The sequence below is a fragment of the Macaca fascicularis genome, chromosome 9, assembly GCF_037993035.2.
Source record: "Macaca fascicularis isolate 582-1 chromosome 9, T2T-MFA8v1.1".
NCBI classification, from domain to species: Eukaryota; Metazoa; Chordata; class Mammalia; order Primates; family Cercopithecidae; genus Macaca; species Macaca fascicularis.
In genome coordinates this window covers 118,860,668-118,995,808 of record NC_088383.1, presented here as the reverse complement: position 1 = coordinate 118,995,808, position 135,141 = coordinate 118,860,668, and the positions used below count along the sequence as shown (strand labels likewise).

General features: G+C 43.6%; 1 protein-coding gene across 11 annotated transcripts; it reads left to right on the top strand.

Annotated features, from left to right (window-relative positions):
• The first annotated feature begins 14,647 nt into the window (after positions 1 to 14,647).
• XPNPEP1 (X-prolyl aminopeptidase 1) lies at positions 14,648 to 77,173 on the top strand. Of its 11 annotated transcripts, none has more exons than XM_065521392.1 (22): positions 14,648 to 14,704; positions 23,756 to 23,844; positions 25,450 to 25,529; positions 31,962 to 32,086; positions 47,677 to 47,740; positions 48,935 to 49,039; positions 52,535 to 52,627; positions 52,938 to 53,081; positions 54,791 to 54,886; positions 56,989 to 57,070; positions 58,587 to 58,797; positions 60,291 to 60,380; positions 61,028 to 61,078; positions 62,855 to 62,913; positions 63,045 to 63,122; positions 66,078 to 66,149; positions 68,288 to 68,348; positions 70,178 to 70,247; positions 71,134 to 71,307; positions 72,009 to 72,085; positions 73,240 to 73,338; positions 76,631 to 77,173. In XM_065521392.1, the coding sequence occupies exons 4-22, from the start codon at positions 31,970 to 31,972 to the stop codon at positions 76,757 to 76,759; spliced, it is 1,872 nt and encodes a 623-aa protein (XP_065377464.1). In that variant the 5' UTR covers positions 14,648 to 14,704; positions 23,756 to 23,844; positions 25,450 to 25,529; positions 31,962 to 31,969; the 3' UTR covers positions 76,760 to 77,173. The 11 variants fall into 11 exon arrangements, 9 of the variants coding, with proteins under 9 accessions (XP_065377464.1, XP_065377463.1, XP_073858776.1 ...); XM_065521391.1 differs by having other exon boundaries at positions 14,648 to 14,798; XM_074002675.1 differs by having other exon boundaries at positions 14,648 to 15,314.
• Positions 77,174 to 135,141: the final 57,968 nt, after the last annotated feature.

Sequence of the window (135,141 nt, the reverse complement as noted above, 5' to 3'; positions counted from 1 at the left end):
CAAATCTGTTAGCATTGGACCTGTAGCTCCTGCTTAAATTTTGCATTACTGGGGCAGAGGTATTGGGGCAGAGGTGGTATGTAGAGGGGCTCGTTCTGAGGATGTGCAATATCCTCAGACTGTAGAACAGGATGTGCAACATCCCAAGGTACAAAGGAAGGTGAGATGGGGGCCCAAAGAAGGTGCACGGATGAAGCAGAGGGTTGGGCAGAGCCTTGCCCAGCACAACAGCTTAAGGTTTTCAGCCTTTGAAAGCCTGTTTGCAGTTTTCTTTTATAGTTTATTTAAGGTGTACAACATGGTGTTTTGATATACATAGTGAAAATCTCACATAGTTACCCTTTTTGTGTGTGTGGGTGGCAAGAGCACCGAAAATATATTATTTTAGCAAATTTCCAGTGTACTATACAATATGATAATTGTAGTCCTCATGTTGTACATTAATCTCTAAATGTATTTACCCTACATATCTGAAACCGTGTACCCTTTGCCCGAAATATCCTCATTTCCTGTCCCCTGCCATAACCACCATTTAATTCTGTTTCTATGTATTTAACTTTTTCTTTTTTTCTAGGTTCCACAAATAAAATGAGAGATAATGCAGTATTTTTCTTTCTGTATCTGGCTTATTTTACTTAGCGTAATGTCCCGCAGGTTCATCCATGTTGACACAAATAGCAGGATCTCCTTTTTTTTTTTTTAAAGGCTGAATGATATTCCCTTATGCAATTTCTTTATCCATTCATCTGTCAACAGACAGGAGCTGTTTCCATATCTTGAGCCTATTTGCAATTGAAGGGCACTGGAAACTGGTGATTGTGGTGTATAACGTGAGATTTTTAATCTATTACTTTTTTCTTCTTTACTTTACACCCACATGATTCCAATCCCCCCTAACTTCAAAGGAAGGAAGGAAGACCTGGTTGGTGACGAGGTCATACAATAGCAGCTTTTTGTTTTGCTCTCTTTCCATTTAAGAGTAGCCCCTCCTTTGTTTGAAGCTGCTGGAAGGTCTCTTTGTGCCAAAGAGCTGGGGGAAGCCATGGGAACAGGTTGTTTTCACAGCTGTGCTGAACTCCAACTCAGAGCTGTCCATCCCACTCCTCACACGCTCGGGCAACTCTGGCGAAGGGGGAAAGGATGTAAGTCGTGCCCTCCCACATGTGTTCTGAGCTCATTTGTCTCTGAGCCTCACCCAGGGGCCTCTTAAGCTTTGACTATTAAGGAGTGAGCCAAGGCTGCAGGAAAGGTGACACTTTAGCATAACAGTAAGGCCTACCCCACGGGCAAATCTACTCTGGTGTGTGCAGGTGCGCCTTGCTTTACACAATAAGGGCATTGACAAAACCCTAGACTGATGGGACCACATGCTGACCAGGGCCACCACCTCCTCTTGTGGAGGAGGAAACTGCTTTCCTCATAAGTTTAGTGAACTAGATGGTCTCCAAAGACTCTTCCAGTTTTGACCGTCTATGGTTTTATGAAGATGTAGAGATATCAGATTTTTAAGATGCACTGTGGGAGCTCTCCAGGAATAATAGAGCCAACATTTATTGTGCTCTTTCTGTGCTCCAGACCGTGCTAAGTACTTTTCTTGTGTTCTTTCTTTTAGTCTTCAGAATAGCCTTCAGAGTCAGGTATCCTTTTTCCCACTTTACAGATGAGGCTTAGAGAGAAAAAAGTAAGTTGCTCAAGATCTTACAGCTACTAAGGTGCAGAACAGGCATTCAAGCCTTGATCTATTTGACACCAAGGCTTGTGGGGTTAAATACCTGTGGTAAGGTGAAACTCCTTTCAGTGTCTGTGACCCAATTGCAGATTAAACTTTGGTCACCTCCAAGGACTAAGAGCTTGCGAAGAGCCAAAAAATGTGCAGTATGCTTTTCACAATCAACACATGAACGAGTCCAGGCATACCAGCTGACAGAGGACTTCAGTATGCCGAGCGTTTTGCTCCACAGGATCTGTTGGCCTGGGATCCACCGAAGCCTGCAGGTTACCATGGTGCACGCTACCAGTTAGCAATTGACTAGGATAGCTGATGGGCTGCACAGCAGCGTGAACTAAATAGCAATTTATGGAAACAAGGAAGGCCCAGCTCCTCACACTCGGGAAAGTGAAGGGCTTCAGTTCACAAGTCTGCATGCTGCTCCCACACCTACCCTTTGGAGAGAAATGCGCTCTGATGCAACATGCTTTTTTTTTTTTTTTTTAAATCTGCAGAGGCCTTGCTGCATCTGCTGCTTATTTTGTGAACTTAGGAAAGGGAGGCCCCAGAGAGGCCCCACAGCCTCCTGCTCACCCTGCTGCTTCCCTCACAAGCCCTGCAAGCCTGCAAGGATCTTAGTTGCCCACCACTATCTGTCTGTCTGGTGCCTATCTCTCTCTCTCTTTAACTGGGGCCATGTGGGGTGGGGGTACTTCTACAGACAGCAAATGCATAAACACCTCAAATATATCTCAATTATCTGGAATAAGGGTCCCAAATTAAAATACTTTCAGAAACTAGGCAGGCAACATGATAAGAGAGGCCCACTGGACGCGTACTGGGAAGTACTGTTCAACTCTAGCCTCTTGCTTGCAAAATTTGAGCAGGAACCCACAAGTCCAATGCTAACAGATTTTTGGAGGGGCGTGGTGAAATCTCTTCTTTTTTTTTTTTTTTTAGAGACAGAGACTCCCTCTGTCGCCCAGGCTGGAGTGCAGTGGTGCTATCTCTGCTCACTGCAAGCTCTGCCTCCTAGGTTCACACCGTTCTCCTGCCTCAGCCTCCCAAGTAGCTGGGACTACAGGCGCCTGCCACGACGCCCGGTTAATTTTTTGTATTTTTAGTAGAGACGGGGTTTCACCGTGTTAGCCAGGATGGTCTCCGTCTCCTGACTTCGTGATCCGCCCACCTCGGCCTCCCAAAGTGCTGGGATTACAGGTGTGAGCCGCTGTGCCAGCCGAAATCTCTTCAGTTTTATGAGTTGGCAACTATTTTCTAAAAAATCTTAAAATACCTTCTAGGGTAAGCTAAATACATCTATGGGCTAGAATCAGGCCATGGTACCCGGAATCACCTAATTCTCCACTTTGTTGTATGTATGAATGCAGCCCTTGCTCTTGGAATTATAATTGCCCCAGTGTTTGCTAAGCACAGCTGGCTGAGAGACTATAGGGTGAACTGATAAGAGGAATAGAAGGGAATCAGAAGACCTGGGTTTCAGTCTTGTTCTCTAATAAGCAGCTGTGTGGCCTTGCTCTCATGAATCTCGGTTTGGTTAGAGCATCTTTATCTATAAAATGAAGGCATTGATGAAGGAATCCTTAGGGCCCCTTCTAGTTCCAAACTTCCATGTCTATGCCTTTAAATGATTGAATTACTTTATTTTGTTTGTATCTAAAATACCTAGGCTAGATACTTAGAGACTTTGGCTTAAGCAGCACTGTGGTAACAAATCCGATTTACAAGAGTGAAGGAACCCTTGAAGTAGGATTTTTCCAAAGGATTCCTTAACAGGAGAGGCTAAAGAAGGGTTCACTCTAAAATTAAATGCTACTCCACTTCTCCAATGGCAAAAGCAATTAGGAATTTCATTTGAAATCTGGGGACGATTGATGGAAAAAAGAAAACAAATATATTAATAAAGAATAGTAAGAATGGTCAATGCTGGCGGGAATGGTGCAGCCACATTACAAAAACAGTTCGTCAGTTATTCAAAATGTTAGGCATAGAGTTACCATATGACTCAGAAATTCCATCCTAGGTATTTATCCAAGAAAAATGAAATCTACCTACAAAAAAACTTAGGCACAAACATTCTAGCAGCATTATTCGTCACAGCCAAGAAGTAAAAACAACCTAAAAGTCCATTTGAATGGGTAAGTAAAATGTGGTACATTCATACAGTGGAATATTATTCTGCAAAAAAAGGAATGAAGTACTGATGAATGCTACATTACAGGTGAATCTTGAGAACACTAGGATAAGTGAAAGAGGCCAGTCACAGAGAATGATATGTTGTAGGATTTCATTTATCTGAAATGCTTGGAAGAGGCAACTCTATAGAGATAGAAAGCAGATTAGTGGTTGCCTGTGACCGGGGAGGATGGGAGGAATGAAGAGTGATGCTAAAGGATACGAGATTTCTTTTTGGGGTGATAAAAATGTCCTAAAATTGGCTGGGCACAGTGGCTCATGCCTGTAATCCCAGCACTTTGGGAGGCCAAGGCAGGAGAATCACCTGAGGTCAGGAGTTTGAGACCAGCCAGGCCAACATGGTGAAACCCCATCTCTACTAAAAATACAAAGATTAGCCAGGCATGGAGACAGATGCTTGTAATCCCAGCTACTTGGGAGGCTGAGGCAGGAGAATCGCTTGAACCCAGGAGGCAGAGGTTGCAGTGAGCCGAGACTGCACCACTGCACTCCAGCCTGGGCAATAGAGTGAGACTGTGTTGGGTGCAGGGCGGGGGGAGCGGATCCTAAAAGTGCCTGTGGGGATGGTTGTAAAACTCTGACTATAATAAAAGACATGAATAGGACACTTTAAAGAAGCAAACTGTATGGTAATATGAACTATGTCTCAATAAAGCTGTTTAAAAAAGAAAAAGGATAAAAAGGTTAACATGAAGGAGTAGATGAATAAAACCTTAAACGAAGGTTAATGAGAAACTAAGGAAAAAAATATATATGACTAGGTTATGTTACTAACATAATCTCTTTAGAACTGCTCACTGTATTTTGAGAAGGGGCTGCTTTTAGCAGGCGAATTGTGATCAGGGAAAGGGATGATTAACAATAATAAATAGTGATTTTCATTCTTGGATATGGTCCTAGGCACTAATTGTTTTTCTGAGTATTTTTATGCACTGTTTTGAAGCTCGGGCAGCCTGTTACTTTGTTTTTCAGCTCCAATTGTTTGAGTTTGGCAGATTTGAGTTAGTAATGAGGATGCATTATGGCAAGGGACACTCATGACATCAGTACACACAGGGCTGCCAGAATTCTGGGGGCTCTGCCAAGCCCCAGTGAGTTGCCCCAAGCCTTGCAAAATCCAAATTGCAAAACAAGAAGAGTGAGGACTTGCTAGTTGGTGTTAAGTTTGGAGGATTCTATGTTTAAGTGCCAAAGGTGAAACCATTCCGACAAGAAGTAGTTACTTTAGCTTAGTTGCAAGGGCAATTTCAGTGGCGTTGAAATCCAGGCCATGCTTTGTCAGATTCTCCAGGAGGAGGAGTCACACATTTGGATATCAATAGTGGTCTGGTAGGTAAAGTAGAACAGTGTTAAGTGGTTAAATGGAGGGCTTTCTGTCCCACTTCACAGGGCCAGACCCTGTGCTGTTCATGTTCCTTGTTACTGTATAGAAGGAAAGACCAGTATTGCCAAACCAACCTTCTGATTTTTCAAAAGAGACCGAAGACACTGATTTTTATTTTTTATTTTATTTTATTTATTTATTTATTTTGAGATGGAGTTTCACTCTTGTGGCCCAGGCTGGAGTGCAATGGCGTGATCTGCACTCACCGCAACCTCTGCCTCCTGGGTTCAAGCGATTCTCCTGCCTTAGCCTTCCTGAGTAGCTGGGATTACAGGCATGCGCCACCACGCCCGGCTAATTTTGTATTTTTAATAGAGACCGGGTTTCTCCATGTTGGTCAGGCTGGTCTTGAACTCCTGACCTCAGATGATCCGCCTGCCTCATCCTCCCAAAGTGCTGGAATTACAGGTGTGTGCCACTGTGCCCGACACGGATTTTTAAATAGTGAAATCTTCCTCTTTGAATGTTTCCATCTAATTAGAATTTTAAAAGAAATGTAATAGCCCATAGATTGGGAGAAAGTAATTCCCTTGGCCGGGCGCGGTGGCTCAAGCCTGTAATCCCAGCACTTTGGGAGGCCGAGACGGGCGGATCACGAGGTCAGGAGATCGAGACCATCCTGGCTAATATGGTGAAACCCCGTCTCTACTAAAAAAAAAAAATACAAAAAACTAGCCGGGCGAGGTGGTGGGCGCCTGTAGTCCCAGCTACTCGGGAGGCTGAGGCAGGAGAATGGCATAAACCCGGGAGGCGGAGCTTGCAGTGAGCTGAGATCCGGCCACTGCACTCCAGCCTGGGCGACAAAGCGAGACTCCGTCTCAAAAAAAAAAAAAAAAAAAAAGTAATTCCCTTACTGGTCGGTTTAGGACTTTCGGCCTCCACTATTGCTCTCGGTACTGGAGTAGCAGGCATTTCAACCGCTGTCATGACCTTCTGTAGCCTAATGACTTCTCTGCTAGCATCACAGACATATCACAAACTTTATCAGTCCTCCAGGCCCAAGTTGACTCTTCAGCTGCAGTTGTGCTCCAAAACTGCGGAGGCCTTGACTTACTCGCTGCTGAAAAAGGAGGACTCTGTATATTCTTAAATGAAGAGTGTTGTTTTTCCCTAAATCAGTCTGGCCTGGTATATGACAACATTAAAAAACTCAAGGATAGAGCCCAAAAACTTGCCAACCAAGCAAGTAATTATGCTGAACCCCCTTGGGCACTCTCTAATTGGACGTCCTGGGCCCTCCCAATTCTTAGTCCTTTAATACCCATTTTTCTCCTTGTTTTATTTGGACCTTGTATCTTCTGTTTAGTTTCTCAATTCATCCAAAACCGTATCCAGGCCATCACCAATCAATCTATATGACAAATGTTTCTTCTAATGACCCCACAATATCACCCCTTACCACAAAAATCTTCCTTCAGCTTAATCTCTCCCACTCTAGGCTCCCACGCCCCCCTAATCCCACTTGAAGCAGCCCTGAGAAACATCGCCCATTCTCTCTCCATACCACCCCTCAAAAATTTTCGCCGCCCCAACACTATTTTGTTTTATTTTTCTTATTAATATAAGAAGGCAGTAATGTCAGGCCTCTGAGCCCAAGCCAAGCCATCGCACCCCCTGTGACTTGTAGGTATACACCTAGATGGCCTGAAGTAACTGAAGCATCACGTAAGAAGTGCAAATACCCTGCCCCGCCTTAACTGATGACATTCCACCACAAAATAAGTGAAAATGGCTGGTCCTTGTCTTAAGTGATGACATTACCTTGTGAAAGTCCTTTTCCTGGCTCATACTGACTCCAAAAGCTCCCCCACTGAGCACCTTGTGACCCCCACTCCTGCCCACCAGAGAACAACCCCCCTTTGACTGTAATTTTTCTTTACCTACCCAAATCCTGTAAAACAGCTCCACCCTTATCTCCCTTTGCTGACTCTCCTTTCGGACTCAGCGCACCTGCACCCAGGTGAAATAAACATCCATGTTGCTCACACAAAGCCTGTTTGGTGGTCTCTTCACACCGACGTGCATGACAGTATTTGCACATTATATAATTGATAAGGGACTCGCATCTAGAATATATAAAGAATGCTCACAACTCAATAATTGAAAAAAACAAATAACCCAATTTAAAATGGGAAAGGGATCTGACTAAACATTTCTCCGACAAAGACATATAGATGGCGAATAAACACATGAAAAGAGGCTCAACATCATTAGCATCAGGGAAATGGAAATTGAAACCACAATACTACTTGAAATACTACTTCACATCCACTAGGATGGCTAGAATTGAAAAAAAGATAACAAGTATGGATGAGGAGGTGAAGTTGGAACCCCCATATAGTGCTGCTGGGAATGGTGTAGCCACTTTGGAAAACAGTACAAAAGTTTTCCACAAGGGGTTAAACAGAAAGTGACCATATGACTCAGTATTTTCTCTCCTAGGTTTATACTCAAGATAAATGAGAACATATGTCCACACAAAAGCTTGCTCATGAATTGTCATAGAAACATTCTTCACAATATCCAAAAGTGGAAGCAACCCAAATGTCCATCAGCTGATGAATGGATAAACAAAGTAATATTCTGTACCATGGAATTTTAATTGGCATATTTGGAAATAAAAAGGAATCAAGTACTGATACAACCTACAACATGGATACATCTTGAAAATGCTATGCTAAATGAAAGAGGTCAGTCACAAAAGACCAGATATTAAATGATACCACTTTTTATGAAATGTCCAGAGAGGCAAATCTATAGAGACAGAAAGTACATTAGCAGTTGCCTAGGGAGGAGAGGACGGGGGAAATGGGGAGTGACGGCTCTAGGGTATGAGTTTGTTTTTGGAGTGATGAAATGTTCTAAAATTGTGGTGATGCTTGCACAATTCTATGAATATAGTAAAAAACATGAATTGCACACTTTAAATTGGCTCAGTGTATGGCACGGGAATTATATTCCAATAAAGCTGTTATTAAAAAAAAGAATATAGTGCCGAGCACAGTGTAATCCCAGCACTTTGGAAGGCTGAGGTGGGTGGATCCCCTGAAGTCAGGAGTTTAAAACCAGCCTGGCCAACATAGCGAAAACCCATCTCTACTAAAAAATACAAAAATTAGCCGGGTGTGGTGGTACTCTCCTGTAGTCCCAACTACTCAGGAGACTGAGGCAGGAGGATTGCTTGAACCTGGGAGGTGGAGGTTGTAGTGAGCTGAGATCACGCCACTGCACTCCAGCCTGGGCGACAGAGTGAGACTCTGTCTGGAAAAAAAAAAAAAAAAGAAAAGAAAAAAAAAGAAAAAAAATATATATACACTCAAGGTCAAAGAAAACATATTGGATTTGATTACTGAATAGTCAGACTGGAAGGCATTTGTCAAGCCCAACACCTTAAGAAACCAGAGAAAAGGGTGCTCTGCCAGGTCTACAGTCACACATTTATTTAGTGGCAGAAACATAGTCAGACCTTGTCTCTTGACCTTGACCTCTACGTTGTGCTGCTTCTCTTCAAAGCCCAGTTTTGAAGACATAGCTTGGAAGGGATTGTGAGAAGTCAACCTCATGAACAGCTGGATATGCTCTCTTCCTTTTCCCACATTTTGCAAAGGTCCCCCAAAGGCTTCTTGAGGAGGGGATAAATTGTGATAAAAAGGAATACTCCTCTTCCTTAAAGGAAGAGACTGCCATAGAGCTTCCCTGATCTTTTCCCTCATAGGATGGGAGGGTCTGTGTGTTTCAAAGAACACTTACTCTGTATGTTTCTAATTCATTTGCACTTAGCTCATCAATATGTTGTTTATGCAAGAACCATTTGATGTTCAAGAAACCCTCTGGGCCTCTTAAAGGGCTTTTAAAAAAATTCGAGCCAGAGAATTGAACTTTGCCAAGAGTAAATGGAACTCAGATATCAAAAGGTCTGAGTTCAGTTTTCATTGAATACAAAGGGTGAGTAGATTCTGAACTGAGCCAAATGCATTCTCCCACCCTTAATTTACAGTACATTGTTTTGGCAGACTCTACAATTCTGAAAGTTGGCTTGTCTTCTCCCATTCCTTTCTAGGGTGCAACCTCAAGCCTATCTTTTAGTGAACTTTACAAAAAATAAGGCCATGTTATAATGATTTATGAGAGCCTCACTCATCACTGTTTTTGTAACTATTAATTTTATTAGAAAAAATTCAAATGTTTGAAAAGGTTAAAATTCTCCTCTAAAGCTATAATTTGTTTGATCTCCTACAGAGATTTCTATGTTTTTTAGTCCTCTCATCTGGGAGTTTATCAAAAGAGATGTTGCTCCTCTTTCAATAAGTGGTCAGGTCATCAACCAATTATCAAATTGAATACTAGAGGGCTACTATTACTTGTAGTGCTAGGATTTGGAGTACAAAACAAGTTCCTTTGCTCCACCTTCGAAGGAGTAAGGGCCAGAGAAATTATTAGCACTTTGAGTTTCTTTTTAATAAAAAACAATCTCAAAAAAATGGCAAAATTAAAATCAGCCCAAGTTCTGCCACCTCAAGATATGCAGTAAGATTTTGTGGGTCACTTTCCTCTTATTCTAAAAAAGTACTTAGGTGGCTGGGCGTGGTGGCTCACGCCTGTAATCCCAGCACTTTGGGAGGCCGAGACGGGCAGATCAGGAGGTCAGGAGATCAAGACCATCCTGGCTAACACTGTGAAACCCCGTCTCTACTAAAAATACAAAAAATTAGCCGGGCGCGGTGGTGGGCGCCTGTAGTCCCAGCTACAAGGGAGGCTGAGGCAGGAGAATGCCGTGAACCTGGGGGGCAGAGCTTGCAGTGAGTGGAGATCGCTCTACTGCACTCCAGCCTGGGCGACAGAGGGAGACTCCATCTCAAAAAAAAAAAAAAAAAAAAAGTACTTAGGCTGGGTATAATGGCTCGTGCCTATAATCCCAACACTTTGGGAGGCTGGTGCAAGAGGATTGCTTGAGCCCAGAAGTTTGAGACCAAGGCTGGGCAACATAGGTAGACCCTATTTCTACCAAAGGAAAAAAAAAACCTGGGTGTGGTGGTATGTGCCTATGGTCCCAGCTATTCAGAAGGTTAAGGTGCGAGGATTGCTTGAGCCTGGGAGGTCGAGGCTGCAGTGAGCTGTGATCACACCACTGCACTCCAGCCTGGGTGACAGAACAAGACGCTATCTCGTCCCTCCCAAAAACCTCTGTATCTATACATCTATGTCAGTATACATAGTTATGGATATGTTATTACAAAAATGGGATATTATATTGTTTTACAATTTACTTTTTCCATTTGTTAGTTCGTGATTGTCTGTATTAATAAAATGATATCTACTCATGCATAAAATTCAATTGTACAGATGGTTACTTAAGTAAAGTCCAGTGGGACATCTGGTTTAAGGTGTGGCAGGATACAGCACTCAAATAATGTTCCGAGGTCTGCTTCTTTCCTTTCTATTTGCTCTGCCTTCTGCTGCCTTGGTGCCACTCACATGTTGCACATACAGGCAGCAGTTTGAGTATATGCATTCAGGATCTTGGCTGGCAGAAGGGATCAAGACTCTATTCCGATAGCAATATCTGATCATATCATTGTAACTTATGCCTGGGTTACATGACACACTCTCGGAATCCAAGTATTACACTAGGATAACATAGACTGAGAATGGGGAAGGGATGGAAGTAGGGAGAGGTGGGCCCCAGAGGGAAATGGGAGGATGGTTATCAGAAGGAGAATGAATGTCAGGTGGCCCAAATCACAGGTCCACAATCCATACACTTGGACATTTGGAACTTGTTTTGTATTGGTTTCCTGGGGCTTTCATAACAAAGTACCACAAACTGGGCGATTTGAAGATAAATTTGTTGTCTCACTGTTCCGGAGGCTGGAAGTCCAAGATCAAGACACCCACAGGGTGAGTTCATTCTGAGGGCTGTGAGGGAGAATCTGTTCCATGGCTCTGTCCTAGCTTTTGGCAGTTTGTTGGCAGTCCTGGTGTTTGTTGGCTTGTAGATGTATCATCCTGATCTCTGCTTTCGTGTTCACATGGTGTTCTTCCTGTGTGCACAGTGTGATTTCTTTGTTTTTTTTTTTTTTAAATAAAGACACGTCATATTGGATTAGGGATCCTTCCTACTCTAATATGACTGTATTTTAATTAATTACATCTGCACTGATCCTATTGCCAAATAAGATCACATTAGAAAGTACTAGGGGTTAGGGCTTCAACATATGAATTTTTGAGGTCACAATTCAACCCAACATATTTCCACCATTTTTCCATGCATTTAATATATCTGGCTACATCTAAGACCCATGCAGTCTGGGTGTGAATGCGGAAACCAGCTGCCTCCCTGTTTCTGCTGCGTGGGCTAGGAGATTGGATGAGGCCACCTCTAGGGTCCCTTCCAGATAACTTCACGATTAAGTGTCAGGGCTAGGAATCCATCCTGTGGTCTGAATGTATGTTACAGTGCCACCACTGACTAGCTCAGGGACTTTGGGCAAGGGGCTTACCCTCTGCAAATTTCAGTCTCCTCAACCAGTAAAATCAGGATAAGAGTCCTTCATCCATTGGTTTGTTGTAGGTTAGACACATAGCCTTCAATAAATGTCAGGCAGTGTTCCACTTCTTTGAGGATGTAAGAACTGCAGAGCCAGGAGAAGAACCTATATAACTCCTAGTGTTCTCATTCTCTCATGACAATTCAGGGCCATAACTTCTCCAGAGGTTCACTTGTTAGAACTTTGAGAGAGAGGCCGGGTACCGTGGCTCATACCTGTAATTCCAGCACTTTGGGAGGTTGAGGCCAAGGAGTTCAAGACCAGCCTGACCAACATGGTGAAACCCTGTCTCTACTAAATGCAAAAAATTAGCTGGGTGTCATGGTGCATGCCTGTAATCCCAGCTACCTGTGACCCTGAGGCAGGAGAACTGCTTGAAGCAGGGAGGCGGAGGTTGCAGTGAGCCGAGATTGTGCCATTGTACTCCAGCCTGGGCAAAAAGAATGAAACTCTGTCTCAAACAAACAAACAAAAAATCTTCAAGAGGGGAAAGGGTTCTTTTTTTTTTATCTTGCAAACCAGAACTCAAATCCAGCTCAGGGAACGCAAAATATTTATCTTTCTCCCCTGAAGCTGGATGCTATAAATTCTGAGCCAACTCCTTTTCTTTTAGGCAATGTGATTATTAAATACCTGTCCCCCTTGGGTTCCACTTATCTCTCTCTTATCTCGTTTTCTCTTATAACTTGATTTTTCCCACCAGTTTTCAGATGTGGGCTGGAACCAGTATTTTATTTACAATCTGTTTTTGGCTTCATAAATTTGGGGAAATGGAACAGATGTGTGCTGCTTTCCCAGGAAGCATATCTTTAGTTTTTTCATGCTTTAACTACAGAGTCTAATTCGGCTTGCCTAAATGTTTATTCAGTAATAACTTTGAGTTCTTGCAGGTAGCAGAATCTATCTGATACAGGTGTATTAGGCCTTCACCAAGGTCAAAGCAGGAGGAGGTGCCAATCACCTTTAAAAAAATGTGGTCACTTTCATTTAGTGCCAGGTGTTGTTCTAAGCACTAGGGATATAACAATGAACAAGAGAGCCACTATCCCTGCTTTTGAGGAGTGCACATTCTGGAACATTCATTTCTGCAGAAAATATATAAGGAGAACTTATGACATGTTAGATATTGTTCATCATTGAACAAAACAGAAGCAATCTGCACTTATGGTTATGTTGTGTGTGTGGGTGGTGGCAGGAGAGGGGGAAGAATACAGTACACATAGGTACATTAAAAGAATCATGTTAAAAGGTGATAAGTGCTATGGAAAAAACGAAGTAGGGTAAGGGGGATTAGGAATATTGGAAGGATTTACAAGTTTAAATAGGATGGTCAGGGTAGGTGATACCTGAACAAAGACTTGAAGGAAAATGAGGAAGGGAGCCTCAATGTTTGGGGGATGAGCAAGTCCAAGAGCCCTGGGGCACGAGTTTTTTTCAAGGAGAAAAGGGCCCTGCTTTTTCAAGGAGAGTCAGGAGGCCATTTTAGCTGAAGAAGAATGAGCAAGGTGAGAACAGGAGGAAATGTGGTTGGGGGCAGATCAAATGGAGCTTTCATCCTGAGTGAAACGAGGAATTAATGGAAAGTGCTGAGCAGAGAAGTCACCTGCTCTCACGCTTCAAAGGTCTGGTCTGGCGGCTTTGTTCAGTCTGGACTGTGCAGGTGCAGGGTGGTGGGGTGATATTTGGGGGGCTGCTGTAACCACATGGGTGGGGTGGTACAATCCTCTGATGCACATCAGAGGGTAGCAGGTGGAGGTGGTGTGACATGGTCAGATTAGGGGTCTATTTTGGAGGCAGGGCCAACAAGATTTTTCTGGCAGATTAGATGTGGGGTGTGAAAGAGAAGAGGCAGGGAGGATTCCTAAATTTTTATCCCTTAAGAATAGCCATTGAGGCCGGGCGCGGTGGCTCAAGCCTATAATCCCAGCACTTTGGGAGGCCGAGACGGGCGGATCATGAGGTCAGGAGATCGAGACCATCCTGGCTAACACGGTGAAACCCCGTCTCTACTAAAAAAATACAAAAAAACTAGCCGGGCGAGGTGGTGGGCACCTGTAGTCCCAGCTACTCGGGAGGCTGAGGCAGGAGAATGGCGTAAACCCGGGAGGCGGAGCTTGCAGTAAGCTGAGATCCGGCCACTGCACTCCAGCCTGGACGACAGAGCGAGACTCCGTCTCAAAAAGACTGCTGGAGAACGTTTTTGTTTTGCTTCGGTGCACTGGGAGTTCCAGGAGTTCCGTCTGGATGTTAAGTTTAAAGGGGCTATTTACTATTCAAGCGGAGCGGAGAGCTGGATTTTGAAGCTCACTGGGGACATACTTTTGGGGACATTTCTAAAGCTTGAGACCCTGCTCCAAAGCCCCGAAGACCCTGTCGAGGTTCTTCCAGAGCCGGCCACGTCCCTCTCTTCTCAGCCCTCCTAAATTAAGCCGGAAAATCCCTGGGACAGTAGCCCCTTTATTCGGCAAGGTCCTTTTTCCTCTTTGAGGAGCGACGAGAAAAACGAATAAAAATGAAGACGCGCAGCAGCACCGCGTCCTTTCCCCGCTCGCTGCAGGGAGAGGCAACGCGGCCTGGTGTGCAAGAACAGGCTCCGCTCTGGGCCGCAGGCGGTGCTGCCACGAACCCCAGCTCCAGGCGTGTGGGCGGGGCCTGCGTGTAGGCGGGGCCGCGGCGCCAGGGCACGCCACAGGCGAGGGCGTGGCCGACCCGGCGCTCGCCCGCCCGCCTGGTCTCGCGCTTCCCTCGCGCCGGCCCTTCAGCGGGTGATCAGCTGGTCTGCGCTCCCCTGACGTGGGCTGGGGCACGTCACCGCCGAATGGCAGCCTCCAGAAAGCCACCGCGAGTAAGGTGAGGGCACTCCACCGGGAGCCGCCGTCCGGGCAGCGTGCAGCCCTCACTGCGCGGCCGCGTGTGTTGCACCTCGGCAGGCAGGGACGCGCGGGTGAGGAGCCCGGCCCGCCGCAGTCTGGCTAGGGCCGCGCTCTCCGGAGCCCCGGAACGGGAGAAGGGGGAGGGGGTCCATGAAGCCGGGCGAGATCCTGTTCGTTTCCGGCGGGTCGGTGGGCACGGGGGCGGCCCGAGCCCGGTTCCTGGACGCGTGTGCCCGCGGAACTGCAGCACTCGGCTCGAGGGGGCGGCGGCCGTCACAGATCCCGGCCCGCGGGAAGGCCCCGCTCATGGTGGAAGTTGGCCCCTCCTGGCCCCTCCTCGTGCCCGGCGAGGTGGGCGAGCCTCTGCCCTGGCTCCTGTTACCCAGGAATCTAAACCTCAAGTTACAATCTCGACAATACTGACTCCTGCAATTCGCTCTACTGATCTGTCACCGCCACAAGGATAGACGGTCGCGGGCTCCTCCCCACCCAAATGGTTTCAGAGGCTGTGTAAGGGGCTATTTTAGTATAACCTCCAGGAAAATCCCCCCAGTAGCCTGCCCTCGTCTCTCCTTGGGCACAGGAAGGTGAGAAGGATAATTTCCCGGCCTCAAGTTAAACATGTTTTAGTTTATTCCCCTCCCATAACCAGGGTATACTTATCAGAGCCTCTGATAAAGTGGGAGACGAAGAGAGGTGTTCAGAGTTCATGGAGGCCACAGGCCACTCCCTGCCCATCCCCAAGGGGTCACCCACCTGCTAATCGCTTGAGACATGAAAGCAGTCACTTTGCAGCGTGGCCAGCCTTTCTTGCCGAACACAGACTATGGCTCTTGGCTTGTGTTTGTAAGTAGGGGGGGTCCCAAACCTACCTTGACCTGGATTTGCCCTTGCCACAGCTTGTTAGCGGTGAACAGAAAGCCAGACCCACCGTGTGGAAGTATGTGGGGAGGGGTGGAGAACTTCCATCTGGAAGGAGCTTCCTGTAAGTGAAGTGCTGGAAATGGAGTCAGGCAAGTGGATAATGATGAGTTAGGCTGTGGGCCTCAGGTGGCCTTCGAAGGCCACAGTGATCTGTGCTAGATTTATGGACGCACAGCCTTTTAGGAGCAGAAGAGTCTTTTCTACACCAGCTGGTAGAGTCTTTTACCTCAAAGGAAAGTCCAGTGACAGGCTGAGAGAGGGGAGGCCATTTTCCGTAGGCGCCTCCCCTACTGGTAGAATTTGAGTGCCATCCAGTGTAAAAGTGAGCACTTCTTTCAGTTTAAGTAGTGCAAACTGAACTCCAATTGATTTAGGTAAAATGGGGTTGAGCTGGCTTCTAGTGTGGCTGACTCCAGGAGCACCACCAACATTGGCTTCAGACTTGGCTTCTCTTTTGCATCTCTTGGCTCTGATTTATTCAGTATCGGCTTCATTCTCAGGCAGACTTTCTCCTTATGGCAGGTTATGACAGCTCTAGGCTGACAGCCCCAGCAGAGAAGTTGAACCCTCCTTCCTAATGGAGCAGAAGTCCCCGATCTGATTCTCACTGGGCTGACTTAATTCTCATGTTCATCTGTGAAGCAATCATTATGGCCAGAGGGAGGGATTGACCAGCTCTGGGTCCCAGAACCTGATGGGTGTGTCGATAAGACTCCTTTGAATCCCTTGGGCTGAAATGGAGAGGGTACCTTCTCAAAAGGAAAACCAAGGTTCCCATTGAAAGGAGGGATTGATTCTGGGTAGGCAAAGACAACATTGCTTACTTCCCAACTTTGGAACTTGTTCCAGTTTACCCTTGTCTCATCCCACTAGGTGTGATTGAGCATCTTGTTCCTTGTTTTGCCCCATGCTGAACACTACACATGTGTGATTCCCATGAACTGGGGATTGCAGGGGGGTGAGGTATTTGGAACCCTGCCAGAATTTCTTTGAAAAATAGGGAGAAGGCCTTTTCCAGTGCTGCCATAACCATCTTACACAAAGATTGAAAGTGCCCTGCATGCTTCTTGCCCCTTACCCACTTTGTGGCTCATCATGAAGTTGAGAAGGTGAAGGTCGAAGAAGTTCTGGGAAGGGTAGGGGCACTGAGCTGGAAGTTGGGAGGCCTGAACGCTGGTTCTGGCTGTGTCAGCACTTACCTGTAAGGCCTTGAGCTCGTCATTTGATCTCTGTTTCTTGGTTTGCTGGTCTAGAGGAAGGAATTGAGTTGGATAGTCCCTGAGGTATATTCTTCTAGCTCTTAACATTTAACGATACTTGTGCTTTAAAAGAGAACTTAAGAATTTTATTTGTCCAAACAAGCGAAGGGTGGATAGATCTTGGACTCTACAGAGACCAGGATATGACAAGAGCAGAGCAGCTGTAGTATTGAGCTGCTTTGTAGCTCCCGTGATCCTGACAGAAAGGTGGAGGTGTTGATGCTCACAGAGAGTTTGAGCTCACCTGTCAGACCTGGTTTCTGGTCTTGGCTTTGCAGCTACTGAGTTATATGGCCTATGGTAAGTTATCTTTGCTTTTTTCTTCTGTAAAATGAATGAATAGGATTACCTCAAGATAACCTTGGCTAGGCATGGTGGCTCACATCTGTAGTCCCAGCACTTTGGGAGGCTGAGGTGGGAGGATCACTTGAGGCCAGGAGTTTGAGACCAGACTGGGCAATGTAGTGAGATCCTGTCTCTTCAGAAAATTATTAAAAAAAAAAAAAAATCAGGTGGGTGTGAGGGCACATGCTTGTAGTCCTAGGTCCTTGGGAGATTGAGGCAGGAGAATTGCTTGAGCTCAGGAGTTTGAGGCTGTGGTAACCTAAGGTTGTGCAACTGCACTCTAGCCTGAGTGACACAGCAAGACCCTGTCTCTAAAAAAAAGATAACCTTCCAACTCTGTAGTCATGTGTCTGAACCAGTCGTTGGGATCACTTACTTATCAGCTTAGAAACTTATGTATGAAGTAATGGGAAATTGGGTGAGAATCTGACTTGTATCTCTGTCCACAAGAAAGAGACGTTATACAATTTATAATGGCTTTATTGAGATACAACTCACTTACATGCAATTCATCTGTTAAAATGTACAATTCAAGTTATGAGTGTAGTCACAGAGTTGTACAACTATCATCACAATCATTTTAGGTCATTTTCTTCATCCCCAGAAGAAATCCTGTTACCCACAATCAGTCACTCCTCATTTTTCCCGACCTCACCTCAGCCCTTGGCAACCACTAACACTGCATGTCTACTTCCTGTCTTTATAGATTTGTCTATTCTGGACATTTTATGTGAATAGAATCATATACTACGTGGTCTTTCGTATTAGACTTTTTCCCTTAGCATGTTTTCAAGAATCATGTATGTCGAGGTGTGATTTCTTTTTTCTTTTCTTTTTTTTTTTTGAGACGGATCCTTGCTCTGTTGCCAGGCTAGAGTGCAGTGGCATGATCTCGGCTCACTGCAGCCTCCCCCTTCTGGGTTCAAGCGATTCTCCTGCCTCAGCCTCCTGAGTAGCTGGGACTACAGGAGTGCACCACCACACCCAGCTAATTTTTGTATTTTTTTTTTTTTTTTTTTTGAGGCGGAGCCTCGCTCTGTCGCCCAGGCTGGAGTGCAGTGGCGCGATCTCGGCTCACTGCAAGCTCCGCCTCCCGGGTTCACGCCATTCTCCTGCCTCAGCCTCCCGAGTAGCTGGGACTACAGGCGCCGCCACCACGCCCGGCTAATTTTTTTTTTGTATTTTTAGTGGAGACGGGGTTTCATTGTGTTAGCCAGGATGGTCTCGATCTCCTGACCTCGTGATCCGCCCGCCTCGGCCTCCCAAAGTGCTGGGATTACAGGCTTGAGCCACCGCGCCCGGCCTAATTTTTGTATTTTTAGTAGAGGCGGGGTTTCACCATGTTGGCCAGGATGGTCTCTATCTCTTGACCTCATGATCTGCCCGTCTCGGCCTCCCAAAGTGCTGGGATTACAGGTGTGAGCCACTGCGCCTGGCATTATTTCTTTTTATTGCCAAATAACATTCCATTGTACGGATAGATGCTTTTATTTATCCATTTATCAGTTGAGCATTTGAGTTGTGCCTACAATTTGGCTGTTACAAATAATGCAGCTATGAATATTTGTGTACAACTTTTTATAAGGATATATATTTTCAGTTTTCTTGATTATGTACCTAGGAATGGTTTTCCAAAGCCATTACACCATTTTACATTCTCATCAGGAATGTTTGAGGGTTCTAATTTTTTCCATACCCTCACTTGCCCTTGTTATTGTCAGTCTTTTTTTTTTTTTTTTTTTTTTTTTTTTTTTTTTTTGAGACGGAGTCTCACGCTGTTGCCCAGGCTGGAGTGCAGTGGCGCGATCTCGGCTCACTGCAAGCTCCGCCTCCTGGGTTCACGCCATTCTCCTGCCTCAGCCTCCTGAGTAGCTGGGACTACAGGCGCCCGCCACCGCGCCCGGCTAATTTTTTGTATTTTTAGTAGAGACGGGGTTTCACTGTGGTCTCGATCTCCTGACCTTGTGATCCGCCCGCCTCGGCCTCCCAAAGTGCTGGGATTACAGGCTTGAGCCACCGCGCCCGGCCTTGTCAGTCTTTTTTATTATAACCTTCCTAGTGCATGTGAAGTGGTGTCACATTGTGGTTTCGATTTGTGTTTCCCTAATGACTAATGATATTGAACATCTTTTCATGTACTTCTTGGTCATTTGTGTACTTTTGCTGGAGAAATGTCTATTGAGATCCTTAGCCCATTTTAAAATTGGTTATATGTCTTTTTATTGTTGAGTTGTAATAGTTTTTTTTTTTTGAGACAGAGTCTCCCTCTTGCCCAGGCTGGAGTGTGGTGGCGCCATCTCAGCTTATTGCAGCCTCCACCTCCTGGGTTCATGCTATTTTCCTGCCTCAGCCTCCCGAGTAGCTGGGACTGTATACAGGCGCCCGCCAGCACAGCCAGCTAATTTTTTTGTGTTTTTAGTAGAGACAGGGTTTCACCGTGTTAGCCAAGATGGTCTCGATCTCCTGACCTCGTGATTTGCCCATCTCGGCCTCCCAAAGTGCTAGGATTACAGGCGTGAGCCACCGCACCCAGCGAGTTGTAATAGTTCTTTATGTATTCTGGATACTAGGATCTGCAGATATTTTCTCCTGTTCTGTGGGTTGTCATCCATTTTCTTGATGGTATCCTTTGAAACACAAACATTTTAAATTCTGATGAAGTCCAGTGTATCTCTTTTTTCTTTTGTTGCTGTGCATTTTGATTTGTGTCTCAAGAAGTCATTGCCTAATCCAAGGTCAGGCAGACTTATGTTTGTGCTTTAAGAGTTTTACAGTTTAGCTCCTATGTTTATGCCTGTGATCCATTTGTGTTAATTTTTGTTTATGGTATGAGGTGGATTAAACTTCATTTTTCTTTTTTTGAGACAGGGTCTCTCTGTGTGACCAAGGCTAGACTGCAGTGGGGCGATCACAGCTCACTGCTGCCTCAACCTGTCTGGCTTAAGTGATCCTCCCACCTCAGCCTTCTAAGTAGTTGGGACCATCGGTGTGCACCACCAAACCTGGCTCATTTTTGTAAATTTTGTAGAGATGTGTTTTGCCATGTTGCCCAAGCTGGTCTTGAACCCTTGGACTCAGGCAATCTGCCTGCCTCAGCCTCCCAAAGTACTGGGATTACAGATGTGAGTAATTGTGCCTGGCTTTTTTTTTTTTTTTTGAGACAGGGTCTTACTTTGTAACCCAAGCTGGAGTGCAGTGGTGCTATAATGGCTCACTGCAGCCTCGACCTCCAGGGTTCAAGTGATCCACCCCACCTTAGCCTCCAGAGTAGCTGGGACTACAGGTGCATGCCACCATGCCCGACTAATTTTTGTGTTTTTTGTAGAAATGGAGTTTTGCCACGTTGGAAACTTTATTCTTTTGCATGTGGATATTCACTTGTCCCAGCACCATTTGTTGAAGAGACTATTCCTTCCCCCATTGAATGGTCTTGGCATCCTCAAAAATCAGTTGACAGTTGTGAGGGTTTATTTCTGGACTCTTAATTCTGTTTTACTCATTTGTAAGTCCATTCTTATGCTAGTACCACACTGTCTGGTATTTAAGTTTGAAATTGGGATGGAAGAGTTCTTTTCAAGATTCTGTTCTTTTTCAAGATTGTTTTGGCTATTCTGGGTCCCTTGCATTTCCATATGAATTTTAGAATCTGCTTGTCAATTTCAGCCTACAAGCTAGCTAGAATTTTGGCAGGGAATGCATTGAGTCCATAGATCAATTTGGGAAGTACTGTCATCTTACCAATAGTAAACCTTCTAATCCATGACCATGGAATAGCTTTTGTTTATTTAGATCTTCTTCAGTTACTTTCAGCAGTCTTTTTTAGTTTTTATGGTGTACATTTTGCACTTCTTTTCTTAAATTTATTTTTAACTTTTTTTTGTTTTTGATGTTATTGTAAATGGACTTTTCTTAATTTTATTTTTGGATTGTTCATTGCAAGGATATAGAAGTCAAATTGATTTTTTAAATATTGATTTTTGTATCCTGTGTTCTTGATGAACTCAGTTATTGGTTCTAATTTTGTTTGTGGATTGTTTAGGATTTTCTGTATTCAAGATTATGTCATTTGCAAATAGAGATAGTTTTACTTCTTCTTTTCTAAACTGGATGCCTTTTGTTTCATTTTCTTGCCTCCTTACCCTAGATAGAACTTCTGGCATGATGTTGAATAGAAGTGCCAAGAGTAGACATCCCTGTCATGTTCCTGATCATAGGGGAAAGCATTTAGTCTTTCAACATTAAGAATGATGTTAGCTGTAGGTTTTGTAATACCCTTTGTCAGGTTGAGGACTTTTTCTTCTAGTTTGCTGAGTACTTTTATCTTGAAGGGACATTGGATTTTGTCATGCTTTTTCTGCATTTGTTGAGAAGACCAGGTAGATTTTGTTCTTTATTCTGTTGATATGGCCTATTATAGTAATTGATTTTTCATATATTGAGCCAACCTTGTATTCCTGGGATAAGTCTCACTTGGCGATGATGATCCTTTTTATGTTGTTCTAGATTCAGTTTGCTGGTATTTTGTTGAGAATATTTGTATTTATATTTTACAAGACATATTGGGGTGTCTTACTTTTTTATGAAAGAATAATATGTTTACCCTAGTTAAGAACATCCCATTCTGTCCAGTAAAACTAAAGTCACAGCCATATGAAAGTAGGCCTAGAGTCATTGGTAAAGCTGCCTGGTTATCTGGTTCTGGCTGTGTGGTAGACTGAGCTAATGTGTCCCTCTCTATCTTTACCAACATGTAAACATGTGGTTAAATTATAACTTAATCAACTTTGAGTTCATAGCTGAGTAAAATTCAAAACCTTTTCTATGGCCCACAGTAGGCCCCCTGGTGCCTCTATGACGTTGTCTCTGAACCACTTACCTCCCCATCCCCTGATACAATCACACTGTGCTGGCCTTCTTGCTTTTCCTCAGGTACACTAGACATACTCCTGCCTCATGGTCTTTGCACTTGCTGTTCTTCTGGAAAATTGTTCCCCTAGCCGTTCACATGGCTTGCTTCCTAACTCTTTTTAGGTCTGTGTTAAAATGTTGTCTGTTACCAGAGAGGCTGTCCCTGGCTACCCCATATGAAATAATCCTTCCTCTTACCTCCTTGATGCTTTCTTCCCCTTGCCCTGCTTTACTTTTTTTCACAAAACAAGTTCTTATTACCTGACATACTGTGTACTTGTTTTGTGTCTGTTGCCTTCTCTTCCCTATCCTCTCCCCAATCTCCCTGCCTTGCCCCATGTACATTTGTTAAAGTCAGAGATCTTGTCTATTTTGTTCACTGTTGTGTCCAGAACAGGGCCCGGATTATGGAAGATTTTTCAATAAATATTTGTTGACTGAATGAACTTGAAAGAAAGAGAAATCCTCAAGTGCCAAAAATGTAGAGGGAACCTAACACCTGAATGGTATACTAGTAACCTGAGCCTGGGAAAATGATCAGATGCAGATATAGACCTTCATGCCTGGTGTCCAGGGCATTAGACTATCCCCATATGGGAACAAGAAGTTTGTGTGCAAATCTTCTAGCTATGAAATTAATGTGAAAGTCTTAGAAGCAAGCAATCACAGAACTGCTTGTACAAACCAGGACCCATCACATTCTTATAGATAAATAGCCTCTATTGAAGATAAGCTCTTAATAAAAGATCGATCACAAAGCACAGAAGGAATGAACCACCAAGAGGGAGAGGCAGCAGACCCAGCAGACATGAGGGTTAGTCTCCCAAGATCTGTTTGAAAGTATGGGAGAAATTATAAAATAAGGGCCTAAAATAATGAAGGCACAAAGAGAAGGCATAGAAACCAGAGTGAGAGAATAGGACACCATAAAGAAAGAACAGGCCGATGTGAAAAAGAATCAAATAGAACTTGTGTAAGGAAAAAACATAGTCATTGAAAGTAAGTCTTCTTAGTCTAGTTAAACAGGAAGTTAGACATAGCTGAAGAGAATTTATGAACCGAAAGCTAGAACTGAGAAGGTTAACCTGCAATGGCGATGTTTTACGCCTGCAAGTTTTACATCAAACTTTTATTTATTCTGCCACTGATAATGGGGGTGAGAGTTCTTCTGATTCATGTTAGAGAACTGTTTTTTTTTTTTTCTTTTTTTTTTGAGACGGAGTCTCGCTGTGTCTCCCAGGCTGGAGTGCAGTGGCGTGATCTCGGCTCACTGCAAGCTCCGCCTTCCGGGTTCACGCCATTCTCCCGCCTCAGCCTCCCAAGTAGCTGGGACTACAGGCGCCCGCCACCACGCTCGGCTAGTTTTTTGTATTTTTAGTAGAGACGGGGTTTCACCATGTTAGCCAGGATGGTCTTGATCTCCTGACCTCGTGATCCACCCGCCTCGGCCTCCCAAAGTGCTGGGATTACAGGCTTGAGCCACCACGCCCGGCCTTAGAGAACTGTTAAGTTAAGCAATGCCTCTTCTGATTGAGCCTTGCCACTTTTATTGTGGTCAAAGTCTGCAAATTCCTGTTCTTTCTCTCCTTAAGGGCGAATCACCAGGATTTTCAGCTGAGAAATTTAAGAATAATTGAACCTCACGAGGTGACACACTCAGGAGACACAGGTGTGGAAACAGGTAATAATTTTGTCTGGAAATTAGATGGAACATCTGTAAAGGATTTTAGATCTTCACCCCAACCCCAGGTTGGGTGAGAAAAGAGGGTAAGGAATTAGTAATAGATCATGACTGGGCGTGAGTACCTGGAAGTTAAAAACCATTTTGTGGCCGGGCGCGGTGGCTCAAGCCTGTAATCCCAGCACTTTGGGAGGCCGAGACGGGCGGATCACGAGGTCAGGAGATCGAGACCATCCTGGCTAATATGGTGAAACCCCGTCTCTACTAAAAATACAAAAAACTAGCTGGGCGAGGTGGTGGGCGCCTGTAGTCCCAGCTACTCGGGAGGCTGAGGCAGGAGAATGGCGTAAACCCGGGAGGCGGAGCTTGCAGTGAGCTGAGATCCGGCCACTGCACTCCAGCCTGGGCGACAAAGCGAGACTCCGTCTCAAAAAAAAAAAAAAAAACCATTTTGTTTTTTGGCTTCCTAAGTGGTTGGTTACTGTTTCTATATATTTACCATTTTTTAGAGAATTCCAACTTTTTTTTTTATTATTATTTTTTGCGTTTTCCATTTTTGTCAGGGGGGTGGTGGTGGAGGAGGAGATAGGTTATTATTGAAAATGTTCTGTATTTCTCTAGTATAGTCCTTTATTGATTATCTTAGAAATTCGCTTTCAATTTTGGTCATAAGATTGCAAAATGAGAAAAGCTTATATTATTGTGCTTTATAAATTGAGTGTGCATTTAGGACAGTCTTTTTGGGAAATATTTCTTGGCTGTCCCTTCTCCCCAGAACTGGTTAATTGTCTGATGGGTTACCAGAAACCTGAATTCTGAAAAGTTGTGTATTACTGTATTTCTATCCCATGTAAGCCAGTACGGTTGTACCGACTACTCAGGAGAACCACTTTTTTTTTTTGTTTTTTTTTTTTTTTTTTAGCTGACTGAAAAATTAATCTCTTTTTTTTTTTTTTTGAGACGGAGTCTTGCTCTGTCGCCCAGGCTGGAGTGCAGTGGCACAATCTCGGCTCACTGCAAGCTCTGCCTCCTGGGTTCATGCTATTCTCCTGCCTCAGCCTCCTGAGTAGCTGGGACTACAGGCGCCTGCCACCTCGCCCGGCTAGTTTTTTGTATTTTTAGTAGAGACGGGGTTTCACCATGTTAGCCAGGGATGGTCTCGATCTCCTGACCTCGTGATCTGCCTGCCTCGGCCTCCCAAAGTGCTGGAATTACAGGCGTGAGCCACCGCGCCTGGCCTGAAAAATTGATCTCTTAAAGTACATAAGAAACCATGCCTATCTAATCTCTGTTTGGAAGAGCAATGCTATAACTGCATGCAATTTTAGATCCTTTTTCTTTAAAAAATATAGATGTATCCCACACAGTTTGGACCATATTAGGAGGTAGCAGAGGAAGGAGGAAACAGAAAGTAAAGAAAGGAAAAAAGTGATGGAATCGTCAAACTTGGAATTGGAAGATAACTTCTTTTTCTTTTTGTAATGTATGAGGAAATAGAGGTTAGGAAGCTTCAATTGCCTGAGGTTGTAGATCCCAGTTGGAAACTGGAGCTCACTTGTTTTGCTTCTGTCTTAGAACACTTTAAGCCTCTGTTATGTCCCCCAGATAATATGGTGTAATAGAGCATGGACCTGAGAATTGCGTAGACCTTGAGTCTTTGGTTCCTGATGATCCAGCTGACTTGGGCAAGTACTTAACTCGTTTTAACTCCTGTTCCTTTATGTGTAAAATGAGAATAGTGAAACCTGCCTTGGAGAATTGTTGTGAGAATTAGCCACTAATGTATGTAAGTCCCTTAGCCTTCCCTCAGCTGTGCAACAGAGAAACAAAGCACTACCTCTAAAGCTATGGATGCTGGAAGAGCATCTATGCCTGTGTTAAGGTGCTGAAATTGGAGTAAACGGGCCCCTTCCATTCTTGTGACGAGACGTGGGAATTCCAGTTGGTGCTTCAGATCCAGATTCAAATATTTCTTGAGCTCCTGCAGTGTATTAGGTGCTGTGCATGGTGCTTTCACACATGTTATGTTTAATTTGCCTGGCCGCCAGTGAGATAAGTATGGTGTGCTTTTCATGTACAATCAGTGAAAAATCTTGTTTGTGATAAAGGCTGAAGTTGTGGGAACTTATTTCTAAAAGCAGACCTGTATATGCAAGACTTTTAAGTGAGTCATTGTCTGTAAGGCATAGTTTGAAAATATCTGGCAGTGTATAGGCTAATGTTTCATCATGGACTAGGCCTGTTGCTCTTGCCTTCCTACTTTCCTGCACACTTTGCTTAGCTCTTGACTGTTTCTAACATTTCTGAAAAGTCATAGGATATGGAATGAGCAGATGTCATAATACAGCACCTTGCAAGAGCCTATCTGTCACTGAAGATTCATTACTGTTCATTGAGTGTGAAAAAATCATAGACACGATGTTGTGAATTTGATTTAGCCATCTTCGAGTGAGCATATGTATATGTTAGTTATAGATACATGGATACAGAGATGACACCATCCCTGCCTTCAGGAGAAGTGGTATGTACACCTATTACATGATTTATCACATTGCATTTATGGTTAGTTGTACGTCTTACTCTAATAACATTAAACATTTACATGACGTTTGTTATTTGCCAGGAACTGTTTCTAAGTGCCATACATATAGTAACTCATTTACTCCTTATTACAAATTACGAGGGTCATCAGCTACAACTTTCACTTCCTCCATCTTGGCTGCCTTTTCAACCAGTGCCACCTCAGTGGCTAGGACTTATATAATTGCACCAATTTTGTTCTCTCCTTAGCTCCAGCTGCTCACCCATTCAGTCACTTTCATCACCTGTTTTCCTTGTGGCTACAGCTGCCTCAGCCACCAGGGCCCACTGTATTCACTTCAGTGGTGGCTGCCTCACTGCCTCAGCCATTGCCTGTTACTGTCTTCTTCACCTTCACTGTTGCTGCCCCTGCCCCTTACCACGTCTTAACTGTTGGTTATGGCGTTGAGACTTCTTTCATCATGTCTGATATTGATGATAAAGAAGTAGTTGCATTTCACCTAGAACATGAATGTGATGGGCCTGAAGGATGAGGAAGTAGGAAGAGGGAAAGTGTTGAGTGTCAATGGGGGCAGGTAGCATTGTGGAGAGGAGTGGCAGTGAGACTGAGGAGGCTCATGATTCTGTGGGGGTCTGATCCACCAGTCACCAGGGGAAATGTGATGATGTGATGGTGGTGGTGATGAAGGTCAGAATGTGGAAATGAGGAGGCAGGTTGTGATGACTGGGAAGCAGAGGATGTTTTTGAAGAGTTCCAGTTTGTTTTTGTTGGTTTTTAGTTTGCAGTTGAAGATTTTGTGCTCATCATTGGTTGTGTTAACTTTATTGATGAAGTTAGTGACTGATAATATTGATACTATAATCAGTACTAAACATCCAGTAGTGCCACCAAAATCCTTAAGTCAGAATGTACCTAAATGGAAGGCACATTCTATAAAGAAATAAATGATCTTGAAAGAAAGTATTTTGGACTCTTACATTTTTGCATTTTAAAACTCCTGAAGCCAAGGCTGTACTCCAGACCAGTTAAGTCAGATGTTCCCCAGATAGTCCTAATGCACAGCCAGTGTTGAAGTCCTGCTCTAAAGAAAGCTTCGTTTTTGCTTGACTGTTTTTAAGAATGATTACTTGCTCAGAAATGTGATTTGAAAACACAATAAATCTATTCTGAAGCTCCTGAAAGATATCAGAGTAAAATTTTTAGATGCTGGCAAGCTTGTGAGATCACGGTGGGCTTTATTTTCAACCCCCATTGGAGGTGTTGACATATAAACTTGGATCAGACCAGGTACTTCTGATCCCTTTTTCTCTGATAGGTGAGAAATTATAGGCTCAGTAGATTAGACAAAAGGAAAGGATAGCTGGATGCAGTGGTGTGTACCTGTAGTCCCACTTATTTGGGAGGCTGAGGTGGGAGGATCACTTGAGCCCAGGAGTCCAGCCTGGACAATGTAGTAAGACCCTGTCTCCCCTCAGAAAAAAAAAAGAATGCCCCTCTGAACAATATTCAGAAGCAGCTGTAATGCAAGGAACATGGATGTGCTTGAATTATGAGTAGGACAGTTTCCATTTACTCTTCCTTTGAGTACTTCTGTCTTCTGAGACTTCGGGGTTGAGTCCTAGGGCCTGCTTATTGAAGTTGCCCTTGCTGCAGATGGTAAGTGAGGCACTTTTTCTAGCTTAAGATCAGTATGGTACCCTATAGGGGATTCTGTTGGAGATAACCATAACAACTGAGGCATAGAAGCCTAAGGTGCTGGTGATGATGAAAAGGAAGAAGCAAATGAGTATGCTAAAGAAAAAGATCCAGCCGGGCGCGGTGGCTCACGCCTGTAATCCCAGCACTTTGGGAGGCCGAGGCGGGCGGATCACAAGGTCAGGAGATCGAGACCACGGTGAAACCCCGTCTCTACTAAAAATACAAAAAATTAGCCGGGCGCGGTTGTGGGCGCCTGTAGTCCCAGCTACTCGGGAGGCTGAGGCAGGAGAATGGCTTGAACCCGGGAGGCGGAGCTTGCAGTGAGCCGAGATCGCGCCACTGCACTCCAGCCTGGGCGACAGAGCGAGACTCCGTCTCAAAAAAAAAAAAAGAAAAAGATCCAAAAAGGACCTATGCCCAGCAGGGTTTAAGCTACAGTAAGTCAGGATGTCAGTCCTTGAAGATCACCTCATATAATTGCCTTGATTTAACTCTCCATTACTTACAGAGTTGTATGTTACAATGTTTTTGATTAAGTAAAATTTTTTTTTTTTTTTGAGATGGAGTCTTGCTCTGTCGCCCAGGCTGGAGTGCAGTGGCGTGAACTTGGCTCACTGCAAGCTGTGCCTCCCAGGTTCACGCCATTCTCCTGCCTCAGCCTCCTGAATAGCTGGGACTATAGGCGACCACCACCACGCCCGGCTAATTTTTTTGTATTTTTAGTAGAGACGGGATTTCACCACATTAGGCAGGATGGTCTTGAACTCCTGACCTTGTGATCCACCCGCCTCGGCCTCCCAAAGTGCTGGGATTACAGGCGTGAGCCACTGCGCCTGTCCAAATACTTTTATTTGTTAAAAAAAGAGTTGGCAAACTCCAAAACACCAAAAACACCAAATGAGTTGAAATCTTATGTCCACCTAAAACCTGCACACAGCTGCAGCTTTATTCATGGTTACCAGAACCTGGAAACAACCAATATGTCCTTCAGCAGGTGAATGGATAAATGGTGGTACATCCAGACAATGGAGTATTATTCAGGACTAAAGAAATGAGCTATCAAGCAATAAAAAGACATAGAGGAACCTTAAATGCATATTCCTTTTTTTTTTTTTTATTTTTTGAGACAGAGTTTCGCTCTTGTTGCCCAGGCTGGAGTGCAATAGTGCAATCTTGGCTCACCACAACCTCTGCTTCCTGGGTTCAAGCAATTCTCCTGCCTCAGCCTCCCGAGTAGCTAGGATTACACCATGTGCCCCCATGCCCAGCTAATTTTGTATTTTTAGTAGAGATGGGGTTTCTCTATGTTGGTCAGGGAGGTCTTAAACTCCCGACCTCAGGTGATCCGCCTGCCTTGGCCTCCCAAAGTGCTGGGATTACAGGTATGAGCCACCGTGCCTGGCTTAAATGCATATTCTTAAGTGAAAGAAGTCAGTCTGGAAAGGCTACATATTGTATGTTTCTGACTATATGACATTTTAGAAAAGGCAAAACTATGGAGACAGTAGAAAAGCTCAGTTATTGTCAGGGGTTAGAGGAGAGGCGGAGGGAGGAATGAATAGGCTGCATGTGCACAGAGAATTTTCAGGGCAGTGAAAGTACTCTGTGTGATGCTATAATGGTGGATACATGCCATTACACATTGTTCAAAACCCATAGAATGTACAACACCACGAATGAATGCAGGAGTAAGCTGTGGACCTAGGGTGATGATGATGTGTTAATATAAGTTTATCCATTTTAACAAATGTACTACTCTGGTGGGGCATGCACATAGTGGCAGGGGGCTATGTGTGTGTTGGAACTGAAGCTACATGGGAACTCTGTATTTTCTGCTCAGTTTTGCTGTGAACCTGTAACTGCTGTAAAAAATGAAGTCTATTAAAAATGGTTGGAAAAACTCATTCTACTTTGAATTCTAATAGTATAGTTTTGTGCCAGTGTATAGGATATAGTGAAATATGCATGATCACTATTCTATAATTGGCTCCTTCTGAAGTTGTTTTTTTTTATGTAGACATAGGACTACAGCTATGATGTTTATCAGAACATTAACTAATATCAGTGATTGTTGAGAAAAGGTCTTTTTGAAGAACCAACTAAAGTGGTTAAGTCAGCGTGCATCATCTGTGCTTCCACTTAGTGAGTACAAGAGACTATCCCTGACTATAGATATAGGTGAAACAAGTTTACGAATTTCTAGTAGGACCACAGTTAACATCTTTTACATTTCAGTTTAATTAGTTTTATATTTCTATTCCTATTTGTATTTTCTAAAGCTGGTGATTCCAGCTCTGGTTTTATTTGAATGGTAGACTCCCCTGGAGCCTTGGGACTTCGTTTGAAAACCTTGGGTCTCATCCACTCCTGCCATACTTTAGATAAAGTATTGAGACAGAGTCTCGCTCTGTTGCCTAGAGCTGCAGTACAGTGGCGTGATCCTGGCTCACTGCAAGCTCTGCCTCCCGGGTTCACGCCATTCTCCTGCCTCAGCTTCCCAAGTAGCTGGGACTACAGGTGCCTGCCACCACGTCCAGCTAATTTTTTTTGTATTTTTGGTAGAGATGGGGTTTCACTGTGTTAACCAGGATGGTCTTGATCTCCTGACCTCGTGATCCACCCGCCTCGGCCTCCCGAAGTGCTGGGATTACAGGCATGAGCCACCGTGCCTGGCCACTCCTGCCATACTTTAAAAGAGGAGAACAGAGCATTGAGGCCCTGGCCCCCTTCTCCCTTGCACAGCTGGTTGGTAGCAGGTATTCACTAGAAGATAAGACTTCTGACTCCTAGTGGACGGAACTTTCTTCTCTAAATCTAGCTGGGTATTTAACAAAAAGTTTATAAAACATACTTCTTTTAAAGCAGTCAAATTTAAAAAGCAGAAAAATACAAGAAGACAATAATCACTCCAAATTTACTTACTCAAAGGTAACCACTCTTAACACTTGGGTGACTGTCCTTGTAGAAACTTCTCTCTGCATATATACATACACAATTTTAAATAAGAACAATCTATATGTGGTTTTTTTTTTTTTTGGTTATCTTTTTTTTTTGTTTTTGTTGTTGTTTGTTTTTTTTGAGATGAAGTCTTAGTCTTTTGTCAGGCTGGAGTGCAGTGGTGTGGTCTCAGGTCACTGCAACCTCTGCCTCCCGGGTGCAAGCAATCCTGCCTCAGCCTCTGGAGTAGCTGGCACTACAGGCACGTGCCACCACACCTGGCTAATTTTTAGTATTTTTGTAGAGATGGGGTTTCACCGTATTGGCCAGGATGGTCTCGATCTCCTGACCTTGTGATCTGCCTGCTTTGGCCTCTCCTAAAGTGCTGGGATTACAGGCGTGAGCCACCTTACCTGGCCTGTCATCTGTTTTTAATCACCCACAAGTGTTCTCTAGGTATCAAATATGTAATCAAATATGTAAGTCTATGTAATTCTTTTCTAGGTCTGTGTAATTTGTAATGAGTACACAGTATACTGTTGTATGTATTATAGTTTAACTATTAACTATAAAATCATACACTTCTCCTGTTTTTTTTCTACTATAAACAAAGATAAACACCTAAATTTCTGTATACTTGTTTATCTCCTATTCATGAGTGAAATCCTAGGAGTGACAGAGGTAACCAGTCAATTTGAAAATGGTTAGTAGCTAAACTTTGCTGGCCACAAATGGCTACTTGGAGGTAGTATTTAAGAACTGTGAACATTAGTGTTTCTGGCAGCTTTGGTCTCGGTCTGGTGGTGGGGTGGTCAGTTTGAAGACCTAACTGGGAGTGGGTCAGAACGTGGAAGGCACTCCTCTCTGGGGCCCACTTCGAACTGGACATTGAATTGCAGGGGGCAGGCTGGTTTTGAAATAAACTCTCCTGTTGTTGCAGACAGCAGAATGCCTCCAAAGGTGACTTCAGAGCTGCTTCGGCAGCTGAGACAAGCCATGAGGAACTCTGAGTATGTGACTGAACCGATCCAGGCCTACATCATCCCATCGGGAGATGCTCATCAGGTACTGCGTGGAAATGGGCTGTGATGGAACTCCTCAGCCTCTCCTTTCTTTTCAGTCTTTTTTTTGCCCAGCCCTAATGCGTTTGTAGGATTCTAATTGTCAACCCACAACCAGGGCCACAACCAGGCCCTTCCAGGGCTTGCTATGGGGATCTGTGTCCAGTAGGTCTCACTGAATGCTTGTGGATTGGCCCTGGGTTCCTTGATTCCAGTGACTTAGCCATCTTTCAATGAAGAATTAGTGGGCAAATTAAGGGACAGAAGTTCTGGAACTTTCTGTTGCTGGCATACTCCACATCTCGTCTGCCACACTCTGTTCCTAGCAGAATTGTTTGCCCTGTCTTTCTTTTGCCCAATCCAGGAGAGTTGGAGAGGCAGAGACCTCATGTGATAGGGTTGACGGGCAGTAGGGTAAAAGGATTCTGGGATCCAGTGTGAGGTCATTGAGTCAGCAAGTGTTTGAGTGCTTACACTGTGGTTATGGTGCTGTAGGGTTCAAAGATGAACTTAAGGTTGAATGTCTGCTCTCACTGGGGTTATGGTTTAGTGAGAGATGAAATAATATAAGAGTGCTATTCTTCCACAGAATCATCTGTAAGTATAGTTTTCCCAGCCTTTGCTTATGTATAAGGCCCTACCCATCTCAGGTATTAGACATGATACAGAGATGAGAATTGTTCCTGGTTTTAAGAAGCATACAGCTTAATAATGGAGTTTAGATGTACATGCACATACCTGTATTGTAAAATGTGGTAGTGTGATCAAGAAAATCCGGACAGAAGGCTGTGAAGTTTGAGGGTGAGAGGGGAAGATAATGAAGAGCTTCATGGCGCAGGGGAGGCATTTGAATTGGACCTTGAAGGATGGGTGGAGTTTGGGTAAATAGAGGGATGGGGTGGAGGAGGAGGAAAGAGGTTCTAGGTAAAAGTATTAGTGGCAGCGAAGGTAAGAAACAGGGAAGCTTCAAGTGCTTTTCAGAAACAATGGGACAGGTTTCCCTGGCAAGAGACCAGGAAAGTAAAAAGCAGTAGTGGGAAATAAAACTGTTGTTATAGGATTCTTCAGTTGCAGGTTATAGAAACTGCCTTGAGATACCTTGATCAGTAAAAATGCTTTATAAGGATTCAAGGGCAGAGCCACCATATTGGCACAACGCCAGATTGTGAATGGTGCTCTCAGAGTTATGCATGTCAGGGCCTCAGATAGGGTGTCTTGTGGAAGCTGAGGGCAAGAATGCAGCAGGCCCTCAAGAGGAACTGGGACGGGAGGGTTTTCAGGTCTTGCTGCATATCAGTTTCTTTTCTTCAGCCAACTGGGTGGGTCGTATAAACCTGACAACACCTACATTTATATCTTTTCCTCTCTTAGTTTCAAAATACCAGATTGAGCTAGAACTTTAATCCCTCAAATTCAAAGTCCAGGGTGAGAACTTGATTGGTATATGTAGCAACTTGGTTCTGTATGGTCCTGGTTACTCTGTGTGTGTGCACGTGCGCGTGTCTGTGTGTCTGTGTCTGTGTGTGTGTGTCTGTGTGATGTCAGACATGAGTAATGGGGGTCTACCAGTCCACCATAATGGAGGGGGTGGTAGATAAGGGTATTTCTGTAAGTTGAGCAAGATCCCAAAACATATCCATTCTGGCTGGCTGACTTCTTGCCTCTCCCCAGAGTTCCTAGTCTACATGGTTGTGACAATGTCAGGCCTGTGTTAACCTGGGGACCACTCAACCACAAGATTGGATCTCTGCCTGGAGACATGGATTTCCTAGCCTTAGGGGCAAATGAAGGGCTTCAAATGAATAACCAAGGGGATCGGATGTCTGAGACAACGGTATGAAGTTTAGGATACTTTGATGTTTAGAACAGTGTTCCCCAAACTGTGTTCTTCAGTATTCCTGTTGTGTCTTGTAAGATGCTCTACAAAAAATATATTTGTTAGTTGAGAAAATGAAATGAGCTGAACAGCGTTTTTTTATTGTGGTAAAAAATGTGTAATATGACATTTATTTTAATCATTTAAAAATGTACAATACTGTAGTGTTAACTACATGCACATTTTTTTTTTTTTTTTTTGAGACGGAGTCTCGCTCTGTTGCCCAGGCTGGAGTGCAGTGGCTGGATCTCAGCTCACTGCAAGCTCTGCCTCCCGGGTTTGCGCCATTCTCCTGCCTCAGCCTCCCGAGTAGCTGGGACTACAGGCGCCCGCCACCTCGTCCGGCTAGTTTTTTGTATTTTTTAGTAGAGACGAGGTTTCACTGTGTTAGCCAGGATGGTCTCGATCTCCTGACCTCGTGATCCACCCGCCTCGGCCTCCCAAAGTGCTGGGATTACAGGCTTGAGCCACCGCGCCCGGCCTGCATGCACATATTGTTGTGCAACAGATCTCTAGAACTTTTTCATCTTGCAAAACTGAAACTGTATATCGATTAAACAGTTCCTCCCAGTCTCTCTTCTCCCCTCCTATCCCTGGCAACTACCATTCTACTTTCTCTTTCTAAGATTTTGCCGGGCCAGTCATGGTGGCTCACGCCTGTAATCCCAGCACTTTGGGAGGCCGAGGCAGGCGGATCATGAGGTCAGGAGTTGGAGACCAGCCCGATCAACATGGTGAAACCCTGTCTCTACTAAAAATACAAAAATTAGCCAGGTGTGCTGGCACGTGCTTGTAATCCCTCCGCTCAGGAGGCTGAGGCAGGAGAATTTGCTTGATCCTGAGAGGCGGAGATTGCAGGTGAGCCAGCTGAGATTGAGCCACTGTACTCCAGTCTGGGTGACAGAGCGAGATTCCGTCTCAAAAAAAGTTTGCCTACTTTAGATAACGCATGTAGTTGGAATCATGCAGTATTTGTCTTTTTGTGACTGGCTTATTTCACTTAGCATAGTGCCCAAGGTTCATCCATGTTGTAACGTATAACAGGATTTCTTTCTTTTATAAGGCTGAATAATATTCCATTTTATTTAGAGACTTTTTTTTTTTTTTTTAACCTGTTCTGTGGATGGTCATTTCAGTTTTTTCCACCTCTTGGCTATTGTGAGCAATGTTGCAATGAACATGGGTTTGCAAATATCTTTTTAAGATCCTGTTTTCCATTCTTTTGGATATATGCCCACAAGTGAGATTGCCAGATCATATGATCCTTCTATTTGTAATTTCTGGGGGAGCTTCCATACTGTTTTCCACAGCACCTGTACTATTTTACATTCCCACCGATGGTGCACAGGGTTCCAGTTCTTCCACTTCCTCACCAACACTCGTTATTTTTTGTTTTGTTGTGAGGTGATGGCTCATTGTAGATTTGATTTGTATTACCTGATGATTAGTGTTGTTGAGTATCTTTTCATATGCTTTTTGGTCCCATTTGTATATTTCGTTTGGAGAAAATGTTTATTCAAGTCCTTTGCCCCTGTGAGTTTCATAGCTGCAGGACTTCTCAGGGCCTTTAATATGCTGATGTGCACTCTGTACCTCTAAGGAGGGGATAAAGTATTCAGCTTTTTTCGGACTTAAATGTCCATGGAATTTTCCTAGTTATTTCAGGGATGGGGTGGGAGAATCTAGTGTTCCATGGAATACCTTTATGTGTTGTTCTGTGATAGCACTTTTCATCCGATGATGGGTCTTGCATGTAGAGGTGGATGAAGGGAGAGGTCAAAGTGAGAGGTATATTCAGGCACCAGCTCACTGGCTGTTCAGCCTGGCAGAATATAGGAAAAGTAGAATATCAAGCTGGAAGCGGGGTGGTGGCATGTGAGGAGGCCATGAGGCTGGGTACATAACTGTTAAATTTAGTAGGCAGTGGGACGGTGAGGATAGATTTGGTGAGGTTCATCTGTGTTCTTTAGAATAGACAAATAAGATTGATCAACTTCAGGCTGGGTGTGGTGGCTCATGCCTGTAATCCAAGCATTTTGGAAGGCTGAGGCGGGCCGATTACCTGAGGTCAGGAGTTCAAAACCAGCCCGTCTCTGCCAAAAAATACGAAAATTAGCTGGGTGTGGTGGCTCATGCCTGTAGTCCTGACTTCTTGGGAGGCTGTGGTGGGAGAATCACTTGAACCTGGGAGTGGAGGTTGCAGTGAGCTGAGATCATGCCACTGCGCTCCAGCCTAGGTGACAGCGCAAGATCCTGTCTCAAAAAACAAAAAAACAAAAAAACAACAAAAAAAATTTGACCAACTTCATATGAAGCAAAGTATCATCTTGACCAAGGACTGGATGAGGAAGTAGGCTGGCCACTGTGATTTGGGCCTGAGTTATGGTAGGAGTCGTAGGTAGCAGAGGAGCTGGGCACTCCCCTGTTTAAGAAGGGCAGACCATTGCCTTGTCTTCAAGGAATTTTGTTTTTTCTTTGGGCCCCTCTGATGAGCTAGCTCTTCCTTGTTTCCTGTCAGTCCCAGGCCTCAGCCTTTGGATGTGGGCTTCATGTCACATGGATTCTCTGCTGGACTCACCAGTGGCATTTTTAATTTGCTGCCCTTCAAGCATTGGACAGTTGCCCTAGGCCAATTTGATTGCAGTCACCCTATTAGTGTTGAGCAGATGGTGGTTCCTGCAACTGGAGCACATTATGATTACGTAGCAGTTGGTCTGGGCAGTTCTGTAAGTCCCCTGGCACAGTTGTCTGAAATTGGGGCCCTCCTCCGAAAGGGTTCTCACAGGCCGTCATGGAACCCCAGCTGAAGACTCCTTAATAGCTCTACTATTTGTGAATCTTCACCTCCAGGGGAGGCCTCAGTATACAGAAAGATTCGACCAGCGTATGTTACTTGAATTAAAAGTTGAAGGTTTCTGGTTAAGGGTGTGTTGGAAGCTTTGTAGTCTTTGTATTTCAGTTTCAGTTTTCTTTTGCCTGGAGTTAGGATATTATCTGTGTGTTTACTGGTAGGAGACACCGACATCTTGTAGCTAAGTCAAGTTCATCTTGATGTTCTTGGTTCTGGGTGCTGTTCCTTTTCCAGCTTTTTTTGTTTGTTTGTTTGGTCATCATAAAGCTGATTTTTGGATACCCTGACTGATACTTAAAAAGGTTCTACCTTTGACAGTAGGTGTGGCCTAATACACCCAAAGCAATTTCTTCTGGGAGTGGCAGTGAGGCCATCCAAGCCACAGGGTGTGTTCCAGGCTTTCCCTCAGCTCTTTATCTCCTGCTAATGATCCTGCAATATCAGAATTGGATGGCTTTTCCCTCCATGAGGAAACTGAGGCTTTAATCCTAGACAGATGTGTTTTCTAGCAACATCCTGAAAATACAAAATGTGTCAAGCTTGCTCGGTGTTAGCTGTTGCTCTTATTGCAGAAGTCGCTGTTTAGACTTCACACTCTTACATTTTTTGCACTATTGCTGTCCTTCCATCTTCATCACCCCTCTCCACTTTTTCTTTTATAATCTTCACTGCCATTTCTACTGCTGTAGCTTAGCTGTCTGTCTTACGTATGTGGGGAAGTTGTGTTTTGTTTGTTTGCATGTTTTCTGACTGCTGCTCGGGGCTCGGTCCTGGGGCAAATGCAGAGGGCAGGTAGTTAGCATACAGATAAGTGTATGAGCTCTAGAGCCTCTCTGGGTTCAGATGCCAGATTTGCCACTTACTAGTTGCTTGACATCAGGCAAGTTACATGAAATTCTGAAGCGTCAGTTAAACTTTCTGGGTCTCAGTTTTTGTATTCTCAAAAAGGAGATTGTGACAGTATGTACCGCATGGGCTATTGTTAAGATGAAATGAGTTCATACTGTAGATGTGAATGCTTGAAGCACTTGAATGCTTGCAGCTTCAATGCTTGATGTCACCTGAAAAGTCTCATCATATTAGCTGCAGCTATTGTTGTTGTTATTACTGTTGTAGAGACGAATGAAATTCCCTTTGAAGAGATTAAAGAATAGGTAAGCCACAGTCATAAATGCGAACACAAAAAGAAATTGGTGCCTGTCATGTGAAAGGACCTCATTAGCACTGTCTGGTAGAAATCTGGTAAAAATACATATGTAATATTAAATGTTCTCATAGACACATTAAAGTAAAAGAGCAGTGAAATTAATTTTAACAGCATATTAATCCAGCATATCCAAAATATTATTTTAGCACATCATCATTATAAAAATTATTAAGAAGATACTTTACATTCCTTTTTATGCTGAAATTTCAAATATGGGAAGTATTTTACATTTCCAAAACTTTGCACTTTGAATGTGAAATTTTCATTGGAAATATTTGATCTGTGTTTAGATTTCATAAAACTAACAGTTGAAAAGGTGGACTCAAGACTCAAAAACATACCCAAGTTTTTCTAAACCTACCTAAAAGTTTTCCAGTAACTGAATCTTGAATATCAGTTTTAAAATTTGTATTTCAATTTATTAAAGTGAAATAAAATTAAGTATTCTGTTTCTCAGTCACAACAGCCACATTTCAAGTGCTTAGACACATGTGGCTGGTGGCAACTGTAATGTAAGTTTACTTAAAGTGTGAACTGAATTCAAAGGTGACAGTATTTTAAGCTGGCAGGATCAAGGAAGTCTTCATGGGGGAAGTAGGATTTAAATCAGAACGTGAACGGGTAGAATTTGGATGCATGGAAAGAGGGAGAGAAGCACAAGAAATACCATGGATATCTTTTTATTTTATTTTTTATACTTTAAGTTCTAGGGTACATGAGCACAACATGCAGGTTTGTTACACATGTATACATGTGCCATGTTGGTGTGCTGCGCCCATTAACTTGTCGTTTACCTTAGGTATATCCCCTAATGCTATCCCTCCCCCATCCCCCACCTTGTGACAGACCCCAGTGTGTGATGTTCCTCACTCTGTCTCCAAGTTATCTCATTGTTCAGTTCCCACCTATGAGTGAGAACATGCTGTGTTTGATTTTCTGTCCTTGCGATAGTTTGCTGAGAATAATGGTTTCCAGCTTCATCCATGTCCCTACAAGGGACATGAACTCATCCTTTTTTATGGCTGCATAGTATTCCATGGTGTATATGTGCCACATTTTCTTAATCCAGTCTATCATTGATGGACATTTGGGTTGGTTCCAAGTCTTTGCTATTGTGAATAGTGCCACAACAAATATATGTGTGCATGTGTCCTTAGAGCAGCATGATTTATAATCCCTTGGGTATATACCCAGTAATAGGATGGCTGGGTCAAATGGTAAGAAATACCATGGATATCTATAGAATTAGGAGAACATGCATGACAATAAGCTTGAAGAAGAAAGGAAAACAGGGGCCTGATTAAGACCATCCATGAGTTATCCCCGACTGGTCGTGGTTGTCCTTGACCACGAGAATCAGGATTTTAGAGTGACATGATCAGAAGGAGCAGTGTTTAGTATGGATTGGAGAAAGGAGACTCTGCGAATTGGGAAACCTGTTAGGCCTTGCAGGATCTCATAGTTGGGGTAAAGAGGGGCTGGACTTGGGTTACTGGGGTTAGGAGCAGAGAGGAGGGGTAGGATTTGGAGAAGTAGTAGACCCTGGATTAAATGTGGACCTTGCAGGCACGTGGCAGAGGGGATTGGGAAGGTTTGAAGCCTGAGAGTGTTTATGGTACCATCAACAGAAAGAAATGGGTTCCTTGTTTTAGTTCCTGTGGAGAAGAGAGACATAGTTGGGGTGACTCTGTTAAGTGGGGCTCTGGATCCTTGCTGTGATTGTGAGAACAAGAAGGAAGGTCTGGCTTCCTGTGTGACCTGCCATAGTCGTCTCCTCAGTAATAGAGACGCTGCTATTCCCTGCGGCTCTTGTTCCTAATTGTTTCAGGGTAGATTCTGGGTTGATGGAGTTTCTCCTACGACTGGGGAGGGGAGGGTGTTGGAGAAGTGAAGGGGAATCTTGAATTCTGTCCTTTGTGTACTTTCCAAAACACAAATATACACACCCACACACTGTTCCCTGCTAGAGAGAAAACGTACCTCAAACGCATAATTACGCAAGGACTTGGCACTCCAGTGGTCTGCTTCTCTCTGTCCTCTGTAACTCTTAAGAGTTTCTTATTTTTAAACTCAGAACAAGGGTTGTGGTATTAGGGTTGTGGATTAATGAGCTTGGGCCCTGGGGGACTTTTTTAGCAAGGGATTGTCTGTTCTCTCTGGTACAGACATGGATGCTTTCATGTACCATCCTAGTCATACATTGGGATTTGTGGTCACCACTTGCCTCAAACCAGGAGAATCCTTGGTTGGAGTCATAGCTGTGCCAGCACTGCCTTTTAGAAATCCTGATTCCCCGTTTTCCTCATCTGTAAGACCCCATATTATGTTGTTGGGCTTGGCTTAGTCAAAGGGTGATGTTTTGTCAGGGACTGACTCTGCCAATGTGAATTTTTGTTTATGGTTCCTCCTCCTGGAAGACGTGAATCAGATTTTCCTAAACTCTTTGGACCCTACTCCATTCTCCTGGAGTCAGCTTCCTGTTTTGTTTTGTATTTCATAAACAGGCTTTCTCTTGGGGTGGGGTTAGTGATTTTTATCCCACAGTGATTTTATCGGTTGTGTTAGAATAATGCTAGCTGTGGTAACACATCTCGACGTTTCAGTGGCCTAGTATTGTAAAGGCTTTTTTCTTATTTCATGTAGCAGTATAGAGTGGGTGTTCCTGGTTGATGGGGGACTTCCCTCTACCTTGAGGGAAAGTGATTCAGGGATCCAGGCTCTTTCCATCCCATAGTGCCATCATTTTAGCTGGTGGAAGGGGAAAGAGAAAGAGTATGGACAGGGCACACTCATTTGTAAGAGCCCTGACCCAAGTGTCACCTCTTACCCATATTTCATTGGTAAGAGTCAGTCATGTGACCTCACCTCAATGTAAGGAGGCGTGGGAATGAAGGCCTGGCTGGGCAGCTACTTTCCAGTGACTATTCTACACTAAGGAAGGAGCACGAATCTTTGGACAGCTATCAGTTTTTCCCACATACCCTGACTTGGTTTCATTTAGGAGAGAAAAAAAATGCCAAAAACTTATATTTGGAAACAAGGAGTCTGTATCACCATTCACAGTCTAACCTTTGGTACTTCCTGTGGACCGATGGCCCTTTATTCATTCAGTTTCATTTTTCTTGAGAACCTTGTATGTTTGAGGCACAGTGCCAGGCTCATGGCTGATGGGAGAATAGGGTCAGGGAGGGGGAAAGATGTCACCCAAATGTGGACTCTAGTAACTTTAGTCGTGCTTATCTTGGCAGTCAGCTGTCAGCTTTACTTGGCAAGTTCCATCTGCATGTGACCAGCCATGTTGATCCCTCTCCTTAAAAACCAGCTCTGGTCATGTCACCACCCACTCTTCAACTTTTAGTGTCTCTCTAGAACTTGCAGGATAAAGTTCAAGCCTCTTAGTGTGATGTTTGAGGTCTTTGACTATTTGTCTTCAGACGGCCTTTACAGAAATCTCTGCAGCTGCTCCCTTGAACTTCTTGCCCCTGCCATTAGGCTAATTGGCTATCTGCCTCATGACAGGCCTCTCGCCTCTTGCCTCTTGCTTCTCGGCCTTGTCACACCTTTCCCTCTCTCTGGACTGTTTTCCTGCTGTCTTCATCTGTCCTTGGTGGCCCAGTCAAACCTCTGAGCTTGGCCTGATGGATCTAAGGCACATCTGAGCATCCTTTAAACTGTAGCAAATACCACACTGCATATTCAGCGTAGTCTATATGGCTGTTTATTAGTGTTAATGTTTCATGGAGTATCTGTCTAAAATTGCTGATTGTCTACTTCGAGAAGATAGTTTCTTACGTTTGCTGTAGAGGCAAGCTTGGTGCAGTACATAGCAATAAGTGCTGCAGTTCACCAGATGTTCGGCATGCACTAATTGCTTTATGTCACACCTCAACCCTTCAAGGTGGGCATTATTTTCATCCCCATTTTACAGATGAGGAAGTTGAGCCCCAGGTTCACCCAGCTAGTAAGTGGGGAACCAGGCTTGAACAGAATTCTAACTTCTGGTTGTAGGAGATGTCTATTATGTGGCTGATGAAGGTAGAGGTAAGTGCAGCATATACCTTGTATTCCTTGTTCCCTCAGAATTTATAATCCAGTTGTGGGACTTGATGTGTACAACTTCTCTACAAAATTAGAAGAGGTTGCTTGGCAGCTTGCAAGGGTATGGGCTTTCGAAAGTCAGACCTGAGGCTGGGTACAGTGGCTCATGCCCGTAATCCCAGCACTTTGGGAAGTCGAGGTGGGTGGATCACTTGAAGTCAGGAGTTCGAGACCAGCCTGACCAACATGGCAACACCCTGTCTCTACTAAAAATACCAAAATTAGCTGGATGTAGTGGCGGGCGCCCGTAATCCCAGCTACTTGGGAGGCTGAGGCACGAGAATCGCGTGAACCTAGGAGGTGGAGGTTGTAGTGAGCCCAGATTGTGCCACTGCACTTCAGCCCGGGCGACAAAGCAAGACTCCATCTTTTTTTTTTTTTTTTTGAGACGGAGTCTCACTCTGTCGCCCAGGCTGGAGTGCAGTAGCCGGATCTCGGCTCACTGCAAGCTCTGCCTCCCGGGTTTACGCCATTCTCCTGCCTCAGCCTCCCGAGTAGCTGGGACTACAGGTGCCCACCACCTCGCCCGGCTAGTTTTTTGTATTTTTTAGTAGAGATGGGGTTTCACTGTGTTAGCCAGGATGGTCTCGATCTCCTGACCTTGTGATCCGCCCGTCTTGGCCTCCCAAAGTGCTGGGATTACAGGCTTGAGCCACCGCGCCCGGCCGTCCATCTTTTAAAAAAAAAAAAAAGTCAGACCTGAGTTCAGATGTTACTGTGATGTTACCTTGGGGAAGTTAGTTATTTCTCTAAGCTTCATTTTTTTCATCTGTAGATTGGTGAGGGAGGATACCTTCCAGAACTGCTATGAGGATTAGAATGAGAGGAAATGAATACAGTTATTGACTAGTAGGTGTTGAGACAATGATAAACAATACAGACTAAATAATCTTAGCTAACATTGTTTGTCAACATTACCCAAGGTAGGGTATGGATAAGTGCCAACGTGGATGGTCCTATAAAATTCAGAGATGTGGGAGCCTCTGAAAGCTGAAGTGGGTCAGTCAGCTTCATGGAAGAGGGGGCACATGAACCAGATTTTTTTTTTTTTTTTTTTTTGAGAAGGAGTCTTTGCTCTGTCACCCAGGCTGGAGTGCAGTGGCGCGAACTCGGCTCACTACAAGCTCCGCCTCTTGGGTTTACGCCATTCTCCTGCCTCAGCCTCCCGAGTAGCTGGGACTACAGGCGCCCGCCACCTCGCCTGGCTAGTTTTTTGTACTTTTAGTAGAGACGGGGTTTCACCGTGTTAGCCAGGATGGTCTCGATCTCCTGACCTTGTGATCTGCCCGTCTCGGCCTCCCAAAGTGCTGGGATTACAGGCGTGAGCCACCGCGCCCAGCCGAACCAGATTTTTGAGAGATGACTAGCTTTTTTTTTTTTTTTTGTAGTTTACAGATGCTTTATTTGGCTATGTATTGTTTATATTGTTGGAATTAGATGCCAACATTTAAAAATTGGGTAATTTCTCATGAACCCATATTTCTAGCTTCTTCTGAAATATTGAAGACTGGCAACACATGGCCTGCATTTCAGAAATCAGAGCTGAGTAGGAGCTGCTGTCTTTAGTAAAGACATCCTTTGTCCTGTACCCTGAGGTATTTGAGTTTGAAACCCCATTTATAATCCCTTACGATCTTTTCTCCGTTAGATAATGTGTTAGTTTCCTATCACTGCTATAACAAATTACCACAGTGACTTAAAACGAATTTATTCTCTTATGGTTCTGGAGGTCTGAAGTCTAAAATGGGTGAGCAGGGCTGTGTTACTTCTGCAGGCTCCAGGGAGAGTCCATTTCCTTGGCTCTTCCAGTTTCTAGAGGCCACCTGCATTCCTTGGCTAATGGTCCCTTCCTCCATCTTCATAGAGATGGTTGAGGTTTTAACTGGATGTAGGGAAAAGCTTCATGTCTCCTTCTGCTTGTTCATTTGTAATACAAATGTGGATTGAGGATCTACTGTGTGTCACCTGTGCTGAGTGCAGGAACAGTGACAAGACAGATACCCTGATCTCATGGAACTTACATGCTTGGGGGTAAGATAGAGGTTGAGGAACAAGACAATAAAAATGTAAAAAGTTCATTAAGAAGAGAAACATTGCCTAGCATGGTGGCTTATGCCTATAATCCTAGCACTTTGGGAGACTGAGGCAGGCTGATCACTTGAGCCCAGAAGTTCGAGACCAGCCTGGCAATGTGGTAAAACCCCGTTTCTACAAAAAAAAAAAAAAAAAAGGGTGTGTGCCTGCTGTAGTCCTGGCTAGTCAGAAGATTGAGGTGGGAGGGTTGCTTGAACCTGACAGGTCAAGGATATAATGAACCATAATTGTGTCACCACACTCCAGCTAGGATAACAGAAGGAGATCCTGTCCCCCCCCCCAACCAAAAAAAAAAGGCAAATATCTAGAGTATGTGTGAGCTATACAGAGACTTAAAAGTGGCTGGGTGGCTATTATAGCTGGGTAGTACAGGTAGGTCTGTAGAGGTGACATGTGATCTCAAGTATAATGATGAGAAGGACCTAGCCATGCCATGATCAGAAAGACTTTTATAGGCACAAGGAAGCGCATGTGCCAAGGCCCTGAGGCAGGAATGAGCTCAGGATATGCAAAGAGCAGAAAGGAGGTGGGTGTGGCTGGAGCATGGTGAATGGGAGCAGAGCTGCAAGAGGACTGGCAAAGTCAGAGTACCTTGAGTGGGCCAGAGTTTGGATTTTATCTTAAATATTATAGGAAGCCATTGGAGGGTTTTAAGGAGGTTGCTAACATGATCTTAGATATTTGGAAAAGCTCACTCTGAGTGTATGTGCAGAGTGGATTGTAGGGGCGGTAGTCCAGGTAGAGATGATGGAGGCTTGGACTGAGTGCTGCTATTAGAAATGGAGAGAAATGGGTGGTTTTGAGAAAAGCCAGCAGCTGTGCTTCTTTGTTCCTTTTTCCTAGCATGCTACAGCTTTGGTTTATTTTAGGCCCTATGCTGTGCTCTGAGGAGACCGCCCCTGGGCGTTGCCAGCTTCATGCCTGGGAGGAGGAGAGTGACAGTCCTGGGCACAGTGCTTGTCTGGCTTCTGCATAGCCTGTCAGTGTGGAGGTGACGCTGTGGCCAGCCTTGCTCAGCGATGTCTTTCTGGAATGTTGACCACTTAGGTCATGTCTGGACATTCTTACCCCAGACCTTGTCTCCATCCCAAACTAAACATGTCCATTTGCTGTTAATTCCACCTCCCTTTGGAGGAACTCTTTCCTTGCCTTTGCTGATGGAGAAGTCTAGCTAAACCCTGCGGATCTTCCATCTCTCCCAAGCTTACCCAGAAAGGGATGGGGCATCCGTAGAGTACTGTGTCCCTGAGTGGAAGAGTTCACCTGGGCTCAGACCTGCACTGCGTTCTCTACCAGCCTTTGCCAGTATCTTCACCCTGTGTCACGGGTTGAAGAGCCCCAAGCCTGTGGAGTCATGTTGTTGGTGGAGAGTGCCCTCACTGTGTATTCCCCATTGTGCGCAGTGATTTTTAGCACAAGAGTTATTTTTAACTTAGTTTTCCCAGCCCCTTAGATGCCTTCTCACTGTTTAGGAAGAAGAGATGAATAACATCTCTTCCATTGCATATGTGCAGCACTTTCCGGTTTCTAGTGAGTTTTCAAAGACATTAACTTACTGTTTCTCACAAGAGTCCCAGAAGATGTGTGGGCCACCCTTCCCCTCCATTGTTACTTTTTAATAAAAAGTGTTGCACACGGTGATTACTGGGTTAATAAACACACGAGGATTCCGCAGTTCTAAACGATGCTGGTGGCCATTTCTTTCTATTTCCTTAGTGCTGTTGACTGAATGTTCCTTTATGCTGTAGGAATAAAACGTGCTTGCTGTTGCATTTAGCAATCTGAAATGACCTGTCTTAGGGATGAGGAAATGAGGCTGAGAGAGCTGCCAGGACTTGTTGCAGACTATGCAGCTGGGCCTGGGCTAGAGGGCAGGTGGCCCAGAGCTGCTTTATCCTGCCACTGTGGTTCTCTATGCTGGCCCTTCTGGTATCTCCCTGGAGGCTGGTTTGAGACTGTGATTGCTGGTGCCTTGGTGAAAAAGGCAGTTCTTTTTATTTTTTTTATTTTTTGAGACAATGTCTCACTCTGTTGCCTAGGCTGGAATACAGTGGCGCAATCACGCCTCACTGTGCAGCCTCAACCTCCTGGGCTCAGATTATCCTCCCACCTCAGCCTCCTGAATAGCTGGCACTACAGGCACGTGCCGCCGGGCCTGGCTAATTTTTGTATTTTTTGTAGAGATGAGGTTTCACCATGCTCTCAGGCTGGTCTCGAGTTCCTGAGCTCAAGCAATCCTCCCACCTCAGCCACCCAAAGTACCAGGATTACAGGCATGAGCCACTGTGCCCGGCTGAAAGGGGTAATTCTTAACCATAATGCAGGAAAGGAACATGAGGGCCTTTTCCCCCTACATCACGTTGACTGTCCTAAAAATGCCTTGGGTCTGGCCAGCAGCCCCATTCCCCACACTGAACTTTCTTAACCTTGCCAGGTCCTTTGGCTTGGGAGAATCCTGACAACTGCAGAAGGAGCAGCAGCTCTGTACTCAGGCAGGCGTGGCTTTGGATCCTGGCCTACCATTAACTTGTCAGTGGGCAGGTTACTTAAAGATTCTCTCTTTGAACCTCAGTTTTCTCATTTGCTATTGGTCTTATCCTAGAGAGTGATGAGGGTGAGAGATAAAATGTCATGCATTGGCAGCCTGGCATAGGGCTTCAGAGTCCAGACTCTGGAGTTGACTGCCTAGGTTCAAATCCTGCCTGTGCTACTTAATTAGCTGTGTGATTTCGGGCAAGTTACTTAAACTCTCTGTGCCTCACTGGCTATTACCAGAAGTTGCACACTTTGACTTGTACCCTTTGCCTAGGCATAAGAATTTCTTACTTTCTTCACTCCCTAACCCCCTTACATACAGAGGCAAGGGGATTATCAGCCGAGAAGACCTTGGTTTTGGACATGACATTTTATTTTGCGGAAGCCTCCTGGATTGGATGAAGCATTTCCGCTCACTCCCTAACAGGAAGGGATGGGGCCTGCATGGGAGAGATTGGTGATGCTCCCTCAGAGGAGGACCCAGACAGGAAGTTTGGAAACAAGTCAGTATCTACAGAAACTTAAGTTAGGGAATTATTGGTGCTTAACACAGAAATTCAGCCTTACTCTTCAGAAAAATAACAGATGCCTAAATGTCAGTGGCAAGGAGGGGAGAAGGCTATTGGTTTGATTTTTGAGTAAGATCTCAGTGAAGAAAGAGCAGTTTTTATCTGTTTCTCCTGATGTGCTTTTGTTCTCCTAGTGAGGAAATAGAGGCTAAAGGGAACAGCTCTCTCTGCCCTTAATTAATTAGAGTCTTCTGCAGTGTGTGCTCATCTGTTGTTTTCAGCTAGACTATTGGCTCCTTGAGGGTGGGTGCCAAGGATTCCCCAGTCTTCATAGTCCCCGCTGTGCCTAGCACAAGGCTAAGCAAGCAGAACAGTCTGCTCATGAGTAATCGAGGCCCACTTTGTTGTCATCTTTGTTTTCCAGAGTGAGTATATTGCTCCGTGTGACTGTCGGCGGGCTTTTGTCTCTGGATTCGATGGCTCTGCGGGTGAGTCACTGCATTTTCTCTGTTCTTGCTGCACCTTTGTTCGCCTCCTAAAAATAACTGAACCGAGTTTCAGCCTGTGATATAGAAGCAAAAAGAAAATGCAAACCAGATGCTCCACATTGACTCTCTGCAGAAAGGTGTGGGTTCCCAGCCTTTCCCGGCTCCCCAAGGTCACCTTGCAGTAACCCTTTTTATTCCTCTCTGTACCTTTGCTTTCAAAGTTTTAACAATTCTTATTTTTAAAAAGTTTTTGAACTTTTTATTGAATATAACATACATATGAAAGTTCTATCAATTAAACTGACTATACCTATGTTACTAGCGTCCCAAATAAGAAATGAGACTGTAATATCGTTTCAGACCCTCCTCTCTTAGCTTATTGGTCCCAAGTAATTCTCCCAAGTGCTTGGCTTTTGGTTTCTCTGTTTTCACTCTTGGCTTACATAACACAGGTTAATGTTAAGCTGCATTGGTGTTCCTCAAAACCATTATGCCTTTGAGTTTTAGGGTGGACTCCCCACTTCAGATTTGTCTGTAAAGCAAGCTGGACAAGGTGGGAGCTCCCCTCCCCTCACGGTTATTAGCACGCTGCTTCCTTTGGCGTAAGTGCTTGTGTTGGTTGGCACATTAGGATTGACTTTGGCTGACACCTCTGCCAAAAGCCCCAAGTTCTGCCAGGTCTGTGGGAACGGAGGGCGGATAGAGGTAGGAGGCGTAAGCTTCCTGCTAGTGACCACAGCAGGAACACTCATAGGGCCCACTTGGTCTTTCTCCAGGAAAGGTGAAACAGCTCTTCTGGGGTGTCTGGTGGAGCAGAGGAGTGGCTATGATTGCTGAGCAGGAACCATCTCTCCCTGTGTCTTGATTATACGAGACCGCTTTGGCCATACGTCTACAGTTCTCCATTCTCTGTTTTTGACTCGTACTGTGCAAGTGCAGTCTTTTTTGTGCAGGGACCAGTGCCAGGCAGCTTGGGTCTCAGGACTGTTCTTTCAGAGCTTGACACACAGCTTGTTCTCAGTGGTGTGGTCTTCTCTTGCCCAGAGGTTTCTTTGGAGTTAAGGACCCATCTGCCCCACTAGGAGGAGCTGGTGCCTCTTACTGCTCTCACCTGCCTGCTGTCATTTTGTGTAGCTTCTGGGCAGTTGTTAGAAACCTTTCTTCTTTTTTTTTTTTTTTTCTCCCCTGCTTCAGGCACAGCCATCATCACAGAAGAGCATGCAGCCATGTGGACTGACGGGCGCTACTTTCTCCAGGCTGCCAAGCAAATGGACAGCAACTGGACACTCATGAAGATGGGTGGGTACAGGCATGGCTAGCCTAAACTTAATTGGCCTGGTCTCGGCAGGGATCCTAGAGGTCCTCAGGACTCCTGGATCGTACTCCTTTTATGCAGTCATGGACCTTTTTGAGAATCCAGGGGAAACTGAGGGGAAAAAAATGGCATGCTTATACATACATGACAATGTACATTCAATTTTGGAGGACGCTGGTTCAGGATACTTATTTTATTGAGGGGAAACTGAGGGCTAGAGAGGACAGTTGATTTGCTGCAGATCACATTGCTGTGCATTTCACTTCGGTACTGGGGGCCTTCGACTATTTGCTGCCTCATGATTCAGAGTGAGATAAAGGCAAGGAGTCACTGGCAACAGGAGCCAGAAAGTTTTCCCCCGAGGCTCTCTCTGAGGATCTTGGATTTGCTTCTGGCAGCTTAGCTCTGGAGAAGAGCAGCATGCAGGACAAGCGAATGGGTCTGGAACTTTCTTGGGCTAGTCGCTTCACTTGCAGTGCTTTAGTTTCCTCATCTGTAAAATGGATTAATCACAGTAAGTAAATAACATATAAAGTGGTGAGAATTAAAGCAATACTATGTGGAAAGTGTATAGATCAATATTTATTGAATAATGTGTGTATGTACTCTGTTTTCATTTAATTTACTGCTGTGTGTATATTCCTGTCATTAAAATAGTCTTTAGAAACACGGTTTTAGGGACTGTACAAAGTCTTTGCTTCCTGAATTTTGAACTTGGGGAACAGAAGAGAAGGAAGGGCCAAGTGAGAAAGAGAAGATGAAACAAAATACCTGATGCTTCTTGTTTGTTGTAGGAAATAATGAGGAAAGGAAATAGTCCCCAGACTCACAGCAGGGAACAGAGGATTAGACCATGACCTTGAGATCCAGGCAGCCAGCTGACCGAGGGGTGTGTGCACTCAGGTGTACGCCACACACCCTACACACACACACACACACACACACACACACACACACACACACACACACACACACACACACACACACACACACACGTTCTTTGTCTTTGGGAAGAACAAGGAACATTTTTGTCCTGGCATTGGATTAAGTTTCTATTTCTCAAAAATCATTTCATAAATGTAAAAACACCAAAGCTACAGATTGTTGCCTGTGCTGCATTTGATTTCTCCTTCCCCTTCTCTCTGTCTGTCTGTCTCTCTCTCTCTCTCTCTCTCTCTCTCACACACACACGCGCACACACACACACACACGCAGGCAGGCATTTGAGACTGGCTGTTATAAATGGACAGGCTAGTGGTCTTTAAATTTTTTTGTTTGCATGCTTCTGTTAATGGGAGTCAAGTACCCAAAACATGTACGTATGTTTATATGTTATTTATATGTGCTAGTGTTCCTCTATATTCCAAATATCAAAAACTAACTTTGTAATTTCTTTATAAAAAATAAATACAAATAGAAGCTCTGATACTTTCTTCTTGCACCCAGTAGAACATTGTGTCCCCCCGGGGAGCAGGCATCTCTCTTTGGGGCCCACGAATGTCTGTTAGGTCTGTTAGTATTTTGGGGGTCAGCATGTTAGAGGTGTGAACACTGCCTACCTGTTCCTTAATGTAGGTATGTGGCAGCACGGAGGTGGCAGAGGGAGTGAATCCTCCTCTCTTCCAGGCTCCTCCCTGGTTTCCTCAGTCAAGTGTGTAGGGAGATTCTGGTGGGTTTGGTTGGCCGGTGAGTGATTCATCCCTGGGGTTTTGCTGAAGATCTGTCTGCTAGGAAATGACATGGCTTCATCCTGTGAAAGCTATACTATATAGTGTACTAGGGCATTCACAGAAACTGTGTTAATAAGTGGCTTGTTTAGTGGTTTGAAAAAAAATAGGAAAGAATCAAATAGCAGAATGAAACTCAATGTCAGCTTCTAGGCATTTTTTTGGAGTTGGAATTCATGAGCTTCTTTCTTTTTTTTTTTTTTTTTTGAGACGGAGTCTCGCTGTGTCTCCCAGCCTGGAGTGCAGTGGCGTGATCTCGGCTCACTGCAAGCTCCGCCTCCCGGGTTCATGCCATTCTCCCGCCTCAGCCTCCTGAGTAGCTGAGACTACAGGCGCCTGCCACCACGCCCGGCTAGTTTTTTGTATTTTTAGTAGAGACGGGGTTTCACCGTGTTAGCCAGGATAGTCTCGATCCCCTGACCTCGTGATCCACCCGCCTCGGCCTCCCAAAGTGCTGGGATTACAGGCTTGAGCCACCGCGCCCGGCCGAGCTTCTTTCTTTATAAACCTTTGCACTTCCCTTGTGTGGTTATGTGGTTATATCAGTAGTCAGTAGAGAAAAATAGTAAAGATAAGTTTCTACTGTTTTAGAATATGTGAACTTTTACTCTAAATATATGTTTATTTTATCAAGATGTTAATTATTTGGCCAAAATCTGATTGGTTAAAAAAAGTATACATCTCAAAGATAACTGGCTAGATATGGAAGATGTTGGCTTAGATTAAAGGAAAACTGGACTATAGAAGTAATTTTAGTTCCATTCTGGAGGCTGATATAGTGTCCTATGACTAACGTCTTAGAAACAGAAAGGGCTGTCTCATCCTGGAAGTTGGGGAACCCAGAGGCCCATGTTAAAGACAACAGGACGGCCAGCACTTTGGGACGCTGAGGCGGGAGGATCACTTGAGGCCAGGAGTTCGAGACCAGCCTGGCTAACGTGGTGAAACCCCATCTTTACTAAAAATACAAAATTACTTGGATGTGGTAGCATGAGCCTGTAATCCCAGCTACTTGGGAGGCTGAGGCAGGAGAATCGCTTGAACCCAGGAGGGGGAGGTTGCAGTGAGCCGAGATGGTGCCACTGCACTCCAGCCTGCGTAACAGAGTGAGACTGTGTCTTCAAAAGTAAATAAATAAATAAATAAAGACAGCAGGATGGGTGCCCGTGTGCCTCTCCTATAAACTTTGGAAAGATCTCTTTGCTGCCGAGACTTGTGCTTAGCCCTCTATGCAGGGGCTGGTTATGGGGCAGGGGCCTTCTCTTGGCCACCCTGCCCTTGCAGATGAGTGGCGGGCACTGGGAGCGTGTTATCACCTTACCTGGTGTGTGATATGTGGGAGGCTCCCAGTTCCCAGACTTCACCAAATCATTGCCCACATTCTCATCAAGTGACCGGTAGTGGGGAAGTGACTGAACTGAGGAGATTATCTTTGTGGTGACACCATGTGTCTACGTGGCAGTGATCCCCAGGATATTTTTATAAGGAGTCAAGTGAAAAATCGTACTTTTTTCCCTTCTGTCTCACCCTTGTCTTATGCTTTTCATACACACAAACTTACACTTCTCCCTCTTTCTGTTGCCTTCCAGGATTAAGGGAGGTTCAAAGATTTTCTAAGTCTTATCAATCCACTTTAAAGAAGCTGCTTAATAAAGACCCTGCTATCATGATGTTAGAGAATTGTATCCTTCTGGTGGGATAATAAGCGTGGACCCACTGGGAATTGTTTCTTATCAGTTCTTCCCCGCGTAGGTCTGAAGGACACACCAACTCAGGAAGACTGGCTGGTGAGTGTGCTTCCTGAAGGATCCAGGGTTGGTGTGGACCCCTTAATCATTCCTACAGGTAAGTGAGCTTGGTTCTTTTCTGCTTGGGTAAGGAAGTGGCTTTTAGACTCTCCTCCATCCTCTTGGTTTGCTTGTGGGGTGTGGAGCATTGGGGAGCTCAGCATGACTGATTTTATAGTAGAGGTCAAGGTGAGGAGAAGAGTTCCACTGTTGGTGAAGATGTGCTTTTACAGTTCTTCATCCTGCACACCCAGCTCTGGGCCACGGCAGGACCACCTTTCCGAAGGTTCCGGATTTTCAAGGCCCTGCTGCCTGCCCCGCTGCAATGGGCGTTCGGCTCATGGCTGGGCCACAATGTGTCTCCTCAGATTATTGGAAGAAAATGGCCAAAGTTCTGAGAAGTGCCGGCCACCACCTCATTCCTGTCAAGGAGAACCTCGTTGACAAAATCTGGACAGACCGTCCTGAGCGCCCTTGCAAGCCTCTCCTCACACTGGGCCTGGATTACACAGGTCAGAATCACGGTTCCACCCAGCAGGGCCCCCATCATTGTCCCCTTACCTCTTGCTGTTGTCTCCAACCTCTTCCTCCGAATCCAAGTTGAGTTTGAGCTGACGGGAGGATTTTGCCCTCCTCTGCCCCAATGGGATATTTGAAGAAGCAGGAGCTTTATTTGTTTCCACTGTTGCCACCTACTTGCCACTTAGTTTGGCTTTGGTTATTTTTGCAAAGCTCGTTTGGGTGACTTTTTGGGTGCTGCTGAAAGGACTGAGTTTTTTTTTTTTTACCATTCAGCTGCTAACTGCCACTCGAACATATTTGATATTGGAAATAGAGCATAGAGGTTTCTAGGTTCCATTTCCCTTCTTATGTCAGCATTTGTAGATGTACCTTCCTAGGCCTCTGTCCTCTGTCTTTTACCTTCTGCTTTAGAGGCTTTGGGGTGTGGGTGTGTTTCCCCGGCCTGCGTGATAGTGCTGGGTAAGCAGCGTGTTCTCTGAACCATTGTGTGGATTTAGGAAGCAGTGAAGGGGCAGAGGGAGAGGCCTGGAGGTGGGGCTGCAGGGGAGGGCGTCTTGCTGTAGAAACAGAGGTAGATGGGGGATGGCTGTGGAATGTAGGCAGGTTGCCCAGAGGGGTCCTGGGAAGAAAGCATGACAGCCTAGATCCTGGGCCAAGTTTTAAACAGCATTCCCGAACTGATCTTCAAAGCAGACCTGGGTGTGGGGGCAGCCCCCAGCCTGCTTTCTTGTGTGACATCCTCACCAGAGGGGTATTGCGGAACGGGGAGGATGGCTCCAGTGAGTGGCCCAGGGTCAGCTAAATATTTTCTATCAGCGTGGTTTGAAATTTTTTTCACTAGAGCAGAAGCTCTGACTTGTTGCTTGTAGGAGAGGGGAGAGCAAATGTTGCTGATAAAGCTTTTGTTCAGTACACATTTGGGTGCCTACTATCTGCAGGACGCCGTGCAAGGTGCTGAGTGAATAAGACAGATGCCCACCCAGTTGGCTGTTCCCTGAGTTATGAATTGCCCTGGTAGGGTGGTTGTGGTGGCAATGGAGTGAGCTCCTCTAGCACCACAATTTCATCTTGCAGAGCAGCAGGGAGGCCTTGGCAGTGTCTAAAAGGGCAAATGTGATTTGGAAGTGGTAATCCCAGTGAGTCAGACTGCAGGGAATTCCTAGGTCTTAGCACTGAAAGGCAAGTCTTGCAGCCCCAGGAGCATCAAATGGTGGGTGCCGTTCCCCTGACCTCTGAGACTGGGTGAGTTCCCTCTGCTGGGTGGTGTGTCGATGTAGCTCCCTGTGTGTCCCCTATTGCATCAGTATTTACAGTAGTGTGTTAATTGCTGGTTTCATTGTCTGTCTTCCCTTCTGTATTATAAGCCCCATGAAGACAGGGACCGGGTCTGGCTCAGAGCTGTAACCACAGTGACCAGCAGAGTGCCTGGCATGTATCTATGCCTGGCAGATCTAGATGCTACACAGGCATTTGTGGGATGCGTAAATGAATGAATTTTACTGGTGAGGCAATCAAGGCTCACGACAGTTAAGTGGCTTGGACACCTCTTATATAGGGCTTGAATCCAGGCCTCCTGTCTGTGTAAATATAGCGTGCTCCCTGTAAGAAGTGGTGCTGATGTTTGGGGTAGGTTCTTTCACTGGGTTCCTACTGCTTTCTGGGACCAGGGCTGGAGTTAAAGCACATTTGTTTCTTGCAGGCATCTCCTGGAAGGACAAGGTTGCAGACCTTCGGTTGAAAATGGCTGAGAGGAACGTCATGTGGTTTGTGGTCACTGCCTTGGATGAGATTGCGTGTGAGTGCTCTGGTTTCGCTGTTTGGGCATGTTACCCGATCTCTCCTTTGGGTCTCTGGGAATCTGTGTGTTCATGCCATTCAACTTTTCTGAGTGGCCAGGGAATAAGCAGAAGACTATGTTCCAAATGGGTATAGGAGATGCCAATTAGGATGAAGGAGAAAGAATTACAGGGAATTGGGGAGGGGAGTGAGGCTTGCCCAGAGCAGTATTACAGCTGGGTGATGCTCACCTCTGGCCAGTCCCTCAGGACCATGGCACCTCTAAGGAAGGGCATTTCCTACAAATATTTTATGTCTGTCAGCCTCTCTGTAGGTGTAGAAGTGGGATCATAGCAGAAGCCTTCTTTCTTTACACTCGTCCTGTAGTTCCTAAGGTCTTTATAGTGAGAATGTTCTGGGAACGTTTCTACCTCAGAAAACGAGGAACCGAAAGTTCTTCCCCAAGCCCTTTAATAGCAAGTTTCTCAATCTTTAGACCTTAACCCACCTTCATGCAATTGTTCAGCACCTTCTTTCATCTAAAACCTGATGGAATCTGGTTGAACTTTCCTGTCCTGTCTTCTGGTTTCTGAGTCGATTTGACCCAGGGCAACTGAGGAGAGGCACTGCTTTCTCTTTTTGCCTTCTCGCTAGAGAATGAGACCCTGCTGCAGTGTCCTCTCTCTTCAATCCCTGCGTCTTCCATCCCCAAAACATTGTCAAGTGTATCAGTGACTTACATCCTTAATTAACTTAATGACCTCAGCGTCAGAGAAAAACACATGGAAAACTTTTTTCTCTCCCCGATTGTCACAAAAACACAATCCCATGATAGAAGACTTGGAAAGTGCAGAGGAAGTAAAAAGAAGAAGAAAAAAATCACCTATAAATTCTGCTACTTAGAGATAATCAGTGTCAATATTCTATGCATATATCATTTTATGGCCTGATTTTTTTCACTGTATCAGTATACTATAAGCATATATAAGCATAATTTTAAGTGAGTATTAAATATTCCATCATGTGGTTATACCATAGTTTATTTAACTGTTTCCCTAAGGATGACCTTTGGGTTATTTGCAGTAATCCCATAATTTATTACGATGCTACCATGAAAATCTTGGTTCATGAATCTATGTCTTAGTGTTTGATAATTTTCTTCCTATTTCTGGTTGGCTTTTAGGGCTTTTGACCCATTTTGCCCTTTGCCTGCCAGAAAGTTTGCACCTTGGTATTTGAATTTGTCCATCTTGCCACACCCTAACCCCAGGTACTGTCATTTTTTAAGAAGTGCTAGTATGATAGGTAAAAAATGTTGCCTCATCACTTTATTTTGAGAAGCCATTATTTTAAAATAGAGGTTGTACGTTTAATGCCCAGGCCTTTTTTTGCTCTGATCCTCATGAGAACAAGTGATGGAAGCTGGAAGTCGTGGGACCAGAACTGTGCTCTCTCCTGGTCTCTCTAGTTCTCAGACGTTCAGCAACATCACTGCCACTGGCTGTCCGCAGGTCCTCCACCCAGTGGTGGTGCCGGGGCAGACCCATGGGTGGGCTGCAGGCTCTGATTTCATTCGCGAGCTGCAGCCTCGCTGACTCACTGCTTTTCTTTCCACCTCTGACAGGAAGCTCCGTCTCCATGGGGCTCACTGACCCTTACAGAGGAGGCTTGCCTGGCTTCCCTTGTGTGAGGGCCTCAGTTTTTCTACCCTAGGTCATCTGCCTCAGAAGGGAGAGAGGGCTTGTCTCCTTCCCTTTTATTTGGGAGTGCTAGAGGTTTGTCGGCTTCAAGGCCAGGCCTGGCAGGTCGCCACTAGGCGGATTGCATTTCAACTGCTTGTGGGGGCAGTTCTCAGGATTTTGACTAATAGCTTTTATTCCCTTCTCCCGGCAGTGATGTGGAAGCATGAGAAACAGCTCTGGTGCCCTCACGTGGTGGACATGAGCAATTGCAGTTCAGAGGTGGAACCAAACAGGAGTCAGGCTCCCAGCCTTTCTGTGCGATTCCACTGAATCCTTCCACAGCAGCTGGACTCCAAGCTGAAGCTCTTCCCTCCCCCTACAAGCGACCCCTTAAAATCTTAAGTCAGACAGGTGACAGGGACTTTGATTTCTTTTCTAGGGCTATTTAATCTCCGAGGATCAGATGTGGAGCACAATCCAGTATTTTTCTCCTACGCAATCATAGGACTAGAGATAATCATGTGAGTGTTTGCCTCGCATCTGGAACTCCCTTCCACAGCTCCTCAGAGCCCTGGTGTGCCCTTTCTGGTCCTGGCCCACCCATCACTGCCTGCTAGTTCACTGATGTGCTGCTTTTTTCTTGCCCTTTTAACATTTTCCCTTCTTGTCTTCCTTAGCAGTAGGTGTTTATTTATATCCTGCCTCTCTTTGAGCCCCCAAAATGATTTGAAACGCATGAAAGTGTCTGTAGTACTGTGAGACTGAAAAACAATTAGGTGAGGACGTTAGGACCAAGCTGGAGTGAGGTTAGTTCACCACATTTTTGCTGCAAGGTCTTGTTCAGGCCACACATTCTCTTTCTAGCAGCCAGTGTAAAGGGGTATATATGTTCAACTGTACAATTCTGGGTCCACAATGCAAATAAACCCAGTCATTTTGAAGGTCAAAAATAATATGGGAAAACCCCTCCAGCTACGCTTTGTTGAATTGTCAGTTTATTTTTTCAAAGCATTTCTTATAGCCTTTTTTTTCATTACTGTTCTAGTTAAATAGCTTTTTGTATTAAGACAGCACATTTATTAAGTGCCAGTGATGTGCTTAGGGTCTCTGTTAGGCGCTATGGTGACTGAAACAGGACGGGGTCCTGGGTTGGAGTCAGGGAGATGAGCATGTCCTCTTTCTAAAGTATTTGGGCACATAAGTGGGCACCAGTCTGCTTGTGGGAAGGATGCAGGTGTTATGAGAGGGGCCTGACCTAGACTTGGAGATCAGAGGAGATTCTTGGGGAAAGTAATATTGAAGCAGAGAGTAAGGATAAATGTGGGTGAGTCAGGTGAATGGCAGGGTGAGGAGGAGCGGGGAACCGTGATCCAAGCAGAGGGAAGAGCATTTTCAGAGACTCTGGGCAGTAGAGAGCACAGTGCATGTGGAGGACCTGAAGTGGTTCAGTGAGGTCAGAACATAATGAGGACAGAATGTGAGCAGGGGCCGCAGAAAAGAAAGGCCTTGTGGGCCGCATTCAGGAGCTTGGGTTCTTGTTCTGAACAAGAATAGTGGGAAGCTGCTGAAAGAATTTTTCAGAGGGAACCACGTGTTAGACGTACAACTTGTAAAGAATATTATGACTGAAACATCGGCAGACGGGGAAAGACTTAGAGGCTGTGGCACTAACCCAAGTGAGAGATGGTGGGACCTGAACCTGAGTGGTGACTGGGCGAGGCTGTAGTTGAGCTGGACAGATTAGATGGAGATTTAGGCTGTGGGTCCCAAGGTCTTAATGAAGGACGGGAAGAGGGTCATCAATGAAGGACACTGCCCAGATTCCTGGCTTGGCGAATTGGGTGGATGATGACAACATAAACAGGGACAGGGAATGCAGCTTGGAGGGCAGGATTTGGGAAAGGAGTGGGGAGGAGAGAAAAGGGGCTTGGTTTTGGTTGCCAGGAAACAGAGCTTGATATGTATGTGTGTCTGTGTTGCCACCCTCTCACTCATGTTGCCTCCTTTTGCTGCCACCCACTTGTCCTCCATCTGCAGGCTCTTCATTGATGGTGACCGCATAGACGCCCCCAGTGTGAAGGAGCACCTGCTTCTTGACTTGGGTCTGGAGGCCGAATACAGGATCCAGGTGCATCCCTACAAGTCCATCCTGAGCGAACTCAAGGCCCTGTGTGCTGATCTCTCCCCAAGGGAGAAGGTGTGGGTCAGCGACAAGGCCAGCTATGCTGTGAGCGAGGCCATCCCCAAGGTTGGTGACCCCACTTTGGTCCATCTAAACTCTGCCACCCCCTTCCCAGTTCTGGTATTGTCTTTGGAGCAGAGGCAGACTTCTGAGGCTGCCTGTTGGATCAGAACTGTGGTCTCCCTGGATGAGGCCTTAGAGCTGGAGCCATATCAAGAGCCTGAGGGCCCTTATTGCTTGTTGAGTCTTGTGTTTTCCAGAGCGTGGCATGAGAGATTATTTTAGGTGGTACACATTATTATTTAGGTTTACTTAAATTTATCTGTTTTAACAGCATTTAGCATATAGTAGAAAAACCATAACTAGCAGGAGTTCGTGATATTATAATTATTTAAAATAAAGTTGAGTTTAATAAAGCTTATTTAAAGATGGTTTAAAGAAAAGTACTAAGTGAATAAGGGTACAGTGGATAAGAAGCTAGGGTAAAAACTGTGCAGGTGGTATGAGAATGCTTGAAGCTTGGGAAATGCTTCTCTACCCCCTCCTTCTGCCCCACCACATTTTATAGCTAAGGACACTTGAGGCCTAGAGAGGACTGGGGAGTTGGGAACTTGTCAAATTCAAGTGATAGTGATAGGCTTGCCCTTTACTGAGCCCTTGCTGGGCAGTGCTAAGCAGCTGACACTTGTTGCCTCATTTTAATTAGGGTCTGGGATAGGACTGGAATCCAGGCCTCTTTAGAGGTAGGCTTTTCTACTGTCCTGCCCTTGGCCTCTGGCTGCCAAGTGGCCTTTGGCAAGCCCAGTGATGTTCTCTCTTCTCCACTGATCAGTGGGCCATCCTGGGAAGAGACCAGGCCTGGCTGTCTAGATCCGGCTTGCCGTTGTACCCCTGCCACCGTCACACACAGTGTGACTCCTCCTCTCTCTCTCTCCTCTCTCTCTGGAAAGAGAAAAGGAGATAAGATCACGAAAGCAATTTGAGAAGCTCTGTGCAAGTGTCAGGTGTGCTGAGGCCCCGTCTGCTGGATTTTAACTTGTTCTCAAATTGGAAAGGGTCTTCTCTAGCCTTTTAAGATCAGATCATTATCAGTAGCTGAGATAGGACCACTGGGTGGGAAGGGAGGGAGCAGGAGACCTCACTCATCAGGTCATGTGCATCACCAGACAGGGAGAAAAAGCCCCCTTTGTACAGCAAGAGAAGGGTGATTTCGGTCAGGCTCTCAGTGGTTAGTGAACTCTAACCACAGCCACAGTGGTTTGGAAAGCAGTGTCTTGCTGATGGCAGGCAGCCAGCAGTCTCAGAGAGCTAAGGGAGTGAGGGATGGAAGAGAGACACCTTGTTTGATGTACCTACTCTTTTTGGTTGAGCTTAAGCTCAGGGTCATCAATCAAAAGGTACAGGTCGTTGGGGCCCCAGGGGACAGCTGTGTGGGTCCCCAGGGGGAGCTCTTCAAATGATTGGTCTAAAGTAAGTTTTGCTGAGCAAACAGGTTGTTGCCTTGGTCTTGTGTGGGTGCAGCAGGTTTGGTTTCCCACCCTACTGCCCTTTGCCTCTAGGACCACCGCTGCTGTATGCCTTACACCCCCATCTGCATCGCCAAAGCTGTGAAGAATTCAGCCGAGTCAGAAGGCATGAGGCGGGCTCACGTGAGTAGAGGAGCTGGTGCAGAAGATGGGATGTGAGGTGGTCAGAAGGCCTGGCTCCTTCACCTCCTCTGTGGCATTGAGCCTGGCACAAGGTTAGAATCTCTCTGAGCCTCAGCCTCCTGGCCTTCCAGAGTTAATGAGGGAATGAAATAAAATACTTGATGGATTAGATCTTTACAAAGTATAATACACAACACAAAAGGAGATATTGATGATAATAGTGTAGATGATGGTGATGACATGTTGTTGATGAAGCCTCATAAAAGAGCCAGATTGTGTTTCAGAACAAAGGATGGGTCTCAAAAGATTTTGGGCTCAGAGGTGGCTTTTGATAGTGGCCTATTTTTTCCTGGCCCCTGTAGGGTTCTTAACCTTTAAGTTAACCTTTTGGAGGAGCTCCCTGTGCTCTGAGGTGGGGCCTTTCCTGATTGTACCTGAACTACCGAATAGCAGAGGAGCCTTTCCCTGGTAATGGGAGTTGCTGCACACACCGGCTTCCCAGAAATGTCCACATGTAAAGCTCTGGTTGCTGATGGTGTGTGACCCTGCAGGTACAGCCTTCTCAGTATTGCATTAGGGCTAGGCTCTGAATCTGGTCGTGTGACTTTCAGTAACAACTTAAAAAAATGTCTCCATTGTTTGCACAGATTAAAGATGCTGTTGCCCTCTGTGAACTCTTTAACTGGCTGGAGAAAGAGGTTGGTTCTTAGTCTTTGTTTAATATGTGGGTATACATTACTCAGACCTACCTCTGCTGACCATGAGGTCTGAGATCTTCATCAAATTTTTGGGCTCTATTTTAATAATACTCTCCGGAAATTTGGTGTGTGTAGATTTCAAAATTCTTTAATTATGAAAATAGTAACAAGAATGAAGAAAGAAGTTCCATAATAGAGTGGATGCTTTTTGGGTTAGGGAATCATAACTAAGTGGAATTTCATTATAAGGAAAAATGACTCTTATATTATTATTATAGGCAAGCTGATTATATTAGGAGAAAAAGATCTTTGTGTACATTTTGAACTTCAGTTTAAGCCATGAACCTTTTTATATTAAATTGACTCTTGGCCGTTAATTTCTTGCTCTAGTTGGCAAGAGGGTGGTTTCTCTGTGCTGTTGTTAAACAGTATCATGTTCCCTTTAAGTACTGTATAAACAACTCTTTAATTGGAAAAAGAAAATATTGTCTTTATTCCCACCAGTGTAACTTTTTTCCTCATGTTTCCTTCTGGTGATTGTTCATCTATGTAAATTATTATTATTTTTTTTATTTTAATTTTTTTTGAGACGGAGTCTTGCTCTGTCACCCAGGCTGGAGTGCGGTGGCGCAATCTCTGCTCACTGAAAGCTCTGCCTCCTAGGTTCACGCCATTCTCCTGCCTCAGCCTCCCAAGTAGCTGGGACTACAGGTGCCCGCCACCACACCCGGCTAATTTTTTGTATTTTTAGTAGAGATGGGGTTTCACTGTGGTCTTGATCTCCTGACCTCGTGATCCACCCACCTCGGCCTCCCAAAGTGCTGGGATTATAGGCGTGAGCCACCACCCCCGGCCTTAAATTATTTTTAAAAATATAAATTATTTTTACATGTCTCTTAGTATGCAGATACATTTTTTTTTTCTTTTTCTTTTTTTTCTTTTGAGATGGGGTCTCATCTGTTGCATGGGCTGGAGAGTAGTGGTGTGATCACAGCTCACTGCAGCCTTAGCCTCCCCAAGCTCAGGTGATACTCCCACCTCAGCCTCCCGAGTAGTTGGGACTTCAGGAGTGCATCATCACGCCCAGCTGATTTTTTCTGTTTTTTTTTTTTTGTAGAGATGGGGTTTTGCCATGTTGCCCAGGCTCAAACTCCTGGGCTCAAGTGATCTGCCTATCTTGACCTCCCAAAGTGCTAGGAATATAGGTGTGAGCCATCACACCTGGTTTAGATACGATTTTGTGTTTTGTTTATTTTATTCTCTTAGACTCATAGTGTGAACATTTTCCATGTACGTTGAGGCCTTAAAAAAGGATCCAAATGAAAACTCATCTAGTGGCTATACTGATTTACTAACCCAGTCCTCGTATTTTTAAATGTTTGGGTTATTTTTAATTTTTTGCTGTTATCAGTAATCCTGCAGTAGTATCTCTGCATTTATCTTTTTTATTTCTCTAGAATGATTTTCTTAGGATGATTTCTTAGGAGGGGATGCTTTTGAATTTTTAAACTTAGATACATTGTTTTGGGAGGTTTTAGGATAAAATACTGAAGCACAATAGTTGAGTGAAAAATTAAATGAATAGAAACTGTTATATTTTAGATAGCTTTGGTGAGAACCTTTGGGAGTTCTCCCTTGCTGAGGATGTATCCTGTAGATTGGGCAGTTGGGATGAAGAAATTGAGGAAAAAGTAAGCTTTTAAAGTATCTCCTCTAATTTGTAAGAGGCACACATGGATTTATCTCACCAGATGATTATAAGCAATTTTCTCATAGGTTCCCAAAGGTGGTGTGACAGAGATCTCAGCTGCTGACAAAGCTGAGGAGTTTCGCAGGTGAGGATCCATTTGGGGGGACCCAGGAACCTCGTGCTGATTTTCTTGCAAGTTGAATGAGGCTGGAAGGGCCCTGAATCTTAGCACAGTAAAAACCTTTAAGCCACTCTGCTTCTGTCTTTCTGTTACAGACAACAGGCAGACTTTGTGGACCTGAGCTTCCCAACGATTTCCAGTACGGGACCCAACGGCGCCATCATTCACTACGCGTAAGGCATGCGGAGGAGCATGCTGCCGGGCATTGCTGCTTCTGCACAGGAGCCTGAGCAGGGGAGAGACATTATTTTACCGGAGGCCTCTGTGCCCACCTTCATCTGTCTGTTGAGACTGTAAAATGAAGAGAAATAAGACCTCTAAGGTTTTATTTTTCTCCCAATCCCCAAGCCTCTGCCTTTTGGGAGCCTCCTCTTAGGCTCAGTATGGCACTGGCATTCTCTACATTGTAGTCAGCTGGGTGTCCGTGTCCCTCTTTCCTTTTTGAAGCTGCAGGAACTGTATGTATAGCCCTTGCATCTTGATGACTGGGTTTTTTTTTTTTTTTTGAGACGGAGTCTCGCTCTGTCACCCAGACTGGAGTCTCGCTCTGTCACCCAGACTGGAGTCTCGCTCTGTCACCCAGACTGGAGTCTCGCTCTGTCACCCAGACTGGAGTGCAGTCGCGCGATCTCCGCTCAATGCAAGCTCTACCGCCTCCCAGGTTCATGCCATTCTCCTGCCTCAGCCTCCCTAGAAGCTGGGACTACAGGCGCCCACCACCACGCCCGGCTAATTTTTTTTTTTTTTGTATTTTTAGTAGAGACGGGGTTTTACCATGTTCGCCAGGCTGGTCTCGATCTCCTGACTTCGTGATCTTCCCGCCTCGGCCTCCCAAAGTGCTGGGATTACAGGCGTGAGCAACCTACAGGCGTGAGCAACCGCGCCCAGCGGGTTTTTTTTTTTTTTTTTTTTTTTTGAGACGGAGTCTCACTCTGTTGCCCAGGCTGGAGTGCAGTGGCCGGATCTCAGCTCACTGCAAGCTCTGCCTCTCGGGTTCACGCCATTCTCCTGCCTCAGCCTCCTGAGTAGCTGGGACTACAGGCGCCTGCCACCTCGCCCGGCTAGTTTTTTGTATTTTTTTTAGTAGAGACGGGGTTTTTCACTGTGTTAGCCAGGATGGTCTCGATCTCCTGACTTCGTGATCCACCCGTCTCGGCCTCCCAAAGTGCTGGGACTACAGGTGTGAGCCACTGCGCCCGGCGGGGTTTTTTTTTGTTTTTGTTTTTTTTTTTTTTGAGACAAGGTCTTGCTCTGCTGCCCAGGCTGGAGTGCAGTGGTGCTGTCCGACTCACTGCAACTTTGAATTCCTAGACTCAAGCAGTTCTCCTGCCTCAGCCTCCTGAGTCACTGGGACTAAAGGCGTGTGCTACCACTCCTGGCTAATTTTTACATTTTTTTTGGTAGAGATGAGGATCTTGATGTGTTGCCCAGCCTTGTCTCGAATTTCTGGACTCAAGCAGTCCTCTTGCCTCAGCCTCCTAAAGTGCTGGGATTACAGGTGTGAGCCACTGTGCCTGACCCATGGCTGGAATTTTTGAGTGGTTTTCTTTCCTGGTAACAGCAGTTGTTTTGTACTAGTCTGTATATCTTGTGAGCTCCGTCAGTTGCATACCAAAAAACCTTAGCACTAGGTTGTGGGGCAACCTGTTTTAGGTGGAGAGTACCCTCTCTTCCTGTCTCCCAGAGCCTGAAGCCTGGCATCCCAGTATGTGCTATTTTTACCACATGGTCTACAAGAACCCATGGACCCACAGGGCCGAGCCTCCCTTCCCTGTGAGACAGAGGGACACTGATATGTTTAGGACTGACAGGACTGACAGATCCTAAGACAGGATGGTGGGAAATGTCATTAGGTGTGGCCGTTGGGCTTCAGCCTCGGCTCTGCCTGATTCAAACCGCTTTGCTTTGCATTGGGTATTTTGAGTTCTGTGCTTCCCCATCTGTTATATGCACAGCCAGTGAAGGAACACTGTCTCTCTGTGCTGTGCTTGGGCACACATTTTTCCCCCTTTGAATAATTGCTTTTAGAGTTTTTCGTCTTGGGGCAGATTTTGAAGCTGTGTGTGGGAGACAGTCACAGATGTGACAGTACAGTTCCCTCGCTTAATGCTTCTGTTCCAGCCTAAAAATATCAGAGGGACTTCAGTTTTTGTTTAACTCAGGATGAATTTCCTGGCTGGATACTCTCCTAGAATTTTGTGTATAATTAAAACATTAAACAATTCCATGCCAGTGGGGAAGAAATTTGCCTCTGCTTTGGCACTTCTTCATTGTGGGTGGTTGGAAGCCTGTTTAGAGGCAGGGTTCTGGAGGGCACCGGTTGTCTGTTTCAGTTGTTCAGCTTGTATGTGGACTGGTGCCCTTATTGCTGAAGAGGGGGTGGTACCTGGAGATGGAGGACAACCTCACTTCAGCTGCAGGGCAGAGGCATGGAGTGCTCTCATCCCTTCGGGCGTTTCCCAGTGCAGTGATATTGTTTCGAAAATGGCATGGGGAAAGCGATCACTTTTGGAAAATACCTCATGTTTGTTTGAAAAAAGTGCTCCAGCAGCAGAATATCATGATCCATTCCTTTTCCCAGCAAAATTCCTTTAGTTTTTCTCCCAAATTGAGACATTTACTCCTGCCTGTCCAGTGGGCAGGGAAGCGAGTGGGGAGGTACCTGCTGGGGTCAGGGCTGAAGGAGGGGCCTGGAGGCTGAGGCAGGGGCCTGGGGCTCCCAGAGACAAGCAAGTCTGCAGTGACTCCAGGCTGCTCCTGTCCCAGTTCCCAGGACTCTAGCTAGGTCCTGTTGCTTCTAAGGATTCTCATTTTTTTAGCTTTGACAATTATCTTTTGAACACCTGTTTTATTCCAGACACAAACAGAGGTAGACATAAAGAAATGTGTTATTTTTCCCCTCTTGAGCTCTTTATCTCAGTTGGGGAGATAGGTTGATTGGATTTTTGAAAAGTAGAAGTTTAATATTAGTTGAAATAATTCATTTATTGGGTAACTTATTTTGATATGATTTCAGGCTTATGTAAGTTGCAAGAATAGTATAAAGAGCTCTTGTGTGTGTGTCCTCCTCCCAGATTCACTAAGTGTTTACATTTGTGGAATAATTAATTTTTAATTAACTTTGTTAGGCCAGTCCCTGAGACGAATAGGACCTTGTCTCTGGATGAGGTGTACCTCATTGACTCGGGTGCTCAATACAAGTAAGTAAACCAGGACTGCTGTGGAACTTGACTCTGTGATTCAAGGCAGTTGAGAAGGTGGACAGCTGAGCTCCAGCTGAGAGTACTCAGCTGGTCATCACACCCTGTGCTGGCCACTAATGGAATCATTCCTGTGTCTTGTCCTTTTTTTCACCCCTATTTGAAATAGCCCAATTGTGACTCTGTTCTCACAAAAGACTGTTTGATAGAAATGTTACAGTCCTTGGCCGGAAGTTTTAAAAATATAATTAAACAACTGTGAAATAAAGCAAGCTTTTGGAACCGTTGAAAGTTTTCCACCCCAGCCCATGAACCGCCTGCCGGTTCCCTGTACTTGCAGCTGCCCCAGGGCCTTACGAAGTCGGGGATTCATTTTGAATGAATGGGTGAGAAATGAGGGCTGCCGCCAGATTTCTGAATTCCCTTCTCGATGTTTTGCTGCTTTCACAGCTGTCTTCTCTGGAAAAGTTCCTCAGAGAAGAACCCAATATATGGTTGGGTCTAGATACGGAACCCATGAGAAGGAGTAAGAATAGACCCTGTCTGCGTTAGGAGAGCACGAGCAAGGCCTTTTAATGCTGCTCCATTCCCCACTGAATTTGGGACTGTGGCTAAGGGAGGACCTAATTATTATTATTATTATTTTTTATTTATTTATTTTTTTTTGAGACGGAGTCTCGCTCTGTCGCCCAGGCTGGAGTGCAGTGGCCGGATCTCAGCTCACTGCAAGCTCCGCCTCCCGGGTTTACGCCATTCTCCTGCCTCAGCCTCCCGAGTAGCTGGGACTACAGGCGCCCGCCACCTCGCCTGGCTAGTTTTTTGTATTTTTTTTCAGTAGAGACGGGGTTTCACCGTATTAGCCAGGATGGTCTCGATCTCCTGACCTCGTGATCCGCCAGTCTCGGCCTCCCAAAGTGCTGGGATTACAGGCTTGAGCCACTGCGCCCGGCCTAGGAGGACCTAATTATTGAATGAGCTCAGCCAATTATGTGGCAGCCATGCCTGGCCTTGGGACACAGGGGTGTTAATAATATCAGCCTAGAGCTAAGGATTGCTTGGTAATGGTGTAAACTTTTGTTCTCTTCTAAATTTTAGCAGAATTCTAGAAGTTATCCTTTCTATGTCAGGGATATAGTCTAGTATGTGTTAAGATATGTACTTGGATATTTTTAGGGTCTCTGTCCAGGAATCCCCCTGCTGTTCTAACAGGAGGAGTTGGGTTTTGGCCCTCTTTTGCTAGAGATGGGCTCCTGTTTTCTTTGCCTTCTTGCGTCTTGTTCATAACCCCAATGATAGTGTCTCTCGTGAAGCAGCCCTTACGCTGTAGACCAAGAATGTGTGTGTCAGGGGCTGACGTCACTCCCACTTTATTTAGCCATCCCTGCATTCACATTTTGTTTCATTTTTAAAAATAACTTTATTGGGGTAAAATTTATGTACCATGTAATTCACCCACTTAAAATATACAATTAATTTTTTTTTTGTATATTCACAGAGTTTTGCAGCCATCAGCACAATCAAGTTTAGAACATTTTCATTACCCCAGAAAGAAACCTCATACCCAATAGCAGTCACTCCCCCCTTTTCCAATAGCCTGGAGAACCACTACTCTCCTTTCTGTTTCTATGGATTTGCCTATCCTGGACACTTCATAGAAGTGGAATTGTATTATGTATGGCTTTCTGTGTCTGGCTTCTGTCATTTAGCACAATGTCTTCCAGGTTCATCCATGTTGCAGCATGTATCAGTATTCCATTCCTTTTTATTACTGAATAGTATTGCAGTGTGTGGATAGTCCCCCATTTTGTTTATCCGTTCATCAGTTGTTGGACATTTCAACTGTTTCCACCTTTTGGCTATTATGAATAATGTGGCTATGAACTTTCATATACAAGTTTTTGTGTGGATGTATGTTTTTGGTTCTCTTGGATATATAACTAGAAGTGGAATTGCTGGGTCATATCGTGACTATGTTTAGCCTTTTAAAGAACTGCAAACTAGTTTCAAAGATGGCTGTGCTGTTGTACATGCCCACCAGTATTGTGTGGGGCTTCTCACTTGTCTGCATGCTTACCTGTGTCATATTTGACTTAAAGCTTATTTTGACGGGAAACCAATTTGTCCTTTTTTTTGGAAAGGGATGGCACCACAGATGTAACGCGGACAATGCATTTTGGGACCCCTACAGCCTACGAGAAGGTAAGGTGGAGGCCAAAACCTTAAGAGGTCCTCTCTGATTTCTTTTTTTTTTTTTTTTTCTTTTTTTTTGAGACGGAGTCTCACTCTGTCGCCCAGGCTGGAGTGCAGTGGCCAGATCTCCGCTCACTGCAAGCTCCGCCTCCCGGGTTCGCGCAATTCTCCTGCCTCAGCCTCCCGAGTAGCTGGGACTACAGGCGCCCGCCACCTCGCCCGGCTAGTTTTTTTTCTATTTTTTAGTAGAGACGGGGTTTCACCGTGTTAGCCAGGATGGTCTTGATCTCCTGACCTCGTGATCCGCCCGTCTTGGCCTCCCAAAGTGCTGGGATTACAGGCTTGAGCCACCGCGCCCGGCCCCTCTCTGATTTCTTAAGAAGAGCATTGCTTTTATGGAAAGAGATAGTATAAAGAAGTAAAAATTACATGTGGGGTAGTAAAATTACTCACTGCTGTGGAGTCAGGCTTATCTGCTTCACGAGGTTCATGTAATTAATTATTGGAGTAAGACATTTGGAGAAATTTTTAAAGCATTCTGCTGCAGTTAGGGCAGCTCAGTTGCAAGTTTAAATATAATAGCTTTGGCCTTCTCTTGAGTCAGGAAATGCCTTTGAGGCTGGGGATGAGATAGTGAAATATATGCTTTATAAGCAGTGTCTAGATTTGAGTTTGAAGGCCACCCCCTTCTTTTTTCGAGATTCTTATTTACAGGCTTAACTCTCTGGGAACTTTCCGAAATGACAGACTCTGTTAAGTTTCTGGTATGATTGGTATGGAAAGGGGAAAGAGAGCTGTGAGGCGGAGAGATGTGTACCAGGGGTCTGGAGACCTGGCTTCAGAGCTTCTCTGCCATTTACTAGCTCTGTGACGTTGAACAAAGCAGTCACCATCCATAAAAATAAGAATAAAAGGACTCACCTTCCCAGCTGCCTGTGAATTCCCTTGAGCCCAGCCAGTTCCTGGATCATAGTCACTGCTCAGCAAATGCTGATTGAGCACCTAAATGAATCCGTTTGTCCAAAGGAGCTCCTTCAGGAAGATTATCCAAGGAAAAGGGTTTTATGCAATGTAGTGGGGCAGGTTTCATTGTCTTGGTCCCTTGCCTTGTCCCTTTGTATGCACCAGTGCCTTAGAAGAGTTTAGACCTTGCGTCTAGGATTATTTTGGTGTGACTCTTTTTGTGCTTTTCAAAGAGCTCAATCAGGCTGAGGAGAAAGGAGTTTTAGTCCTGACTCTGCACCTTACTGGCAAGCCGCTACACTTCTGAGTAGCACTTCTCTTGTCCGGACAGTGGGGATAACCCCTGAAGATAGGATGGTGGTAGGAAGCACAGCTGCTGAAGCAAGACTGCTTGGCCCCAAGGCCAGATGCTGCTACTTCCGCACTGTGTGATCTGGGCATGCTACTGAATCTCTGTGAAGCGAGGATAACAGTAGTGCCTCTATCGCGAAGTGTGGGATCAAACATGCAGTGCTGACAATAGTGTGTGGCACAGAGGACTCGCTCAGTAAATGTTAGCTAGGGTCATCAGTACTTTTTATTACTTTTCCGTTCTTTCTAAGGCTCACATGATGGAGTATGTCAGAGTGTTCATTATAAAGTCCTGTGGGGTCATCTCTCTGACAGTGCTCTTCTACTAAATTGAATTTCAAGATTTTCTGGGAAATTGGCCCCATGGCCAGGCTTTTTTTCCACCAGATTTTTTTCTTTTTACTTACGTTGTCTCTGTGATATTGCTAAAAACTTTAGCAGGCAGGATTTTGTGAACTACCAGAAAACTACAGGATTAGGCATCTGTCCCCATTCTGCAACATGCCCCTGGGTTTTCTTTGCAGGAATGCTTCACGTATGTCCTCAAGGGCCATATAGCTGTGAGTGCAGCTGTTTTCCCGACTGGAACCAAAGGTAGGTGGTGCATTCTGTCACATGGCAGGCTCTTTTTCTTGTTCGAGAATCAAATATGTCTATGTTTGAGTGAAAGAACATGTCCTTCCCTCACTGTGAGGTCCCCAGCCCACTTCAGGCCCAGCCAGGTGCTCATGGGGTGAGTCTGCAGAACCCACTGACTGAGCCCAGAGGCCTCAGGGAGCTGGGGTTAGGATTGGGCCCAGTACCCACTGTGCACCTTTCTCCTGACCACTTAGGTATTGAACGACACATGTGGATGGCTCCCAGGAGAGGACAAACCAGATGGGAAGGTCACAGGGCCTGAGTGGAAGTTGGTGCAGCCTCCTGTCTGGCCTTTAGTACTGAGCTAGTGCTTCCTTTCTGGATTCTTAGGATTTATTTTACTGGGACCCTGACTTCAGCTATGTACTACTTTGCTTGAGGCCTGGTAGGTGGAGCATTGGACTGGGCATTGACAAGACCTGGGCTGCCTTGCTTCTGGGTAGATGAGACGTGTACTCATCTCCCTAGGCCTCAGTTGCCTCATCTGTCATGCCTGCCTGCCTGCTTGCAGTCTGGTTAGAGTCTCATCTTTGTAATTCTGAAACCTTAGGGTCGAAGAGCTGGGAAGGGAATGTCCGTGTCTTCTATGGCCTCTGTGTGCTATAGGTGTCTGTCGCACCTCACCAGCATCCTGAATGGATGATTGCCTAGCTTCGGACTGAACTGATTGTTCCTCAGGAGATCTGATTGTTAGAAAGTTCTTCCTTGTGCTGTGCTGAAATCTGAACCCTCCAGTAACTTACCTATTGGTTTCTGTTTCACGTTCTGGAGCCAAACGTAATAAATCTAATGTCTTAAAGCTCTGTACAAATATCATTAAGTGGCTCTTTCTATCTTTCAGGTCACCTTCTTGACTCCTTTGCCCGTTCAGCTTTATGGGATTCAGGCCTAGATTACTTGCACGGGACTGGACATGGTGTTGGGTCTTTTTTGAATGTCCATGAGGGTCCTTGCGGCATCAGTTACAAAACATTCTCTGATGAGCCCTTGGAGGCAGGCATGATTGTCACCGATGGTAAGTATCCATCACATATGGGGCATGCATGGATCCTTGAGCCTTTTTGAAAGCTATTTGTTGTTTTTTATTTTTTAATTAGTTTAAATTGGCAATAATTTTCCCTTTCTAACAATAATGAAGTTTTCCGATTATAGAACTGATACATGTTCATTTTAGAAAAAACGAGATGGGAACTGTGTGAAAAGAAAATGAAAATCATTTGCAATCTAACCACTCAGGGGAAACATGACTTAATGTTTTGCTGTATTAGCTTTTGGTCTTTCAGATATGTAGATATCATTTTTTAAAAAAACCACTGAGATCATACTGGGCGTCTTGTCTATGTTCTGCTTTCTTACTTGATATACTGCTTTCCCCAGGTCATTGCCAAGTCTTTGTAAATATATTTTAATGTTTTCATTATTGTGTCTTATGGATGTGAACCATGATTTATTTAGTGGATCCATTGTTATTGTACTCCTTACCCCGTAGCCAGTGTGCAGGGACTTCAGAGTCTAGCTTTCTGTACCTCAAATGCTTATAAAAAAGTGGCCATATGAGAGAAGGTAGCATCTCTGGGCTCTTACACTGGATAGAGTGGGCCCTTCACCTGTTTCTTCTCCTTTGGAGTAGGGCAGTCATCCCAGGAGTGAAAGGTTCTCTCTGTGGACATCATCATCGTGGGCTGCTTCTCATTTTTGGGATTTGGTTTGTTTTAGAGCCTGGGTATTATGAAGATGGGGCTTTTGGAATTCGCATTGAGAATGTTGTTCTTGTGGTTCCTGTGAAGACCAAGGTGAGTATTTATTAAAAAATTTTTTCCTGTTCCTTAATGTGGGAAGATGAAGACTTAATGTCTTTGGAGCCAAGAGTATGCCATTCTGGGGCCAACATGGAGCCTTCTTCTCCAGATATCAGGGACTTTCCTGGAAACCACACTCCTTGCCTGCACAGCCAGAAAGAAAATCCTTAATGAACTGGGATCCAGAACTGGGATTCACGGACCATCAGGCTGATGCTTGCTTCACATAATTTGGGGCTCACAGTTTCCTATAGGCGGCCTGTTGTCTCTTCTGCTGGGGATGCCTGTTCAAGGTGCTAATTTCCAGGCCCATCCCAGACCCTAGAATCTCCACGGTGGGGGGCCTGGAAGCTGTAATTTTGTCACACTCCCCAGGTGACTTTTATTAGGTAAAGTTGAGGAACCCTGAGTTATCCAAGGGTCAGCCTCAAAGGCAATACAAGACAGGTGTTTCACCCTCTTCCCTCATCAGTGTTACCAAGGCTGCAGGGTTTTAGGCCCTAGGCTTTACCTAAAAGACCTGTTTGTGCCTCCTCCATTGGTGGAATTGAACAGTTGGAGGGAAGTAGCTTCCTGTGTCAGCAAGGAGGTTGACTGTGGGGATGTGCTCTCTGCTTTGGCATGGAAGTGACTATTCTTGGAAGTGACCTCCCATCTTATTCCCAAAAGCTGCCATGAACAGAAACCCGACATATTCTTGTGTGCTCCAGTGGATAGATGTGTTGTCGCCTGACGGGCCTGGCTGGGTCAAGGCAGGCCACACACTTGACTGTTAAAAAAATGATATTGAGGACTTACACCCTTGCATCCTGGAGAATCAAAACCAGAGATGCCCTTGAGCCCAGACACCCCCTTGCCCTGCCCCCGTTTCCTGTCACAGTAGACATTAGCCTTGTGGAACTGCTGCTGGGAGCCCCTCAGCACCCTTTGTTTGGCCCTTCCTGATGGCACAGGCCGTTGTTTGCGCACTGGAGGAGCTCTTGGAAAGTGGCATCAGGTTTCCTGTGTGTCTGTGAAAAGTGGTGACCAGCTCACCGCATCTTGGCTCCCAGTTACCCCGGCTCTGAGGGATGGCATGCTGATGGAATGACCTCATGGTGCTTCAGCACAGTAAAGTAAAAACGTCTATTTTCTTCTTTCTCCCACAGTATAATTTTAATAACCGGGGAAGCCTGACCTTTGAACCTCTAACTTTGGTTCCAATTCAGACCAAAATGATAGATGTGGATTCTCTTACAGACAAAGAGGTAATGGGGAAGTCTTGGTGGGCAGGCATGTTACTAGGGGAGATGGAGACTACCCTAAATAGTTCTAATCCATTCTCTAAATCCTAAATTCTCTAATTCATTTTCACTTTGTAATTTTTAAATTTAGAGGTCTAGGCCAGTTGAGTCTGAAAGCCCTAGGTTTTCTGAGGACTCTTGAGCTTTTCCTGTATTTGTTGGGCTTCCAGGTGGAGATAGTCCTGTTCCCCACAGCCATTCTAGGGCTGTAGGGTTTTGTGGGTGGAACTCGTACGCCACTGTTTAGCTGCACTGTTCCTCCGTAGCTGCACTGAGGCGTGTTTAGCAAATATGAGCCTATGTGTGTTCCCTACAAGAAGCCAGATGGATGGTGGGGCCTCTTGGCCACTGTACATACCAGATTGTTTTCTTGTGTTACATGAAACTTTAATGAAATGCAAAGCAAAATCTATTATCGTGTGTCCCATTTTCACACAGACAAGGAGAAAGATAGTACCAGCCCTTCTTGGTTACTACTGTGGTCACTCTGGGGCAGTGAAACCCTTCACAAAGCCTGGGGCACAACAGTGCTTACTTGCTTAGCTCAGAGGGTTATGGGTCTTAACTCCTTCAGACCCTGGACTGGTAAGGCCAGGTGAGATCGCAGTCCTGGGGACATGAGTAAGGCCTGAAGAGTCACACAGATGATCAAGGTCAGAGCAGAAACAAGGGTAAGAAATGGGGTAGGAACTGTTAGCACTAGACAGACAAAACAGTTCCCAAACCAGGAAACTGGAAGCCAGGAGGACACAAATTCCAGAGCAAGGCAGGGGTCAGAAGTTTCAATGAAAAGCAAATGACTGGTGGGAGCCGAAGGCAGGGTAAGCACGGTGGTTTACTCTGGGAATAAGATTTTGTTATTTGAGGCAGCCGCTGGCCTTTGAGTGCCTCTCAAGGCAGGAAAATTTCCTCACTGGTGCCCGCTTGGGCCTTGTTCTTGGCACTATAAAGGAAAGGGTCTTTGGGGGTCAAGGACCTTCCCTTCCACAGGAGCTGTGGAACGGGATTCTCCCAGCTAGAAGCCTCCTGCCTGTTCCAGCTCACAGGTGGGTGACGAGAAAGGCCACCCACTTCCTGCTTAGCTTTCCTCTGTGCTTGAGTGCCTCTGCTTAACCATCCGTGCCCTTGGTTCAGCTGAACATTCGCACTCACAGGACCCACATGGGCCCTGCTGATACTGGGTGGGTTATGCAGCTTGCAGATGGATGTGGAAAAGGAGACTCAGCCTGTCAGCACAGTGTCCAGTGTGTCTCTTCAGCAGGAAGAGTCTTTCCAGTGTCCAGGGCTCTTGTCTAGCCCCTGTAAGTGTTGCCTTAGCTGAGAGGAAATGAGAACACATAGGTGGGCATGGGAGCCACCCTGCTTAGAATCCCTCTGCCCCATAGGAACCAGTGTCTTTTGTAATGGCCCTTGGGCACAGCTTCCAGGGACTTAGCAAGGGGCTTTCCAGTAATACGTCATTTCGTACTCTTGGAGTCCAAGGCTGTGGCTTCCTGCCAAGTAATTCTAGGTCATGCTGTCTTTCCTGTCCACATAAAGTGTACCCATCAGGAGGCATTTCTCCCAATGACATTCCCCTTTATCCAGGGAAGTAGTGTATGAGGAAGTTTAAGCGAGGCCATTTTTCCTTGAAGGAGAAAGAATCAGTCTACTCCCGTGACATTGGACATAGACCAGGGATCTGTGTTATGCTGTGGTTCATTCCTGCACCTTGCATGCCCACATCATTGAACTATTCTTTCGGCCAGTTACTCTTTGTGGGGCAGATAATGTCTTCTTAAAATACCTGGCTTTTAAAATATCTGGTCATTTGCCCTTTACTATTTAGCCTGTCTTTTGGAGTCACTTTAGGGACTTTTTGGTTGGGGTCTGCATTCTCATCTCTTATCACCAGATGGCAGCAAAGGACCTTGTTCGGATGGGAATATGGCCAGCTGCAGACTGTCAGGGCCTTGTGATGGTCCTCAGGCCCCGCCGAGGCTGTCCACACTCCCACTTTTCCCTCCCTGCTCTCAACCAAAAGGGCTTTGGGAGTTTGGCTGTGGCCCCAGGCTTACACCAGGATGCTGCCTTCGCCTTACTGTTGAGCTGCTTTAGCCAGTAGGCTGCTTTGTAGCCCTGCTGGCCTTGCTGTGGACACATAGCAGTTTGCCTGCTTTTGACATCGTCCCCTGCCCCCATCACTTCCCTGACTCCCAGAAGGGGCTAGTAGGCTAGTAGGCTCTTCTCAGTAGGCATTGGAACCCTGGCTGGGTCACAGCCAGTTGGTAACACCACCCTATCTGTCTGCCGTCAGTCCTTTGTAATTAATGGGCTTGTGTGCCCATCCTGACCCCAGCTGGGGTTATTTAAAGCCAGCGGGGCTTTGGTACCTGGCTGGATTGTAGTCCCTGAAGCCAGTACTTTTGTAACATCCCTGCCCTCCAAAATGGCCTTTGACTCATTTATGACAACCACACCCGTGGCACTATCGGTCTCCTCAGCTTCCAGACAGCTACCCCATAGACAGTGGTGAGAGTGGCTTGTTGTCCTCTTGGTAAAACCTGCTTCACTCCAGACTTCACCTTTTTCCCTGTACAACCAAGGGGGATTTTGCCATCATGTCTAGTGGATCAGCCCCTGCCCAGGCACCAAGTCCTGCCAGCAGGTCCTTCCTTTCTCTCTCTTTTTTGTCTCCTGTTCTTGTGGCATGTTGAGTTGAGAGTCTGAAAACTAAGCTTACTCCCAGCCCCACTCTGCTGCACCACAGTCTTTAACCACCGCAGGTTTTGGGTTCATCTAGGCAGCTACACTCAAAAGACACTCATGGGCTTGACTGACCCTAGTTTTTTATTCAGCTTTTTCAGTGGATATAGGATATGTAGCTCAGTGTGTTGGCAGGCCAGTTTCGGGTGTCTCTCTTAGTAGGAGCTCTCAGAGAGTCCAGGGGCTCTTCCCCAGCTTACCGCCTCTCAGGATGGCTCAGGTGTAAGGGAATGAAGCCACACAGGTGGGAGCAGGAGCTTAGAGTCTACTGTCTATAATAGTAAACTGTTCTGGGGGCCTTTTCACCAGAAGCCATGAAGTCTGGTCCTATGTATTTCCAGGGAAACTGAACACAAGGAAAACACTCATCTGTGAGTAAGGAGAAAGGGTGTTGCACACCTTTTCTCTCAGCTTGTGATCTTAGCACATGGGGGCCCTTGCTGTTGACCTGTTTATCCAGTTGTTAAAGATGGGGTGGTGAATACTGTGTCTGTCCTTCTCTCCCCTGCAGTGCGACTGGCTCAACAATTACCACCTGACCTGCAGGGACGTGATTGGGAAGGAATTGCAGAAACAGGGCCGCCAGGAAGCTCTCGAGTGGCTTATCAGAGAGACGCAACCCATCTCCAAACAGCATTAATACCTCCCTGGTTTTGTTTTTACAAAATGGTCTGGGGAAAGGAAGAAACGTGGCAGATCCCTGACATCTTTCCCCTTTCCTCTCCTTCTTCCCTACCTCCCCTTTTTACTTTAGACTTTAAGAAGAATAGAAAATCTTCTTATCCTCTTTGATATTTTATTGCAAACACTGAGTCTTTTATGATTTTTTAATTGTTGAGAACGAGCCAAGAATAAAATTGCTGCACCAGAAGGAGGGCCCCTCCAAAGTCGAACACTTGATGAAAGGGAGTTGCCCTGACTTCTCTGGCCAGTGATGGGGAAACAATGAGTGCTCCATGATGGTCATGTTCCAGGTGCTAGTACATCATTCATGATCACCTTAATGCTCATGAGACTATATTTATGATCAGTGAATAAAAATGTCAAAACTGTGCTTTGTCTTAGCTGTCTCTTTCTTCATGGTGCTGTCCCCCAGCATGTCAGGTGAGCTGATCTCCAGGGCTGCTGGTTCTGTGGCAGACATTTCCCAGGTGGTAGGGCCCCTTTGAGAGGAGACCCCTGGCTTTGCTGCACATTTGGGGGCTTATCTGTAAGCTTTTTCTTTTCTCTAGAAAACCTAATATGGTATTTTTATCTCAGTTTTTTTTTTCTGATTTTAAAATGTGTCACTGCTATGCAAAACACAATAAAAATTATGTCAAAAGTCAGTTTTCCAGAACTCACCCTATAGTAGATGCCTCAAGTGTCTTACCTACATGGCCACAGCTCTCATTGTTCTGTTACTTGTAGGCAGGATTCTGTGACAAATGTCTGCAACTCCCATTCTGTAGGATTTCTTTTGACTTGTATATGTGGGGCAAGCTCCAAGGGTTGGAGAGTTAATGTCCCTGAGATCTCAGACCATCGTGTTTGGGGATGGGCAAATAGACTTCCTCATCCCTTGGCTAGGATATCTGAGATGTGTCTTACATTGTCACTCAGGGTTTTCCAGTGGGTTTGAGCCCCACTTGCCCACCATGGTAACTTGCTCAATAACCAACCCTTTGTTTTCTTTGTTCTCTTCCGTGTCCTACTTTCTCCCTGTCCCATTAGTGTTTCCTGGTACCATCCTGAATGAACCATTTACATGCGAATCCTTGTTTGAGGGTCTGCTTTTTTATTAATCCAAGCTGACATACTCCTTATGTATAACCACTATTATCTGCTTTAGATTTTTGCTGACTCCTTTTTTTGTATTCAGAATTCACTAAAATACGGATTAGTTGTATATGTATAAAAGAATATGCCACATATGAACATAACATACCACATTTACAAACAGTGGATCATTCTGTATGTATACAATTTTATCTTTTAACTTGGCAATACATTAGATCTAATTATTTTTTAATGAGAATTCCATTGTATAGTTATATTGTTTTTAAACTAGTCTCATTGACTTTTTAAAAACAATAATACTAGCATTTAGACATAATTTTTAAAAAATTGTATTAGTCTTAAATCTCATAGAAAACAAAAACTGGAATCTCAAGCTATCGGTACAATAATGTTGGTTTTTTAAATTGCCCAATGTATTTATTTTTCTTGAGATCTTTATTTCTTCATATTGCTTTGGGTTACTGTCTAATGTCCTTTCATTTTACTTTGTGCAACTCCTATAAGCGTTTCTTGGAGGGTGGGTCTAGTTAGGTAATGAATTCCCTCAGCTTATGTTTACCTGGGAACCTCTTAATTTCTCCCTCACTTTTGAAGGACAGTTTTGCTGGGTATAGGATTCTCTGGTTGCCAGTTTTTATTTTATTTTATTTTTTTCTTTTAACATTTTGAGTATATTGGCCCACTGCCTTCTGGCCTCCAGCATTTCTGATGAGAAATCTGCAGGTAATGTCATTGAAGATCCCTTTTACGTGTAAATAGCTTCTTTCTCACTGCTTTCAAGATTCTCTCTGTTTTTGACTTTTGGAAACTCAACTATAATGTATTTTGGTGTGTATGTCTTGGAGTTAATCTTACTTGGGGTTTATTGGGTTTCTTGGATGTTTACATTCATGTCTTTTACCAGATTTGGGAATTATACAGCCATTATTTCTTCAGATATTGTCTTTGCTGCTTTCTCTTTTCTCCTGGGACTCTTAGTGACCAAAATACACTAGTGTGTATTTTGATGGTGTCCCACAGGTCTTCTAGGCTCTGTTCCCTTTAATCTTTTTTCTGTTTTTCAGACTCTAAAATTTCTATTATCCTGCCTTCAAGTTCACTGATTTTCTCTTTTGCCTGCTCATATCTGCTATGAATCCCTCTGGTGAATTTTTCATTTCAGTTTACTGTACTTTTCAGCTCCAGAATTTCATTTTGGTTTCTTTTTATGTTTATATCTCTTTATTGATACTTCCTTTTTTTCCTGTGGATTTATCTTTTCCTCTGAATGGGCCATACTTTCTTGTTTCTTTGTATGCCTTGTGAGTTTTGGTTGAAAATTGGATATTTGAATCTAATAATGTAACTCGAAATCAGATTCTCCTCCTTCCCTAGGGTTTGCTCTCTTTTATTAATGTGTTTTGTTGTTATTATTATTTATTGTTATAAGGGAGTCTCTGGGCCAAGTATTAGTCTGAGGTATCAACTTGAGGTATCAACTTGAGGTCTCTCAGGTTTTTTTCTGAGCTTGAGCCTTTCCCTGGATATGTGCAGTCAGTTTCTAATTTCCCCTATATGTGCAGTTGTTTTTTTGAATGTTGTAGTACTTAATGTCTGGCTCCCAATGAGGGAAAAAGAAAAATGAAGGGCAGAAAAAGGGCACTGGTCCTTTCAATCCTCTGGAAGTCACTTCAGCCAGAGGGGAAGAAGGGATTTCTAACAGTCGGGGGATGGATGTACAGCAACAGCGGCTGCTCACCTCTTTGTCTGCATCCCTGTGTTCAGAAGCACTTATCAGAACACAGGTCTCCAGCATTTGGAGGGCAAGTTTCCTTTTGTTCATTTTGGCTCCCGCAAGCTGTATGCCGGTTGCTCTGGGAACGTGTGCATAAGTGCCTGCCAAGGGGTTAGAAGTAGACATTGGTAGCTGCTACTGTGCTAAGAGCTGAATTGGATTGAAATTAACATTAATTCACCATCCAAGTTGTCCCCTGGAAGTTGCAAGCCTTCAGTAGACTCCAGAGTTCTAAAGTAGTTACATCAGGCAGATTCTGCCAGTGCAGTTGTTGTCTAGGTGGAGAGACACTTTCCGAGTGCGTCCCACCACCCTCCCAGAATCCTCTCATTAAATCTTAAACCATAACTTTAATTTGAATGGCTTTGACAAATGAATAAATATAAGCATACTTTGGCCATTTACCAAAGCATGGTTGTAAGTGCCCATTACTTTCTCCACCTGGGGGAGCAGAAAATGAAATGAAACAATATTTACCATTCAGAACCAGAGTGGTCCTAAATAGAGTGCCTAAAAACAAATGAACCAGCATTTATTTGCTTTTCGTCTCCCACCCTCCTCTCTCTCTCTCTCTCTCTTTTTTTTTTTTCTCTCAAGGATCATTGATTTCAATGTGCTGTGTGGGAGGAAGCAAGATTCACTGCTGCCTCTCAGAGTATATTTCTAATGAGGTCAGGAAAGCATAGACGCAGTGCCTCCTGATAATAGGTCATATTTTGATCCATCAAAGATCAATTCTTGAATGCCTTTTGTCCATGCTTGGTCATATTTCTAATATGTACCATAACACTGGACTTAAAAGAGAAATTTCTCCCCAAATGATAGAACGTAGTAAGCATGTTTCTCATCTGTCATTCCTCTGGAAGTTGAAAGATTTCCCTTAGGACTCAGGCTGTTGTCTTCTCTGATATCCCAAAGGCTTCTCTCGCTAAGGAAATGTGAGGCATGAATCACAGTTGATTTGGAGTTGAAATAGCCATAACTCAAGTGTGACGGCAGCTCCAGTGTTTGTTCATCAGGCTGTTAAGCATGTTACTTCCCAAGGCAGCCTCAGAGCAAAGTTTGATTTAATTGGCTCTAGCCCGAGAAGCAAAGGTAACAGGTGCTGGGTGCTTGGAGCTTCCTGCCTGGACCTGCTTTGTCTTGGCGTTAAGTCCAAGAGACATAAACTAGGCAAGATGGCCCCATAAGGATTGAGGACCAGAATAAAACTCTAATGTGCCAGAGCTCAGAGGGAAGATGAGGAGATAAAAATGTAGATCAAAAAAATCACTCTTCCTCACTTTTAAATAAATGATAAAATAAATGTTGGGTAGGAAAATGGGCATTGTGTTGAATTTAAAGAAGGAAGCTGATCTCGTTTCTTTGTCTTGCTCACTGTATTCCCAGGTGAAGTTTTATGTATAAGGTAGGAGGATTCAAGGAAGGGGACAGGTGTGGGGCCCCTGCTGTGAACACTCCAGGGGCTGACTTGCGGGAAGCTGGTTCGCCCTCTGGAAAGAGTCCATCTGCGCCTCCTGCCGGTGAGGGGCTGCCCCCACCACCCCAGCTCTCAGCGCTGCTTTAGTTTGAGGGCTGTGCCTGACATCTGGCTGCCTGACAGTAACCATCAGTTGTTTCTCATCAGGCTCATTCCCAGTTAGGGGTGGGCAATTGTGAAAGGAACCAAGGTTGAACTAACAAGCCACGAGGGAGGTGTTGCCCTGGTGTTTCCCAACAGCTGGGGGTTAATACCGGTAATGATGTGAAGACAACGTCGAGTGCTTTGTGGCATCTTTCAAGCACTGTTGGCCTCTAGCAGGAGACAAGATGGGGGACTGGGAGGGCTGTGAGAGGGGAGGAGGGATATCGTGCTTGCTACTTCCTGCAAGTAGTTGGTGCAGTGATTAAGAAATTTATAGAATCATGGATTAAGAACAATGATTCGGATCCTGGCAAGGTGGCAGCCGTTGTGCCATAGTGTTTGAATCTCTCCAAATAACTTCATAAAAACACGGAGAAACTGGGGTAGAAAAACTAAAATTCAGGGATGAGCGTTGCACCAAATATACAGGTGTCAAACATCTCCACAAACCCTTAATAAGAGCACGTGAAGACTAACCAGCGTATTATCAGCATCTGTGCAGGGGGAAGCCGAAGGAAGTGATGGCGTGTCTGATGGACCTGAGAACAGAACCCCGCAATAGCCATCAGGAGCTCAGAGTCTCAGTGAGCCAATCTGAGAACAGCCAGTAACAGCGGTTTGCACTTCCAGTGGGTGAGTATGAGAGGTTTTTGGTAAGGCCTGCAGGGCCTGGAGCAGTCTGCACCCCGGGAACTCCCAGGACAAAGCCGCACGCTGAGGGATAGAGCTAAACAGGAGTAGGACAGGTACAATGGAGGCAAAGGAGAAAGAAGGTTCTTTTAGAGGGGAACAGAGCCAGGAGATCTCCAAAAGTAAATGTGTTTTTGAATACTTCAGAAAATCAACAGAAAAGGGAGCTCTAGAGCCCTAAATAAGAAAAAACTATTCTAACGTCTCCCAGAAGTTCAGAAAAATTTCACATAAAAATAAACGGAAAAAAAGATTGAGGTAAAATGCTATGCAAACTTAGAAAGGAAAATAAGGTGCGGAATGAGAGACATGCCCATAAACAGATGAGAATTTGCAATGTTCAAAGCACATTTACAGGTTTAAAAATAGTGTATGTAAAAACAATATACAACAGAGAATTAGAGAAGCTGAGGAATTAAGCGAGGGAACTCAGGAAAGAATGAGAAAAAAATCAATTTAAATAATGAAGACTAAAGTAGGAGGAACACAGGAATGAACAAACACCACAGATAATGTCTTAAGATAAACAGGAGATGACTAAAAGGAGAATTGAAACCAAAAATGAATAAAAATTATTTAAGCAAAAGAAATATAGAAGATAGGCAACAACATTCAACATTTACATAAGTTTCAACAAAGAAGAAAGCTAAAGGGAACAGAACAAATATAAAAAAACTGTAAGAAAACACTCCTGAGATTAAAAAAAAGTTTGAAACTACACTTTGAAGAGGCACATCCTATAACTGAATAAATAAACCTAGAATGGCCAACAGGGCATACTTGGGGTAGAATTGCTCTACTTAAAAAAATTCCTTAGTTAATCAGACAAAAGACCAAGTAACTTATGGTGAAAAAAATATATTGCCATCAGAAATTTTCAGAGCAACAGGTTAGGTCAGAAGACAATAAAATGACATGAGTTGTAGTCACAAGGGTGTTCATTATGTAATTCAATAAGCCCAATGTTTGCTTTACATGGTGTTCTGCATCTGTGTTAAGTTTAATAACAAAGTTTAACCCAGCAATCCCATTACTGAGTATATACCCAAAGGATTGTAAATCTTCCTACTATAAAGACACATGTACAGGTATGTTTATTGCGGCACTATTTACAATAGCAAAGACTTGGAGTCAATCCAAATGCCCATCAATAATAGACTGGATAAAGAAAATGTAGCACACATACACCATGAAATACTATGCAGCCATTAAAAAGAATGAGTTCATGTCCTTTGCAGGGACATGGATGAAGCTGGAAACCATCATTCTCAGCAAACTAACACAGGAACAGAAAACCAAACATCTCATGTTCTCACTCATAAGTGGGAGTTGAACAGTGGGAGCACATGGACACAGGAAGGGGGGCATCACACCCTGGGGCCTGTTGGGGGTGGGGGACAAAGGGAGGGAGAGCATTAGGACAAACACCTAATGCATGCGGGGCTGAAGACCTAGATGATGGGTTCACAGGTGTAGCAAACCACCATGACACATGTATACCTAGGTAACAAACCTGCATGCTCTGCACATGTATACCAGAACTTAAAGTACAATAATAAAAAAACCTCCAAAGTTTAAAAAGAAACAGTACCAACAGGTGGGCAAGGGAATGAATTAGAGCTGGTGAGATTAGCCTATGATGGATGGGAGAGCAGTACCCTATGTAAAGGCGGCAGGAGGTCCCATCTCCAGCCTGTCTGCCTTGGGATAAAGAGAGCACACAGGGGAAGAGTGAAAATGTGATTTTACTATTTTTATGCCTTTTTTACTTATTGTGAAGAACAGGGTCTTGCTATGCTTCCCAGGCAGGCGTCTAACTCCTGGGCTCAAGGTAGTGTCCTACCGCCTCTGTCTCCCTAAGTGCTGGCATTGTAGGCGTGAGCCATCGCATCTGGCCTGAAATGGGATTTTAAAGAGGAGCTGAAACTGTGTGTTTGGGCATATCCTAGTTTTTAAACATTTACAACCAATGTAACATTTTACAAACCCAAACAAAATCTCATGTAGATCTAACAAAACGTGTGTGATCTAAAATTGGTTCTCGGGCAGAAGTTGTGGCTTCTTACTGCCCTGAAAGCTCTGTAAGGACAGGTACCCAGCCAGGATCTCCCTCTTGGTGGCCTGGAAGCCAGGGAAATGTTGGCGGCTGAGCAGCATCACAGACACCTGAGGCTTAAGTGTTCCCGTTGCACACTCTGAAAGCAGAAGCTGCAAAAGGCAAGCTAGGTCATTTGGTTGGGGATCTCTTTCTTACTTATTTAGAGACAGGATCTCACTCTGTTGCCCAGGTTGGAGTGCAGTGGCACAATCATAGCTCACTATAACCTCAAACTCCTGGGCTCACACAATCCTCCTTCTTCAGCCTCCCAAGTAGCTGGGATCACAGGCGTGCATCTAGCTAATGTTCTTCTTTATCTCTTTCTCAGTCCAGAATGCTCTGTATCCTAATTGTTAGGGTGGATTCTAAATACCTTTTTTTTTTTCTTTTTCTTTTTTTCTAAAGAGTGTTGGAAGGGCCGGGTATGGTGGCTCATGTTTGTAATCCCAGCACTGTGGCAGGCTGAGGCGGGCGGATCACTTGAGGTCAGGAATTTGAGACTACCCTGGCCAACATGGTGAAACCCCATCTCTACTAAAAAATAAAATTATAAAAATCAGCTGGGCATGGTGGCACATGCCTGTAATCCCAGTTACTCGGGAGGCTGAAGCAAGAGAATTGCTTGAACCTTGGAGGTGGAGGTTGCAGTGAGCCCAGATCTCGCCAGTGCACTCCAGCCTGGGTGACAGAGCGAGACTCCATCTCAAAAAAAAAAAAAAAAAAAAAAAAAAGAGTGTTGGAAGGAACCATATGAGGTCCAGATTGAAGGCTAAGACCCAACTTCACATCAATTCCTGGTCTTCTGGCTCTCAGGTTTGCACCAGGTGGATTGTGCTCCTTCCTTAACACCGATTCTGCAGGCAGAGAGGTACAGTCATTGGCTCCAACCTCTTTTCCTGGAGGGCTTCCTCCTGTCCTTCAATTTTGAATTCCTTCCCATCTTTAGAATCTAGTGCAATTCCCACATAGCTTCTTCATGAAGTGTTTCCCAATTATTCCAGCTACAAGTCCTTGCTCTGTTTTGTTGGCATTCATTTTCTTCACAAACTGTAATTGATATTCTCTTTATGAAATTTAACCTTTCCCATGTCTCTCCAACCAAACTTGTAGTTCCTTGGGGCCCAACCCCAGCTATTGCTCAGGACCAGGCACATAATAGTTACTCAATAAACATGTATTGATTGATACGTTTTAAAATTGAAGACATTCCGAACAAGTTTACAACAGAATGGATGATGGGAGCAGAATTGAATTCAGTCCCATTACTTCTTAGCTGGTGATCTTCATTGGGTAAATTATGTATCTTCTCTGACCTCCAGTTTCATCCTTTACAAAATGAGGGTGATGATATTTTCTGACCGCATATTTGTGAGGATTAAAAGAAATAATGTGCACACATCACTTAGCATGCTGTCAGACATGTAATCAGCTCTCAGTAAACGTTAGTTTTTTATCATGACCTGTATTTTTAAACAAGAAGGAGATGTGCAATTCTGTTTTGAATCTCTGTTTATTGTCCCTTATTTCTTCCTTCCCAGATACCTCCCAAATTTCCTATATCATTATTTTTAAAAACAAACTTCATTGTTTAGAACAGTTTTAGATTTACTGCAAATAAAGTACAGAGAGTTTCTTTATGCTCCACACCTAGTTTTCACTATTATTCACATCTTAGTATAGTAAATCTGTCACAATTAACAAACCAATGTTATCACAGTAGTGGTAATGAAAGCCTCACTTTATTCAGATTTCCCTAGTTTTTACCTAATGTCCTTTTTCTCTTCCAGAATCCCATCCAGAGTCTTACATTATTATATTTAGTTTTTGTGTCTTCTTAGGCTGTGACAGTTTCTTAGATTTTCTTCATCTTTGATGACCTGAACAGTTTTGAGGAATACTGGTCAAATATTTTGTGGAATATCCTTATATTGGGATTTTAAATGTTTTTCTCACTATTAGACTGTGATTCTAGTTTTGTAGGCGGAGTCGATGGAGGTAAAATGCCATTTTTGTCACATCATGTCAAGGGTACATACTATCAACATGGCTTTTGACTGCTGAGGTTAACCTTGGTCATCTGGCTGAGGTAGTGTTTGTCATATTTCTCCACAGGAAAGTGACTTTTTTAACCCCCTCGTTATTCTGTATTCTTGGAAAGTCACTACGTGTAGCCCATACTTAAGGAGTAGAAGTTATGCTCAACTTTCTTGAGGGTACAGTATATATGTAAATTATTTGGAATGCTTCCGCACCAATTTCTCTCTTTTTCCACATTCATTTATTTTTTCGTATTTGTATAGGCTTGCAGATATTTATTTTACACTTTGGATTATAATCAATACTACTTTAAATTGTTCCAGCTTTGGCCACTGGGAGCTTTGATATATCCCATCGTGTGTGTGTGTGTGTGTGTGTGTGTGTGTGTGTGTGTGTGTGTGTTTGTTGTAAGCACTTCTTTACTTTCTGGCACTACAAGTTGCTCCAGGCTCATCTTGTTTATTTCCTGCTCCAATTCTAGAATCAACCATTTCTTCAACAAGCTCTACTAAAAAAAAAAATCCAAAAATCAGCTGGGTATGGTGGCGTGCTTCTTCAAGAAGCTCTAGTTCCTTTTACTGGAGAAAGGTATTTAAAACCAAGATCTTGGCTGGGCGCGGTGGCTCACAACTGTAATCCCAGCACTTTGGGAGGCTGAGGCGGGCAGATCACCTGGGGTCAGGAGTTCGAGACCAGCCTGGTTAACATGGTAAAACCCCATCTCTACTAAAAATACAAAAATTAAACCTTGTCTCTACTAAAAATACAAAAATTAGCTGGGCGTGGTGGTGGGTACCTGTAATCCCAGCTACTCCAGAGGCTGAGGCTGGAGAATCACTTGAACCCAGGAAGTGGAGGTTGCAGTGAATCCAGCCTGGGCGACAAGAGTGAAACTCCATCTCACAAACAAACAAATAAAACCAAGATCTGGGCACTAGATCAGTTCTCTTACTGGCTCGTCCTTGCTTCTAGGCCGTCTCAGCTGAGAGCAAGAACAAAGAGGTATGCATATGTGTATGTATATATACATATACACACACAACTATCTTTCAGTGTTTCTATATGTAACCATCTTTTTCTATGTAATGCTAAACATGAGTTCATACTGATGTCTCCAACTCTAATTGGTGATCATCTCTCCTTGCTTCTCTGTGACCTCCTACTTCATCCATGAGAAACTGGCTCCCACCATCTACCATCCATTTCACTTACATTTCACTTAATTGTTCAATTCTAGTGTACATGTATAGCAGTGTTAAGATTGCTAACCTGTACCGCTGTGGGGCTGTGGGGAACAGCTTTATCAACTTGAGTATAGTGTTTATATGCAATTATTTTTGCTTCGGTTTTACAGACTCCACTCATTTATTTCCAGAGTTGCTTAGGTCAGCACCTTCCTCTCACCCCCTCCCCTTCTTTCAGTGAGGTATTATAGTTTCATACATTTTAATATAGTTAGATCATTTTGTCACATACCACATTTCATCCTGGGATTCCTTTGACCTCCTAAATGGTTTTTTTTCAATTTGCATACATTATGGTTCACTCTTTGTGCTGTAAGGTTCAGTAGGTTTTGATAAATGCATAGTGTCATATATCCACAATTACAAAATTATACAGAATAGTTTCACCACCTGAAAAAAAATCCCCTGGGCTTCACTGATTTCAACTTCCCATTTACCCACAGGGTCTTCGCAACCAGTGATTTTTTTTTTTTAACTGTCTTTATAGTTTTGCTTTTTCCAGATACTGTATAATCAGAATCAAACAACACATAGATTTTTTCAGGCTGGCTTCTCTCACTTAGCAAAATGTATTTCAGATTCATCCATGTCCTTTCATGGCTTGATAGCTTATTTCTTTTTATCACGGAATAATGTTCTTGTTATAGATACACAAGTTTGTTTATACATTCACCTATTGGAGGACATCTTGGATAATTCCTACCATAACTTTTTTTTTAATCAAAAAAGAAAGTTTGTTTTTTTCTTACAACAAATTTTTCTTTCATTTTTCCTTTATAGAAGTAACGTGAAAGAAGAGTATCTAGTGGTTTGGAACATGGGTTCTAAAGCAGATGGCACTGTGTACCAGCCGTGAGTCCTTGGGCACAAGCACAGCCTCTCTGAGCCCCCATTTCCTGCTCTGTAATATGAGGTTAGTGGTGACGTCTCCTTGTTTGGCTGTGAGGATGGAATGAGAAAGCTCCTGTAGAGTGTATCCTTGAATATGTTAGCTTTGTGTATACATCCATGCTCCTCAACCCAACCCGAGACAGCTTTAAGCAAAAACTAAGCGTAGCCTTATTGAGATAAAATTCACACATCATGCATTTCAACTGTTTAAAGTGAGTCACGTTAATACTGGTGCTTCTTGATCTCTCCAGAAGGTGTCAAAGTTTTCACACAGAGACCTTGTGACACTAAGATGCATCCTCATTTCTGAGTTGTTGAAATGTGAAACGAACAATTCACAGATCTCGCTGTAGAAAATCTAACCAAGCCTGCTCAGGGCATCATGATCTGTAGTGAAGTGCCTTAGAGAAGGGCTGAGCTGCGGAGTGGAAGGTGTCTGGCTGTCTTCTGTGCTCTCTTTTCTCCACCCCAGGGTTAAAGGAGTCTGCAGTATGCCCAGGTGGGATGGTGGAGGAGGACACGTTTCTGAACTAGAGAAAAATTTGTGAAGAAAGGGAGGATGAGTCCAGGGAGATGCTTGGGAAATGACAAGGAACAGAGCCTGAAGCTTCCACGGCTGACACTGTCACATGCCAAGGGTTAGGAGGGCATGACTCTGGGCATCAGGCATTGGGGACTGCCGCACGCCCTGCAGGGTGGGCACCTCGGCACTGAGACGCTCCTGTGCCTTCTGCCAGCAGATGGCAGTGTGGATCTGTGGAGAGAGTGGAGCCGGCCAGCCAGCTGAGGAAGCGGGTGGATTCTAGAGAAAGACGACACTGGGAGGACCCTCTTGAGCTCTCCTACTGACCTGGAGGCGCTCAGGTGGCTGCCACTCAGTGTCCTCTCAGAGGCCATTGTACCCAGCCCACGATCGTAGGCAGGAATGTAGGGAGAGTTGATTTAATAAAGATGGGCTGAATGCCAGCTCTGATGGGACCCTCAGCTGGGTGTGATTTGAACAGAAAGATACATCCTACCGGGCCCCTCACAGAGCCTGTGCTTTGATGGAGACTTGACATGCCCTAATGTGACTACAGTACAGAGGAGGTTATGGTTATGATGCAATGGAGAAGGTGGAAGGCGTCTGTAGAACCTCTCTAGGGTGTCCCCTGGCTGGGTCCCGGTGCTTTGTCCCATCGGCACAGCCTGTATCTGGCTCAGACTTCCCCAGCTATGTGCGAGTCCATTTCATTAGAACAGCCTGCCTCTGGCCTCTGCGTAAGGCGGCTCACCGTGCCAGCACGTCTCCCCAGCCTTTTTATCTTCAGTGTCAACAATCTCACCTCCTTTCCCTTTCCCTCTGGGACTCTTTTGATGCATCCCTCTGTGACTTTCCTCTGACTTTGTCCCAAACGGGAAACCTAATGAGGATTCTATTCTCTGCAATAGGAAGGGGAGGGCTAAGGGCTCCCTTCTATCCTGCCATTTCCTATTTAAACAAAGGCTTTGTGCTGTGATACCACTAGGCGTTTATGTTCACTCTGACCCCAGAATCCTTTCTTCTCTCTCTGTGTGTTGTGCTTTGTAGTCTGTCGCCTCAGGTAGTCTGGTTAGTTCAGTGGTTTGGAGCTCAGCACCGGTAAGATCAAAATCCTTTGCTGAAACTGTTAAAGAAAAAAATTTTCAATGATACTTGTTAAAGCACTGTAAGGCAGAGTTTATTCAGGACCATTGTGATAGCTAGAGGGACCCCTGCAATGGGGTCTTGCAGTTGGGGAGAGAGGTTTAGCTCAACTTTGACTACATCATAGCATGGGCGAGCAGCAATTTATAGCCAAGGCGCAGGGTGGGGTCAGTGGATGGAAAATTACTTAGAAGAAACATCAGGGGCTAGGAGGTTCTGGCTAAACTGACCTAACAGGATTCTTCCTGAAGAAAGGTGGAGGGTTCAGATATCAGTTGGGGAATGGAGGATGAGAAACCTGATCAGATTTTGAGGGTGGTCTGATATCAAGGGTGGGAGTGGGGGTTCTTGCTAAACTGACTTAGCAGGATTCTTTGCTAAAAGTGGACTTTACAAGGGAGTACATAGCTGGGCCTAGGAGAAGTTTCCAAAAGTGGACTAAAGTTTGGCCAATCAAAGAATCTTTGTCAAGAACTCAGGTGATCTAGTAGGTTTCATTTGTTCCATGATCACAGCCAATACCTTTCACCTTGGCTCTGTTGTCATGATGTCCTGGCTTTACTTCCTGCATCCCCATCTCTCCAGATCCAAAATGATCTCCTTTCATCCCCATCTTCAGAACCAGCCCTGCCCAGACTCTAGGACCAGGGCTGCCTCTGTGAAACTGAATGCTGAGCAGATTCAGAGTCTTCTTTTTGCAGGCCTGTTTCCCCCTTGTGCCCACCTTTTTTTTTTTTTTTTTTTTTTTTTTGAGATGGAGTCTTGCTCTGTCGCCCGTGCTGGAGTGCAGTGGCGTGATCTTGGCTCACTGCAACCTCTGCCTCCCAGGTTCAAGTGATTCTCCTGTCTCACCCTCCTGAGTAGCTGGGATTACAGACGTGTGCCATTACATCCAACTAATTTTTGTATTTTTAGTAAAGACAAACGGGGTTTCACCACGTTGGCCTGGCTGGTCTCAAACGCCTAACCTCAAGTGATCCGCCTGCTTCAGCCTCCCAAAGTGCTGGGATTACAAGCTTGAGCCACCGCACCCAGCCCCCTTGTGCCCACTTCTAAGAAAGGGCCTGGGCTTCTGAATTACCTTCCTTGCCTGAAATTCAGCTTTGGTTTCTTGCTCAGCCCTCTGGTGGCTTCTGGACTCTTGAGAGGGCAGAGGTACTAGCTTGGTGGGGTGGTGCTTACCTACCACTTTCCCACCATGTGCCTTGACTTTGTTCCCTGACCTCTCAGAAACACACTTTCTTCCTTTCTTAAAAATACAAAAAGTTAGCCAGGTGTGGTGGTACATGTCTGTAATCCCAGTCACTCAGGAGGCTGAGGCAGGAGAATTGCTTGAACCCAGAAGGCGGAGGTTGCAGTGAGCCGAGATCGTGCGATCGCACTTCAGCCTGGGCAACAAGAGCGAAACTCCGTCTCAAAAACAAACAAACAAACAACAACAATAAAAAAGGGATGGGAGTGGCTCATACTTGAATTCGAACAAAATGGACATCAGTTAATGCTAATTCCAACTCTCCCATTTCCCCCATCTTTGCATTCCTAGGGCCTAGAAGCTTAAGCTTGATTGATGCTAATTATTTCTTGAAAGTCTATGCTCAACTCAACCTCAGACTACAGAGCCCCATGTTCCTTTATATCTGGTGGAACAGGCCCCTTTTTGCTGGACTCCTCAGAGGAGGTGCCACTAGCCTAGACCACCCACTGTCTCTCACCCCCTCTCTAACACCACGTCCCTGTCACTGTGTGTTGTGTTGCTGCCTGCCCCAGGGATTAGATCCCTGATCTAGCCTGTCTACCCCCTACCCTTCTGTTCCCCACGGAGTCATAGGACATGTTGCCTACATCTCTGTAGCACTGGATTTGGTGGCAGCCAGGTAAGAGAGAATGTGAACGAATTAGAGCAGCCCATTACCATCCTGGGCACCTGCTTCATGGAGCATCTGGCAAGGAAAGTGGTGGCCTGCAAAAAATAAAACCAAACAAAGCAAAGCCAAAAAGTCCCCCAAACATTAGGAACCTTTGGGTGGGATTGTTGTAAAGATGGACAGAAAGGTCTCCACAAAGTGTACGAAGTTGAAGGCACAAAGTTGAACTCCACAAAGTTGAAGGCAGAGCAATAGCAAATGCTTATTAAACATTTCCTAAGTGCTGGGTTATTTTCTAAGTGCAACCCGTGTTATTTCATTTAGTCCTCCCAACACCTCTGTAAGGGGGGTACTAATAATAGTCCAATTTCCCATGTAAAGAAGCTAAACCTGAGAGGAGTGAAAGGAACTGTTAAGGTTGTACAGCTAGTAAATGCTGGAATTTACAGCTAGTAAAACCAGGAATTTCACCTGGCAGGCTGATGCTGGAGCCTGCACTGGCGTCTGAGAGGCAGTGTTGCCCCCAGCCCTGTGCTGATCTCATGGAGGCAGCTACCATTTGCAGACTTGGACACATCCTCACATAACCTGGTTGTAGGGGAAAGGCTTGGGGACCTGGGGTTGCGGGGGCACTCTTGGTGGTTTCGTTATGAGGGAAATTGGATTTGCCGTGATTATACATCAAGGAATGGCATCTACAGATGCAGCTGTAGATATTCCAGATGTCCTTTGGCAGGGAGGTGACAAAAAGTGAGCCACCAGTGGGTGGAAAAACCCATATACATAAAGTGAAAGAGAGGTCATTAATTTCCCCTGGGCCATCCCGGTGTGCAAGTGAGGAATTAGAGGACATATGTATAAAAGATAGATCTGATGCTAATTGGCAGAAATGCTCCTCATTGCCTTGTGAAGCAAGGTTCATTAATTAAAACATAATGTTCAGTGTGACTTTAAAATTAAATACCTAAGACATAATGTCTGCTCACGAGGCAGACATGAAGTGTAGTTCTTTATATTCTTGTACTTTAGTACATGAACTTGTTGTATTATTTACAACCCAATCTACTCTAGAAGACTTTAAGAAGCTTCTATTTGGTCTCTTCTCATTAACTTCATGCTAAGTTTCAATATCTTGACTTCGCAGTCCATACTGGTTAGTGTCCCCCAGCTCTTTTGTTGGTCTGTTTCACTGGTGGAATGGGAAGAGACAACAGAAAATGTGGTCTCTACTATTGAAGAACCTGCAATGTATTAGGTGCAGAGTCTGTTGGGAAGGTCTGTGGCACCTTTATATTTGGGCTAGAAACAATGTTTCTCAGTTTCCCAGCTGTGTTCTCATTTGCAAGAATCAGAATCTCTGCCCATATTTAGGGAGACAAGGTGGAAGGGGGAGGGATTTATGAAAAGTTACTGGTGGGATTGGTATTGGGATATCAGGAACAGTTGGTGTCAAAAGGTTTCAGTCACTGTGCTGAATCTGTCCCTTCAAATATTCCCTTTGACTTGACATCACTTGGCCAAAGCTCAAAGTCCCAGGAATGAACATGTGACCGGTTAGGCCTGGCATGGTGTGGTGGAGAAATGGTGTGGCCTTCTTGACTTCCAATAGTAGAGCAGGTGGTGCAAAGTGGCAGGGGCTGGGACTTACCTTCTGCCAAGACCTTAAAACTGGGGAATTCTCTCCAATAGGAGATGGAGGTGCTAACAGAAATGGGCGATGGGGTGTTGTTGAGTGCTGGACAGCCAAAACAAACAAACAAACAAACAACAACAACAACAAAAACCCAGAACTCTCCCCTATGGAAACAATGGCAAAACAACCACCTATGGAGAGATGCTGGTATATATCTTGCTTTATGCAATATAAAAGCCTTCGAAGAAGTTGTATTTATAAGGAATCCTATGTTGAACGGAGCAGGACACCATCTATTAAAAGAAACTCTTGGTACATCCTTTTGCAAACTAGTGATGCAAACATAGCCTGACATTGATTTTGTTTTATGTGGAATTGTCCTGTAATGGATTGCGCCAAAGAAGATTCAGCTGCATGTATAATTGTGCACTCCTGAGGAACAGAGATCTTTTTCCTTGAAGGCACATCTCCTTGAATAGATTTTGATGGAAGATTCCATCACAGACTCTGCATAATCACAGCAGACGATTATTCCTTAAGAACTGGGCATGCTGGGGTTCCGCTTTTAAAAAAATTTTATTATACTTTAAGTTCTAGGGTACATGTGCACAACGTGCAGGTTTGTTACATATGTATACATGTGCCGTGTTGGTGTGCTGCACCCATTAACTTGTCATTTACATTAGGTATATCTCCTAATGCTATCCCTCCCCCCTACCCCCTTCCCACAATAGGACCCAGTGTGTGATGTTCCCCTTCCTGTCTGTTCAATTCCCACCTATGAGTGAGAACATGTGGTATTTGGTTTTCTGTTCTTGTGACAGTTTGCTGAGAATGATGGTTTCCAGCTGCATCCATGTCCCTACAAAGGACACAAGCTCATCTTTTTATGGCTGCATAGTATTCCATGATGTATATGTGCCACATTTTCTTAATCCAGTCTGTCACTAATGGACATTTGGTTTGATTCCAAGTCTTTGCTATTGTGAATAGTGCTGCAATAAACATACATGTGCATGTGTCTTTATAGCAGCATGACTTATAATCGTTTGGGTATATATCCAGTAATGCGATGGCTGGGTCAAATGGTATTTCTAGTTCTAGATCCTTGAGGAATCGCCACACTGTTTTCCACAATGGTTGAACTAGTTTACAGTCCCACCAACAGTGTAAAAGTGTTTCTATTTCTCCGCATCCTCTCCAGCACCTGTTGTTTCCTGATTTTTTAATGATTGCCATTCTAACTGGTGTGAGATGGTATCTCATTGTGGTTTTGATTTGCATTTCTCTGATGGCAAGTGATGATGATCATTTTTTCATGTGTCTGTTGGCTGTATGAATGTCTTCTTTTGAGAAGTATCTGTTTATATCCTTTGCTCACTTTTTGATGGGGTTGTTTGTTTTTTTCTTGTAAATTTGTTTGAGTTCTTTGTAGGTTCTGGATATTAGCCCTTTGTCAGATAAGTAGATTGCAAAAATGTTCTCCCATTCTGTAGGTTGCCTGTTCACTCTGATGGTAGTTTCTTTTGCAGTGCAGAAGCTCTTTAGTTTAATTAGATCCCATTTGTCAATTTTGGCTTTTGTTGCCGTTGCTTTTGGTGTTTTAGACATGAAGTCCTTGCCCATGCCTATGTCCTGAATGGTATTACCTAGGTTTTCTTCTAGGGTTTTTATGGTTTTAGGTCTAACATTTAAGTCTCTAATCCATCTTGAATTAATTTTCGTATAAGGAGTAAGGAAAGGATCCAGTTTCAGCTTTTTACTTATGGCTAGCCAATTTTCCCAGCACCATTTATTAAATAGGGAATCCTTTCCCCATTTCTTGTTTTTGTCAGGTTTGTCAAAGATCAGATGGCTGTAGATGTGTGGTATTATTTCTGAGGGCTCTGTTCTGTTCCATTGGTCTATATCTCTGTTTTGGTACCAGTACCATGCTGTTTTGGTTACTGTAGCCTTGTAGTATAGTTTGAAGTCAGGTAGCGTGATGCCCCCAGCTTTGTTCTTTTGGCTTAGGATTGTCTTGGCAATGCGGGCTCTTTTTTGGTTCCATATGAACTTTAAAGCAGTTTTTTTCCAATTCTGTGAAGAAAGTCATTGGTAGCTTAATGGGGATGACATTGAATCTATAAATTACCTTGGGCAGTATGGCCATTTTCACAATATTGATTCTTCCTATCCATGAGCATGGTATGTTCTTCCATTTGTTTGTGTCCTCTTTTATTTCACTGAGCGGTGGTTTGTAGTTCTCCTTAAAGAGGTCCTTTACATCCCTTGTAAGTTGGATTCCTAGGTATTTTATTCTCTTTGAAGCTATTGTGAATGAGAGTTCATTCATGATTTGGCTCTCTGTTTGTCTGTTATTGGTGTATAAGAATGCTTGTGATTTTTGCACATTGATTTTGTATCCCGAGACTTTGCTGAAGTTGCTTATCAGCTTAAGGAGATTTTGGGATGAGACAATGGGGTTTTCTAAATATACAATCATGTCATCTGCAAACAGGGACAATTTGACTTCTTCTTTTCCTAAATGAATGCCCTTTATTTCTTTCTCTTGCCTGATTGCCGTAGCCAGAACTTCTAACACTATGTTGAATAGGAGTGGTGAGAGGGGCATCCCTGTCTTGTGCCAGTTTTTAAAGGGAATGCTTCCAGTTTTTGCCCATTCAGTATGATATTGGCTGTGGGTTTGTCATAAATAGCTCTTATTATTTTGAGATACGTTCCATCAATACCGAATTTATTGAGAGTTTTTAGCATGAAGGGCTGTTGGATTTTGTCAAAAGCCTTTTCTGCATCTATTGAGATAATCATGTGTTTTTTGTCTTTGGTTCTGTTTATATGCTGGATTATATTTATTGATTTGCGTGTGTTGAACCAGCCTTGCATCCCAGGGATGAAGCCCACTTGATCATGGTGGATAAGCTTTTGGATGTGCTGCTGAATTCAGTTTGCCAGTATTTTATTGAGGATTTTTGCATCGATATTCATCAGGGATATTGGTCCAAAGTTCTCTTTTTTTGTTGTATCTCTGTCAGGCTTTGGTATCAGGATGATGTTGGCCTCGTAAAATGAGTTAGGGAGGATTCCTTCATTTTCTATTGATTGGAATAGTTTCAGAAGGAATGGTACCAACTCTTCCTTGTACCTGTGGTAGAATTCGGCTGTGAATTCGTCTGGTCCTGGACTTTTTTTGGTTGGTAGGCTATTAATTATTGCCTCAATTTCAGAGCCTACTATTGGTCTATTCAGGGATGCAACTACTTTCTGGTTTAGTCTTGGGGGAGTGTAAGTGTCCAGGAAATTATCCGTTTCTTCTGGGTTTTCTAGTTTATTTGCGTAGAGGTGTTTATAGTATTCTCTGATGGTAGTTTGTATTTCTGTGGGGTTGGTGGTGATATCCCCTTTATCATTTTTTATTGTGTCTATTTGATTCTTCTCTCTTTTCTTCTTTATTAGTCTTGCTAGCGGTCTATCAATTTTGTTGATCTTTTCAAACAACCAGCTCCTGGATTCATTGATTTTTTGGGGGGTTTTTTGTGTCTCTATCTCTTTCAGTTCTGCTCTGATCTTAGTTATTTCTTGCTAGCTTTTGAATGTGTTTGCTCTTGCTTCTCTAGTTCTTTTAATTGTGATGTTAGCGTGTCAATTTTAGATCTTTCCTGCTTTGTCTTGTGGGCATTTAGTGCTATAAATTTCCCTCTACACACTGCTTTAAGTGTGTCCCAGAGATTCTGGTATGTTGTATCTTTGTTCTCATTGGTTTCCAAGAACATCTTTATTTCTGCCTTCATTTCGTTATGTACCCAGTAGTCATTCAGGAGCAGGTTGTTCAGTTTCCATGTAGTTGAGCGGTTTTGATTGAGTTTCTTAATCCTGAGTTCTAGTTTGATTGCACTGTGGTCTGAGAGACAGTTTGTTATAATTTCTGCTCTTTTATATTTGCTGAGGAGTGCTTTACTTCCAACTATGTAGTCAATTTTGGAATAAGTGTGATGTGGTGCTGAGAAGAATGTATATTCTGTTGATTTGGGGTGGAGAGTTCTGTAGATGTCTATTAGGTCCGCTTGGTGCAGAGTTGAGTTCAATTCCTGGATATCCTTGTTAACTTTCTGTCTCGTTGATCTGTCTAATGTTGACAGTGGGGTGTTAAAGTCTCCCATTATTATTGTATGGGAGTCTAAGTCTCTTTGTAAGTCTCTAAGGACATGCTTTATGCATCTGGGTGCTCCTGTATTGGGTGCATATATATTTAGGATAGTTAGCTCTTCCTGATGAATTGATCCCTTTACCATTATGTAATGGCCTCCTTTGTCTCTTTTGATCTTTGATGGTTTAAAGTCTTGTTTTATCAGAGACTAGGATTGCAACCCCTGTCTTTTTTTATTTTCCATTTGCTTGGTAGATCTTCCTCCATCCCTTTATTTTGAGCTTATGTGTGTCTCTGCAGGTGAGATGGGTCTCCTGAATACAGCAAACTGGTGGGTCTTGACTCTTTATCCAATTTGCCAGGCTGTGTCTTTTAATTGGACCATTTAGTCCATTTACATTTAAGGTAAATAGTGTTATGTGTGAACTTGATCCTGTAATTATGATATTAGCTGGTTATTTTGCTCGTTAGTTGATGCAGTTTCTTCCTAACATCGATGGTCTTTACATTTTGGCATGTTTTTGCAATGGCTAGTACCTGTTGTTCCTTTCCATGTTTAGTGCTTCCTTCAGGATCTCTTGTAGGCCAGGCCTGGTGGTGACAAAATCTCTAAGCATTTGCTTGTCTGTAAAGGATTTTATTTCTCCTTCACTTATGAAACTTAGTTTGGCTGGATATGAAATTCTGGATTGAAAATCTTTTCTTTAAGAGTGTTGAATATTGGCCCCCACTCTCTTCTGGCTTGGAGAGTTTCTGCTGAGAGATCTGCTGTTAGTCTGATGGGCTTCCCTTTGTGGGTAACCCGACCTTTCTCTCTGGCTACCCTTAACATTTTTTCCTTCATTTCAACTTTGGTAAATCTGACAATTACGTGTCTTGGAGTTGCTCTTCTCGAGGAGTATCTTTGTGGTGTTCTCTGTATTTCCTGAATTTGAATGTTGGCCTGCCTTACTAGTTTGGGGAAGTTCTCCTGGATGATATCCTGCAGAGTGTTTTCCAACTTGGCTCCATTTTCCCCATCACTTTCAGGTACACCAATCAGATGTAGATCTGGTCTTTTCACATAATCCCATATTTCTTGGAGGCTTTGTTCATTTCTTTTTCCTCTTTTTTCTCTAGACTTCTCTTCTCGCTTCATTTCATTCATTTGATCTTCAATCGCTGATACTCTTTCTTCCAGTTGATCGAGTCAGTTACTGAAGCTTGTGCATTTGTCACGTAGTTCTTGTGTTATGGTTTTCATCTCTATCAGTTCTTTTAAGTACTTCTCTACATTGGTTATTCTAGTTAGCCATTCATCAAATCTTTTTTCAAGGTTTTTAGTTTCTTTGTGCTGGTTATATAGTTCCTCCTTTAGCTCTGAGAAGTTTGATCGACTGAAACCTTCTTCTCTCAACTTGTCAAAGTCATTCTCCGTCCAGCTTTGTTCCATTGCTGGTGATGAGCTGTGTTTCTTTGGAGGGGGAGATGCGCTCTGATTTTTTGAATTTTCGGCTTTTCTGCACTGCTTTTTCCCCATCTTTGTGGTTTTATCTGCCTTTGGTCTTTGATGATGGCAATGTACTGATGGGGTTTTGGTGTGGGTGTCCTTTCTGTTTGTTAGTTTTCCTTCTAACAGTCAGGACCCTCACCTGTAGGTCTGTTGGAGTTTGCTTGAGGTCCACTCCAGACCCTGTTTGCCTGGGTATCAGCAGCGTAGGCTACAGAAGATAGAATATTGCTGAACAGCGAGTGTTGCTGTCTGATTCTTGCTCTGGAAGCTTCACCTCAGGGGTGTACCCAGCTGTGTGAGGTGTGAGGTGTCGGTCTGCACCTAGTGGGGGATGTCTCCCATTTAGGCTACTCAGGGGTCAGGGACCCGCTTGAGCAGGCAGTCTGTCCATTCTCAGATCTCAGCCTCCATGCTGGGAGATCCACTGCTCTCTTCAAAGCTGTCAGACAGGGGCATTTACCTCTACCGAGGTTTCTGCTGCTTTTTGTTTAGCTATGCCCTGTCCCCAGAGGTGGATGCTGCAGAGGCAGGCAGGCCTCCTTGAGGTGTAGTGGGCTCCACCCAATTCGAGCTTCCCAGTGGCTTTGTTTACCTACTTAAGCCTCAGCAATGGCGGGCGCCCCTCCCCCAGTCTCGCTGCTGCCTTGCAGTTAGATCTCAGACTGCTGTGCTAGCAATGAGGGAGGCTCTGTGGGCATGGGACCCTCTGGGCCAGGTGTGGGATATAATCTTCTGGTGTGCCGTTTGCTAAGGCCCTTGGTAAAGTGCAGTTTTAGGGTGGGAGTTACCTGATTTTCCAGGTGTTGTGTGTCTCAATTTCCTTTGGCTAGGAAAAGGAATTCCCCTCCCCCTTGCACTTCCCAGGTGAGGCGATCCCTCGCCCTGCTTCAGCTCTCGCTGGTCGGGCTGCACCCATGGACCAGCACCAACTGTCTGACACACCCCAGTGAGATGAACCCAGTACGTCAGTTGAAAATGCAGAAATCACCCGTCTTCTGTGTTGCTCACGCTGGGAGCTGGAGGCTGGAGCTGTTCCTATTCTGCCATCTTGGGCGCGCCCTTGTGAGGTTCCCTTTTTAAAAATTTCATGTTTATTCTCTCTCCTGTATGGCTTCTTGAGAACAGGGAATAAGTCCAAGTCATTTTTTTAAGGTTTCCTGTGGGGTGCTCATGTTAAATGGATGCTGTTGCAGATAGACCGAAACCTCATCATAACTGGTATTGTTTGCAACAGCACAGGTGATTTTTGCTTCTTTCTGAGACCTTCTTTACCTCTTACCCCTCTGCCAGATAAGTCAGTGCAGCGAACTTTTCTTTTCTTTTTTCTTTCTTTTGTTCTTTTTTTTTTTTTTTTTTTTGAGAGGGAGTCTCGCGCTGTCGCCCAGGCTGGAGTGCAGTGGCCGGATCTCAGCTCACTGCAAGCTCCACCTCCCGGGTTTGCGCCATTCTCCTGCCTCAGCCTCCTGAGTAGCTGGGACTACAGGCACCCGCCACCTCGCCCGGCTAGTTTTTTGTATTTTTTAGTAGAGACGGGGTTTCACTGTGTTAGCCAGGATGGTCTCGATCTCCTGACCTCGTGATCCGCCCGTCTCGGCCTCCCAAAGTGCTGGGATTACAGGCTTGAGCCACCGTGCCCGGCCTCTTTTGTTCTTTTTAAAATGGAGGTCCTGCATTCTCCTCAAGGTCCTGCTTCTGGTCCTGAGGCCTCCTGAGGACACAGCCCACACCCCATCCTCCTCTCCCCAGCATTCCATGGGGACCCCAAGTTGAGGAGACTCTGACTTGAGTTTGTGCTGTCCTGCCCCATTCTCTAGTCCCGTCCCACAAAGGAGTTACACGTCTCCCTCTGCCCACCTCCTCCCTCCCCCGACTCCCAGCCCAGACTTCTTTGCTGCCTGATAAAACCTCATCTGGTCTGTTTCAATGGGGAGATAAAACTGCTGTTTATGTCACTGTGTGGACAATGTGTGGAGGTTTCAAGCCTCTCCTCCCCTCTCCTTTTCTCTCTCCTCTTCAGAAAAGTCAAGAGTCTTATTCTGTGGCTTCTGCAGACACTGCTGAGAGTCTGTGGCTGTCTCTTTCATATTCTGTCATCAGAGGGGTCTCAAACCAGGAAGCTCAGAGTCTCAAAGCTTGGACTGGTAAATGACACTGTCCAGAACCCTAGAGCTCAGTTATACCAGCAGGGTCCACATCTGGGGATGGCCTAGCCCAGCCAAATTTCTGGACAATATAATTTAGAGGTTGAATTTTCTAAATGGGAACAAAAACACGTATCTCAACAACAAAAGAAAACAAAATACCAACCAAAGTTCCAGTACTTTGGAGAAATTTTTAAAAAGGACTATTTATACCAAACAGATGAAAGAACATTATCTCGGAATAAAGGACGGTCATTTAACTTAAACACATTTAGCTTGATAACAAAATTTACAGTATTGCCTTTATTTTCCACATATGTAGGAATGTATTGTAGCAAACTTCATGGATGATCCTGAGTGGAGGAAATTAGATATAAAATAATGCGTATTCTAGGAGTGTACTTGGAGATGGGGCAAACACAGGTGAAATTAATCCATGCTGTTAGTGATCAGGATATAGTTACCCTGAGTGAGGGGTTAGTGAGCACAATGGGGATTCTAAGCTTCTGGTTATGTTCTGTTTCTCATCTGAGTGTTGATTTCATAGCATGTTCAGTTTGTGAAAATGCAGAGAACTGAAAACATATGAAACATGCATTTTTCTGTCCTTATTACATTTGAATTGTTAAAAACATACAGTTCATCAATGTCTAACCTGGGTCTCTAGTTCTCTGGAACCCACTGATAAAGTTCAGCCTCCGCATTTGATAGTGAAGAAAACTGAGCCCCTGAGAGGGGAAGGGCCTTGTTCCAGGTCACAGAGCAAGTCAGTGGCCAAATTAGAAATTGGTCCCTGGCCCCTGGACTCTGCTTCCAGCTTCCTAGTTCTGAGGTCACCACGCAGCTGCAGGCTACTCTAACAAAAAGGGTGCTGGCTGCCTCAGGAAACCCGTTCATGGAAGACAGTCAGTACATATTTGTTGGGTGAAATGTGGAGTGGGCACTGCCAATATCCTGCCCTCACCCCAAGGCTCTTCAATTCCATCTCCTGAGTAGCTGTCTACTTCCTCCGTGCACATCCTTTCCTTATGATCCCTGCCTTTTATATATTTTCCAGAAGAAAGTTCCTCTGCTCCTTTTTAAGGCAAACTATTCTCCCACTTACTTTCTTGAGGCTGTCTTTATTTTATTAATTTATCTTGCATTTGCATTTTTTATCCTCCTCTGCCAAAGGATCATCTCTTTCTGATTACAAATATATTCAGTACTTTTCTTTCCTAAAAAAGAATTCTTTCCCTGGCCCCGATTAATGAGTCAACAGGCATTTCTGAAGTGCTTGTGCTTGGCACTGTGCAAGGTGCTGTTCCTGCTCATGGTTGATCAGGTCTTACCTGCCCCCCACCCCAAGTTCTTTTTAATGTTTTCAGACTTTTTTGAGGTCGCCGAGTTCATCTTCATTTTCTCCAGCTCCTCATGTCCTATTTCTCTTCTCTTGCTGTTACCAGGCTTCCATGGTCACTGCCATTGTATTTATTTTATTTTATTTTATTTTGTTTTAATGACCAATGCCCTTTTCGTAGGATAAACACACGTCCTGGGTTGCTTGGGAAAGTCCCATCTGACACCAGTTCTCCCAGCATAATTATTGATAGCATCCATTTCACTCTCTAAAGTGCTCCGGTTTGAATTTTAAGCTCTACAGTAACCTCCTCACCAGCCCCCGCTTACTAGCCATATACAGTGGCCTTTTCTTTTTCTCATTTGTGTTGATTCTTGGGTCTGTTTTGACAAAGTATTGGTTAAAAGCTCAGACTTTGAGGACAAACGGAGACCTTTGTCTTTTTATCCCAGCACCTCATCTATGCACAAGCTACGAGCTTCAGTTTCTTTACCTGTAAACACAGGAATGAAAGGAAAGTGCTTGCTTCATAGGGCGGCTGCTGGTTCCGGGAGGCAAGCAAGTGCAGTGCCTGCAGGCTCTGGTGGAGGGGATGCCCGGGAAGCAGGACCCTCCCACCCTTGCTCCCTTCTGAAAGCTCCATTCTCCCTTGACCCCTGGACTTTCCGCAGTCTCCTTCTTGCTCTCTGATGCTTTCTAGACTCCTTTTCTGTCTCTTCAGGCTTTGTCCACCCTAACCTGCTGGAATTCTTGAATTCCTGATTTCTGCAACTCAGCTTAGCTCTGCGATGAAGAGGGTGGGCTGCGGAGACAGGATCCCCTAGTTCAAACCTCAGTGCTGTCACTTACCAGTTGAGAGCACCTGGGCAAGTTATTTAACCTCTTGATGCCTCAGTGATCACACTTGTTAGATGGCTATGCTTACTTCATAGGTGCTTCTGAGGATTCCATGGGCTGGGACCTGTATCAAGTCCTCTGCATAATGCCTGGCACTCAGTAAGCATCCAGTATCTGCTCTTCCTGTCCCAGCTTCCCACGTGTCCTGCGTTGACTCCTTCCTCTCCCACACCCCCTTGGTGGAATCTGGTCCATTCTCTCCCTTCCTCTTCCCCTTTGTGGAATCTTGTCTACTCTGTCTCTGTGGCACTCAGAACCCTCTTCTCTCCTTTGTGTCTGCTGCTACCCTAGTTGTTTCAGATCGTCTTCTTTCTTTGTAATCTTCTGAAATAATGTTACACAAGTATCCTTGCTACAAACCTCTCCCCTTTTCCAATGCAATTTCCATGTTAATAGCAGGTACGTTTTTCTGAAGCACATTTTAGATTATGCTACTCCCCTATTCTAAAACCTCGAATGGTTCCCTATTGTCCACAGACTAGAGATCCAATCCTCAGTCCTGCCACTCAAGCTCCCCGCATCTGGTCCCCACCTGCATAACCAACTTAATTCCCCCGCTGCACCCTTTTGCCTCCAGCAATCCAGCTAGATGGACATGTTCTTTGCCCCTCATGTTCTTCCTGTGATTACCTGCCTTGGGGCTTTTGTCCTTGCTGTTTATTTGGAACACCCATTCTCTCTCATGTACTCAACTTCTTCTTTTTTTTTTTTTTTTTTTTTTGAGACGGAGTCTCTCTGTGTCTCCCGGGCTGGAGTGCAGTGGCGTGATCTCGGCTCACTGCAAGCTCCGCCTCCCGGGTTCACGCCATTCTCCCGCCTCAGCGTCCCAAGTAGCTGAGACTACAGGCGCCCGCCACCACGCCCGGCTAGTTTTTTGTAGTTTTAGTAGAGACGGGGTTTCACCATGTTAGCCAGGATGGTCTCGATCTCCTGACCTCGTGATCCACCCGCCTCGGCCTCCCAAAGTGCTGGGATTACAGGCTTGAGCCACCGCGCCCGGCCGTACTCAACTTCTTCCATCCTTCAGAGCCCAGAGAAATGTCATCTTCTCTTTGGAGCCTGCTCTGATTTTTCATATACTCCACATTGGAGAGATGCTCTGGAACTCTGTGTGAACCTTTCCAGTGGCTGTTCTGCTTTCTACCCTGCCTTTTATCTGAAGATCATTTATTCACAAACAGGTCACCTGTCGCTGGTCTCACGTTAGCCTTTCTCCTGCCTACTGTCATTAGTCACGGCAGTCTTTCTCGGCATTTCCATGACAAGAGCTATTTCTTGCCACTGTATGCAAGAACCGCACAGCCATAGGAGAACCTTGTTTTTCTCCGCCACGAGGGAGCATAAAGCTGAGTTGAGGAAAGTGTGTGTGTATGTGTATGTGTGTCTATGTGTGTGTGTGTGCACTTAGGAAGATTCTCAGAGCAGCACAGCTCATAAATGAGTGCAGATTAAAGACAGGGCCCAAGAGAATTGGCAAGTGCTGAGAGGCTACAGAGCAGGGAGGACTCAACCTTGCGTATAACGGGGCATGGCTCAGTGGAACAGGGAGTTCTGTACAGTGACCTGAAGGCAGGAGGCGCAAGGATTGGCTGGCAGTAGATGGGAATCCTGGGAGGGGGCAGCCATGTCTGTTTCCTGACATAGTCATTGGCCTGAGGGACAATTTGCAGTCCCAGTCATGGGACTGCTCTAACTCTGTTTCCTCATCTTCCTTCAGTATGGTCGTGACTCACATCGCAGGCTTTGGTATCAGAGTGACTTGGTTTTAAATCCTGGATCTCCTAATTGCTGACTGAGTGACTTTGGGAAAGTCATCTGAGCTTCAGTGTTCTCATCCTCACAAGACTGCAGGAGGTAGAGTGACATAGCAAGCTGAAGTGCCAGGCAGAGCTTAAGCTCACCAAGTTTAGGATGCAGTTGGAGTCTCAAGCTCTTCACCTATAAGATGGAGACAATTAACAACCTTCTGCGAGGGTTGTTGTAAGCTAGGCTCTCTAAGGGCTGGACACACAGCACTCAGTGAAATCGCAAGTTATATCCCAAAGCAAGATGTATCTGGGGTTATTTAAAAACACTCAATACCACTCTGTGTATTAAAATTAACTGTCTTTCCATCCTTCTAAAAAGTGTTAAAAGATTTTTTTAAAAGTTAAAATCATGACTTTCATACATACATAAAATAAGTGTGTGTCAAAGATTTCACTTAAGTCATTATGAATGAAGCGGCCGCTGCTCCTGCCCCCACAGTCTCCACTTTGGTCTTATTGCTCATTCTGATTTTTTCCCGTGTTTCTTAATTCCTACTGGACAGGTAGAAAAATGTGTGTGTGTGTGCATGTGTGTGTGTGTGTGTGTGTGCACGCGTGTGTGTGTTTGCACGCGTGTGTGCATGTGTTTGTAGGTGGGGCGAGTGTATGTGAACAACCTTGGTTTTAGGAATGTGCTTTCCATTTTGTAGTTATAGTGTGTTTTGTTGTTGCTTTGCCTAATTAATTATAGATTGGATTAAAATATAACTCCTCTAATTAGGTTGGAGGAGGAAGGAGTTCCCTGACAGTGAATGCTCTGGAGAAAAGAGACAAAACAGAAAGAAACAAAGGAGAAGAGAGCTTGCTATGGAAATCTAGCTGAGCCAGGCTGGAGCTTAAACAGGGGCCAAGGGCATTATTCGTCTACACTTATTAAGCACTTACTGCATGCTGTGATTCCATGTGCAGTCCCAGGCAGTGTGAGGATTATAGAAATGTTCATGACCAGGACCCCTGGTCTCATGGGCTACAACCTTGCTTGTCACCTGGTTGGGGGGATAAAATCACCTGAAGCCAACCTGTTGAGAGCCTTGACTTAGTAGTCAGAGAAGAAAGACCAGCATGGAGAAGCAGCTTGGAAACTTGTCCTAGGAGAGAAGTTTTAGCGGGAAGGTCAGGTAAACATATACATATACATATCTATCTTGTAATGATTACGCATCAGAATCTGAAAGGGTCGTATATGGAAGGAAATCAGACTTATTCTGTGTGGCTCTGAGAAGCAGAGCTAAGACTTATTTATTCATTCATTCGACTGATACATATTGAGTGCTACTCTATGTCAGGTTGTATTCTAGACATTGGGGTTACAAGCAGTGGGACAAATTTTAAAAAGGACAAAAATCCTTGCCATCACGGTGCTGACTTTTTTTCCCCCTCAACAGGAGAAAGTTGCAGGGAAGAAAGGCTCAATATCAGGATGAACTTCCTATAGCCAGACCTGTGCAAAGATGGACTTTGAATTCCTTGAGGGGATAAAGAGAGCATTCAGGTGTTCTGGTTTGACAGTCTTGGTGATGATGTGATTATTCACAAATGACAGAGCCAAATGGTTTTTTAATTCATCCTCTTTTTTTCTGCCCTGTTTTGGCTCTTTTGGAAGACCTGGACAGACCTTCTTTCTGCCTGGGTGAGAGTATTTTGGTATAGGGTAGCCTGGCATTTGATGGAGTCCATGTCTGGTGCTCGGCTTGGCAGTAGCAACAGAGTGCTGGTCTCTGCCATCAGCTGTTGAGATTGTGCCTATAATAATATACAAAATCTTTTTTTGAATCTCACTATGTCACCCAGGCTAGAGTGCAGTGGCACAATCTCAGCTCAGTGCAACCTCTGCCTTGCGAGTTTAAGTGATTCGCCTGCTTCAACCTCCTGAGTAGCTGGGATTACAAGAGTGCGCCACCATACCAGGCTAATTTTTGTAATTTTAGTAGAGATGGGATTTCACCATGTTGGCCAGGGTGGTCTTGAACTCCTGACCTCGTGATCCACCCACCTCAGTCTCCCAAAGTGCTGGGATTACAGGCGTGAGCCACTGTGCCTGGCCTACAAAATCTTTTATTTTATTTTTTCTGTGTGTGCACTTCTGTGCCAGGTGGCTGAGGCATGCTGGCAAGACCCAGCCCCTACCCTTGGATAACTCAAAATAGAGCTGGGAGAACAGAATACCTTCTGAGAGGGGGACGGGCCATCTTATTTCTGTGGTTTGAAGAAGTCCAAGCAGTCAACTTTATTAAAGATCTAGGTTAGGCTTTATCATCTGCAGTTATCCTTTTAAACAAGGATATCCGGGAAGTGGTAGCACATTGCTAGTAACGTAGTTTACTCTGATCATGATGGCAAGGCATACCAGAAATCAGTTTCCACAGATATTTATGGGGCTTCTGCTACCAACCAGGGATAGTTCTACTACCAACCAGACTACTTTGAATATAAAGATAAAAGCAGCCTCAGTTCCTTAACAGTGTAAGTTTCTGTAAGGGAAGCAAGCAACTGCTTACATAAATAATTTATGAATACACTTGTAAACCGTATATACATAGTAACTGACAGGCATTCATTGCTCTCTTTAACAATTTTCACCCATTTATACACTTAGGATTGCAATTCTCTCAGCCACAAAGCTTCTCTCATTTGTTAAGTTTGGATTCATGTTTATTATTACCTTGGCAGCAAGAAGGCCCAGCCCAGCTGATGGAAAGAGCAGCTTGAACACGAGAAACATATTTTCCTACATTGTTGAGACAGCCGTGGGAGGGCTGATAATTAAGTTGGGGTTCTCAGGGGCCTTCTGGAGGATACCATCAACATGTCGAGCATCCCCGGAAGACTACGGCACGTACTACTAGGTACTCATCGTGAAGCCCCTGCCTTCAAGCAAATTACAGCCTAGGGAGAGTGTGTGTGGCATTGGCATAAAAGGAAAAGTTGTGACATAAAAGCTTCGGAAGATTTAGAGAAGAAAGATATCATGGCCTCTTAAGGGGAAGTAATCAGGAAAAGCTCAACAAGGGATATTATCATAATATAGACCATGAAGATTGGTGTAATTTCTTTTTCTTTTTCTTTGGTTTTGAGATGGAGTTTTGCTCTTGTTGCCCAGGCTGGAGTGCAATGGCACGATCTTGGCTCACCACAACCTCCACCTCCCAGGTTCAAGCAATTCTACTGCCTCAGCCTCCCGAGCAGCTGGGATTACAGGCATGTACCACCATGCCCGGCTAATTTTGTATTTTTAGTAGAGATGGGGTTTCTCCATGTTGGTCAGGCTGGTCTTGAACTCCCGACCTCAGGTGACCCACCTGCCTGGGCCTCCCAAAGTACTGAGATTTCAGGCGTGAGCCACTGCGCCCATTCAGATTGGTGCAATTTCAACTGAGGGATAGCAAAAGGTGGCCCTATGGAATTGTGTTTGGATTCGCAAACGTGGTAGATTTGACAATCAGCCCTCTCCCCAAGAGATGGACTATTCACTTTAATTAGGAAGAGAGAATTAAGAATAAAGTCTCATATTTTTAGTTAGAATGTCTTTGTACACAGGGAGTTTATGAGGACACCCTCATAAATAAACAATATTCCCAAATTGCGTCCTGTGATCCATAAAAGATGATTAAGTGCCCAAGTGGCTAACATTCCCACTTAAAAAGCTTCCGCGGTTATGGAACTGTCCTGTAGCATGTACCAGAAGCTCAAGGTTACAGTGAGGAATCACATGTCATTTACACACTATAGAGGAAAAGTAAAAAGGACATTGATTCATATGCAGAATTGATGTGATGAGCCTATGGCCCTAAGTCATAGCTGGGATGTCTTGTAGGAGTGAGGTGGCATGTGACAGGGGCCGTTATTCAGTAATGGTCATCCTGGGTCAGGAGAGCAGTCTGCAGTCTGGAGTTGGGCTACACAGTGACACTGTGCTTCCTGGTGGCCACGGTGTCCTGCGAGTTCGTGTCCAGTGGAAGCTGAGTGAGCTCATGACCACCAGGAGGTGCAGCGTACTTCCGAAGGTCAGGCCACAGACTGATGATCTTTCCCTCACTGTTTTCATTGCGAAGATAGTAGCTCTGCAGGCCAAAAGGTTACTACTACAGGAGAGTTGGTCTCCAATCATCTTGGATGATTTCAAACAGACGATTCCTCTAGAAACAGATGTGCTGATGTAGCAACAGGAGTGAGGAACAATCAGAACTCAATAACGAAAGCATATTGTTATTATTAACCTTGCAGTTCATATTTCTATCTTCCCATAAGCAGTTCTACTTCTGCTTTCTCCTTTTGTATTAATGATTTCACTCTGGTTTTGAAACCCAAATGCAGATCTGCCAGCCCTCTGCTTAAAATCCTCCAACGCTTCTGTGGCTCTTAGAATAGACACCCTCGACTGGTACCAAAACAGAGATATAGACCAATGGAACAGAACAGAGCCCTCAGAAATAATACCACATATATACAACCATCTGATCTTTGACAAACCTGACAAAAACAAGAAATGGGGAAAGGATTCCCTATTTAATAAATGGTGCTGGGAAAATTGGCTAGCCATATGTAGAAAGCTGAGGTTGGATCCCTTCCTTACACCTTGTACAAAAATTAATTCAAGATGGATTAAAGACTTAACTGTTAGACCTAAAACCGTAAAAACCCTAGAAGAAAACCTAGGTAATACCATTCAGGACATAGGCACGGGCAAGGACTTCATGACTAAAACACCAAAAGCAATGGCAACAAAAGCCAAAATAGACAAATGGGATCTAATTAAACTAAAGAGCTTCTGCACAGCAAAAGAAACAGCTATCAGTGAACAGGCAACCTACAGAATGGGAGAACATTTTTGCAATCTACCCATCTGACAAAGGGCTAACATCCAGAATCTACGAAGAACTTAAACAAATTTACAAGAAAAAAAAAACCCCATCAAAAAGTGGGCAAAGGATATGAACAAACACTTCTCAAAAGAAGACATTTATGCAGCCAACAGATGCATGAAAAAATGCTCATCATGACTGGTCATCAGAGAAATGCAAATCAAAACCACAATGAGATACCATCTCACACCAATTAGAATGGTAATCATTAAAAAGCTAGGAAACAACAGGTGCTGGAGAGGATGTGGAGAAATAGGAACACTTTTACACCATTGGTGGGACTGTAAATGTGGAAGACAGTGTGGTAATTCCTGAAGGATCTAGAACTAGAAATACCATTTGACCCAGCCATCCCATTATTGGGTATATACCCAAAGGATAATAATGCTACTAGAAAGACATATGCACATGTGTGTTTACTGTGGCACTATTCACAATAGCAAAGACTTGAAACCAACGCAAATGTCCATCGATGATAGACTGGATTAAGAAAATGTGGCACATATACACCGTGGAATACTATGCAGCCATAAAAAAGGATGAGTTCATGTCCTTTGTAGGGACATGGATGAAGCTAGAAACCATCATTCTGAGCAAACTATCGCAAGGACAGAAAACCAAACACTGCATGTTCTCCCTCATAGGTGGGAATTGAACAATGAGAACACTTGGACACAGGGTGGGGAACATTGCACACTGGGGCATGTCATGGGGTGGGGGAAGTGGGGAGGGATAGCATTAGGAGAAATACCTAATGGAAATGATGAGTTAATGGGTGCAGCACACCAACATGGCACATGTATACATATGTAACAAACCTGCATGTTGTGCACATGTACCCTAGAACTTAAAGTATAATAATAATAAAATAGAGACCCTGAAACATGGACCTAGAAGTCTGTGTGACCTGATGTCTCTCATTCTGTCTGGGTTTCTCTCTCACCACACACTCCCTAACTCTTTGCTTCAGTCCTTCAACCTTCTTTCAGCCCTTGGGAACTTCCAGATTCCTTTCCACAGAACTTTGCACATGCCACTCACTCTGCCTGGGACATCTCATCTCTCTCCACTTGTTACCTCTCACTCACAATTGAGATCTCAGTTAAAGCTTAGGTTTCTCAGGGAAGCACTCCCTTACCTTGCTGACCAGGTCAGAGCCCCTTATCCTAACCCTTCTTAGAACCAGGCATGCTGCTCTGTCTTAGCACTTAATGCATGTATAAGTCAGCATTTATTTTGTGATGATTTGACCGGTGGTCTGTCTTTCCCACTAGACTTTTAACTTTGCAGTGTGAGCGGCCATATTTATTTTTCCACAGTTTCATCTCTGGCACCTAGCACAATACTTGGTATGTGGTAACCAAGTATCATAAATAATTTTGTATTAATTCAATCAATATTTGTTAAGTATTCACTGACTGACTTTAGTGACTATTGCACAAAGTGAGCAAGGAAAACAAAACAAAAGATTAACGGTGGAATCACTGTAGAAAAGGAAGTTGCAGTGTAACTCGATTTGAAGAGGCAAATGAATAAAATGTAGAAGTTAGTAAAACAGTTCCAGTCTCTGACCAAGAAAGGTTCTTGGCATGTCTCACTTTAATGTACCTACTACTACTAAGTGCTTGTGGTTTCCCAGGATTACAAACTCCGTGATGTGCCAGCGCTTCCTATGAGACATCAAAACAGCAGTGGGGAGTTGCTTAGAGCTCTGGGAAATTCAACTGAGAATTTTTATTTCATTTAGCAAATATGTACTTAGACGTAGCCTTTTATGGGGTAGCTCTAAAATGTTAGGAGCAGCGGGAACAGCCTCACCTGTTCAGAAGTGATTCAGCCACAGGCAGAATGTACTTTGATGGCTGTACGAAAGAGTTATAGCCTAGATTTATTTATGTCATCTAAGGCATATCTACAGGCAGCATCTTTCAGAATGGAAATCAAATTCTGGAGATGAAGAACTGTTTTTGAAAGAAATTGTGTTTGTACTAACATGATAACTTGAGAGCATCAATTTGAGGCTTTGTATCCAGAATTTACTGAACTGTAGAATAAATATACGATACATCATGTCTCTTATGCATTGCATTGTGAATATTTCATGGTTTTAAATATGTGCCATGATTAGGTATGTGCTTTAGTAATCAACCGAATAAGAGTTTAAAGCAATGAAATCAAAGTATCTCCTTTCAATTCAGCATGTTTCCTTGTGGGAGGTTTAAAAATATATCACAAAGAAAATTCTATTGCCAAGGCTAAAGCTCTTCTGGTGATATCAGAATTGAGCAATGGGATCCCAAGTCTTGGTCTTTAGTGCTCCATTTTTTAAATAAAATCCCTTAAAGTGCTCATAGAAGTCTTCAGCTTTTTTACAGATTTGTGTTGCAATTAGATAATATTACTCCAAAGGTGAATAAAGAATGAGAGTTTTAGCATAAAAGTGGCCTTGAAATGAAATGAACCAATAAACAAATAACATTTAACAAATATTATTGCATACTTATATACTTATATTGAGCTGTTTAATATCCAATTTGAGATGCCAACTACTGGCTCCCAGCACCACAGAGATCAAGATAAGGTTTGTTCAAACCCCTAAAGCCATGTCCTGTGAAAGTCCATATGTTTTAGCCCTAACGGAATGTACCATTTAAGAGGGGAGATAAGGCAAGTTCAGCAATGATGATAGCAGTGAAGTAAAGTTCGCAGAGGAGAAAGAAGAAAATGTTTAGAAGAGAAAGGCAGAGGAGCACTTCCAGCTGGAATGTTTCTTGGAATTTTGGAGATGTGTGGAGATAAGCAAGAGAATACAATCACGAACTGGGGAAATAGTGTGTTGGCAGGAAAGTGTGAGGCATGCGCAGGAAAGTGTGAGGCAGGCCCAGGAAAGGGTTGTTCTTTGTTCTGACTGAAGGGGAGTGGTGAGGATTACATGCGAAGGCGAGGAGAAGAAGGCCACTTTCCTGGGGGTTTTGGAAGTGAAGTTAGGGATTTTGCTCTTTATTCTGTAGTCCATGGAGAAATGATCCAGATGTCAAGCAATATAAAGGCTGTTCTTATCCCCTGCCACTGATGACATTCATGCACCATGGTTTGTTTGAGTACCTGTTTTCAATTCTCTTGGGTATATACTTTGGAGTGGGCAAATGTCGTTCTAAATCTTCCCTTTATGGAAGAAACCCATGAAGCTTTTACAGTTTGGTTTCAGATCCAAATCCTCCCTGTGGAACTCCGAAGCACCATTTCCTCATTTTGCTTCAATATTCTCTTTAAATAGGACTTATATTCTTTTTGTTGAAAGGCAGTGTGGGATAAGATAAAACACATGATTAGAAGACAGAAGACCTATAGAATAGGACTAGCTCTATTGTTTGGTTAGCTCATCGTATGTGTTTACTCAACTGTTCCCTTTTTTCCTCTTAAGCTCATAAGCATCAAGACAATTGGTCTTTTGGAAGGCATTTTCCAAATCTGTCTGATTATTTCATAATAGGCTTGTACTTGGTCTTTAAAACTTCAAACCAGAAAGGACTTTTACAGATTAATTGCTGCAAAAATGCTGTCATTTCACAGAACTGGCGGATGCCCAGAGGGGTTGGCTAGTTATGGGCTGAATTAGGGGTAAACACCAAGTCTTCTGACTTTAAAGTCTGGGCGCTTTCAACCTCACCCTGGTCAGCCCTTGTCCTGAGGCTCAATCCAATTTTTTGTCTTTTCTTCCTCTAGTTTGAAACAAACAACAGCAAAAATGTACCTCTGAGTCATTCACCGAGTTAGTGGAGCTCAGATTTATCTCCAGGTCTGGCTGCATTGTGACCTTTCCTGTGTTTTGTTCTCTAGGCGTGGGAGGGAAGCCAGCCTTTCCTCAGCCCCACTCATTAATATCATTGGGAATTCTCTTATTTGTATTCCTGTTAGTGTCATACTTAATGCAGCAAAGCTTGCATTTAAAGCAATAACCAGCCTGAAGTATATGAAATAAAAGATTGATATCAGCTTCATGAACTCAGGCAAAAGCAATATCTTTTCTTTATCTTGTTAGGTCCTTAACTCCAGGAACCTTCAGACTTGGCAGCCATTGAAAAGTGAAATAACAACAACAATCATACTGATAATAACAAAAAAGGAGGTACCTTCCAAGAACTGCAGATTTTCAGTAATGTTGAGTAATTTCTTTAATGATTTAATGACAAGGGAAGATTATATTTTTCCCTCAGTTTCCAAGTATATTTTCACTTTTAAAAGAAAGATTCTTAGTATGTAGTATGTAGCTTGAAGGTTAATGTTTTTTCACCTGGCTTATTTATGCATTAGGGACCTGGGCAGCTGAAATGTATGGCCATGGCCACTCTGTTTATGAAGAAGGTAATCATCAGGAGATGGGAGAAAGGTTTGCTTTCCGTATGAAGTAAAACATCCTGAAAAGGAAGCTTTATACCTGTTCTTTTAGCAGGTCATGCCATTTCATAGGCTTGACTACTTATTTGCACACAGAAGGCACAAGTGCCTGTAGTAAGTATAGGACTTGACATCCATGACCCAACATAGCTTGGCTTCAGTCAAACTTTCTAGCCTATCTCCCCTTAACTTTCCAAACCTGAGTGGTTGGTCAAACTGGACACTTGCTATTTTCCATGTGATTATTTTCAATTTTATTGTATTCTAGCCGGATGACCTCCCCACTTTAATTGGCATGTTTATTCCATTTACATTTAACTGGGATTGAGTCTACCATTTTGCTATTTCTTTTCTACTTGGGTCATACGTTCTTCGTTCCTTTTCCCCTTCTTTCCTGCATTTTTAAGGATTAACTTTTTTTTTTTTTGCATCATATTTTACCTCCACTAATGGCTGTATTAAAGTTCTTTCTGCTAATTCCATCATCCTTTTCTTTTCAGTATCTGTTTCTATTGGCTAATTTCTCTGTTGGTTAGGAATCACATTCTCATGTTTTTAAACATAATTAGTAAACTTTAATTGTATGTTGGATGCTGTAGTGTTGACTATCTGGATTTCATTATCTTTCTTAATAAAAGAGTTAAGTTTTATTCTGGTAGGGTTTACTTGTGGATCAGGCTCATTCTTTTAAGACTAGTTTTATGTACATGGTGAAAAAGGAAAGTGATTCAAGGCTAGAAAAATATTTAGGAGCCAAATCATCTAGAACGTTGTAGACCCCCATGAGGAGTTTAGATTTTATTGTAAGTAGTCAAGAAACCATGAGATGAGTTTCAGCTAAAGAATGAAATCTATCTGGTTTATCTTTTTAAAAAGACTATTTTCTTTTAAATAATGTTTAAAATTATCTTTAATTATTATAATAAATTAAATTAAAATATAATTATATATAATTATGTATAATTATAATTATATATAATAAATTAAGTAAAATAATTTAATTATTATTAAATTTTCTTTTAAATAATGTTTAAAATGTTCAGTTAAATAAATATTATTGAAGATCCATTAGAGCAAGGGGCATGTGATGGGTACTGGAGACAAGAGCATGAATTAATATAGAGGATGTTCCTGCCCTTGAAGAGCTCACAGCATAACTGGGGTTATTGTGTGTGAGTGTGTTGATGGAAGCAAGCACAGGAAAGTATTGGGAGACTGACCAGGGGCCTTAGGGATGGTTTCCTAGAGAAGGCTAATCTCAGCTGACTCTTAAAAAAAAATGACAGGACTTGTCCAGGTGAAAAGAAGGAAGGTATCACAGGCAGGCAGAATGTCTTGATTAAAGGTACAGAGATGTGGAAGAGCATGGAGTGTGTGGAGCAACACAGTTCAGTTATGTTAAGTGTGAAGTGCAAAGCTTTGTTTACCAACTTTCTCCTGCCTTGATTTTGCCTTCTGCCCTGACATGAGTTTTACCTGGACAGGTGCATTCATGCAGTCTTCAAGGTTCGATTCAAACACCCCCTCCTTCGTGAAGCATTTCCTGGTGCTCACAGAGAAGTGATTAGTGCCTATACTGATGGTGTTTCTATTATGCTCATATCTAATTGGCCATATCCAATATACTGTGTTTCAACCTCAGATTTTAATAGGGATTGGCCCACAGTCAGTGCTCAATAAATATTTATTGATAAATAAATTCAACAAATCTCCCACATTGGTGATCTCTAAGTTTATTGCTAATTCTGCCTTATTTCTCCGGACTCATACATCTTTCCACCACCTTGGGCTCAGCCTTTCAAATCATGAGGCAGCCATACCTTCAATTTACAACACACCCCGTCCACACACCCTATTTGGCCCAGACAATAGGGTATTTATATTTTCTTGATTTTGTTGTATCACGTATGTGGTACTTTTAATCTTAATCCTGGAAGAGCTCTTAAGAATCATCTAGTTCATGGGGGGGGTTTCAGATTTGGCTGCTCATTAAAATTAGCTGGGGGAACTTAAAAAAAATCTATGCCGGTTATGTGGTTTGGCTGTGTCCCCACTCAAATCCCATCTTGAATTGCAGTTCCCATAATCCCCATGTGTTGTGGGAGGGACCTAGTTGAAGGCAGTTGAATCATGGGGGCGGTTACTGTCATGCTGTTCTCATGATAGTGAGTTCTCACAAGATCTGATGGTTTTATAAGGGGCGTTACCCCTTTTGCTCATTCTTCTCCTTGCTGCCACCATGTGAAGAAGGACATGTTTTCTTCCCCTTTCAACATAATTGTAAGTTTCTTGAGGCCTCTCTAGTCATGCTGACCTGTGAGTCAATTAAACCCCTTTCCTTTATAAATTACCCAGTCTTGGATATGTCTTTGTTAGCAGGGTGAGAGCAGACGAATACACCTGGGATCCATACTCTAGAAATTCTGATTTAATTGGGTTGGGATGGGGCTTTGACATCCTATTTAAAAATGTATCTTCCCAGGTGATTCTGGTGTGTAAACAGGACTGAGAACCATCGATCTACGTTCCTCATGTGACACAGGATGAAACTGCTGCCTCCGGCAGTGCTTGCACATGTAAACTTGTTCCTAGAGTAGGAAACTCTGTTTCGTCTTCCCAGGAGGTAGCTTCCCATACCTCCTGGCTCCTGGCACAGACCTTGGCATAGTATGTTTACTTCCAAGGTTCACTCTCATGCTTTGATTCCAAATGAATCTTATGCCTCTGCTTTATTCAGCTCCAGTGAACTGTGACTAAGGGCTAGGATCACAAAAGAGGAGGAGGGCCCTGGCTGGAGAGGCCAAAGTGAGTCATGGTGTGAAATCTTCCTTCTGTATAAAGGACATGTCCAACTTCATCAGGCAAGCAGAAGGTGACATTGCTTCTTTTTGACCAAGAATTAGCACTGTCTGGGCATCCACCTTGCTACCTTTGGGCAAGTTTGGCCTGTATCCTTTGTACCTGCGAATAAAGTCTTTCACTGTCTACACTGATGACAAAAATGGCTTCTGAAAAAAATAACAAAACAGATTAATCAAGATGGCCAATTCAAGCCTGGCCTGTTTTTGTTTTGACAAGCCACATAAGAATGTTGGGAGGTACAGCTGTGTCCCTCAATGAGAGGAGAAAGATAAATACCATTAAAAGGCAATTAATACATTCAGTCAGTCAGTTAATCACCATTTATTGAGCGCCTACTATATGCCAAAGAGTCTACTAGGTAATGGGATATTTGAATAAAACGTCACCTCATCAAATACAATAAGCAAAGAATTTCTTTACATGCAGGCTTATCTTTTTTTTCATGTTTTTAATAATGATTCCCAGAACTGCTCATCCACTGTTTGTTAGGGATAAACAAACTGATTAAAAATAAAAGGGGAGAGCCAGCTAGAATTTCTGCCCAGATTTTGAGCCAAAGTTTGTTTTTCAAAGAGCTTCCTCAGCTTACAAGTCTGGCCCAAATCTCCTAATTCTCCTTTCTTCACTCCAGGCTAGAAATATACACAAAAACTCTATGTTCTGAAAAAGAAATGTGTAGGGAGAAAGAAAATGCAACTCTTGAACAGGCTAGACTTGCAAAAGTATCTCTGACTCAGTGAGCCACAGTATAGGTTGGTGGTTGCTGAAATAACCTGGATATGGGATTCAGCTCCACAAAACTCTAGATGTGGTGAATAAGGGGTCACTGCAGAGTAAACCAGGATTGAACCAAATCTTTTTAATTTCTCTGACTCTAGTTCTTCAGAGAACAGCCCCTTTGATCAGTCTCTTCACCCAATACACTCACAGAAACACTTTATTTTTGTTGCTTCTCACATCTTCAATTCTAGTGGAAAAGTTACCAGTGTGATATTTATACTGAAAGTTATTGAAGTCCAATAATCTTAAAGGCAATTCTTTCTTTTGGAACTTTCTGCCTTGTCTTTCTAGTTCTCTCTCTGAATGTGTCACAAATAGAGAGCTGAGAGAGAGAGAGAGAGAGAGAGAGAGAGAGAGAGAGAGAGAGAGAGCGAGCATGAATAATCTTTCTTTGAGCAGACTATTGGCCAGTATAGATTAATATATATAGAAAGAAGGTCAGTGTGAGAGGGTGAAGAATACAGCACAGTTGCTTTCATTCAGTGTGATGACCTTGACATTTACCTGAGCCCTGTGCTCCTGGAGAGCAAGAGTGATGGTTGAGAAATCTCCCCAGGAAAGAACACCCTTCCTTCTATGATTTGGATAAAACTCAGAGTCCATTCTTTCCCATGACTCTCATAAGACTTGTGGGTGGCTCCCTTGTTTACCCTGTGACAAGGCCAAACACAGACCTTTCCTCTTTGGTCGGAACCTGCTGACAAGGCTGGACACAGCCCCTCCAACTCCTGTTCTTTTTTTCTCATAATTGATTAACTGGATTGGAACGGCTTGTACCCCTGAAATTAGTTAACCATAGAGAAAAATATTTCCTGGCCTGATAACTGACATAGACTTGCCCTGCTTGCAAAACAACTCCAACTGTAAATTACCTCCTTTGCAAAGCTATTTACCTTCCACTCCCTTCCCTAAAAGTTTAAGGCAAAGCCACCTTGTTGAGACATTCTGGTCTTCAGATCTTTTCATCTTATTGCAATTACCTGAATAAAATCAATCTCCTTACTCATCTGATTTTTGTCTTTGACAAGCTCCCATAGGTTTTATTGAACCTCTAACATACATGTGGAAAGCAGAGAGGATTATGGCACTCTCGCCTCTAAGAGCTCACCTTGTAATGGAGAAAATATACAAAACTCAAGCAGTCCTAGTACCTGGCTGTCTGTAAAACGTGCTCAGATATAGGTGAAGAGCGGCAAGGTAGCTGTAGAGATGGAGAGAGGAATTCTACCTGGGAATGTGGGATTTAAAATGGGGAGGGAACAACAAAGCAGTCTTCCCAAGTGAGTGGTCTCCCACTAGTAGTGAGGCAGGATAGGTAGTCAAGGAAATGACCATGTCTTCAGGACGCAGCAACCATGGTGATGGTACAATCAACATAATAAGCCCAGCATCGCATTGTAATTGAGCTCATTCAAATAAAGATATCTTCAGTAGGGAAATTCCCCTGTAGATATCATGTATACTTTGATTTTACCTGTTCTCAAACTGACCCCTTGCTCATTTTAACAGTAAAAATCACACCCCGGGTGGAGATTTAAGATGCTAATGAGACAGGCGATGTATGAACAAGCATGAACAGCTACTGCGCATGTGTGCCAGAGGACCACCCAGGACATGCATACTAATAACACCTCATCCCACCCCCTTATGAATAATCAGATAAGACTCCTATAAAGGGAATCTCTCTAGCACCAGTCTTAGCTGTCTCTTCCTTATGAGCCACCCTCTCTGAATTCTCTCTCTCTCAGGGTGTACTGTCTATTCTGCACCTAACTTTCAAAATATTCTTTTTATTCTGCAATAAATTATTCTACAGAATAAATTCTAGAATATTATTCTAGAATAGAATACATCTATTCTAGATAGATATCCTTTGCTGTGTGTCTCTTGCTTAAATTCTTTTAAACTAAGAAGACGAGAAGCGAGGTATCACAACAGCTGTCAACAGTAGTACTGAGGGGGTCATCTGGGAGAGTTCTCATTACTCCGTGCCATCAGCTCTCTCCACGCCATCTCAAATAAACACATAATTGAATAAGCCCAATGTCCTTTCCTTACAAATATAATAGCTTCAGAGAAGTCTCTGGCCCTGACTTACAACCAGATTGCTCCTTTTTTAGAGAAAATTGGAGGCAGACACTGTTTTCTGAAAGTTACCAGAGCAGCCTGCATGAGACCAACTGACATAGGGCAGGGGAATGTAGTACGTGGGCAGCCTCAGGAAAGTGTCAGGGACTGAGTTACTGAACTGATTTCTTTTCTTTTCTTTTCTTTTTTTTTGAGATGGAGTCTCACTCTGTCGCCCAGGCTGGAGTGCAGTGGCACGATCTCAGCTCATTGCAAGCTCCGCCTCCCGGGCTTACGCCATTCTCCTGCCTCAGCCTCCCCAGTAGTTGGGACTACAGGTGCCCGCTACCTCGCCCAGCTAGTTTTTGTATTTTTAGTAGAGACGGGGTTTCACCGTGTTAGCCAGGATGGTCTCGATTTCCTGACCTCGTGATCCGCCTGTCTCAGCCTCCCAAAGTGCTGGGATTACAGGCTTGAGCCACCGCGCCAGGCCGCTGAACTGATTTCTGTGGGAAGCTTATTTACAGAAGCCCAATCTGGTCCTGCTGGTGAAAAGAAGACTGAATGGAATTATCAATTAGTAGTTCATCATGACTTCAGCTTGGCCTAGTTTGCATAGGCTCAGATTACAGCAGATGGATTGGTTTCCCTCTCTTTCAAAATTGAGGATGGATGAAGGGGAGATACATTTGCCAAACCAAACCAGAGTGTAGAGGGCAGTCTATCGCAGCTTCTAGGGGAATCATAAAGGGCATCATCTTTATAATAAATCATAACTGTGCACACATTTAAATGCACATTGCAGTAGCTGAAGCCTAGCCTAAATTGGTACATTTTGTTTCAATAGCATTTGATTATTCTTGTGGTGTTATGACTATGATCACAACGACTGCAATTTGCTAGTGTATATAGATGACTTGTCCAAAGAGATGCAGCTTGAAATCAAGAATCACAGAGATGATTTGCTGTGAGCACCCATTTGGAGGGCAAATTGTCAGGCAGCATTCCACTTCGGAAGCTCAGTGTGTTAGGGAGTGTCTGGCCACTTACAGCCGGGGAAAAGGATGCTCTGGAAACCATCCTTGACCCCAAGACTTGCGGTTAAACAGCTGCAGGACCTTGGACAAGTACTTCATCCAGGCCCCCTACTATGAAGTGTCCTAAGCACACCATACTGCAAACGAATCATCCAGATCTTTGCATAACCTCTTCTCACTTTCGAGAATGCCCTCTTCCCTGTTCTTCCAAGGTCCACTTAGTAAATTGTCTTTCTTCAGTTCCTGTTAGAGCATCACCTCACTGATCTTTTCCTGGTCTCATCATGGGGGGAAGACAGTAAAATTTTCTCATTAAGAATAAGGACACGCGCACTTTGGGAGGCCGAGATGGGCGGATCACCAGGTCAGGAGATCGAGACCATCCTGGCTAACACAGTGAAACCCCATCTCTACTAAAAATGCAAAAAATTAGCCGGGCGAGGTGGCGGGTGCCTGTAGTCCCAGCTACTTGGGAGGCTGAGGCAGGAGAATGGCGTGAACCCAGGAGGTGGAGCTTGCAGTGAGCCGAGATTGCGCCACTGCACTCCAGCCTGGGTGACTGAGTGAGACTCCGTCTCAAAAAAAAAAAAAAAAAAAAAAGAGAATAAGGACAAGCATTAACATTTATTAATACTATGCATATAAGGTGGAATGGTGGTAGTGGGCTTCATTTGTCACATGGTATTATAATTGTCTGTCTGCCCTTTCAGACTGTGTCTTAAAAATAAGACGTCTGCTGGCTCATCTTTCTGTCCACAGCTGGATGATGGCACTTGGCAGACATTCAGTCAACGTTGGTTGAATAAGTTTCTTCCCCAGTGTAAGATGGAAAATGCTCACCGAATTGTGGAAAGGATCAAGTGAAATGGTATTAAAGTACCTAGTAATGAACTGTCTGCACACATACCACATGTTTTCATAATCTCCCAGGCAGACAAGGAGAATCTGCGTGAGAAATCACACAGCTGCTTAGAAACACAGCAGGTGTCTGCCGATCCAGGTCTCCGAGAATGCAAGGCTCCTACATCAGCTGCTGACCTGAAAAAGAAAATCCCATCTTATTGCGAGTCAGAAAGGGGAAGCTGCTGCCATGCTTTAAAAGAGTAAGGAGAGGTGTAATGAATGGCAAGACAGAGGGATGCTTTGAAACAAAATCTACTTCTCAAAAATTGTATTTATACACAATGATTCTGCCATGGTCTCATACTTCACATAGCAGGTCAGCCTCTGAAATCCCCCTTCTTAGGAGGGCCAGGGAAGAGCAAGGTTGCTGGGTGGTGGTGCCTGCCCCTTCCACAGGGTACAGGGAGACATGAGGCATGGGAGGCCAGAGAAAGGAGTTTGGCTCCTGGGGGAGCCAGAAGGGGAAGGCACTTGGCTATGCCTCCCCTGAGCCACCTCTGTTACTGCAGGGCAGGATGTTCTCTCAGGCGTGGATGGCCTTAATCTCCATCCTGCCCGCACACCCATGGACACAGGTGGGAGGCAAATGACAGGAGACACTACCAAGAAACAAGGGGAAAACGTCCTCAGGACACATGAAGGCCCATGAGTCTTGGTCTTAGCACCAAGATTTGTTCTCCTGAAGTTAACCCGAGGCTTCACCATCGACAGGTAAGTATTTACCAAAATAACTCAGTTTTATCATTTCAGTTCCATTATTTGCTGTGGATGTATTTTGTGGGAGTAGGGCAGGACAAGGAAGGGGTGGTTACTTTCTTTGGCCAGGGAACCAGGGCAGAGCAACCCCAGCTGCTGGTTTGCAGAGGGTCAAGGATGGTTTCCAGAGCATCCTTCTCCCCGGCTGTAAGTGGCCAGACCCTCTGTAACACACTGTGGGAAAGCAAACTGCTTTCTTTGTCATTAAGACTCCTGCCGGGAGCTGGCTGCAGTGGCACACACCTGTACTCCCAGCTACTTGGGAGGCTGGGGCGGGAAGAGCCAAGGAGTTTAAGGCCAGGCTTGGCAATATAGTGAGACCTCAACAAAAAACCAAAAGCCTCTTGGTGGGTGAAGGTGAAGAGAGGAAGGAGAATGTACGCCCTGTGTGAGGCGAATGTGTATTAATTCAGGCTATCTTCCTGCTAGGATAGACTGTAAGCTTCCTGAGGGAAGAGGTGATGGCTAGCTTACTTAACTCTGTATTTCCATCTACATGCACAGAATAAAAGTGAACAAATGATGAACGAATGAGAGAACTGATGAATGATCTCTCTTAAAAAACCATCCATGCACAGAGAAGGGAAGCTGGCTCTATTTGAGTGGGAGAGTGCTGCAGGACGGTGGAGAGAAGCATGGGATGAGATCAGGTTTGACTCCTGGATGAGGACCCAGCACCATTAGCCCAGGGGCCAATGATTCCTCCCCGGAAACAGCAGCCAGCCAATCAGTTTCTACCCCAAAGGGCCTGGCTGGAGCAAGGGAGACTGAGCAGGTTCACCTCTCCAGGTTCTATACAACAATTCCTGGTGCAGCCTCTTGCTCTGTTGAGGGTCAGAGGAAGGGCCCTGGAGGAGGAGAAAGTAGAACCTAGTTCCAGCTCTGTCTATAGATGCAGGATGGCCTGGACAAGACCTTGTTCTTTCTTGGACCCCCTTTCATCATGACAGCACTGGCGGGGAGGCAATTCACTCTGTGGTGCTCTGACATTTCCACTGACGTATGCTTGGTGGCAGAGAGAGATGGCCTGTGGGTTTGGAGCACAGCTGAAAGCAACTACTTCAATCAATAAAGTTCTTTTATACTGCCATTTTTCAAGTTTAGGCACATTTCTCATTTTACTTGATTGTATACCTGTGTTTGCTTTAATATATAGTAATGCTATGTATGGATAGAATTCTCTTTGAAGCTGAGCCACGTTTGCCTTTGATTTCTACCCCTCGCTGACATTAGCACCTCATTGCTTCAGTGTTGGGAAGCTCAGAGCTAAATGACTCCAGGGTCCCTTCCAGTTCCCAAACCTCATGATTTTTAAACAAAGGTGAAGCAGATGGCTCCTCTTACTTTCCCCTCAAACAAATCCACGCTCTCTTTCTTTGTTCCACAATATTTGGATCTGAATGGTGTTCTTTGATGAGAAAGGGCATAGCAAGCCTCAGTGAAGTTATTTAGTAAATCCTTGAATTCAGCAAAGTATCCTTTGTTTCACTTATTCCTGACCGATCGCCCTGCTTGTCAATATCCCTCATAAATTTAGGTGTAAAACATTCAGGAAAAACTCATTTCCAGATATATCTCTTCTCTAAAATCATCCTTTAACCCTTGTGGTGAATGCCAGCTAAGCTATTTGCTTTTTGATAACAAGTTGGTGAAAAAATTGCAGGGAAAATGCTTATTCATTTTTTTCTTTTTGGTCTTCGTGATTCATGTTATAATTGCTAGACTGTGTTGGCACAGGTAAAAGCTGTTTGCCATTTTAGAAGCATGCCTGAGTTCTATGTGGTGATGAATGATAGGATTCTGTGGCAACAATAATGCATGATATCGCTGGTGTTGCTGTGTGGAATTTACCAGCTTTCCCTGTATAGTCCTAACAAACTCAATGAAGACCTGCCTCACTGTGAGGGACCAAAGAGCAAGTCTCCTTGGTTGCCTCCATTAGCAGAAAACACTGGTTCTGCTGACAAGGAAATTAGTCTTTTAAATCATAATGTCATCTTCATTTCTGAGACGAGAAGGGTGGGGTGCTGCTGAAAAGATACCTGAAAGTGTGGAAGTGACTTTGGAATCGGGTAACAGGCAGAGGTTGGAACAGTTTGGAGGGCTCAGAAGACAGGAAAATGTGGGAAAGTTTGGAATTCTCTAGAGACTTTTTGAATGGCGTTGACCAAAATGCTGATAATGATATGGACAATGAAATCTAGGCTGAGGTGGTCTCAGATGGAGATGAGGGACTTGTTGGGAACTGGAGTAAAGGTGACTCTTGTTATGCTTTAGCAAAGAGACTGGTGACATTTTGCCCTGCCCTAGAGATTTGTGGAACTTTGAACTTGAGAGAGACATTTAGGGTATCTGGTGGAAGAAATTTATAAACAGCAAAGTTTATAAATTTGGGTGCTGTTAAAGGCATTCAGTTTTTTTTTTTTTTGAGATGGAATTTCATTCTTGTTGCTCAGGCTGGAATGCAATGGCATGATCTCAGCTCACCACAACCTCCGCCTCCTGGGTTCAAGTGATTCTCCTGTCTCAGGCTCCTGAGTAGCTGCAATTACAGGCGTGCACCACCATGCCTGACTAATTTTGTATTTTTAGTAGAGATAGAATTTCTCCATGTTGGTCCAGGCTGGTCTCAATCTCCTGACTTCAGGTGATCCACCTGCCTCAGCCTCCCAAAGTGCTAGGATTATAGGTGTGAGCCACTGTGCCTGGCCGAGGCCTTCAGTCTTATAAGGGAAGCAGAACATAAAAGTGTGGAAAATTTGCAGCCTGACAATGTGATAGACAAGAAAATCCCATTTTTCTGAGGAGAAATTCAAGCTGGCTGCAGAAATTTCATAAGTAATGAGGAGCAGAATGTTAATCCCCAAGACAATGGGGAAAATGTCTCCAGGGCATGTTGGAGGTCTTTATGGCAATCCCTCCCATCACAGACCTGGAAGTCAAGGAGGAAAAAATGGTTCTGTGAACCAGGCTCAGGGTCCCTGTACTGTGTACAGTCTAGGGGCTTGGTGGTGCCCTGCATCCCAGACGTTCCAGCCATGACTAAAAGGGGCCAAGGTACAGCTCAGGCCATGGTTTCAGAGGGGGCAAACCCCAAGCCCTGCGGGTGCAGAAAAGTCAAGAATTGAGGTTTGGGAACCTCCACCTAGATTTCAGAGGATATATGGAAATGCCTGGATGTCCAGGCAGAAGTTTGCTGCAGGGGCAGGGCTCTCATGGAGAACTTCTGCTAGGGCAGAACGGAAGGGAAATGTGGGGTCAGAGCCCTCACTCAAAGTCCCTACTGGGGTGCTGCCTAGTGGAGCTGTGAGAAGAGGTCCACTGTCCTCCAGATCCCAGAATGGTAGATCCACTGACAGCTTGCACTGTGCCTGGAAAAGTGGCAGACACTCAATGCTAGCCCATGAAAGCAGCCAGGAAGGAGGCTAGGCTGTACCCTGCAAAGCCGCAGGGACAGAGCTGTCAAAGACCATGGGAACCCACCTCTTGCATCAGTATGACCTGGATGTGAGGCCTGGAGTCAAAGGAGATCATTTTGGAGCTTTAAAATTTGATTTTCCCACTGGATTCTGGACTTGCTTGGGGCCTCTAGCCCCTTTGTTTTGGCCAATTTCTTCCATTTGGAATGGCTATGTTTACCTAATACCTGTACCCCCTTTTATTTTGGAAGTAACTAACTTGCTTTAGATTTTACAGGCTCATAGGTGGTAAGGACTTGCCTTGTCTTGGATGAGACTTTGGACTGTGGACTGTTGAGTTCATGCTGAAATGAGTTAAGACTTTGGGAGACTGTTGGGAAGGCATGATTGGTTTTAAATGTGAGAATATGAGATTTGGGAGGGGTCAGGGTTTGGCTGTCTTCCCACCCAAATCTCATCTTGAATTGTAACTCCTACAGTTCTCCCATGTTGTGGGAGGAACTCAGTGGGAGGTAATTCAGTCATGGGGGCAGGTCTTTCTCGTGCTGTTCTCGTGATAGTGAATAAGTCTCATGATATCTGATGGTTTTATAAAAAGGAGTTCCCCTGCATAAGTTCTTTCTTTTTGCCTGCCACCATCCATGTAAGATGTAACTTGTTCCTCCTTGCCTTCCTCCATGATTGTGAGGCCTCCCCAGCCATGTGGAACTGTAAGTCTATTAAACTTCTTTTTCTTCCTGGTCTCAATTGTGTCTTTATCAGCAGCATGAAAATGGACTAATACAAATACCTAAAAGTGAAACTGCTGGATCATATGGTAAGTATAGATTTAAATTTTCAACAAACTGCCAAATGATCTTAAAAATGATGGTACTATTTTACATTCCTGCTAGCAATCGTGAGAGTTGCTCCATATCCTCACCAACACTTGGTATTTTTAGTCTTTTTAATTTTAGTCATTGTAATGTATATTTACTGGTATCTCATTGCAGTTTTAATTTGCATTTTCCTAGCAACTAATAATGTTGAGCATCTTTTCATGTGTTTATTGGCCATTGGCATATTTTCTTTTGTGAAGTATCTGTTAAATATTTGGCCATTTTTTATTTTTTTGTCTTAGTATTGTTTTGTAAGCAAAAAATCTTTGAGTACAAGTTCTTTGTTGAATGTATGTAGTGTACATATTTTCTTCCAGTCTGTTACTTGCAGGTTTTTATTTATTTTTTCTTTTTTTTTTTTTTTTTTTTTTTTGCGGAGTCTCGCTCTGTGGCCCAGGCTGGAGTGCAGTAAATTATTTTAGAATAATTTCTTCCATGATGATTTAGAGGGACTATCTTTAAAGCAGTACAAGTATTTCATAAATACAATCTGGCCATTTTCCAACCAATTGAGTAATTTGTTGCACAATAAACTACCTCACATCTTTCAGCAAGAAATACATTAAATTTGAATAGTAAAGACATTACACAAATGAATTAGGACACAATTAAAATTTGCTTTAAATATTTCTTTGGGAGAGGACCACACTTCTACTCAATGAAGAGAAACATTTCTGCAGTCCAGAGGTCTTTCATTTTATTTTTTAACACCTACTATACATGAATTCATAAGGAAGAGTTTCCTGCAGCCCAGGCTCCTTCTCATTGGTTCTCACAAAGTGTGCTTCCCTGGGTGGAGCAGGCTGGCACTTCAGCTGAACCCCGGTACCTTTCTCTTTGGCTTCCTTCTTTTTCTGATCATTTTCCTTCACATATTTCAGGAGGCTATCTCAGCTCTTAGAGTGCTTAATGTGCTCAATATGCACATTAATTCGCTTGACAAGAATCTTGCCCTTAACTTGTTTGTTTACAACAATGCCAACAACATGCTGGGTCACATTGTAGACTCTTCCAGTTTTGCCATGTTAACACTTACAGGACATTTTGTTTTGAACAGTGCTCATTCCCTTGATGTCTACAATATTACTTTTCTTACAGATTTGCATATACATGGCTAAAGGAATAACTCTATGTTTTCTAAAAGGCCTAGAGAACATCTATCAGGTGCCTCTCCTCTTTCCCTTTGTGTTTGTCATTTTGGTAAATTACTGGAAGATGGCAGTTCTGGCTGAAAGGCTGCAGTTCTATTTTTAATAATGCCTTCCAATGAGCAAAAGTTTTAAATTTTGATTAGGTCCAGTTTTTCTTTTCTTTTTTTAAATCATTCATGCTTTTTGTATCCTAGTTGAAAAATAATTTTCCATCCAAAGTCACAAAGATCTTTTCTTCAGTTTTATTTTTCTAGAAGTTTTTGAGTATTAACTTTGCCATAGAATCCTATGACCCATTTCAAGTTAATGTTTTATATATGGTGTGAGGTAAGAGTGAAGATGCTTTCCCTCATATTTATATCTAGTTGTTCCACAAACAATGTTGAAAAGACTATCATTTCCCCATTTTACATCAGCAAAATACCCCAAGTCAACTGACTATAAATGTGTGGATCTATTTTTGAACTTTCTGTTCTGTTCCATTAATTTATATATTTATGTTTATGCCAGTACACACTTTACTTACTGTAACTTTGGAGTAAGTCTGAAATTGGGTAGAACAGGTCGTCTGTATTTATTATTTCTTTTTCCTAATTGTTGAGGCTCTTCCAGTCTTTTGCTTTCCACATAAATTTTGAAATTGGCTTTTTTTCTGAATACAAAAATAGCCTGTATGGATTTTAAGATTACACTGAATCTGTAGATTAGTATAGGTGTCTCTTCCATTTATTTAGGGCTCCTCCAGTTTTTCTCAGCAATGTTTCACGGTTTTCATTTTACAAGTCTTGCACTCATTTTGATAAATTTATCTAAGTATTTCATTGTTTTTGATGCTATCGTAGGTAGTATTGTTTGTTACTTGTATATAGACATAAAATTGTAGATCTATCAACCTTGTATTCTACAAACTTGTTAGACTCACTTCTCAGTTCTAGTAGCTTTTTGGGGAGATTCCTTAGGGTTTTCTACATACACAATTATGTCATTTGTGCATAAACACAGTTTTACTTCTTTTTCTATCTATATGCCCTTTGTTTTTCTTGGCTTATTTCATTGACTAGGTCCTCTACTACAATGTTGAATAGCAGTGGTGAGGGTGGACATCCTCGTTGTCCCCAATTTTATAGATGAAGCATTCAATCTTTCATCATTTAGTATAATGTTAGCAGTAGGATTTTCATAGATGCCTTGTTATCAGGTTAAGGAAATTCTCCTCTATTTCTAGTTTGTTGAGAATTGTTATAATGAATGGGTGTTGAATTTGGTCGAACACTTCTTATGCCTTTAAGAAAATGATAATATACATTTTCTATTTTATTCTGTTAACATCAATAATATGTAAAAATAAATATATATTATTAATAATAAATTATATTGATTGATCTTTGAATGTTTTTTAAATTTTCTTTTCCCACTTTTATTTTTGGTTTGGAGGTACATGTGGAGGTATGTAACATGGATAAATTGTGTGTTGCTAGGTATAGAAATGATTTAGTTACCCAGGTACTGAGAATAGTATCTGATAGGTAGTTTTTCAACCCTCAATCTCCTCCCACTCTCCACTCTCAAGTAGGCCCTGGTGTATATTGTTTCCCTCTTTGTGTCTATGTGTACTCAATGTTTAGCTTTCATGTATAAGTGAGAACATGTGGTATTTGATTTTCTCTTCCTGTGCTAATTTGCTTAGGATAATGGCTTCCAGCGGCATCCATGTTCCTGCAAAAGATATGATTTTGCTTTTTATGGCCGAGTAGTATTCCATGGTGTATATGTGTCACATTTTCATTATCCAATCAACCACTGATGGGCATCTAGGTTGATTCCATGTCTTTGCTATTGTGACTGATGCTGTGATGAACATATGAGTGCATATTTACTTTGGTATAATAATTTATATTCTTTTGGTTACATACCCAGTAATGGGGTTGCTTGGTTAAATATTCTATTTTAAGTTTTTTTTTTGAGAAATCTCCAACTGTTTTGTACAGTAGCTGAGCTCATTTACATTCCCACCAGCAGTGTATAAGTGTTCTCTTTTCTCTGCAACCTTGTAAACATTTGTTATTTTCTAACATTTTACTAATAGCCATTCTGAGTAGTGTGAGATGGCATCTCATTGTGGTTTTGATTTTCATTTCTCTGATGATTAGTGATATTGAGCATTTTTTCATATGCTTGTTGGTTGCATGTATGTCTTCTTTTCAGAAGTGTCCGTTCATATCTTTTGCCCACTTTTTAATGAAGTTGACTGGTTTTTGCTTGTTGATTTAAGTTCCTTATAGATTCTGGATGTTAGACTTGTAGGATGCATAGTTTGCAAATAGTTTCTCCCATTCTGTAGGTTGTATTTTATTCTGTTGATAGTGTGTGTGTATGTTTTCTGCACAGAAGCTCTTTAGTAGGTCTCACTTACCTATTTTTGTTTTTGTAGCAATTGCTTTCGGAAACTTTGTCATGAAATTTTTGCCAAGGCTTATGTCCAAAATGGTGTTTCCTAGGTTTTCTTCTAGAGTTTTTATGGTTTTAGGTCTTATACTTAAGTCTTTAATCCATCTTGAGTTGATTTTTGTATATAGTGAAAGGAAGGGGTCCAGTTTGAATCCTCTGCATTGCTTGTTATTGTCGACTTTGTTGAAGATCAGATGGTTGTAGGTGTGCAGCTTTATTTCTGGGTTCTCTAACCTGTTCCACTGGCCCGTGTGTCTGTATTTGTACCAGTGCCATGCGGGTTTGGTTACTGTAGCCTTATAGTATAGCTTGAAGTTGGGCAGTGTGATGCATCCAGCTTTGTACTTATTGCTTAGGATTGCACTGGCTATTTGGGCTCTTTTTTGGTTCCATATAAATTTTAAAACAGCTTTTTCTAATTCTGTGAAAAATTGTGTTGGTAGTTTGACAGGAATATCATTGAATCTGTAAATTGCTTAGGGCAATATGGCCATTTTAGCAATACTGATTTTTCCTATCCGTGAGCATGAAATGTTTTTCTATTTGTTTGTATTGTCTTTGGCTTCTTTCAGCAGTGTTTTGTAATTCCTGTTCTAGAGATCTTTCACCTCCCTGGTTAGCTGCATTCCTAGGTATTTTATTCTTTTCGTGGCAATTGTGAATAGAATTGCACTCTTGATTTGGCTCTCAGCTTGGATGTTATTGGTGTAGAGAAAAATGCTAGTGATTTTTGTACATTCATTTTGTATCCTGAAACTTTACTGAAGTTGTTTTAAGAGCCCTTGGGCAGAGACTGTGGGGTTTTCTAGGTATGGATTCGTATCTTCTATAAAAAGAGATAGTTTGCTTTTCTGTCTTCCTATTTGGTTGCCTTTTATTTTTTTCTCTTGCCTGATTGCTCTAGCTAGGACTTCCAGTACTGTGTTGAATAGGGAGTGGTGAGAGTGAGCATCCTTGTCTTGTTCTGGTTCTCAAAGGAATGCTTTCAGCTTTTGCCCATTCCATGGGGTGTTGGCTGTGGGTTTGTCATATATGGCTCTTATTATTTTGAGGTATGTTCCTTCAATACGTGGTTTGTTGAGGGTTAAAATGAAGGGATGTTGAATTTTATTGAAAGGCTTTTCATCTATAGACATGATAATGTGGTTTTTGCTTTTAGTTCTCTTTATGTGACGAATCACATTTATTGATTTGCATATGTTGAACCAACTTTGCAACCCAGGAAAAAACCTACTTGGTATTGGTGAGTTAGCTTTTTGATGTGCTGCTGGATTTGGTTTGCTAGTATTTTGTTGAAAATTTTTGTGTCTATGTTCATCAGGGATATTGGCCTGAAATTTTCTTTTTTTGTATGTGTATCTGCCAGGTTCTGGTATCAAAATAATACTGGCCTCATAGAATGAGTTAGAGAGGAGTCCCTCCTCCTTGATATTTTGAAATAATTTCAGAAGGATTGGTGCCAGCTCTTTATAGACGTGACAGAATTTGGCTGTGAATCCATCTGGTCCAGGGTTTTTTCTAGCTCATATGTTTTTTGCTACCGATTCAATTTTGGAACTCATTTTTGTTCTGTTCAGGATTTCACTTTCTTCCTGGTTCAATCTTGGGAGGGTGTATGTTTCCCAGAATGTATTAATTTTTTTGTAGGCTTTCTAGTTTGTTTGCATAGAGGTGTTCATAATAGTCTCTGAGGATTTTTTTTTGTGTTCTATGGGGTCAGTGGTAATGTCACCTTTGTCATTCTAATTGTGTTTATTGGCATCTTCTCTTGTTTTTTCTTTATTAGTCTAGGTAGTGGTCTATCAACCTTATTTATTCTTTCAAAGAAAAATAACTTTTGGTGGCATTGATCTTTTTAGTGTATTTTCACATCTCAATTCTGTTCAGTTCACTTCTGATTTTGGTTACTTCTTTTCTTCTGCTAGCTTTGGGGTTGTTTTGGTCTTGTTTTTCTAGTTCTCTAGGTGTGATGTTAGGTTGTTAATCTGAGATCTTTCTAACTTCTTGTTGTGGACATTTAGTGCTATAAGCTTCCTCTTAACTCTGCTTTAGCTGTATCTCAGAAATTCTGGTATGTTTTAATTTCATTTTCATTAGTTTCAAAGAATTTTTTTTTGTTTTTTATTTTTTATCCAAAGGTCATTCAGCAGCAGGTTGTTTAATTTCCACATAATTGTATGATTTTGAGAGATCTTCTTGGTATTGATTTCTATTTTTATTGTGCTGTGCTCCAAGAGTGTGGTTGGTATGATTTCAGCTTTTTTGAATTTGTTTAGAATTGCTTTATAGTTGAGCATGTGATCAATTTTAGAGTATGCGCTGTGTGCAGATGAGAAGGATGTATAATTTTGGGGGTGTTGTATTCTGTAGATGTCTTTTAGGTCCATTTGGGCAAGTGACAAGTTTAGTTGCTGAATATCTTCATTAGTTTTCTGCCTTGATGCTCTGTCTAACACTGTCAGGTGGGGTGCTGAAGTCTTCCACTATCATTGTGTGGTTATCTAAGGTCTCTAAGAACTTGTTTTATGGATCCGGGTGCTCCAGTGTTAGGTGCATGTATATTTAGGATAGTTAAGTCTTCTTGTTGAGTTAACCCTTTATCATTATGTAATACCCTTCTTTGTCTTTTTTTAAATTTTTTTTTTTATTTTTGGTTTAAAGTCTTTTTGTCTGAAATAAGAACAGCAAGTCCTGTTTTTTTTTTTTTTTCCATTTGCCTGACTGATCTTTCTCTATCCCTTTGCTTTGAGCCTATGTGTGTCATTGTATGTGAGATAGGTCTTTTGAAGACAGCATATAGCTGGGTCTTGCTCCTTTATCTAACTTGCCAATCTGTGTCTTTTAAGTGAGACATTTGGTCCATTTACATTCAAGGTTAATATTGATATGGGGGGATTTGATTCTGTCATTGTGTTGTTAACTGGATGTTATGTAGACTTGATTGTATAGTTGCCTTACAGTGTCAGTGAACTGTGTACTTAAGTGTGTGTTTTCATGGCAGGTAACAGTCTTTTGTTTCCTTGTTAAGCACTCTCTTAAGGATCTCTTGTAGGGAAGGTCTGATGCTAACAAATTCCTTTAGCATTTGCTTATCTGAAAATTATTTAATTTCTTTTTTGCATATGAAGCTTAATTTGGCTGGATATAAAATTCTTTTACATCTAGTCCATTGTATCTATATGCCTCTTAGTTTTTTCTTAATTCTACCTTGGGGTTAATTTGCTTTATTTTTTTCTACTTTTTTAAGATGGAAATTTAGATAATTGATTTTTATACCTTTATTCTTTTTTAATGTAACCATTTAAGGTTCTAACATTTTCTATAAACACTTCTTCAAATGCATCATACATATTTTGATATGCTATCTTAATTTTCATTAAAAACTAACCTAACACTAATCCATATTTAGAGATCATTGCAAATCCAGTGCTTTCAACTGGTTCTTAGCTAAAAGGAATTGCTTCTTGGTATCAGCATTTTTCATTTTTAATTATTTGTCCACTGAAAGCAGGTAAAAGAAGAAGTCCAAATTACTTGCCTTTGGCTCTAATATTATGTAGAACTGTATGTTTAAAAATGACCAGAGAAAAACTTACAACTGCTAGATAATGTTACCTTTGTAGATAGATAATTTAATTTTATCCATGGTTAAAATTTAGAAATGACTTATTATGTGATAAATTTGAAAATTATGGTCAAGGTAGGTAGTTTCTTACCTTAATCTGTAGTCCATAATCTTACTCAAAATTAATTGTTGAAACATATTATATTTTAGAAACCCGTCAATTAAATTTGATCTGTGAAAAGTTAATTGACTAGGTAAAAAATATTCTGCATTAAATGACAAAGGTGGTAATGGTGGCTGAGGAAAAGGAAGTAAGAATAGAAGTAAGAGAACATGAAAAACAATTCAGTCTTTCAAAAGGGGAGCAGAAAGGAATGACTATGGTCAGCATCTGGTGGGTGTCCCATATAAGTAGCTTATATAACTTTTAAAAATTAAACTTTTAATTAAAATTTTATATATAAATATATACAAAAAGGTACACCTTACTGTCAGATCAATAAATCTTCATACACTGACACCTTTATGTAACTACAACTCAACATTTTTTTCATTTCTTTTGTGATTTCTTCTTTGACACTTAGGTAATTTAGAGGTGTGTTATTTACATTTTAAATATTTGGAGATTTAAAAATATTTAAAAAATTATTTTCTAATTTAATTCTATTATGATCAGAGAACATACTTTGACTTCAAGTTTAAAAAATTTACTGATACTTGTTTTTTGGCTTAGTATCTAGTCTATTGTGAATATTACATGTGAAATTGAAA

What these genes read in the sequence shown, in the direction of transcription:
- XPNPEP1 (XM_005566393.3), top strand. Translation starts at nt 14,673, where the DNA reads ATGGCAGCCTCCAGAAAGCCACCGCGAGTAAG. An exon ending in CCCCTTAATCATTCCTACAG is followed by an intron (nt 52,628 to 52,937) that starts GTAAGTGAGCTT and finishes GTGTCTCCTCAG; the next exon opens with ATTATTGGAAGAAAATGGCC. An exon ending in TTAACTGGCTGGAGAAAGAG is followed by an intron (nt 61,079 to 62,854) that starts GTTGGTTCTTAG and finishes ATTTTCTCATAG; the next exon opens with GTTCCCAAAGGTGGTGTGAC.